This window comes from Vitis vinifera, chromosome 12 (assembly GCF_030704535.1).
Source record: "Vitis vinifera cultivar Pinot Noir 40024 chromosome 12, ASM3070453v1".
In the NCBI taxonomy this organism is placed as follows: Eukaryota; Viridiplantae; Streptophyta; class Magnoliopsida; order Vitales; family Vitaceae; genus Vitis; species Vitis vinifera.
In genome coordinates this window covers 1295044-1439222 of record NC_081816.1, presented here as the reverse complement: position 1 = coordinate 1439222, position 144179 = coordinate 1295044, and the positions used below count along the sequence as shown (strand labels likewise).

Below are 144179 nucleotides of genomic sequence, written 5' to 3'. Positions count from 1 at the left end.
TAGTTGTAATTTTCTTTACAATCATATATCTTTGGGAGCTTGTTCTCAGACGCATCCTTTTGTACAATTTTGCAAGAAATATATTTTATAGAGCACTTGCTCTGTTTTTCCTTTATATTTTTGTTTTCTCATTCTTTTTCTTACTAGCCAAACAAGCTCTGAGGAATTTTCCTCAGAGAATGAGTGGCTAGACTTTTAGTTCCTTGGAGCTAGGGTTGCCGGGAAAGGTTCCAAGTGCAAGAAATTATAGCTTTGTGGTTTCAGCCATTAATGAAAAGAAAGTGTGATCCTTTAATGATTTCTATGTTTTTAGTTAACTTAAAACACCTTCAATTCACTTGAGCCAACACTTGGTAAGGCACGTGATCTCCGTCCATGGAGATGCACTTGTTTATCTCTTGCGAGCTTTTGGGAAGTGACTTGGAGGTAGGATTTTCTAGAATTGCCAACACTTGGTAAGCTTTTGGACTCCAAGAAGACATCCATTAGTTATCTCTTGCGAGCTTGAGAAGGGAAGTCCAAAGTTAAAGATTACCTTGAATGGCAAATGCTAGGTGAGAGGCACGAGCCATTGCAAGTTGCATCAGTGAGAGGGAATTAGAGCCGAAATCCATTTAAAGGTTACATCTGTACAACACCGGTTAGAGAATTGACTATATGTTAATTCTCTAATGCGAGGAAATGAACCAAATGACTAGAGCTCTGTTTTTGCATAAGGAACCTCCCCAATGAACCTAAACCTCCAAGGAATGTTTTTCTTCATAAGTAATTTCCATTACTTTCTTTTTAGTTAGCTTTAAACAAAACCTCATTTAAACAAAGTTTGTGTTTTATTTCTTAAGCTAACCTTGAAATGAAAAAGCACCAATTTAACTTTGAATTGGTATCAATTGAGAGTTGAAAACCCTTCCCAGTGAACAATCCTAGAGTCACTATGCTATATTAGCTAAAGCTATCCTAATGCATGGTGTAATAGGTTATAAATTTTGTTGATCACTCCCTCAGTCAAGGAGCACCAGCTGGACATGAATCAGCTGAGACACCAATTGGGAACGAATCATGCACCACTTGTGTTACCTTAGTATCAATCCACATGTCAATGGATTATTGCACCCCCATAATAATTTTCCTTTGTTGTCGCTTTTAAACGAAATCAAATCCCATGTAATAAACTTCAATTCTTATCATGCAATTGAGCACGAAATATAGTTGGGAGGTTTATTTTTTGAAACACTTGAATATTACCTATTTATTCTTGATAAGAGATAATAAGCAATAGCAAAATTTCTTTTAGGAAAAATAAACTTTATCTATGAACTTCTTTATTTTGAATTTTTAATGAATTTTTGTTATATATATTTTAGGGAAAGGACTAAAGGTACATATTTCTTTTTTATTGTTATTATTTTTAAAAGTCTCATGTAATACACAATCTTTTCATTTTAAGAGGTAGCTATAGTTTAGGACAATTGAGATCAACATTACTATAAGCATTCTCAATCATTGTATATATGTTTTCATACATCTAAATCAAAATAAAGCAAGTAAAGATTACCTTTATGCATAATTCTTTGTGATATGTATTGTAACACTCAATTGGTTAACAATTTTGTCTATCTTTGATCGAACCTTTAGCTTTTATAGATCAATCCCATGATTCTTAATTAATAATTATGGGATTGTGAATACAAGATCTTGTTTTGATAGAAATATCTTAGCTAGTTGACAAGCCTTGGTGCCATATCCCTTGTTTTGAGAAATTGCATTCTATTAGTGTGGAAGTATCTTCAAAGTTGTTGAAATAAGGCTCTTAGAACTTTGATACTTTGCCAAATACTCGGTGTTATGGTATTTACAATTATTGTTGCCCTTAGAAGTCCATGCACTAAGTCTCTTACATGTATTGTAAGCACCAGGCAAGTTAAGTTTGGTGCTCCTATTCTTGATGTTAGTCTGAAATAAATAATGCCACATTTTTTTTCAAGGGACGAAGGTAAGGTATTTTTAGAAGGCTAAACCTTTGCATTTTTAAAATTCCTTTATTTTTTGCATTTTCCTCCTATTAACTCTTGGCATAAAAGTTAGTGTTCACCAACATCCTTCTCTGATGTTGTTCTCAAGAGATTCTAACGTACACTACCTTAGCCTTAACCTTCTAAGGTTTGTCTATGACTTGTCTTTCTAGAACTACATATCATTTTCTTGTTGTTTTTCCTTAAGTTTTTTTTTTTTTTTTTTTTGTCCTCTCATCTGTGTCTATCATGAGTTCTCTTAACATATCCAATGCCATGTTCAAACACCTCCACCAAATAGAACATTATTCATATTTAGCTAATCCCTCACACCAAGGATCTCAATTTCTTATCCAATAACAATTCAAAAATCCCCTTACATTATTCCCATACCAAGTCTTCAAACTCTTATTCTATTTCTTAGTTAAAAATTTCAAAAACCCTTGAAAATTTTCTAAAACAATCAATTCACATAGGATCCTAGGATGAAAACAAGAAAACAAAATTCAAGGTAAGAGTAGGTGTGTGTGTGTGTGTGTGTGTGTGTGTGTGTGTGTGAATGTGTGAGAGGCAATTCTAAACCTAAACTCTAACATCTCAAAGAAACAATCAAATAAAATGAACCAAAAGTAAAGAAATCATGTGATGCAAGACCTCATCTCATGTGATATCAAATAGGCTTAAACTAAGTAAAAAAAAAAAAAAAATAAGGAAAACAATGAGTGAAATAGATCCTAAGCATAAACAATCAATCATCCAATTATTAAATACCAACAATTTGTGTGGCCTATGCATCCACACCAACCAAAGATAATTCTCATATCTAAGTAAGATGGAAAAAAAATAAAAGATAGAGAGATTATCATAATTAAGATATGCAAAAAGAATAAAAGAGAATCATAGCTTTCCTCCAAAAAGATGAAACTTGTTCTTTTCTCCACTAAAAAAATATGAAACTTTGCTTCATTTCTCAATCCAAATTGATCTTCCCTCTTCTCCTTATGTCGTGATGCCCTTAGCTTCTCCAAGACTTTAAATTTTCTTTCCAATCTTTATGGCAACTAACAGTCCCAAAAAAACAAAGTCATCTCTTCCTCAAAAATTCCAAAAACTTGTACCAAAGAGAGTCCTATCTCTTCTATCTCTCTATAGCAACCACAAATCCCCCTTTAAAAAAAGTCATCTCCTCTTTAAAAATCTCTTTTTTGTGAACCCCATCTCAATGGCAATCATGTCTACCTCAAAAAATCCCATTCAATGTTGTTCCAAAATATTCCTCCTCTTTTCCAAAAACTCCTCAATGTTGTGTCTTGTCTTCAAGACAATTCTTTTCTTCTTTCCAAAAAAGCCTTCATGTTGTGAACATTGTCCTTTTTCCATGAATCTTTGTCCTATCTCAATATGATAGTCGTGTATCTCTATGAATCCTCTTCAATCTCAAAAAATCTCCTATGTTGTATATCACCAAATTCTCAATGCTCCCTATGCATGTATATCAATCTCAATGGCAACAGTCGTACCCTTAAGAGAGTTCTTAATCTCAAAAATCTTTTTCCTTTTTAAAATTTCAAAGTTGTCTTCCCATGAGAGTACTCCAAATATCCAAAAACCAATGTCATCATTATATTCCAAAATAATATTTTTCCCTCTCAATCTTCTCATTTGTCATGCATATTGTAGACCCTCCAGTTTGCCCTCTTAGCACATGTCCTATTAGGTATTTGTTCAGCATTTTACAACAATACCCTGGTGGCCCATCACTACTCGTGTAGCCTATATTCTCTAAGCCACCTTAGAGACTTTGGTTGAGGGATTTATCTAACTCTATTGTGACTCTTAGCAGTCCTAATTTAGACTTAGGCCCACTTAAGCACCCTAGGTCCATTTAGGTACACTTGGCCCCTTAGGCCCATTTAGGCACTCTATGCCCATTTAGGTACACTTGGCCCATTAGGCACCTCCTTAGGCCCACTTAGGCACCATTGGCCCATTTAGGTACACTTGGCCCATTAGGCACCACCTTAGGCCCACTTAGGCACCCTACACCCATTTAAGTACATTTGGCCCATTTAGGCACCACCTTAGGCCCATTTAGTCACCCTAAGCCCATTTAGGTACACTTGGCCCATTAAGCACCTCCTTAGGCCCACTTAAGCACCCTCGGTCCATTTAGGTACATTTGGCCCATTAGGCACCTTCTTAGGCCCATTTAGGCACCATCGGGCCATTTATGTACACTTGGCCCATTAGGCACCACCTTAGACCCACTTATGTACCCTACGCCCATTTAGGTACACTTGGCCAATTAGGCACCACTGTAGGCTCACCTAGGCACTTTTCTAGGTTTAGTTTCACTTAGATTTATTTTCTTGTTTTTCTTTATTTATTTATTTTATTTATTGATTTTAGGATTAAGTGAGTTTTGGCTTATTTTATATTATTTCATTATTATTATTATTATTTGTATTTTTGTTTATTTATTTTATTTTGATTTTAGGATTAAGTGAGTTTTGACTTATTTTATATTATTTCATTATTACTATTATTTGTATTTTTGTTTATTTATTTTATTTTATGATTGGATGAAATGAATTTTTTTATTTTTTGGTGGTTTGAGTTTGACACTTCGATTATTATTATATGTTGCATTAGTTTAATTTCTTTTTTTATTAAATGTGTCTAATATGTATTTTTTATGTGTTATACTTTTTATCTAGGTATTCATATTTTCTTATTTGGGATTGTTTCTAAGGTTCCATTTCAATTCTTTAGCGGTGTAGTGTTTCCAAGGAAGATAGAGAAAATGGTTAAGGATAGCAACAATTGTATCACTCGTCTTCTCTTTAGTGGGCCAAATTTTCCTACTTCAAATAAATACTCTAGAGAATACTTACAAAACTGGCGGCACATTCCAAGACTATTACATGTATCATGGTGGTACCAATTTTGGTAGAATAGTTGGTGGTCCATACATTATGACATCATATATTATGATGCACCTCTTGATGAATTTGGTAATCTGAACCAACCAAAATGGGGACATTTGAAGGACCTACACATTGTTTTGAAGTCAATGGGAAGGAGTGCAGATGTATAGGGACAGAATGTGGGCTATGTTTTGAGAAGATAGAGAGTTCCGATCATGCTGGAATGACACGGACGATTGAGGCTCTCTCCGGGCGGGTGAGTTGTCTTCCCATGTTGGTGGAGTCAACGAGCGGAAAATGGAGAGTGAAGAAGCTGGATGAGATAGAGAAAAAAAAATAGGAAGAAGAAAGAAAATGACAGGAGAGCGAAAAAAAATAATAATAAAGGTTTGGCTTTCAGTGAGAGTGAGGACAATTTGCGGCAGAAAACAGGAAGTAGAGGTGAAGTCGTGCCTTTAAAAAAACCAAAAAAAAAAAAAAATTTGCAGTTACACCATTGGAGAGCAAGGGAGACGGAGCCTTTGAAAAGAGGAGAAGGGCACAATTTGCAGGATCATTGAGATGATGGAAAGAGATTTTCAGCACGTGGAGAGGGCTTTGAAAGTTTGATTTTCTAGGAGAGGTAGCACGATTTGTAGCTGAAAGACGGGAAATGGAGGTGCAGCCTCACCTTAGAGAAGAAAAAATGCAACGCACCTTAGAGAAGAAAAGACGTATCTGCACCTTAGAGAAGAAAAGGTGCAACTGCACCATTCTAGAACTTGGAAGGGGAAGATCCAGCATTCTGGAGAAGGAAGCAACCGCACGAAGGAAAGAAAATTTTGAGCACGTGAAATGGGGTTCGAGTTCGGCCGCATCGGAGAAAAAGCTTTGGTGAAACACATCTGCATCTAGGAAACAGCCAGACCATTGAGCGTCTTAGAAGGGTGCTACCTTTTAGAGGTACCTTCCTAATAGATAACTTGATCCCCAGATCTAGACTCGAGTTTTTTAAAGACACGTTTTTCCAAAAACTATGGAGTCACTTATTTAGGGTTTTCTTTCTTGTTTTATTTTCCCTTTTAAAAATAAAATAAAATAAATGGCGACTCTGACTTTTCCAAAACTAATTTTTCACCAATAAAAGTAAGTCTCGTCGATTGAGTGGGAACGCACGTGAAAAATGCAAGTCCACACATATCTTCCTTTTCCCAAAGAGTTCACATTTCCTTATCTTTTCCTTATGGTCATGTATATCCAAAGAGGATCCATCTCAAAGACTCCCCAAATCTTAATATTTCCTTATCTTTAAATCTCCTTATGGTTGCGCACATCCTTCCCAAGATTCCCCAAAGACCTTCAATGCACATGTCATGCAAGGTGACATCAAATTCTATCCTAAAGTGCACCTAAATGGAATGAACTAAAATGAATCTAGATGACCTATCCTAAAATGCAACTAAGTGAACTAAATCTAAAAAGTAACCAAGTAATTAAATGAACTAGACTAAGGATGCAACTAAGTAAACTAAATTTTAAATGCAATTAAGTCAAACTAAGAATGCAACTATGTGAACTAAACCTAAAATGCAACTAAGTGAAGTAGACTAAGAATGCAACCAAGTAAATTAAACCTAAAATACAACTAAGTGAGTTAGACTAAGAATGTAAGTAAGTGAATTAAACCAAAAATGCAACTAAGCGAGCTATACTAAGAAAGCAACTAAGTGAATTAAACTTAAAATGCAACTAAGTGAGTTAAACCTAAAATGCAACTAAGTGAACTAAACATAAAATGTAACTAAGTGAACTAGACTAAGAACTCAAATAAGTGAATTAAACCTAAAATGTAACTAAATGAGCTAGACTAAAAATGCAACTAAGTGAACTAAACCTAAAATGCAACTTAAATCTAACTAAGTGAGTTAGACTAAGAATGGAATTGAGTGAACTAAACCTAAAATACAGTAAGTAAGTTAAACTAAGGCGCAACTAAGGTTGCATTTGGGGTCCATAAAAAATCCATCAACAATAAATCTCCAAAAGTGGCTCAAAAAATAGTAAATCAAATGAGTGACAATAGACCACCATGAAATGGCTATAAGACAACAAGAAGTGAATAGAAACACATATAATAACATGTGCTAGTAAGACAAAATGGAGGGTCTACATTGAGACAACCGGTTTAACGGATTCTCTTGTTTGTTGACCAAATTTTTCTTTTTTTTACTTCGTTTCAACCCCTTTTTTAAGCCTTGTTGTTTTTTTTCCTTTCTTGTTGGGAACTCTAGATTGATCCATTTCTGAGCCCTGGACCATGCATGCATCTAATCCTAGGGTTCTCTAAATCTAACACAACAAAATATTATGGCTTCAAAAACCAAAAGAAATATAAATCTAAAATTAGAAAGCTTCATACATGCTCTTTGGATGTTTCCATATCAATTTTGATCTAATAAAGACTTTGAAACTGTAGTGGTCATCATAAAACTTGTCTACCCAATGATTTTCCACCTAATCTCTCCTTTCATAGTTAGCACAAAAAATGGTGGGTTTCTTTCCCTCTCTAGAGGATGGTTAGGGTTCCTCTCTTTAGAAAACAATGGTGAAAATAGCAAAAGTCTATACATAAGGGCTTTGGTGGAGAATGATATGTGTTAAAATGTTTACCGTTCTTTGCCCTATAAATAAGGGCCTTGAGGCTCATTTTTAAGGGGATTTCTCTCTAACCTTTTTGAAGGGAAACTCTATCAAATTTCAAAGAAAGAGTGAGAAGAAGAGAAAGCTTTAAAGAAGGCTTAGCTTGGAGAAGAATTGGAAGCTTACTAGAAGCCAAGTGTTTCACTTGTGAAGAAATCACCTGGTAAGCTCTTTTTTATTTATTCCATTTTTACAAGTTTATTTTTAGTTTGTTTTCATATTCTTCTAATTCTTGAGATGATGAATATATTAGTTGTAGATATTGAAAGGCTACATGTGTTATTTGGCTATTTGTTTTTCATCTTTGGATTCTCTTTTTCTTTTTTTTCTTTTTTTTTTATTTTGGTTGCTTGATGAAATGTTTGTTCTCTTAATTAATTTATTGTTCGGTTGTTTTTCAAGCCTTGCTTGATTTGATTTTGTTCATTTGTTGGGTTGTTTTCTCCTTTTGAAGCTCATTGAGTTAATCATGATATGGGGCTCATTTGGATTTGAGGTCTTTGACCATCTTTTGTTAATTTTTTGGGAATTTTTTCCCTTTGTTTTGATGTTTTTGAAGATGCTTTGAACCATTTTTTAAATGGAACTTTGAGAACTACAAAGTGTTTGATATCTTGCACGAAGTGATTTTCCCTAAAAAAAAAAAACTCTTTTGAGCCTTATTTTGCTTTTTTAGTTTTCTTTGCAAATCTAATTGAAAAATCTTGGTTTTATTTCCTTTTTTACTGAATTTTAAGCACCTTTCAATGGCTAATCTCATAGCTAAAGGTCAAGTCTCTTACCATGGACTTTGGTCTTACCATCAACTTTAATCTTATTATCATGCTTAAGAATACGGATAGTTGCTCTCACTTTTTTGTGATTTTCAAAAGCTTTTCCAAACTAATTTTTGGAGGACCATTTTTAGCCCAAGAAAGCAATGGAGATGAGATGAATGACATAAAATAAAAATAAGTCTCACAACTCTAAGCTAGTAAGTTAGTTGGTATGCTAGTTGAGCACTTAGGATTTGAAAGAAGCTCATTCTTTGACTCTATCTCAAATCTAATCATATCTCTCTTCAACTCATATAACTCTCCGCATTACATACAACATGCTTCATGATTATTACATAATTAATGTGCTTTACTTTTGGACTTACCAACCTTTATCAAATATACATTACTAAAATTGTAACCACAACTTCAATCTTAAGCATGCAAAAACATCTATATAAGCAATTGCAATACTACTCATGTTTGGAGAACTTCAAAATCATACAAATGTTATGAGATATAATTCTATCTTCCCCCATCCCCCACCTTTTTTTCTACATCACCATCTTGTGTTATGAAAAGCTTGAGTCTAACATGGACATCCTAGTCCCATCTCATTGCATCTTGAGAAAATAAAAGCTATGCTTAAAGGAGAAAAAAACACCCAAGAAAGGGGTGAATTGGGTTTTTCAAAAACTTTTTCAATACAACAAATTCAACCACATTATAAACAAGAAATAAAGAGATAGAGTTAGAGAATTCAAACTCAAAATTTATAGTGGTTCAACACTTCCTTGCCTACATCCACTCTCCTTAATCTCCTAACTGAGTGAGGGTTCCACTAGCTTGAAGCTTCAATCAAGCTTCCAATCTTCTTACACTTGGATTCCGGCTTCAATGGGCTCTTACACAATCTCTTCAAGATTCAAACCTCTTGAAGGCTTTAACACTCAGTTTTTACAAGAATGAATCCCTCAACCTAGCTCAAAGATAGCTCAAATACAAAACAAAGCTAGGATGACTCACAAGGGTGCACTAAAAGATATGCAAGTGATGATTTAATGCACTAAGAAATAAATGAGAGTTTTTAGGCCAAAAACAGGTAGGTAGACAATTGATTGCAAGTGTTGTCTAAGTCATAAATGAAGTGGAGCTCTCAATTTATAGGTTTCTAAGCTCGGGAGCCAAAAACAGCAAAAGGCAACCTCGATCGGTCTAGCTAGGGGTCGACCAATTCACTAGCCGTTGGAGTATTTAATGCTTTAGCAGGTTATCGTTGCCTCAACCAAAGGTTGACCGGACCTCGACCGGGAAGAGGTGAACCTCAATCGGTAAGAGGAAGCTACTGGATGAGAGAGAGAGTTTTTGGCACTCTTCAACCGAACCTCGATAGGACAAGGGTAACCGGTTGGCCCCCAAAACCTATCTTTTTCAATTCATTTCTTTTCTAACACTTAGGCAAGGTCTTTAAGTAAAATAATATGTCAATTTTGACACGTTTTACCTAAGGTACATTTGATAAAACTCAGGTTTTAATGAAATCGAAATTTTAAAGGATAAACTGAGTTTTCAAATATGCATGAAACAATATGAAAAACCTAAGTGCGCCCATGCATTCATCTTACATTCGTTTCCTATTATCAAAATTCTTTCAAAAGTCTCGATCTTGTATCCATTTGATCTTTTGATGAATTTCCGAATTTATACCTAAGATTCTTTACCATTCAAACCAATTAGTCACTTAACCATGGTTTGTTATCATCAAAACTCGATTAGGAGAACCCTTGGGCTAACACATCTAATAACTCATCTTCATACTCATTTAAGTATGTATAACAATTGTTCTTTACATCAATATATATATCATAATTTTCTTGTCAACTTAGATTTTTTTTTTTAATTTAGCAAACATAAATTTTATTTCAGTTTGTCACTAAAAGTCTATTTTCTTGTATGTTAATTTGGTAATGAGACCTATGCTTTAATGAAATTTTAGTACAAACTTATTTCTATTGTCATTACATTTTGGGATTCCTATGTTCATCATCCAAGTATACATGCCTTACCCATTAGGACAATTGGTCCTATAATTCTCTTGGCTTTGTTGAGATGTCTAGAAAATCTAAGAAGTTTATTTTCACCACTTTATTTTGTTTGACCTCTGTGTCTTATAACTTTATCTTCATGTCGTAATAACAAGAACCAATTATTGAAGCTTTGCCTAAGCAAAATGATTTTGTTGTTTTGTATGAATAAGGACAAATGTGCTTTGGTTCCTCTCACAAGTTGAAGATGATACAATTTGTGATGAGATTCTTATTGCCAGCTTCCGTAATGTACAAGTTTGGCTCCCATACATAAACCACTATTCAACCATAGAAAAGGAAATAACATAATATGCATTGATATATTGATAATCAAAAGTCGTTTGATTTCAACATTGTACTTTTGATAGTGTTAACAAATAACAACTTACTTGAAACCATTTCATTTCTAGTTGTAACTGTAGTTTGATCACTAAGTCCTTCCCTTGCTTCTTTAAATTATGTGAGTTACACATGAAATATAAAAGTTTTAGTAAATTTAAGTAGTTGCACATGCTTGTGAGTTTGGAATTAATGTTGATAAAGTTATGTTTGAAAAAGTTGGGAGAAGTGACACTAAAAGTGGAGTTGGTTTGTTTAAGCTGATAATTGGACTGCCAACACAACCTACTCCTATTAGCTTTGAATTGATGAGTGTTGCACAAACTAACTTATAGTTTTGATGCCTCAAAGAGATAACGAAGAAGTTGATATTTATAATGATGATGGTGATAATGATAATGATCAAGATGATCGAGATGATGGTGATGATGAGGAGATGTTGGATAATATGACCAAAGTCAACAACGATTGACCCTATTTACTAATGAAGCCTACTTCACCTATTGCACATAAGATGAAAACCATTGGTATAGAATAGTAGGTTTAGTAATAAGGGTTATTAGGAAGCCTTACATAGGGAGGAGGCACATCGGGACCTAACAAAGGATGCCTAGGAGTTCTTTTTAGAAAGTTTTGAATATATGAGTGTAGGGAGTCAACACAATAACTCATATAATGAGACAAACATTTTTTCTCCTTGTAATTATAGTTATGGACAAGGTCTACAATTTCAAATAAAATCAACTTATGATGATTATGGGATATAATTATTCCTATACATATAGATGTGGTGACAAGAAATCCAAATACCTATGTTTGGCATGTTGCTATCTACAATCATTGTTACGCAAAGTTCATATAGTGGTAATAATAATGTTTAAATCAAGATGGTAATCCTTCATCCTTGAGTATCTTTGAACCACATCAATCATTAGTTTGATATCATTTCTCAAATTTTCATTCAAAAATTTCATATTTTTGGTCAATTTTTCCAATCTCAACAATCATTTCCACTTATATCAAAAAATTTATTGATATTTTCATAAAATATGGATATTGAAATTTTTGTCAAAAGCGATATTTTCAACATTATTTGCCTAATTTGCTCAATCTACCCAACCCAAGCGTTAAACTAAGTAGGTCAAGCTAAAAAGAGTTTGGGTTGAAAATATGATTAGTTTAGAAATTTGGTTTTATTAGACTGTAGATTGGGAGGCTAAAAACTCATGATGAGCTTGGATACACTTTAAACCTAACCTCACCTACCAAGTTCCAACTCTAGAAATGACTTTGCTTAAGAGCAAGGTTTAAATGTAGAAAAATCCACTAAACTTTTAGTGAATTTTTCGAATATGGTAGGAGGCCAACACCAAAAATAAATAAATAAATAAATAAAAATTAGGGTTCCATGTTAATTCAAAAAAATAAATGGTAAAACATTGACAATTTTTTCTCCAAAATCTTGCAATAATTTCCATCATATGGAGTTGTAAAAACCCATCAATATTTCATTACTATTTGGCCAATATTTGAAAAATCAATTAACTTTCCGCTCCAAATTTTGATCTAATTTTTAAACATTAAAAGCTTCATGGATGGCCTAGTCCTCATGGCCTCTAGTTAATGTCAAGATGAATCAAGGAGAGAGATTTGAGTTGATCGCTTCTCTGTTGTTGTTTGATAAAGTCGCATGAAAAATGGTTGTTACAAAAGAAGATAAGAAGTCATTTTTCTCTGTGAAGAAAGGGAATGCTAGAGAATGTGAATGGGGCTATATGCTTGTGGAATGGATGATATGACAAGGATGGTCACATTTTAACATAGGGTCCCATGATAGTACCCGTGTACATGCCAAAAAATGATCACATCATGTTATGTAGGCACTTTTAGGTCTTATTGTTTTATATTCAAATTTTTTTCGTATTTTTTTGTCTTACTCTCATTTATTTCTTCCCAATTTCATTTGTTCATACTTGGTCTTATATATTTATACTTTTATCCAATGATCTAAATTTTAGTATGCACTTTCAACGGTCCAAATTGCATGATGCTAATTTGATATATTGTAATTTGCCTTTAATATAATGTCCCTCGATGACTACATAGTTGCGTTCAACTTTCATATCCGTAGCCGACTATTATTTTAAAACATGAATATTTTTTATTCTATTTTTGGTCATATTCTTTTATTTTCAACAAATTCAACGATTAAAATGAATTTTACAAAATATAAGGAATATTAATGGCTTTAAATATAGAATACTTATTATTTTAATTTCTTTATTTTAAATATAAGATATCTATATTTTTAACTTTATTACTTTAAAATTTTGAAAATTAAAATTGTTAAACTAGAATATGAAACTGAAACAGCCAAAATATCTAAAAACATCAAACAATAAGTTTTTAATCATTTATAAAAAATCATTTTTAAACAAAAAATGATTTAATAAGAAAAAATATAAATACAAATTTCAATAATCTTAATAATTATAAAAATAATAATAATAATAACTAGTAATTAGTATGCAACAAGCCAAGCCTAACCTAGCTCTTAAGGAGAGCCGAGAGCCTAGGCCTCACATGAAGAACAGAATCCAACCCTTACTTTCTTGCTAACTTGGTGGGGTTGACTTGAGCTGTTCAAGATCTCCACACATAAATCAAATCTATCTTTCTAAGTTGGACCAATAATTTTTAAATTTCAGGTTAATTGTTGCAGCCATTGTTGTCTAGAACCAATGTAGCTGGCCACGTGTTTCCGTTCAACAATATTCAGCACCGATGTAGAGATCCAAAGCCAAGATTTGCGTTGACTAATGCCATGTTTCATAGTCAACTGAGGTGACCCACCTGTTCCAATACTTCTCCAGTTCTGCCTTCACTCCCACCCATAGATTGATCTTCCCTCAAGCAAAGGCTGTTCAATCCTACGCAGTCCCCTGAAACATTTGCCACGCATAGCGGGATTGGTTGACCCAAGCCTTCCATATCTTTGTCTCTTTGTGGAGACTTGTCTTCTAATATTTATCTTTTCTATATATATTTGTGTTCATCTCCATGCACACATGGATTAAGATATGGATAAATACTTAGTGGTGGTGTCTTGGTAGTACAAGTAATATGACTTTTGAAGGGGCATTCCTATCACGAAAGGCAACATTTTTGGAGCATCCTATTGGGTCCAATAATGTAGCTACACATACTTCTTTTCACAACCACCCTAAATATTTGTGGAAAGGTTTGGTTATTTTAATACTAGAAGTTACTCTACAAGTTTCTACATGTCATTATACTAGCCACCACATCTCTAATGAAACCAATTTAGTTTATCTTGTCATATTAAATATTATTTCGAAAGGAAAGTATGAAGAAAAAATTAAGGGTTGTTTGGTAATTGTCTTCAAAAATAATTTGAAAATTTGTTTTTTAATTTTTATAGAACAAAAGTCTATTTGAAAACCTAAAGTATTTTTAATTTGTTTTTAATATTTTTAAATATATTTTAAAAATAACTTTTATATGTAATGTTTTATTTTTAATCATTCTACATATTTTTATAATTATTTCTCAAAACTTCTTTCAAAAAACAAGTAAAAATAATAAAAAAAAACAACTAAAAGATATTATTTGAAAACACCCTATTTTTTATTCTTAAAAACAGTAAATAAAAAATAGTTTTCAGTTATCAAACATGTTTTTTGTGTTTTTTATACTAGAGAATGGAAAATTGTTTTCAAAAATAATTCTCAAATTGACCTAAATCTTAAAATTTTGGATGCATGATTCCTATATGCCACCAAAAAAAGTTATATAAATTTATTATAAGATACATGTGTATTTAATTTAAATGATCTACTTTTAACTATTTAAAAGTATTGTACAAAAAGAAAACTTTGATATCACTTATTGTGCTAATAACAATTTGATACTATTTTACTTAAAAGAGAAGTCTAATATGATCAATATATTAATATAAGAATGTAAAGATAAAATAATTTATAAAATAATATATATGAATTATCAATTTTTTAAAAAATTTAAATTAAATTTATAGAATTTTGGTTTAATATACATATAATACTCTCAACACCCTCCTGTCTCATACCCACAAGTGGAAAGGCAGATAAAATTTGAATTTATATAAAAATATGAGGTTTCTCGTCAAATTAAATTTTGATACCATATTGAATTAAAAAAAACTAAAAGTTTAAATTTATAGAATTTGGATTTAATATATATATCATACTAGTATCGTTGATGAAGAATTATAGTGATTTATAAAATATTATCAAAGTGTTTAATAAGAAAATTAAATAACACGACAAATCCAATTGTGCACCCCAAGCCAAATTTTCATGCATGTGACGAAATCTTACATAGAAAGTCATTGAAATTTATATAATAATAGTAAATAGTTTTTGGCATTCATGATGTCATACGACGTCCAAGGTCAAAGTAAGACTGTTTCAGGACCAGTTTTTTGTAGGGACAACCCCGCAAAGACTAGAGGCTGTGATTCCACTTTGTACAACAGAGGAAGGTTCTCTTTAAGACTTCACTATTTGAAGCACAACAAGATCGTAGACTTGGACTTTTTCATCAGCACATTTTCATTGAAAATCTAAACCAAAATATTCTTTTTTCTTACATGTTTGACGCCAAAATTAGATTTGCCCATGCTTGAGTCTACGGCGCAACTCTCGCCAACCAAAAGTCTATGCCCCAGCAAACTTTTCCCTATGAAAGCATTCATCCTTTCTCTGTGGTTCTCCAACATTCAGTTCATAGACTTGGCCGGATTAATCTTACTTGTAAGATCTAAGGCAAGTCAGTGAATTCGGCTGTTGATCATTGAAATATTCTTGGTCTAATTTTCGGGACACTGTTCGTTTTATTTTGTAGAGGATCGTGCGTTGAAAAGGAGGTTCAGTAAGAAGACATTTGTACAATTACTAATTGCTGTGGCCACTGTGATAAAGAGAACTCAAATCTCATAGTCATACCATGTGATTTTACATGTTGAAATTGCTCACAGTTTAATATATCTTCTGAATATTATGAATGATTAATTTTATTGTGAGTGATGGAGGTCGGCGGAGCGTGGTTCGCATGGCAGCTTAAATGACTTACCGGCAGGAAAACATGGTGCATGATAGCTAAGTTTAATGTAATTAGTTCTGCATGGGACAAAAACATTCTTAATTAAAGATAAATGTGTGTTTGTCTATTTTGTTGATTCACATTACCGGTCTCGTATGAAATTAAGATCTTGTTTGAGGGATAACTATTTTCGAAAATAGTTTTTAAAGACGGTTCTTGAAAACTATTATCTAATGTTTTATAAAATAAAAATTTGTTTCGGAAATAAGATGTACGTTTTTAATCCGTTTTTAATATTTTTAAATGTATTTTAAAAATCATTTTTATATTTAGTATTTTATTTCATTTTACATGTTTTTATAATTATTTTTTAAAACAATCCAACAAAAACAAATGAAAATAATTAAAAGATATTTTTTTAAAACATCATATTTTCTATTTTAAAAATAGAAAACACCATGTTTCATAATATAGAAAACAATTTTCTTGTTGTCAAGCATGTTTTCCCTTTCTTTTTTTAAAAAACAAAAAATTGTTCTAAAAAATAATTGTCAAATAAAGCCTAATTATCTCCTATTTTCCACCTAACCCAAAATCTTTTTCAAATTTATTTTTGTATTTAGGATTTAAACCTAGTTTGAGTATTATGTCCAGTTTTTTGGTGGCAAAGGTTTTGAGGGTTAATCAATAATTGATTTGTATTAAAAATACTCTATATATGTTTTCTTTTTCTTTTTTCTTTTTTCTAAAGGAAAAGAGTCCAAAGTGTAGGATAGCATAACAATCAAATATTTTAAACCGAAAAACTATATTTTTAATAAAAATATTTTATTAAAAAGGATGGGATAATACTCATATTTGAAAAAATAATTTTTATGTATTAAAAATTACATATATAACCTCATTTAATAATTTTACTTTTTATCCAAAAAGTGCTTGATAAAATATAAGAACTAAAAAAAAAAATTGGAACTTTTTTTTCTTCGCATGTTTTTCTCTTTTTAGACATTTCATATAATGGGAATTTTAAAAAATTTCGTTATTAATATGAATTGAATGAAGACTAATGAATAAAGGGTAACTTAGTTGTAATATTTGTTGAAATCCAAAAAAGATTCGAAAAAAAAAAATTAACTCTTACTTCTAAAACGAAAGAAAATAATTATAATATTGTAGCTAAATAAATAAGATATATAGTAACTAAATAAATAAATATATAGTAACTAAATGTATTAATAACTTCTAAAATCCCTCACAAACTCATGATACGGTTGCAAGAAGCATCAAAAGTTTGTAAATGTATTAATAACTTCTAAAATCCCTCACAAACTCATGATACGGTTGCAAGAAGCATCAAAAGTTTGTGAACCAAAAGTCAAAAACACGAAAATGGGTCTAACTTGATAAACAAATTTGCAATCTATTTGAAAGAACGAACAAAAAACAAAATAAGAGTCTTAAGTTGAATGTGATAACGAGTGAAGTGATAATCAATTTCAATATGTTTGGTTCTGTCATAAAGGACAAAGTTGTGAGCAATCTAAATAGTAGTTTTGTTGTTACAATACATCTAAGTAGGAGAAAAAATAGAAGCGACTATAATAAGAGTACAAATATTAGTCATATTTGTAACATGAGCAAAAGCCTCCTTATAATCCATACCATGCAGGTGAACAAGTCTAACTTGATGAACAAATTTACAATCTATTTGAAAGAAGAAACAAAAGACAAAGTAAGAGTCTTAGGTTGAATGTGATAACGAGTGAGATGATAATCAATTTTAATATGTTTGGTGTTAGGAAGTGTCCCAAATTCCTAATTAGTATAGATTTTTTTTTTTTGTAAAGAATATTATATAGAATATTTCTAGGTTGATATATTATTGTAATATTAGACTTCCTTATAGAATAAGGAAGGTTCTTGGAAATATCTCTATAAATATTCTAGGTCATGAGGGGAAAAAGTCATGAGATGGAGATGGGCCTGTAGAGACTATACGAGGTGGATAGAGATGTGAGGAAAAATGTGAGGTACCCGATGGAGCAAGAGGGCTCGTAGTAAGGTATGGATACAAGGAGTGGGGAAACATGGGATGTTTCAGGAACCCAATAGTTGTATCTGGTTCTGTCCTCTATAATATTCTCTATTGTATAATGGAATCGTTCTCTCTCATCCGTGGATGTAGGCATGGTTGGTCGAACCATATTAAAACCTCGTGTATCATATGTGTGATTGTTTTATCTTTGTGTTCTTGAACTAACATTGTTGGCATCAAAGCTTTCGTTATCGCAACAACTGGTATCAAAGCTTGGGTTGAAGATTTCTGGAAGAGTAAAAGATCACAAAGCACACAAGATGAAAACAAAAGGAATTTTCACTGAAGGTGGAGTCAATTGCTCTTTCGTGGTGATATGATACAAAAAAGTTTGTGTCATGGAGAGATTGAAGATTAACTTCATGGAATTTGGTCCAAGGTGGAGATTGATAGGAAGTGTCTCAAATTCTTAATTAGTATAGATTCCTTTTTTGTAAAGAATATTATATAGAATATTTCTAAGTTGATATATTATTATAATATTAGACTTCCTTATAGAATAAGGAAGGTTCTTGGAAATATCTCTATAAATATTCTAGGTCATGAGGGGAAAAAGTCATGAGATGGAGATGGGCCTGTAGAGACTATACAAGGTGGATAGAGATGTGAAGAAGAACAGGAGGTACCCGGTGGAGCGAGAGGGCTCGTAGTAAGGTATGGATACAAGGAGTGGGGAAACATGGGATGTTTCGAGAACCCAATACTTGTATCTAGTTCTGTCCTCTGTAATATTCTCTATTGTATAGTGGAATCATTCTCTCTATCCGTGGACGTAGGCATGGTTGGCCAAACCACGTTAAAACCTCGTGTACCATATGTGTGATTGTTTTATCTTTGTGTTCTTGAACTAACATTGTTGGCATCAAAGCTTTCGTTGTCGCAACATTTGGTTATGTCATAAAAAACAAAGTTGTGAGCAATCTAAATAGTATTTTTGTTGTCACAATACATCTAAGTAAGAGAAAAAATAGAAGCAACTATAATAAGAGTACAAATATTAGTCACATTTGTAACATGAGCAAAAGTCTCCTTATAATTTATACCATACAGGTGGTAAAAGTACCAAATCCCAAGTATCTATCTTATGCAAAGTAAAAAGTTTTTCAATCATAGCTTGGAAGATGTTGAGAAGAACGTGAGGGAGAAGGATCCATTGTTTCAAAAGATATGGGAGTAGTAGTAGGAGAAGGAGAAGAAGATGCATCACTGATTCGACTCATGGTAGCTTAGCTTTAAAGGCGTATCAACAAAATTTATACCTTAAATACTATTACTAAAGTAGCCAAGCTACTATAGCATAGTGGTTCTAGGATCGTTCACTGGGAAGGGTTTTCGCAAACACTAGTGATATTCAAATTAGGAAAATAAGTGATTTTCTTATGGATGTTAGCTTTAAAAGAATATGTAAATGTTTTAGAAAGATTTAAACTAATCTAAGCTAACATTAAAGACTAAAATGAAAGGGTGTAAAAACAAGTTTCTCAAAGATAGGATAGCTATGCTCAGGCTCTTATGCAAATTGGAAATCTCAGGATAGGCTCCTCGGTTTAGGGTTGCAACTATGGTGATGCTTGCTTCCCGAACTGGTATGGATTTAGCAAATCAAGTTTTAATCCTTTAAAATGACAAAACAGATGGTAGTGAATTTCATCAATGGTTATTCACCTTAGACTTCCTTTAAATGGCTCGTAAGAGATAACTAATGGTCTAAAGCCAAAAGCTTACCAAATATTGGCAACTCAAAGTCATTCTAGGTGATAAACTCACCTTGCAATGGCCATTGAAATTGGTTCTAACGGATTAATGAAAAACTTGGAATTGAAAACCTCACCTTCCAATAACTCGTATGAGATAACTAATGGATAGAAATCCAAAAGCTTATCAAGTATTGGCCGTTGGAAGTTGTCCAAAGGAAATAAAAACCAAACTTTGCATTAATGAACCATTAATGAAAAACGACTACCTTACCTTCCGGGTGCGAGAAATTTCCATGGGATTGCATCCAAGCCATCACATAACATCCATACTTTGAGAAACTAAAAGTTTTAGCCAATCATCCTCTAAGGAAAAGCCCTCAGAGGTTGTTTGGCTTCCAAGAAAATAAAATAGCAAAGAGAAAAGAGAAACAAGAGAGCTCTGTATATTTCTCTGTGTTAAACGTAATATCTATTCTATATATTCCAAGAGGTGATTTCCACCCCTTATATAGTCTTTACAAAAGCAAAAGCTTGCGATTTGTTAGTTACAAGGATAAGAAGGGAAATTACATCACAAAATACAAAGGAAAATATCTAAAGTGGAGTCGGCAAAAGCAGAGGAAAATTCGCAACACGCTTGGGTTATGCAAATTTTGAAGGTGTTATGCGAATTTCGCATAACCTGGAGCAGTTGGCTTCCGAAGGCCATATCTTCCTCATTTCAACTCCAAATCATACACGGTTTAAAGCGTTGGATTCTTGACTTCCAGAGCTTTGAAATGGTATATAGCATGTAGAAAATGGACTTCGGAAAGTACTCCAAAAGTGCAAAAGAAGACTGCAGCTGCTGTCCTCTTTGCTTCTCTTCACTTTGCTTGCTTTTCCTCTTTTCCATTGTTCTTTCCTTGCATACTTTGAACGACTTTGGCAAAGGGCTATGGAGCTCCAAAGCTTGGTTCTTCATGAATTTGAGCTTCCAAAAGCTTTGCCATAACTTGTCCAAGTAGCTCCTCCATCATTTGGCATGCTTGAATTGATTCATAAGCTGATAAAAACATGTAAACTTGCCACAAAATGGTTAAAACCAATTACTAAGGACCTTAATGAATTAATTGGGTTAAATAAATATGATTACTACTCAAAGGTGCTTAAAACCATTATAATTAGGTCTACAAAATAGCACTTTTTGGTAGTAATCAATCACACTCAAAAACCAAAGTACCAATATTTATAAGAAAACTATATGTATCATCCAATAAAAGATCGATGTGAACAAGTTCTGACTTAAAGACATTATGAGGGTAGGAATAGAAAATGTATATGCTTAAAGGAAGAAAATATGATTATAAAAGAAAGGTATGTGCTCAAAGAAAAAAAAATAGTAGAAGATATTAAACTAAAACCATCAAGGAAAAAGAAAAGAAGACAAAGAAGAAGAAGAAGAAGACACAAAACTAAAACCATCAAAAAAAAAAAAAAAAAAAGTCAACATAAAACTATCAAGGAATGAAAAATCAAGGAAGAGAGACAGAAGAAAACATAAAACCATAGAAGAAATAAAGACGGACAGAATTTGAATTCATATATAACAAATAAAGATAGACAAAATTTAAATGCATATCCAACAAATAGAGATTGATAGAATTTAGATTCATATCCAACAAACAAAGACAAATAGAATTTGAATTCATATCCATATTTTTGTGAATTTATCCATTCTCATATTTTTGTTTGAAGAGTAACTCATTCTTGATATAAATTTCTTTAACTATTTCAAGTATTTACAATATGTTTTAAAAGAAATAGTTATTTTTACAAAAAATAAATAAATAAATAATAGGGCATTTTGATCAAAATTGGGTCAAAAAACGATAAAATATTATATTTTTAAAATTGGTTTTCAATGACTTTTTATCAAATAACCATTTATTTTAAGTTAAATTAAATTTAAATTATTAAATTAATTCAACAAAAGTAGGAAGAAAATGCAACAAAAAATCATTATTTTTATAAAATGCATGCATGATATGTTTTTATATTTATTTAAGATATATCAAATCAAACCACAGTTAATGCATGGAAAATATATACATATAGAGAGAGACACTTCTTTTCGGGTTTTCTATGACCCGACATGAATTTTGGGTTTTGAATTCTACAAACTTTCTGAACGTACAATCGTGTGGTACAGTATCAGACACCTATGCACATGAGCATTTAAAGGCATCCAATATTGTGGAGTATGAATATAGCAACCTGAGAATTATAGTCAACACGTCAGTTATCATCACATTGAAGGATCAACCCCAACCCTTTGTACAACAGGCAGGCCATTCACTTCTCCAGGTCCAAAAATTGGTTGGATATTTGTGAAAAATCAATCGGAGAGATCAGAATTTGATTAGACTATCAAATAATTGATCCTGGGAACAAGCTTTGGATTCAATAATTTGACGATAAATTCAGAACATTTAATGATTTGTCAGCTTTTCTGTGCATGGTACGTACCTTTCTATTCATGTGGGGCTGGATGGCTGCCTGGAATTTCAAAGCACCAGCCGGGTCTTCACATCCGCCTCAACTGCTTTCAGGCTCAAATTTAAGGCTGACTGAAAACAAAAACATTGTGTGGAACTGTTTTGAAAACTAGTTTCTTTTCTGTTTTTAAGAAAACACTTTGATAATTTTTTGGGGGGGGGGGGGGGGGGGAATTTAACAAAACATAGGTTTTTGAGAATGTGTATTAAAAACAAGTTATTTTTCTTGTTTTCTAATATTATTTTTAAAAATAATTATATAAATATGAAGAATAATTAAAAATAAAGTGTTACAAAATATACCCCAATATAAATCCTATCATTGGAAGCTAATTGATGTTCATTTTCTCCATTTTATAAATCTATTCTTTAACTTCTTTAACCCTAAAAAATACTCGGTTCAAACAAAAATATCATCATTTTTTTTTTTTGTTAAAAAAACATTTTTTTTTTAAAACACACAAGTAAACAATCAACGGATTAAGAGAGTTTATGACAAAAATAGATTATTTAAAAAAAAAGATTAAATTCACAAATATAAGATATTTTCATCCTTTTAATCAATTAATTTTAAATATTTCATAATAATTTTTAAATTTTGTATTATTATAATAAATTTTGATATTTTGAGATATTTAAAAATATGCTAAATTATTTTTTTCTTTGTCTCTTCGAATTAAGACAAAAAGAAAAAACCATCTAAATGTTGAAAATTTGCAATTTCCAGGTGGTAAGGGACATCTCTTGTTGCTTTCAAATAATGGAAAAAACCTCAATTTATTTACCTAATCCACATCAAGTGGGACTGAAAAAATGAAATGTTTTTGAGGACCTTTGTAACTTGATAAAGACCCCCATCAAGTGGGAGTGGGAAAATGAAATGTTTTTAAGTTCCTTCATAACTTTTGATACAGTCGTCACGTCAAGGAAACCATCGTGTGAATCCAGTCTTTGACCTTTTCTAATCCTACAAAAAACTGGTCTTGTATAAAAATATCTTCATTTTCTTTTTACAAAAATAACATTTAAAAAAAAAACATAAATATAAATAATCAATATATTAAAAGGCATTTATGTCAAAAATAAATTATTTTTCGAAACAAAAAATGAAAAATATTATATTTATAAATACTAAATCTTTTTATCCCTTTATGAATCATTTCAATGTTATTTTCATCTATATATTGTTCCATTTTTTACTTCCAAACATGGCTTTGAAAATTCACCTCAATAAACGAAGACTGGACTATTTGGAAATGCACAACAAAGAGCCAAGGGGTAGGATTTATATTTGAGGAGCTCGGTTGCATTCCTTTGGACACAACATACATCTCCCTCTCTTCTTCAACCTTTTGACTCAGGGCAACCATGGCCGCCAGCCATACTACCCCCTTTTTATTTCCCTTTTCCTTTTTCCAAATTTGAAGTAGGGAATGGAAGAAAATGAGGAAAGGGAGATGAAAGAATTAAGATATAACTTTTTTGGGGGTGGATTGCAAATGGGTGGAAGGGTTCAAATTAAGCTCCAAAAATAATTTCTTATCAAATTCATCCATGCAAAATGCACCTTATAATGAAATATTTACAACACTATTTCCATCTTAATTCAAATAAGCACAACATAAGATCAATTAAGTATTAATATTTTAGCAATTGACCAATAATATATAGGACAAAGATAACATTATTTTCTAGAGGCAACATGGCTTCCTTCTAGACCAAAAACAAAAAATATGAAAGAATGGAAGAAAGACAGCATTAGTATTATGACTTCCACACGGGCATACCGGAAAATTCCAAATCCAGAACCCCATTCACTCACAAATTCTTAATTGGACAGCTTACACAAAGCAACATTTTGTCAAAAGTCACCGGCTAAGCTCTTCTGATCAAAAGCTTCATTGATTCTCAGCCTTACGGTGAATAAAAAAATAAAAAAATAAATAAAACCCTTTTTTTCCAAATATAAGTCTCTCTCTACCACAGTATGTATAAAAAAAAATTGTTTGAGGTAATTAAGCTCATGGGTAACTATCATTGGGAGTGGGCACTTTGTTTGAAAGTTGAAAATCCAGTCTACAATGGAGGGCAAAAGATTGTTTTATGTATATATGGGTGAAATAATAATTCAAATTTGTCAATATATCTTCTAGACTTGATTCTCCTTTGATAGCGCTCTTTTTCATAATTTTCCTCCACCCATAATGTCTTTGAAAGCTTCTCCTTTGATTTTCTCTCTCCTTTAATGCAAGTCTATACAGGTTTGGCTCTTTCTGAGTCACTTTCATGGCCCATGGTAGACTTTTATAACAGTTTGTGTAAGGCAATACTTCTACAGTTTCAAAAAGATCCGTCACATAATTTTCTTTTTTACCTTCCAAGTTCCACCATGAACCTTTTTGAGACCAAATAAAAACCATTTACTTGAGTGTCTTTCACTGGGCTATTGAATTATCAACAAATGGAGACTTCTTCCAAGACCCTTTTGCCCTCAAGATTAATGAGAATCAATATCACAGCCTTGACCTGGGCAACCACCACCAAAAATATATTCATTATAAGAAGGTTCTAGTTGAGTCTAACCTAAAGCTTGGACAAACAGGAGCGGGGAAGAGAAAGAGAGGGATGGAGGTGGAGAAGACTAGCACTTTAGACAACAAGAAGGATGATGATGAAGAAGTCGTGCTCCCCGGATTCCGGTTTCATCCTACTGATGAAGAACTTGTAGGGTTTTATCTGCGGCGGAAGGTGGAGAAGAAACCAATCAGTCTTGAACTCATCAAACAGGTGGATATCTACAAATATGATCCATGGGATCTTCCAAGTAAGTTATAATTTCATCCCTTTTTCTCCTTTCCCATTAAAATTCACTTAGGTGGCTTAAGAATCAAAACAGGTACCTCTCTTTTTCTCTATTGATCCGATGAAATCATGATTTGGAAGCCATCAATTTGAGATGAATCGAGTTGCTACAATTTGAAAAGATTCACAGCCAACTTTGCTGCAAAGAAATACGTATTTAGATATACGAAAGGAAGAACATATAAAGATAGCGGGGTGAGAACCTAGTGACATGTATGGGCAAGTGGTTGTGGTGAGAGTAGCCTTGCATGCACGCAAACAAACTTTTAACAACTTATTGTAACCTGCAGTCCGTACAACACTGCACATGCAGAGAAAGAGAGATGATGATGATGGTGATGCTAACATCTGTGGCTGCAGGCGGTATATGGGAATTTTAAGGAGTGTATATTGATGATCATGGAGGCTAGGTGTTTCAATAAGCTTGAAGCAACTGAAATTACAGGAACATGATTCTACTTAGTTGACAATATTTAGATATAAACATTTCTTTCAAGTTTTTAGAGTATGTTTTATTATAATTTCACAATTACAAGAAAACTGAAGGTTGAAGAGGCAGCAATTAGTTCCAACGAGAAGTTATTTGGGCTGGAATGGGGTGAAATTCCATGTCTTCTTTTGATCTTCTCTCCATCTTCTCAACCAAATAGTCCCTTACCTCATGGCAATGAGGATGCATGCTAGCTAGAGTCAGCATAAGTTTACATACCCTTTTCCCTATTTTGAATTTGAAGCTTGTTTCACAGTAAGCTCCCTTCAAAAGAATAATAAACCTTAAAGCTTGTTTCAATAATGAACCTTTGTATGATCATCAACTGTAATTTGAAAGCCTAGAGTAACCAGGCTTAAAATATACTAATATTTTTGCATGCCTCCTATTAGCTTTAGCCCTAATTTCTTACCTCGAAGTCTTTTTATGAAAATGAAGGAGTCAGCACTAACATGGGAGATAGAGAGTGGTACTTCTTCTGCATAAGAGGGAGAAAGTATAGGAACAGCATAAGGCCTAATCGAGTCACAGGGTCCGGATTTTGGAAAGCCACAGGCATTGACAAGCCTATATATTCTGTTGAAGCAACCAATGAGTGCATTGGCCTGAAGAAATCCTTGGTCTACTACCGTGGAAGCGCTGGAAAAGGCACCAAAACCGATTGGATGATGCATGAGTTCCGCCTCCCACCAGGTGGGAAAGGCACCTACTTCCCCAATGCAAAGAATGTCACTCAAGAAGCTGTAAGATTTTTCTCAAACTTCATTCTTCCCTTAACTTTCTCCACAACTTAGCTGTGACAATATTTTTTTGTATCTGAAAGAACTAGCAATTGTCATGCATAAATATGGGCATTGTATCTGTACTCAAGTGGTTAGATTTCCTTTTTTCTTCAATCTGAAACACTCTCAAATTGTCCAAAGATGGATTTGGCTCTCCTCAAGTCCTATAATTCTCTAGTTTAATCCTTCAAGATCTGCATTGAAGCTGTGCCTAAGATGGTGAAGTCCATCATGTGATACTTTGTGTTCAACTAGAACTAACTTTTAAATCTATACATGAACCTAATCAGCTTATAACGATGAAACAATGACAAATTTTTTCTCTACAACTCATATTATCATCCTTATCATTTTTTAAGCATCTATTAGTTTACTAATTTGAGGAAGAGAAAAACATCGGGCGACCATCTGATTTTTCTCCTAATACGCACCTTCGCACGAAATTGTGCACATGGAAGTTATTTTTTCCAAGAAGAAAAGTTAAAAAAGTACACGGGGATTTAAAATTGTGGCGATTATTCAACATGTTGATTATTTTCAAAATTTATCCATTTCATTTTAGTTAAGTAATCATAATTTTCTTCTTCTTTTTATATACCTTCAATAGACTCTTCTTGCTTACTTCACATGAATGTCAGATCCAACTCACATTATTTTTCTATTATTTCTAAACTGTCATTAGGATTTGGAATGCGTTGATCTTTCTGCTTTCAGCTTTGATATGTCTTTTTCTTCTCTCGTCATGAAGTATGTCTAGTTGTTCTGTATAGTCAAACTAGTTGAACTGTATGCATGTCCTAATATTAATGGTCTAATTCACAGCAGTTAGGAAGAAAATTCAGAACTCTAAAATCATTGCATCCCCACTGCCTTAAATTTTCTACAAATTAGCCAGATCACCAAACTGAACTGAAACCCATTTTTCTCAATGCATGCGCAGGAAGTCTGGACACTCTGTCGAATTTTCAAACGAAGCCCAACTTATAGGAAATACACACCTGAAGGGAAAGGATCAATATCAAACAAACAGGTTGCCACTGATTCAAGCTCCAAGACCTGTAGTTTAGAATCCGACAACAATGACAAGTACTTGAGCTTTGAAAACTCCACCACTCGGACCAAGAACAGCACTGTTGTCGACAGCAGTATCGATGAAAGAAGCCAGTTGGTTGTCGGCCAAATGAGCTCATTTGTTTCACCATACAGTGGACCATACTCGAGCTTTTGGAACCCAAATGGAAATGATCAATTCTTCACAAGCGGAAACTGGGATGAGCTGAGATCGATAGTGGAGTCAGCCATCGATCCACCTCATGTTTATGACTGTAGATAGACATGGAACAGAAGCCTGCAGCTGCAGCTGAAGCTTATAGTTACAGTATAGTACTGAAAAACTTACAATAAATACTTGGGAGACCTTGTAACCTTACTTTGTGTGCATGGACTTCATGTTTATAATAGCGTTCTACTAATCTAGGGCAGATGTATGACATGACATCTCAGACATAACGAGCCTAAATATTTGGGCCAATTTCTTTTTTTATTTTTATTTTTTTTAAAGGGGCCGGACCAGATATAAATGGGGGGTACCATGTGGCCCACCTTTGACTCAGTCTTGGATAGGTGTTGAATTTATTTGGTCTAATCTTTGCTACTACTACAAGTCAGAAAATTGGTAAAATATTTGCAAGTATATCTCCAAAAAATAATATAATTTAGAAAAATTAATTAATAAGGCCTAGTTTATATTTAAAATTAAATTCAAAGAAAAAAAAACTTCTTTTTTCCTTGTATTAGACTTGAGTGGTGTTTATTTTTTGATTGAGCAAAAAAAATTAAAATATTTAATTTTTTTTATTCAGCTAAAACCATCTTATTAATATTAATCAATATAATTAAAATGAACTTATTATTAAGAAATTAATAAATTAATTTTAATTAAATATAAAAAATTAAATATTTTAATTTTTTTTTATTTAGCAAAAAAAATAAATACCAACTTAATTGTGTTAATCCATTTTCTACTTTTCAATATCAAAATTATTTATAAGAAATTATATTTTAACAATATATTAATCCACGTGTCATTAACCACATCATCCGAAATTAAATTCCAAATTGGTACCAATCAAGTTCAATTGAGTCATTTTTTTTATTTTTTATTTTTTATTTTTTTATTTGTGGATGATTCTTATTATTGTACGTAACCATTTTTTATTGCATCCGATTGGTCATGCCTATGGGATAACTACGTTTTGTTATCTACTTTGGTAATGGGTGATTGTGGTTTTTAGGGTTTTGGGGATTTTGGATAATTTTGATTGACTTTGGATGATTGAGTAGTAACTATTAATTACAATTTTAAGAAATTTAGAGGTGTAAAGTCGATGTGATTGATGATTGATGATTGATGATTGATTGAATTAGAGTCTCGGGGAGTTGAAAAAAATGGCAAGATTTTATGGAAGGGATTAGACAAAAATTAAAAAATTAAAAAAATTTGGATGATCAAAAGATTCAATTTACCATATTTCAAAATTTGTTAATAAATTTTCTATATCTTTTAATGTCTAAGCTATTTGACAAGTTGTTTTAAAAATATTTTTCAAAAAACAAAAAAAAATCTTTGGGTAAATAAATTTTTGGTGCTTTTAAACTATTGTTCTTCTACTTTGATTTCATAAAAAAAAAAATTGTAAATCTAATTGATATTATATTAATTAAATTTAATTCAAATCTTATTAAAAATAAAATATATTTGTAATTGATCATAAATAAATTAAATAAATAAATATTTTTTTAGTAAAATATTGTACCGATATTATAATAAAATCGTTATATATATAATATGAATATTAATAGATCATACGTATTAAGTGCTACTTAATTTAAAAATTTAGAAAATTTATATATATAAACTCTTATAATATTTCAAAGGGAGATTGTATTTGAGGATTTCTAGTATCTTCAATGAAGATAAAGAGTGAAAAAAAGAAAGAGATCGTATTTTATTTTACTTGTAGGTTTTTTTAAATTGTTCTCCATATTTTAAAAAATCGCTTCAAAAAATAGTTAGGGATGTATGCAAAAGTGAAAAAATCCACAAAGCAATCAAAACCGATCGATTTGAGAATTTTGAAAATCGACCTTTTATCAGTATTCAATTTTCTTGTCTTCTAACTAATATAAAATCAAACTAAACTGTCATTTTAAAATTTACATATAATTATTTGATATTTGATAAGTGTTTTTATATTTGATTATATTAAAACAATTCATTATTTTATATTATGATCAAATTAATTTTAAATGCATTCAATATATTTTTAACATTAAATCCAAGTTGATTTGAATTAATTTTAAAAACAAATTAAGCTTTAACACCTTATATAAATTCAAATTAATGGGTTTTAGGTTTAAAACAAAAACTCCACAATTGGGTCAAGGACTAAGAAAAAGTTGGATTCAAACCCACAATTGGGCGAAGGACTAAGAAAAAGTTGGATTCAAACCAATCTACGAAAATTGAAACAAACTATCACAACCTTAAAAGACTTTGTTTGATTCGATTTTTTATTTCAATCAGTTTAGTTTTTTTCACATATAAACTGATTATATCGGTTCGATTCATTTTTTACTCAAAAAAACTAACTAAATTAACCTTATTTACATCCCTAAAGGCTCGGGCCAAACAGTTTTAAAATTTTTAAATAACTAGAAACAGATCTTAAAGTTTTTCCCACTTTCAAACCTAAGAGCTTTGGAAGTAAAAAAAAAGGCTTAGAAAGTAAAAGAGGGTGGGAGAGACGGCAGGCATGGCGACTCCCCCATCTTACGGTTTCCCCCACTCTTTTTTTCCCTTTCAAAAAATCTCTCCCCACTTGGAAGCCATTCATTATGAGTCATTGAAATTATGTTGAAAAGTGAGAACCGTTCAACAACGACCAAACTAACATGGGAATGAAGAAAGAAGAAATGCTCATATAAATGGTTAGGATGCATCGTCGGGCAAACTTTGGAATATTTGGAAGTTCTTCTGGCCCAAAGTCAAGCCCAATTGTGGCCCACAACTTCTATGGCCATCAAAAAGTCTCTCTCTCATTCAATGCGATTTTATGTGGCAGCCACCCCTGACACAATTCTCCAGTCTAACCTTTGCCAAATTTGGATCGTAGAAAATTTAGATTGTTTGAGGAAGTTAAGACAAATTTTACCAAACTTTTAAATTTCTGATTTAAAATAAAAATTCTGGATTCATCCAGATGTTGTAAATTCAATTTGATTTTTTTGTTTTTTTTCTGCAGACTTTGTCCAAGTTTTGAATTTTTGCTTCCATATATTCATATATTTGAGTTATCATTTTTTTATTCTGCAATATAAACTAAATGAAGACTTAAAAACTTCAACTTTTAAATGTTTTTGTTAAATCTAATTTAATATCTCTCATCACATAGAGAGAGAGTTTTCTCAAACTTTTTTTTTATGTTATAAGAGTATGATGAAAGCAAACAATACATGGTCATGACCTTAAGTCAATCCTTAAGAAAAAAATATGCAAAGTTTGTGCTTACATTAGAAAACAAATGTGATATCTCATATAATTTGGGAGTGTTCATATAAGAGAGTGAATAATACATTGAGGGAAGAAATATATGTGAAATTTAGTCATTTGGCCACCCATGAATCCCATAGGCTATAACAAGGATGTCCATGTTTGCATTCATGTCTTCAAGGGAGAATGAATCTTTGAATCCTATATAGCCTAGATGGTGAATCCTTTATAGCCTAGAGGGAGTCAATATGCTCATGGTAATTATAAGTCTTTTTTGCGGGGTATTATATTTGCGTAGAATATCTTATATGGCTCAGGGTATGTACTAAACATAATATCTTGAATAGTCGATGAGTCCTAACTATATAGGTCCTTATCGTGGGAGCTCCTAACAATTCAATTCCTGGCATGCACAAATCTTTGTCATTGGATGGGTTCATGTTTCTAAAGAAAGATATGCAAATGGAAAAAAAGCTTTTATGTGTTTGTATTACTAAAAGGTTATGAAAGGTGAGGAATTCATAAAAAGAAACAACACCTTGTTGGAATAAAAGGTGATATTGGACCATGTAAATTTGTTTCTCATAATGTTAGATTTTAAATGGAAAATTATTTGCAAGAGTTTGTAAAATCTAAAAAGACAACTCAAGAAGCTTACAAATATGAACATGCATATGACCCTAACATATCACAATTTGAAGGGATAAACTAGAATATGAAGAAAAGTTTCAAGAATTCTACACTAATAAGTAGTGGAAAAAGAAAAAAAAAAACAAGTATCTTACACCAAGAACTACTCCAAGAGTTCAACCTTCCATTAAGAGTATATTAATTGATAAATAATTATAAATAAATAAATAAAACTATTTGGGAAGTAGATATGATCATTAGAAGATATTGTTTATGATGCACACATTTCTAATAATTAATATTGTCAACTCCTTTTACTTCAAAGCAATGTTAGAAGCTATAGGTGCAATTAGTTCTAGACATTAGGTTCTAACTTACCATCAATTATGGATTAATTTGTTAAAGGATATTTCAGTTACATCTAAACTCTTCATGAATTTAGGCAAAAGTTGAGTGTACAACATCGAGTGATGGTTAGGTAGACAATAAACAAAGAATACGCATCAACTTCCTTGTTTATTATACCCAAGGACATTTGTGAAATTCATTGATGCTTCGAATATTATGAATGATGTAATTAATTTGTTTCAAATGTTTAAGAAGATAGTTGAATGGGTTCGTTCAAACAATATAGTTCATATGCTCACTAATTATACAACAAACTACATGGTTGTAGGGAGGATGATTTCTTAAAAGTATAAACATGTTATTTATTCTCCTTGTACAATTCATTATCTTAATTTGATCTTTAAGAATATTGCTAAATTGGATCCTATGGTTGAATTTATAAAACATGCATCAAAGGTGATAATATTTGTATATAATCATATTGTTTTGTTAAGTTAGATGTGCATCAAAGATGTTTTGGGCAGAGATTCTATGACATAGAGCAACTTGCTTTGCTACCATATTCATTGTACTAAAAAGTCTCCATGATCATAAGCATGATTTGCAAACTTTGGTCAATAGCAAGTTTTCTGGAGACTCTAGATATTCAAAAATAATAAAAATAATGTTGTAGTTTCTATCATTTTGGATAAATAAAATAAAAATAAAAAATTGGAATGATTATTTCGTAATTATAAAGCTTGTGGTTTTACTTGTGGTTTTACTTGTGTTTTTGTTGTGTATTGTTGATTGTGATGAAAGAACTTCGATGAGATGTGTAGGAAGGCATGTATTAGGTTCATTTGGGCATCAAGAAATTATTTAATTACAATTGGAATTATTATATGCTTTGAAAAAATTGAATGATTATATGCTTATCAATTTTAGGTTTTACGACAAGAGAAATGGGCTATGATCTCGTTAATTATACATGAATTGATGAGACTGAATTTTGGATAGTTGAGAAGGATGAGCTAAGAGAGCTAGACTACGAAGAAATGGTTTTATATGAAAAATGATCAATTCCAGTAAATGAAGCGCAAAGTTCAACTTCTCATATAAATCTTTAATAATTATTTTGTTTTCAAAAATGATTTTCTTGTTAATATTAATTGAATATTTTTGTAAATGACAAAGATGATGATGGCATGGCTCTAGGAGAGATTGATTTGAAAAACTTTGGAGGTCCATATGTTGCTTTGAAATTATCATATTTTAATCATTGAGATGAATGAAGACAAGATATTTTATATTTATTGATATGAAAAATTATTTATCAATTATTTAAATATTGTGGTCAATATTTATATCAAGGATAATGTGTTAAAAACTTCTTGAGAATTTGATAATTATTTTATATATGGATTTCATATATTAATGTCTTGGTAAATACTATGTTGATTTATATAGTGATGGAGAAATAACTTCCTATATTTTGTTATAGATATTATATATGTTGACTTTTACAGTAAAAAAATTTGTGAAAATACTTGACAAATAAAGGAGATGCTATCAACAATAAAATTTATTCGCCTATAATTTTTTACAATTATTTTTAATTCTATTAATATATAAAATATATATTTTATGACCGACCATTGTTTGAACATCAATCTGTCTATTAAATCATGAACAGGTAACTTTTTCGATTTAATAACCAATCATGCTTTGAAAATATTGCTTACACCTCTTTTAACTTTTAAGTTCGTCGTAAGTCGTTGGCCATTTGGTTTTTAATTAAGATGTGGTTTGAATCCACCACCTATCATTCAACTTTAAAAATGGGGAATAATAACAATTTCTATATGATATATAAAAATTATTATATGTTACATAAAGATCCATCTCATGTTAAAATTATTTTTCAGAATTTTTAAAATTTAAAATAGTAAATTTAAACAAAATTTTAAAATGACCATTTTTAAAAATTTTCATGTTTCATATCATTTTTTTACTTTTACTTTTAAAAGTAGACATTAGAAAATATATCCACACTAGGTTAAAGACTTGGTTTGAGAGCCATTCACAAATTGGACCTGAAAACTTGACGTGTGGAAATCATCTTCATGTCTCTAAACCCGAGCTGAAACGCGACAGGAACCATTCAACCATGAGGGAGGTAGCTTTCTAACGGTCAACGGAAAACAAATATAAGCATCATTCAAATAGATCCAAAAATAAGCATAACAATGTGAAGTATCACTCTACAAGGCAGTTTCCTTGCTGACTAATTTAGAGCTTATAGGATGGATGAAAGACAATCTCACCTACGTGCAACGATGCAAATGACATGGAATTGTGCCTTTCAACCATCCTCATCACTCTCTACTAGTTCTGCCAAAATTTCAAAGCTACTTCACCCTTTTCCCAATATTTGTCAGTCTATACTTTATTTTCAGATTGGGGAGTACAAATATATGCTAGAAAAGCACTTGATAGGCGATTCCCAAAAAACATTTCTCTACCTCAAATAGAAAATTCTCAAATACGCTCTAAGTAAATAACTTCCCAACAACAATCAACAGCATTTGTCTCGGGTCAATTTATTCATTATTTGATTTGTGAAGCTTCTTTTGTCAAGAGTTTCAAATACAAATTCCAGGGAAATGAGTCATCCACAAGAGCAAGCTCATCCCATTAAATTTGATATTATTCCTAAACAAGGCATCTTATTACCATTATCTTTGCAATTCTCCTCAACTTACAAGAAGCTTCCCCAACTGATTTAACAAAGAGCTTAACACAGCTTGAAAAGACTCAAATCTCTTTATGACTGATAGTCAAGCAGCAGCATCTTTATGCAACAGGTGGGGAGAAAAAGGATCCTTAAAGAAGTCAAAAGTTTCCATTCTCGATCATAGGCTATGATTTTGTGTTACAATTGAAGTTGTGTACAATAACTTTGAGAATCATCTCAAGAACATAATGGTCACACGTTAAAGGGCTACTAGGTATAACCAAGGTATATGATAAGGTAGAGTAGAAGCAATTCAATGAGACTAGTATCATCAAGAAAAAATGAACAAAACTGAAAAATCTGTAGGAAAAACAGAAAAATAGGCTCTTCACACAAATATCAAAAACAACTTATTGAGATGCTTTTAAACATCGCATTGAGAAAGTCTAATTTTCCTATATTAAGAAGAAGGCATGTATCACAACTTCAATTTTAAACCAGCATGTTGATATCTCACTTACAAATCAAATGCTAGACAGGGAACTAAAAGACGCAACAAGAGTTTCAATTCCTCCTATAACTGACCTTTGATGGTGAGTTTATCCCCACATCAGGAAAATATCACGGCTGATGAAAAGAGTTTGCTCCTTGTTCATGATGGTTATTTACTGGTAGGCTAACAACAGGAATGTCCAAGCTGCTTCCTTCTGTCTCAGGGGCAATTTCTCGTACATCAGCTATCCTTGCTTCTGTTGCTTGAATATCACTCCATTCACCATCTCCAACTGGTCGGAGATTAACCTGATCCATGGCCAAGTGGACTACATTCTCCCCAACAGGGACTGCTCTAGAAACACTAAGACATGCTTTGTCCACATTCTCATCTGACAAATCCACATGCTTTGTTAAGGGACGAGTGTTGCCAATATCAGAGCAAGACTCGGTCTTCTCCTCAAAGACTTGCTTTTTTGTATCAATCTGCTGCCTGCTAACAGGAAATGATAGATGCATCAGACATTGTTTATCCACTGAAGTCAACTGAAAGGTCGTTTCTCTTCTTAAGTTTCTAGATAATGCAGATGTAATGTACCTTTTTAATGCAAATTTATAAGATTGAGAACTGAACCATGAACATGTCATAACTAATGGTGCAAGATGGTTCTCATTTCACCACAATCTCCATCCCTCACCTCCAGATCTCAACTAATATATATTACCAACTATATTCCTGGAGTAACCTTCCAAATTGAGAACAAGAATTCCAAAGGAACTCCTCAGTATATGATACGGATCACTGGAATGGATACTTTGACAAACCAGAGGCAACATATAAACAAGACCTTGCAACTTAAGGAAATAAAAGAAAATTTAACATCCCTAAAGGATTCACATCAACAGAAACCAATAGAGCACATCATTGGAATAATCCCATACCATTTATTTTGAACTAGCAAATTTTTTTTTTTTATAGGAAACGACAAAGGAATATATTAATAGAAAAAAGAAGTACAAGAGAAGGATGAGGAATCCTCCCACTAAGGAAAACTAAACTACAAGAAAACGAAAACAAGAAAATACAATATAATACGAACAAACTCTCTAGACTAGACCAACCCAAAGGAATTATACACCGCTAGCCAATCAAGTTGTAACACAATAAGGGGAGTCCCCTTAAAGACCTTGGAACAAAAAGCCCAAAGAGAAGCAAGGAAATGAATAAAATCCCAAAGATTCTCTGGATTCCTTGCTTTATCCTCGAAGATCCTCAATGAACTAGCAAAATTTCATTGATGAGATTCACTTAATGATGGAATCACTCTCTGTACCATGTGAGACATGCATAAATATGTAATAGAAACTGAAAAAGGAGATTTCAATAACCTTAGAACCATCATACTTCCTCCACACCTACTCATCTATGTGGAACTCAATAACTCTCTTTTTTTTCATCACTTTCTGAACTTATAGGGCTTACTTAGATCATCTGCAGTTCCCCATTTTCAGTTATCAATACTTCATGTAATCACTCAACTTTTAAATTTACAGCCTTTTTTAATTATGAAATATGACTATGGGTGCCCTAAAGTACAATAATAGAATGCAAGAATTACAAAAACTGAAAAGGAGGTGAGACAAGAGTACATGGCCAATGAGTCTGTATATATATATATATATATATATATTGACAAAGATGGGTTGAGGGGTCAGATGATTAACCTTTGAAGTTGTGCTTGTAACATGTTAACATATGCCAAAAGCTCTTGCTTTTCCTTTACAGCAGCTGACTCTTTCTGTGCTGCTTCCTTTATCCTGGCTTCAGCATCTGCCTCTGCAACCCTGACCTTCTCATCAGCTCTAACAACTGCACCTTCTAATATTACAACACGCTCTCTTGCTTTTGCAAGCTCAGAGCGCCATAAATGTGCCTCCTGGATCGCAGAATCTCTCTGCTTGACCAATTGATCCCTTTCTTTACATAAAGCCATAACCTTTTCTTCAAACTCTTTCAGCTACATATTTCAATGAAAACCCCAAATAAAGAAAGATTAGGCAACCAAATGCAACATCTCTCAATTCTAAACAAGCATTCTTAATGAAGTTCATATATCTAATAATGATGGAAGAAGTAAAATAAAATTAAAACAAAAACAAAAACAAATTCAGCAACAAAATAAAAGACCAAAACTTTTGTAGTGAAGTTTTATTTTCCCTCCTTAATCCTGTAAGATGATACATATTAACAATATCATTAAACAATGAACCAAACCATCAAGAAATGAGAGAACTTATGGGTACCTTCAACATGGATGACCCAAGCTGCTTCTCTGAATCTTTTCTTAAACGATCAATTTCTGCACAAGCCATTCGCCTTTGTTCATCCATTGTATGTGCTGCCAATGCTGCAGCCTCTGCAGCTTCAGCAGTATCAGATAGTTTCTCTGCTATCTCTTTAATTGTTGAATCCCGTGCCCGAAGGTCCCTGGCCAAATGCTGCAATTCCTCATCCTTTACTCGTAGTGTCTCCTGCAAAATACAACTATGCACTAAGAAAAGAAAGTGAAACAAATAATCATAATCCTACTGGATGAGAATTAATATAGAAGGCCTAAGAACGTGCTGAAGGAAGCCATTTTCAGAGGCTGGAATGCGTTAGGCACCATATAGAAGGGAATACTATGTCTATGGTCGATTTTGTTGATTGTTTAGAAGCCAAGTACATGTGGACATGTGTTCTGCCCTCTGAATTCCCTCCTTTCATTGTTCCTTTTGCATGGTGCCCTTTGTATACTACCTATGTACTTTGGCATGCCTTAGCCCTATCCCCTTGTCTTATCTTTATTTTTCTATTTTCTGTGTGCTCATCAAACAAAATTTTCAGAGGCTGGGACCAGGCAGCATATGACACAGCATAAAACATTATTTTAGCAGGCTCAGGCCCAACTTGCTTGTTATATGCTCTTAAAGCCAGGTCAACTTCACTGCTAGGAAAAGGGTAACATTATTAGAGTGAAAAGAAAGTAATAAATTAGAGAGAGAGAGAGAGAGAGAGAGAGATGATTTTTCTAGGAAAGCAAAAAAGACGTTGGACAAAACTTTCTTTTACATGTACCAATTAAGAGGTGGCATAAAGGATTTCACTTATAAATGGCCTCCGGAATAGTAAGAAAGAGAAATGTGTGCTCTTTCAATATATTCATCCTAGCTATCAAGAAAAAGATGGAGAAATATAAGCATAAAACTTTATTTTCCTTTTTTTCTGCAATAATTACCTTTTTATTATTATTAAAAATTCAAAATTACATGTTAAAGAAATGATTTTCTCAGTATAACATTTGGTTAAATACATTTAAAGTTGTCCTAAATGCTCCAATTGTTAGCTACCATGCTCTCCCTGCACCTAAATGAAAAAAGGTTCAATGCCCTCTCAACAAGGAAAAAGGGAGTATTCCCTAGGCTTATTCTATTTGAAACTCATTGGCCAAATTAAATGGTTCATATTCATACTAGAAGCATTTCTCTTGCCACTGCACTCCCATAAGGACAGGTGCACATTTATTTAGGTTAGGTGGGGCTTTAAGAGAGCAAACAAATTCTGAGCTAAAAATTGTTTGAACACTTTAAGAACCTTCTAAACAAAGACTGAATCAAGCTATATGTGGAAAGAAATGAACCTTTGCAAGAACCATTTCTCTTCTTTGGGCTAGCCTTACAAATTCTAATAATTATTATTTTGATATCTATTGGTTAAGCATTTCTTTTAGAAAGTCCAAATTTCTCCTTTTTATGATCAATTTTTAATCTTTTAGTACATTTTAAGCAATTAATATAATAAATTCTTTTAAAAAAATGTTAATTTGATTTTTCTTAAAAATTATAGAAAATAGTTGAAGATGTATGTATCATTGTATCATAATATTATGTATTGTTGTATCATAATATTATGTATTGTTGTATCATAATATCATGTATCTCGTGTGTGCGTGTGTGTGTATCATAAGATACGCTTTAAAATAAGAAACAGGTTGTTAGACATATCGATCTTAATAAAAAAATGTATTGTATCATTGTATTATTGTATCATATCATGTATCATAAGTTTTTAACAACTATGATCCAAATTTCTACAAAATCCTGAAACTAAATAACATATGAACTCTCCATGGATCTCAAAAAACCCACTCCTTTTTCAATAAGTTCCCTACATGCCTTGCCTATTCAAAAAAAAAAAAAATCTCCATATGCATGCCTCAGTCCTCAAGAACCACATCCAAAGACTTAGCCATGAATATCTGTCAACTGGGGCACCCTATTTTGAGTTATGGACACACAAGGCCAAAACATGTGTCCCACACAATGGTTCATCACCCTTCTCATAAATAAACCTGCATAACTACACCTCTAAGTCTGGCTTCATGCAATTTCAACACTCCACTTGTCCCAAAATTATGACAATTTGACAGCAGATTTAAGTGCAAAAAGAAGCTGGCAAGGATAGATTATTTTTGCATATTCCCATTTGGGATATAGTTTGTGGAACCTCATAGTTGTATAGATTCTTGGACTTACAGGTTTTGGTTTTCTTTTTGTGTAGTTTTTGGAGGATCTCTCATCCTTCTTTGTACTATTTTTACTCACCTTAATATACTATACTGTTGTTTCTCATCAAAAATAGAAGTTAGTCCTAGTTACAAAAAGCAAAAAAATGGTGAATAACATTTTCAGGAACCATTGCAGACACTGCTTATCATAGGGCTGTAAACTATGAGAATAAATCCAAGTCCCTTTATCCATTTCGTAATATAAGTGTATGACATCATAAAATATTTTGCAGCTCAACCATTTTCCGTTTCACAAGAGTGAAAAGTCAAAGTAAGGATTTTAAATGAATTCCAGACGAATAGGACACCAAGTCTCCCACATGACCATAATTACAACCTTGTCTCCAGGTAACAGCATGCCTACATTTTAACCAGAAAGCATTCATCTCCAAACATTATAGGATGCAAAAAGCCTTAATATCAGATAATGAAGTTTACATGACCTCAGTTTTGATATCAAACCATTACAAGATGTAGGTAGAGCATAATCCTCATGTAGTTGTGCGAGATGTGTTTCAAAATCAGATCAGGAAACAGTATCACACTGCAAAAAAAAAGAACTGAACTAGGAAACAGCACGTAGTTTACCTTCATGATTGTCAAATCATCCATTGGGCCATCACTTGTTTTATTCATCATCACTCCCAAAGCATTTCGCATTGAAATTTGCATTGCTGCTTCAATTTCTTTAGAGCATTCCAGTGCTGTTGAATTAGCAGCAGCAACTACAGTTGCAACCGTTCCTAGCTTTGCAGAGCCATTCCCACTTAAGGAATTCACGGCCTCTTTATGAGCCTTGAGAACCAACTGTGTTGCACTAATTGTTTTAAGAAAATAAAAAATGGACAATAAGTAGAAATAAAAACTGTAATACCGATATAGATAAAAGAGAATTCTGTGACAGCTCTAAACCTCAAAAGAGGAGCATGTTGTGTATTTGATGACAGGTAAAAAAAAAAAGAAAAAGAAAACAAACTAGTAAATAAAAAGGAATTGTTAAGCTACCAACTTTCCTAAAAGCATAGGCTGCTGTTAGGATATGGGCTCACAAAGTATGCAGGGCTAACACAAGTCCCTCACGTGCAGCAGCATACCCAGAGTGGAGTTACAGATTACAGGTAAATAGATGAGGGATAAAAAGAGAAGGAGAGCCTTGAACTTGAGAGCTCTAGCAAACCATACCTCTCAAAACATATTCAACTACCAAATTTCCTAAAAACTTGAGCTGTTAAGATTTGAGCCCATGATGTTTAACGGGATAACATGAGTTACCAAACATTTAACTTCAATGGAAAGAACTTTAGAATAGGTAGGTACTGTTAGTAAAGATGCATTCAATTTAATTTACCTCGGTTTCACCCATTTGAGTTATGTACCTAGAGATGTTCCCTTATACCAAAACTAGAACTGAAAAAATAAACCATTACTAACATCTGAATAAATGATCCATACCCCAATCATCATTCAACATCAATCATCCTCTTTGTTTAAGGCAACATCACAAACTAATCAACCAGTAATTTCATAAACATATTAACAAGCTGTAAAATTGTACCATGCAATATGATATATCATTTTCTTTTAACTGTGAAGCCAGCATGTTCAATTGCAAATTGCATGAAATGGGAAGAGTTCAACAGACAAAAGCTTCACTTGGAAGTGAATGACGACTATATATATAGAGAGAGTTTAAGATATGGATATAGATAGGAGATTAATGTACATTAAAGCAATCTTTAGATACAAACAGATGACAGGACAGGAAAAGGTCCCCGTTTTGTCGCTGTTACAGTTTATCATGTTCACAGGGATATATGGCAAGTTTCAAAGTCCTAAATTCATAAAAACTTACAACATCTCCAAAATGATTTTGCTAGGCATAGGTTCTCTTGCCATCAAACAACTCCAAAATGTTTCAAGGTCCCCGATTTTGACGTGATTTTTTTTTCTTTTTTTTTTGATGGACAACAAGAACATGCATTAATGAACGCCAAAAAAGGAGGGGAAGCGCCCTATGTATACAGGCTAAATACACAGAAACCTTTGACATGAATATATATTCATAAAACTTGCTACACCTTCAAAATGTTTTTACTAGGCGTAGGTCTTTTTGCCATCAAACACCTCCAAATGTTTTTCTCCGTGTAGCTTTGACATGAACTAACAAGATATTACTATTTTCCAAAACGCATATAGGAATACCTATTTTAAAAATCAAATTCTAAAAGAGGCAAAGAAATGAAATATCATAAGAGAGAGGAGATGCATCATCACAAAAAATAAAACAACTGAACCATTTCCTCCAGTACAATGGAAAGGAAGGACCCCAGATAACTTACTGCAAAGTAGATACCCAAGCTCTGGCTGCACCAGGAGTTTCTGCACAAAGGAAATAGTCTTTCTTCTGGGGGGTCCCAATATCTATACAGTGTCATTAAGAAGCACACAAGTCTTACTGCTTCCAGATTCAACATGAGAATTAGTATGAAGTACATTGATAAAAATTCAAGTTCACCTAGATTGCTAAAAGCAAAATACAGCTAGATCAATCAGGATACAGAAACAGCAGCCATCATATTTTGGTAGTCCACTGGAGCACATAAAAAGAGAACTAAATTAATAATCATTTAAACTATAAAATCTACAAGGATAAACAGTAGCTAAGATTATTACAAAGCATATTCATTAACAAAAATATTGATCTTACTGAAAATTCACAGGAGAGAGAGTAATTGTGCTATAGGCATCGAATATGATGGTTCCCTTGACAGCTACCTCATTTCTCCGAATCCTGAAGTAAACAAGGAAAGGGCAATGCATTTAAGAACTAGAATAAAGCAACAAAAGGAGCAAACTTTGAAAGACAACAGATGTCTACTTGTATTCCATCTTTCCTGTTGTAGGATCTAAGATCACCCACCGCTCGTTCCATTTCCTCAACTATTCAAAAAGAAAAGGAAAACATGTAAGCTATTTTTACAACAAAGAGCAATAGGACAGTAAACTTCCAAAAGCTTCAAAGTGAATCAAGGTATAAAATACCATTTTCCCAATGTCCTAACAATATATCATGTATAAGTCAATTTGTAGATACAAAATAAAATAATAATTGTTACTAAAGAAAGAAAATATGCAAAAGATACATAACATGTACTGCTGAGAACAAGGGATACTTCTTGCAAAAAGGAGAGAAGGAACAATCAATATACATATATATCTACTCCTTTAGTACTCATCATGTGGCCCCCCAAAAGAAGACACATTGGATCTAGCTATCCTTTTGGCTAGCTCATCTGCCACCTAATTTGCAGACTTGGAATGCCACCTGAAAGCACTTTCCACATTCCCATATAGATCCAGTGATCACACCATCATGGGCTCCTAATACAGTGATCATGCCACCATAGGCTCCTAATCCTGTGATCATGCCATCATGGACTCCTGATCCAGTGGTCACCACTCCATGTACTCCAAGTCCAGTGATCACACCACCATACCACTATGAACCCCAGCCTGTGGTGGTAATCCAAGAAGTAACAATGAAAGGACTCCAAATCCAGTGATCACACCACCATATCACCATGGAACCCTGCCTGTGGTCGTAATCCAAGAAGTAACTGAAGGGTATATATATATATATAGCAGAAACAAACATACTCATTGCTATGAATTTAACAATACAAATGAGGGATGAGGAATAATTCCAAAATTTATAATACATGATCAAAAGAAGAGGTGGAAACACTTCTTCGACAAAGTAAGGATATCTATACATCCCTAGAGCAACACATCACTTGACACCCGTCAAGGGAGTATATAACCTCCTACAAAACATAACTGAAACATTAATCCTCTCTTTGCTAAAAATGGGCAACATCATTAGTTGAGCAAGGAGACTACAAGAAGGAGCATTCCAAGATACATGCATCATCTAATATTTGACGAAGCCAGCCATCATACCTCCAAGGCCCTCTTTCTAATTCAGCCACTCAAGTTAACAATATAGCAGAGTCCCCTTCCACTTGTAGGTTAGAAAGGTCAAGAGTCCTGGTTTGTAGCAAATCCTCTAAAAGGGCTAAAATCTCTGCCCTTATGGCTAAACCTTCTCCTACCAGTTTTGAAAACACTCTAACCACAATACCATTATGGTCTCTTAACATCCCTCTAATCCCCAGCTAGTCTGAGTGTCCCAAAGCACACCCAACAAAATTTAACTTGAAAGAACTCAACAAGGGAGCAGCTTCCTTTTTAGTCCTTTTGATTTACACACCAAATTCCAATTATGGTGAATAACATTGAGAGAAGTGCCCTCAAAATCTGTAATGGTAGTAGCCTAAAAGGAGGAATAAAAATAAATCAAGTCTCGTATAGTCTCTAATGTCCTTCACTTATCCTTTAAAATCCTTGCATTTTTTTCCCGCTACAGAAGTGTTTTCGAAAGCATAAGGTAATGTCAAGGCGATAGGGCTCCTTTTGACCTAAGGAGAAAGGTGAAAAACAAGGTGATAGTCTGACCAAAGTAAGGTGATAAAGAATATAAATATTTTTTTGATAAGTAAGAAATTGTATTAAAAAAAGCGTGAAAAGAGTGCAAGAGTATACAGGTCATATACAAGTAAAATAAGCAAAAAGTAGAAAAGAGGGTACAAAAAAATACTCCCTCCCTCACCCAATACCCAACCACTATTAAATTTACATATTCAACGATCAACATTCTTAAATTTTCATCCCTCATGGTGCCTTGTAAAATTAACAAAACAGTAATTATCCATTGTACAGTGGCTAGTGTGTTATGAGGGATTGTTCTTGGCCTATTTGGAGCCCAATGGGTCTTTCCAGAAACTGTAAAGGAGGCGATTGTCAGCTGGAAGGGTTCTTTTGTGGGAAAAAAGAGGGAGAAAATTTGGAGATCCATACCGTTATTTATTTTTTGGACGGTTTGGAAGGAGAGGAATAGATTAGCATTCAGGGGGGGGGGGGGAGTTAGCTATACAAAAAGTTAAGAATTCTTTTGTTTGTAATTTGTGGGGGTGGGCAAAATTGTATAGTGGTGCGGAGTCTCGCTCCCTTATAGGTTTCCTGGAGTGGATAGCCTCCAGTTAAGGGTTGGTAGGTTTCTTTGTTGTTTTTTTGGTAGCTTGTGAGGCCTCTGTCGCCTCGTATACTTCCTGTATGCTTTGCGGCGTTTTGCCTTTTGCTGATATATGTGTTTACTTATCAAAAAAAAAAAATATTGTACCCCACATCATAAGAAACGTCATATTGTTTAGGCACCATCATTAAAATTAAAATTATCATCACTTCCATCAAGACTAAATTGATAGCCCTCCATTTCATTATCTCTATGATTGATAATATGATGTTTCATCTTACACTTCGTTTCAATATAATCTTAGATTGAATTAAATTACATACTAAGTATGTTTAGTCTTAACACATGGTCGAAGACAACTACCTCTACACCTTAAGCCTTATCCCAAGCTTACCACCTTTACACCTCAAGCCTTATCCCAAGGTGATCGCCTAGGCATCACCTCTTTGAAGCTACTTTGCCCAAGTCTTCAAGAGGGGACTTTAATTTGCCCGCCTCGCTTGGTGGCCTAGGTGACCCAAGCAATCACCTTTGATAACATTGTGCCACACTATCCAAATCAATGAAAGATAAGCTATTGGTCATTGTACTTTGCCCCAAGTACTTCTCTCAAAACCATTGAGTGAGATAATTATCAAATCTAATAATCCCTTCCTAGCCATACCTAGTTTTAATGATAGAAGCCATAGTTAGTTTCACTCTTCCAAGAAATGTTCAAAGCCATTCACCCAGGATTGCTCAGTTTTACAAAGAAAAACAATTCCACTCAAGCATAGAACAACCTATGTTCAAAGCCATCTACCTAAAATTGCTCAATTTTACAAAGAAGAACAATTCCACTCGGGCATATAACAACCTCTCTCTCTCTCTCTAACTTGCACGCCACCCAATCCATAGTGTCCCCATTAATAAAAACTACATACTCAATATTCCACAAACAAACCCCAATTCAATTGCATCACCAAGCCCTAAAAAATTTTCTACTTCTAATACTAATTAGGAACTCCCATTAATAATCATTGATTATTAAAAGTCAATTTCAAAACCCAAATTTAATAAGTTCTTATTAAGAATCTCATAAGTTATCAAGACTAGATCAAGAAGTTGTATGTCGTGGACAAGGAACTCTTAAAAGGAGGAAATGTTCTATGTAACACTTCTCAAATGCAATCTAGGGAGGACTTTAACCATGACCTTCAAAAGGATGCCTAGGCTACGCAATGTAAGTCCATGATCATATAGATCCAACCTCATAAGAAATTAAAGCAATAAAGTAGAACTAGAACTATCATTAATTGGTCTATTAGCATGGAATTCCTCAAAAACTAACAATCCAACCTTCCTAAGAATATTTCAATATTCTTGATAAAAAGACAGTTAAGTCACCAAACCTTAGTGTTTTTACATTATCCATTTGACAGATTATCTCATTTATTTCAATCTCTTCCAATGGTCTCCCCAAACTCAAGGTACTCACTTGAGAAAGCAAGGCTCAATCTTCTCTTCTTTTTTTCCCCTTTTTTTTAAATATAAATTTTTGTTCCCATCATGATTTGAACCTGGAACCTCCCATAAACCCTGCCCAACCTTTTACCACTTGAGTCAAGCCTCAAGGGAGAGAGCAAGAATCGATCTTGGTATCCTCCCAAATGTCATTACCTATCAACACCATCCATATAGGTCTCTTGAAGCATGACCATACCTTGGGAAAGCCGTCCTTAGAACTACTCAAATTGCCCTCCTTTTAACTAGATCTCCAAAACCCTAAAGTTCCAACTTATAATCTTCATTAACAAACAACTAGACCAAAAAAAGAATAAACCTAATCCTTACACTCGCTCTATTATTGTCTCATGCACAGTACTTGTTGCTCAAATTTCTTTCTTTGTAAAACTTTAAACCGAAAAGATGGCTGCCGTCACTGGATAAGAATTGCCTCCTTCACTCTCAAGTTAAAAATTCACCATGGCTATCAACAAGGTTCCAACTCTCGGAAGGATTAACAAATCTTCTCTATCCATGGGTCTACTCACTTATCAAACAAAAAAAAAAAAATTCATGGGTCTACTCTAGAGGATAAACAAACCTGTATCATTTAATGCTTAAAATATATATATCAAACACTTGTATAATTCACATTCTCTCTTGTCCATATCAATCTCAAGCCTCATGCTACCATTCAAGGTTAACCCTGATCCACAAATATTTTTTTTGATAGGAACCCTGATCCACAAATATACTTTATCTAAAGACATATTTCAGTAGTTTTAAGCCCCCAAAAGCTACTACTTTAAGGCTCATGGTTTTGGCATTCTTCTTGTCCTTGTCAAGACAAACTTCAATCATTTTGTGTTTCTTAATAATGCAGTCATTGGACCATGGCCATAACCATTGCAATTGACTTCCCCTCTTGTTATACCAACTAGATATAACCAAATAAGAAATTTTTTTCATTTAAATGTGTAGTGCATTTACTCAAATTACCTTATCATAATTAATTATATTACACAATGGCATGAAATAAATCTATGTTAATTTTCTCAATGAGCAAGTTGAATGCAAGTGAATTCCAAAGGCAAGTTCTATGAGTCTCAAGAATTTTCCTTGTAAAAGGTGCTCAGCCACAAGTGAGGACCTTGGAGATGGATATGTGATTGTGCAAGACTTCATTTGTGTATTAGAGCTGGTTGCTCTTATTCGAATCCCCCATTAGGTTAACCAAATAGCTGATACGTTGGCCAAGCAAGATGAATCTATGCTCTAGGTTTTGTAGAGCATTCCTTGACCCTTGAACTTGTATTTTTTTTGGATCATTTGGTCCTTTGTTTTTCTAGGTTTTTTCCTTTTCTTTCTATGTATTGGTCATGTTTTACCCTTGAAGGATAATTCATCCTTCTTTTACTTACAATTCATAATGCGACAAGTTATTGTCATCAGTGATCTAAATAAAAATAAGGATTAGCATCTCATTTCCTTCAATTCATGTTTCAAAAATCTTCTTTTCCTTGTGCAAAAATTTTTTGACAAAAAATTGCAGACGCTAAACGCATTTACTCAACAATTCCTGATTTTCTTACTTTCAGAAGGAGAAGACCTGTTTGAGACAGTGCATCTGGGCAAATTCTTAATTAACTATTTCATATAGACCCTTCTAATCTAGGGATGCCATGGTCTCCTTTCCTACACAAAATTGGGGAGAAATTTGGTGTCTCAACAGCAGTCTCTTTTTTTACCTTCCAAACCAACAGAATCCTCGTCAATTAGATTCTTAACAAGCTTCTTTCCTCCCTTCCTATTTGCCACAATATGGAACAACCTTGAATTACAATCACTTTCTTTGACCCATGTCACTCAGGCTTTCTGATGCCAAACAGTTTCTTTGTTAGGTACTTTGGATTCAACTTCAGCTTTTAGATTCATTCTATGGGATCTCATTTCCTCAACAATTGACCCAGCCCCTTAATACCTTCAATCTAATGAACATCCTCAGGCACTGAGGCCTCCAACCGAAAAATACCAACAAACTCCTTGTTCCACTCTTTGGGAGTTCCTTTAATAAATTTGAGATCTTGCATAACCCTATGATGCTACCAACCTTCTCAGATGTACTCCTTCCACCATCTATTGGCAATCTACATAAAATCCCAGTCGTGGGGCCACATGTTTTCAATCCTAAAAGAGGTCGATCTCCACTTTCTAGTATTAGACTTCAGCCGCAGGCTATGATCCCAAATGGGCCTTCATATTACTTCTACAAAATATTGGGAAAGATATCGCAAAAGAATATTTCTTTCACTCGGTTTACCCAAAAAAAAAAAAAAAGCAATGTCAAAATTGCATCTTGTTCTACAAATATTGATCCCGCGAATCCTCACCTCGATCTCCGCCTAAACCCATTCATTAAACCCTCGTACTGGCGCATGAAGAGGACACCAGACACTTCGTTGAGCTAATCAGTACCAAAAACTAAAAGATACCCACAATTCAAACCCCAATTGAAGAAAAAAAAAATTGCTCCAACCACCAAAAACAGAAGAAAAAATAAATTAATTAATTAAAGAACAAATCCACAGATCATACTGTTTCGGATCGCTTCAGAAGCGGACCCTGCAATAAGTTTCTCCCCGAACCGGAGGCCAACTGGCGCTTGATCTTCTCCAAGCTGGTCTCCGCGTCTACAGCTCTCTGCAACACCACCATCACAACACTCATAAAAAAATAAAAATAAAATTAAAAAAATCAACTTTTGAGAAATAGAGAGTCTTGGGGAATGGAGAGACTTGCCTGAGCTCCGCCATTGGAGGCCATGACGAATGAGAGATCAGAGAGAAATCTCAAAGGGTTTTAGGCTTCTTGATGATGATGGGGCTGTTAGGTTTCATTTCATGGACTTGTTGGTGGTGACGATGTGATGTGGTTGTCTGAACGTTTTTTCGTTTTTTCTTTTCTATTTTTTATTTATTTACTGCTTTGACAGTTTCTCTGTCGGCTCTTTGGTCATCCTATTTCTACTCTCTCCGTTCGTGTTGTTTTTGGTTTCTCCGCCCGGTTCGAAATTTCGAATCTACTACGATCTTAAGATTTCATTTAATCCATGTTTTTAAATCAAATGACAGAATTTTATTTTTAAGTCAATTTGCATAACAACCGTTCGACCCATCCATTTAATCCATTTTTAATTATTTCAATTTTAATTTTAAATTAATTAATTAATTAAATTATAAACATGTTACTTTGATGCATTACTTATATTGAAATGATACGAATGGCATCCATTGTCCTTTTTAAACCATGTTAAAAAAAATATAATTTTAAAAATAGTTTTTAAGATCAATATTAAAACTCAAATATAAAAAATAATTTTTATATTTACTTTTTAAGAAAATACCAAACATATAATACAAAAAAGACTGACGGTTAGATTGTGAAATCTAAATCAATATTATTGCACTTAGCTCAAAATATCGAGGGTCAAGCAATTTGACAAACTTATAAGAGTTGATCTCACGATGATCAAGTTGTCTGATCAACTCGCAGGGTTGGGGCAATGACCCTCGTAAAAAAAAAATTTATATGATGATCAACGAGTTTGCCTCTATTATATATTTAATATTTTTATATTTATAGTTTTATTTTTTAGAGCATACAATCGTAAATAAAAAAAAATTCTTGAAAGTTTTATTATTATAACTATTTTCATTCGTTTTGATTAGTAAATTATTAAGTGTTGGTGCATACTGTAAACATATAAATCTTATATTTTTCTTTATTTTCGGCTTATGTATGCTTAGTTTGGTTAACTAAAACACCCTCTTAAATTTATTTATTTTTTAATAATTCGATTTAAAAACAAATTTAAAGAATTATGAATTTTCTAAATTATAAAAATATTTTCATCAACATTCACTAACAAGCATCATAATGTTTTGTAAAATTTAGTGTATATAAAACAAAACTTAAGAAAGTCTGTGTTCAGAAAATTGAAGAATACAACTAATTTTTTTAACCCCCGTCCCTTTCTCCAGAAACCATCCAAAAAAAATGTCACACCACGTGTATTGGAAGAGTATGCAAATCCTTGCGTCATACTTCAACTAAATCAGCAGTTGTCACGTCATCTACAAGACTCTAATCTCACCAAAAACGAGAGCATGCCTGTCATAGTCCAAAGACTCCAAACCTTGCACCCGAAGAAGAAGACAGGACAGCAGTGATGTGGGTACCCTACTAGACCTCCAAAACTCAAAGATGTTGAAGCAAAATAAACAGCAGCCATGCTTTTTAATTGTGTTTTTTTTTTTTTTTTTACCATTTAAAAAAATATTTTCAAAAAATAATAGTTATATAAATAATTTAAGATTTATACTAATTCAAAAAGTATTTCCAAATTTACGACACCGATCTAAAGTTGTTCCATGAAAAGATGATGATTACATCATAATATAAATTTTGAAATTTTAAGTTAAATTTTTTAAAAATTACATTAAATTTTAATATTTAAAAGAAAATTAATTATTTCTTTAAAAGTGTGAATTATATATAATGAATGATTCTAATAGTATATTTGATTAATGTTCGGCATTACAATATATACAAAGTATATTGTTGTTGGTTAGTTGTTCTTACAATTGGGGTCTATCATGTCTTAAATTAAGTGTCAATCTTGGAACCCAATCTTTAAGTGATGTAAAAAAAAGGGGTTTTGGGCTAGGGGCTTGGTCTTGAGAGTCTGCTACTAGTCTATATTATGAATGTGAGATACCGGAAGTTAGTGATTGGTCAAAGTTACTATATAAATAGGTTTAATATTTTGGTATCATAGGGAATATAAATTAAGAAAGTGGCATTATTTTCAATGATGCACAACCATGGTAACTAGGATAAGATACTTTATTTTTATTTTGATTCTTTTGGTTTTATTTTATATATATGTATTTTTTCTTTTAACAAACTTAGGGTTTTAGATTTTATTATCGAGTTGTTTTTCAAACTTGTTTGACGTTTTAGTTATTTTATTTATAACTATTTTTTCTATATTTTATACTTTGTTGGAAAATAGATTTTTCAAGTATACTATAGAGAACAACTCAGTATTAATTTTAGTCAACTATGAAAAATAGCAAAGAATTAACAACAACAACAATATGTCACAAGTGCCTTTGTAGGAGTACGAGACTATGAGGAAGCATATAAATCCTCCCGAGATAAGCATACCATGATGTTTTGTCATCCCTCAAAATACTTTGTTGGGAAATAAATTTTTCAAGTACACTATAGAGAACAACTCAATATTAATCTTAGTCAGTTATGGAAAATAGTAAGGAATTAACAACAGTAACAATAAGTCACGAGTGCCTTTGTAAGAGTACAAGACTAGGAGGAAATATCTAAATCCTCCCGAGATAAGCATACCATGATGCTTTGCCCTCCGTCAAGATCAAAGTCGTGTCAATATCAAGTCATAGTTTGCTCCATTAATAACCATTTTAAAGGGGAAATGGGAATGAGAATGATAATCCTTGTTCTCGTGTTAAGGCCGTGGAAGAGATCCACTAAACTTTATAAGAAGCAATCATTTATTCGGAGATCCTATGCATGAAGCTCTTTCCATTCACTTTGAGGGAACTACAGTAAGTGTTCTTATAGAAGTTCTTCCCACCCTATAAGACCAACACACTAAAGAAAGAGATCTTAAACTTTAGAGATATGAAGGATGAAAAGTTTGTTATTTATTTTATAATAATAATTATTATTATTATTTGATAGGAGAAGTTTAAGGGTCCTTGTTATGGTTTTCATAATTGGATATTAATATCCTACTTTTATGAAGGTATGACCCCTTTGATGAAGCAACTTCTTGTGTGGTAGGAATTTTATGAACAATAACCTTGATGAATCATTTCAGTTTTTCAATTATGTAATTAAGGTGTCTAAGGAGTTGGGAAGATCCGATCATTAAGAAACCACCTAAAGACAATGTGGTGAATAGAAGAAGAGTCATAAAGATAATAATAAAAATATTAATAAATACAGATATATTGATACTTGAATTTTTAAATATATATGAAATATTAGTTAATATTTTGATAAAAATATAGGTGAGATGAAAATTGTTCAAAATTCATAAAAATACTTGAAAAACTTAAAAAAATGATAAAATAAACAAAAACACACATATTAAAATTATTTTATATGCATAATTTTAATATTTATCAAAATATAATTATTTTTAAAATTTATTTAATATATTTATATTTATTTACTTTAAAATTTAATCAAAACTACTTTTTATTAAAACATGTTTTTTTTTACATTTTAAATAAAAATTTAACTCAATTTATATAAAATATTTTATTTGAGATTTAATTTCTAAAATTTTATTATAAATTTGTGGTAACAACTATTTGCTATTAATATTAATTTATTTAAATAATTAAATTTATTAAAAATTATATTAATGTTATCTTATTAAATTAACTTTAATTTATAAAATATTAGAACTTTATTAATTTTTTTATATTTTAGCAAATTTTGAATAAATTTATATTTTTAATAATTTAAAATAAAATTATTTAACGAAAAATAATATTTAAGAAATAAATATAAAAAAACTTAAAAGTGAAGTGATAGTAATGGTTTAATATATATATATGGTTATTTTGGGAATTATTTATAGTTTTTCAAATATAATTCGTGTTTCCGGTTCTGATTTATTTTAGATTGGGAATTTGGCGGTTCTTTTTTGGTACGCGTCTGCTCCGTTTCTCATCCAAAACCTTAGAAAAGCCCATTGAGGTTGCAGCGGAGCAGCAGAGGTGAGGAATGGCAGCGATGTTGAAGCCGCCGGGCAATTTCAGCGTAACGCCGCACAAAGTGTCAGTGTGCATAGTTCTTCAGATCTACGCTCCTCCAGCTCAAATCACGCTCCCTTTCCCCTTCCCCTTCTCCTCCATCGCTCAGCACAACCGCCTCGGCATGTTCTTGCTCGCACTCACCAAGGTGAACTTCTAGCTCGTTTGGTTCTGAAAAAGTTTGATTTTAATGATTAGAGATTTATGGTTGGGTTTGGTTTCTGAGAAACCGTGGGAAAAGAAAGTATTCAGGGTTTTGAAGTTTAGGTTTTTGGTTATCTGGGAATCGGAGGAAATTATAAACTTAGTTGTGAAAATTACATTTTTGTTTTGTTTTTGATGTCTTTGCTTTGCCCTAGTTTTCTGAGCCGTAACTCAGAGGGTTAAGGGGGGAACTGGAGCTTTTGAGTCTCCATTCCGATTATTGAAAAAAATCGATTATTTATTTATTTTTATTTTGTGATTTTGGTTTCTAGAAAATGTGAGAAAAGGAAGTAAACCGATTATGGATTTTTTTTTAATATTTGTGAGTGGGAAACCGGGAAAATCTCCAGGCAACTGTGGGTAGTACAATGTTTGTTTCAGTCGAGGAGGATTCAAAATTTTATACATTGTAATTATTGTTGTCAAATTTTGTTTCTCTATGCTAGTCATCTTGGCAACCAGACAAGGGGTTAAGTAAAAACTAGGGGAAATAACTGAAGCGAGATTCTGGGTCTTGATATGGAGCTTTAAGCCTATGTTTGTTCTCAAATGATTTAAGGAAAATGTAAAGGAAAGAAAATAGAGAGAAAAAGTGAAAGAAAATCATTTAACTTATTTTGACTCTTCAATATAAAGATCAAATGATTTAAAAATGCATAAATTTCTAACTAATTTTAATTATATTTGATTTTCTTTTGTATTTTTCATAATACAACCAAACACAAAAAGTGATTTTCTTTTTGATATAATAGAGGTTTTTCTTTTTCATTGCCTTTTTGGCACCTTTGTATACTCTCTATGTACTTTGTTGTGCCCTTTTTTTATTAGGCATTGTTAATAATATTTGTTTTGCCTATCAAAAGAAAAAAGAAACTATCTTTTTTTAGTACTAATTCTTAAGAAGGGAGAGCATAAGATATAAAAGATTTTAGGTCTATTAGTCTATTAGGAAGCTTGTATAAATTATTGGAAAGGTTTTGGCTACATTACTTAAGAAAGTTATTAGAAGGGTGGTCTCCTTGTTTCAAAACGCTTTTAGGGAAGAAGACAAATATTCGGTGTACTCCTTATGCCAATGAGGTATAGACTTGAGATCCAAAAGTTGGTACCTTGGAGTTTGTGCAAGTTGAACATTAAGAAAGCTTATGATCGTATAATTGAGATTTTTTTTGCTTTCAGTTTTATGTCTGTATCCATATATATAGCAAACTTCTTTGTCTAGATTTATGGTTCTTCCATATGTTTCTTTTAGAGTTCAAGGGCTTTAAGACTAAGGAATTCACTTTCTCCCTATTCTTTTCATGACTTCATCCTTGTGATGGAGATATTGAGTTAGGTTAAGTGAGAGAAATAAAATAGTGTCTTTCTCCTCAAAAAAAGAGTACGAAGCATATGTACGGACTTTTGCCAAAAAAGTAAAAATAAAGGAAAAGAAAGAAAAGAAAAGATGAAACTACCTCTTACCAAATAACTACTTTAACTCTTTTAACACTCCCTCTCAAGCTAAGACATATATTATTAAGACCCAACTTGTAACACATAACAGAAAAAAGCCTTGCTAGGCAAATGGATTTGGAGGTTTGCTTGTGCTAAGGAGGAACTTTGGAAGAAGGTGCTTGAGGCAAAGTATGGGCAAGAGGACTTTGGATGGAGGACAAGGAAGGCAAATGGGGTATTTGGAAGGAGATTTTGAAGGAATTTGATTGGTGTTGGGAAAATATGGTGTTCAAGGTGGGAAAAGGCAACAAAATAAGATTTTGGACAGATCCTTGGTGCGGGAGTTATGTGCTGTCCCAAAGTTTCCCGAATCTCTTTGCCATGGCTGCCCATTGGAATGCCATGGTGGAAGAGATGTGGGACCAGAATTTTGGCAAAGGTGGGTGGAATTTAAGGTTTCTAAGGGACTTTAATGATTGGGAGTTGGATATGGTGGACAACTTGCTGGATGTGTTGAGGGAGCATACAGTTACGTTGGAGGAAGACTCGGTGTTTTGGAAGGAAGGAAGAGATGGGTTGTTTAGAGTCAAGAAAGCGTATAGCTTGTTGGCAAGCCCCATTGTCGCCGTTTTCCCGAAAAGCAATATCTGGGTGGATAGAGTTCCAACCAAAATTGATTTCTTCGTGTGGGAAGCCGCTTGGGGGAAGATGCTCACTCTTGATAGGCTTTAGAGAAGAGGGTGACAGTTTCCTAATTGTTGTTTCTTGTGTGGTTGTGAAGAGGAAACGATAAATCATATTTTAATTCATTGTACAGTTGTCAGAGTGTTGTGGGATATCATTCTTGGTTTGTTTGGTGCTCAGTGGGCCTTTCCAGAATCTGTAAAGGAGGTTTTATTTAGTTGGAAGGGCTCTTTTGTGGGAAAAAACTGTGGAAGTCCATCCCGCTGTACATTTTTTGGACGATTTGGAAGGAGAGGAATATACTAGCTTTTAGGGGGAGGGAGGGGGGGTTAGCAATTCAGAAGTTAAAAACTTCTTTTGTGTGTAATTTATGGGGTTGGGCTAAATTGTATATTGGAGAGGAGCCGCTCTCCCTTATAGGCTTTTTGAAGTGGTTAACCTCCATTTAGGGGTTGGTGAGTTTTGTTCTTTTTTGGTTGGGAGGCTTTAGTCACCTCGTATACTACCTGTATGCTTTGCGGCTCTTTTGCCTCCTGTTAATATATTTTGTGTTTACTTATAAAAAAAAAACACATAATAGAAAAAAGGTTTCTCTCTAAAGTTTTAGTAAGCACATCACCCAATTAATCTTTAGATTCATGATCACTATGGTCACTTAATATAGGAACAAAGGGATGTTAGGAAACCTTCATTGTAGCAATTTTTATTTTCTTTTATTTTTAATTTTACTTTTTAGGGGCTAAGGCTCCAAATCAAACATGGTTTGATACCATGTTGGGTGAGAAAGAAATAGTGTCTTATACCTTAGTCTTATTTCTCAAGAAAAGAGTATGAAGCACATATATTGGCTTTCACCCCCCCCCCCCCCACCAAAAAAAAAAAAAAAACACTACCCCTTACCAAAAAAACTACAATAACTCTTTAAAAAGTTGTTCTATTCAGAGGGTGGTGGAGTGAGGCCTCATCTTGGGTTTCAAAGTACAATGAGTTGGAAGAGAGGAGGTGGAGTTATCTCTATCTTTTATTTGTAGATGATACCTTGTTATTTTATGGCATCGGTAGCAAACAATTGTCATATTTTAGATAGATTCTCCTATGTTTTGATGAAGTAGTTGGCTTTAAAAAGTTTGTTTCTAAGAATCTTGTAGATGTGGGCTAATAGATTTATGGGGAATGTAAAAGCTTCCTTTGTTGATTTTGTAGATAATATGAAAGTTGGCTAATAAGAGTAGCATGTGTTAGCTAGGAATTGGGTTTGTATAGTATTTTCTTTTTAATGTGATTTTCATACATTGTGTGAATGTGGGTTGCACAACTTTTTTGTTTGGCCCTTGTATATACATTTACTTTTATCTTCCTTATCAAAAAGTTAAAAAAAAAACCTTATTAGATATTGAACATATGGCTTTGTTGTGATATTTGCTTCTAATGTGACCCACAACCTTGTCTTATTCACATGTCATGATGAGTGAGTATTGCACAACTTCTTTTGACGCTCAATGTAAAATTTAGGTTTTGTTGGAATATTTGATTATAAATGGATCTTCATGCTTAAATACAGAGTGAATCATATTGTTATATTTGAACTAAATGGATAAATTGGAGAACTATTTGTTGAAGACCTTTTTAGATGCACAACATTTCATTAAAAAAATAAAAGTCTATGCTTGCAAGCAAGTTGATCGTATAGTGTGGGGATTGAACTTTAGGATTTACCACTCACTTAGACCAAGGTTCAATGTAATTGCCCGAGTTTGTTATGACTCGATTGAGACATATTTGAGATGGCCATTATGAGATGAATTCAAAATTAATTCCTAGCTTTTCTGATTTTGACACTATCGAGTCATGGTTGGAACAAGCCAAGTAATGACTAGGTTGCACCATAATGTTGAGTTTGTATCTTATAAAGTCATATTTTCTTGTTATGGATTGTCAAGCAAATAATCTCAATTGGCAAAATCAAGCTTTGGGTTACTCTTTTAACTATATCCTTACTATGAGAATTACTATCTTGATTTTTATGCTCATTATAGAATTGACAACAATGAGTTTGAGCCTTTGCATCATTCAATGTGGGATTGGCTAATAGTTGTACTTGAAATGGTAGAATCATGAATTTTTAATTACCATTGGTTAATTTGAACATGTGTCTTTATGATCATTCATGTAATGTAGGATGTGGTAGATGTAATTTTTTTTAATTATTATTATTATTATTATTTGTGCCCATCTAATTGAATTTATTGTTTTTTAAAATTTTTTTGAACATTTTAAGTAGCAGATTGTGCATATCTCTAAGATGTGCTCCTTGTGTGTAGATATTCTCCTCTTTTGGCTTGTTCACATGATACATATTAGGGGCACAAATACTAACAATTTGACGCTTTTAAGAAAGTTGATAGCTCAGTATAACATTAGAGCAATGGTTAACTATAGTTCTTGAGTTCAAGTCTCTCCTACTATCTTATTACTTAATGTATTTATCTGTTAATCTTATTATGATTTATATCTCCATATGAGGGTATGAGGCTACACATAAGGTTGTTAGCCTGATGATACATATTGTAGGCTCATATCCTAACAATGCAAGCTTTTAGGAACGTTAGCAGCTTAACACGTTTCAAGGCATGCATGACTTTGAAATGCATTTACACAATTAAGAGCAACCCATTGCATATAGTGTTAGGAACTTCTCTTCCTAATTGATTAGAGGCTTTACAATCATTTCTTCCATATAGGCACAATGCCCTCGTCATGTCCCATAAGATTATGAGACCGGATAGATAAATACTGATGTAACACACAATCATCATTAGTTTATATTTTTAGTTTCTTACATCATTAGTTTATATTCTAGATTAGTTTTTATTTCCTACATCATTAGTTTCTATTTTAAGTTAGTTTCTATTTTAGGTTCATCATTAGTTTCCAATTACTTTGGTTTCCTGTTTCTAGTTTCCTATTTCAATCATTTCCTTTATTTTTGCATTACAAACATTATTTAAAGGCTTATTGTAATTGTTAGAGAGCAGTTAAATATATTTTTCAGAGGCTTATTGGAATAGATCACAATAGGATATAAAAATTAGGGAATAATTCTAAAAAATATATTTAACTCCTCTTTAACAATTACAATAAGCCTTTAAATAATGTTTGTAATGCAAAAATAAAAGAAATAACTGAAATAGGAAACTAAAAATAGGAAACCAAGGTAAATGGAAACTAGGAAAACTAGGAAAGAAATAGGAAACTAATGATGAACCCAAAATAGAAACTAATAATGTAGAAAATGGAAATTCACCTAAAATAGAAACTAATGATGTAGGAAATAGAAACTAATCTAAAATAGAAACTAATGATGTAGGAAAAAAACTAATCTAAAATAGAAACTAATGATGTAGGAAACCAAAAATAGAAACTCATGATGATTGTGTGCTGCATCAAATACTTTCATATTTGGTCAAGGATTGACTTTTATACCATCTATAATGATCTATTCCCTCATGGGCAGATATTGTTGGCTTTGGTCTCAAAATGGATGATATCTATGCATGAGGGTGAGAGTCATTATAGTATCTAACATGTTACAACCGATTCATCTTAGGGCTTTCCAAGTTAGTTACCAAAGTGCTCAAAGTGGACAATATCAATTCATGAAATTGCAGATTCGTTTTGAGGCATTCTGAATTAGTGATTGAAGTGCTTAAAATGAACAATATCTATATAAATGAGATGCTCTGATATTTGAGATTGCCACAAATGATCTGTCTTGAGGCCTCCCGAGTTAATGACTGATGTTGCAACTTTAAATCATATTTAGATGTGCAGATATGTGTGTCTAGATATGGTTTTTGATGACAAATTTTCTCATAACCACTTTTGATAATCAATAGTAATCCCTATGGTTTTGCTTTATGGATCTTATATAATTTATGGTTACTGTACAAATTACACTAAAGAAGGAAATGATATCATTAATGAATCAATTAGATTTTGTTATAAAACATTGGAACTTGTTAGTCTTCTGCTGCATGTAAACATGATTGTTGCCATTGGGAAGGGGGATTACCAAAGGGAAATATATTCCATATGAGCCAAGCCAGATTGATTAGATTTCTGTAGATTTGATTAGCAAATATTCGTAAGTGACCTTTTTTGTCTGTTGGAAATAAGGCTTTGTTGAATTCTGTGTATGTTGTGTTTGTGGCAATAAATGATTCGGAAGATTACTTTAATTTTCCTTCTCCCTTTTATGAATTGATAATGCTGCAAACAGTACTTCTGTCTTTAAAGTTGTGTGATATCTATTTTTTTTTCTTGTAGTCTTGTGATGATATTTTTGAGCCAAAGCTGGATGAACTTATTACTCAATTGAGGGAAATTGGTGGTGAACTGGATCATTGGTTAAGTGATCATTTAACCTGTAGGCTATCATCGCTATCGTCACCAGATGATTTGTTTAACTTCTTTAGTGATTTGCGAGGCAAGTAGATCATTATTTTCTTATTTTTTCCCCCTCCCTTTCCTTCTCGATTTCTCTCCTCTTTCCTTCTTGTCTTTCTTCTTGTTTTTACCTATTACTTGTTCTGAAAATGGTCCACTTCAAAGTTCAAAACCATAAAATATAATTTTGACTAGGTATCCTGGCGGGACCTGATTCTGGTGTTGTGGTAGATGATCAAATTATTTTGGATTCAAATAGTAATCTTGGGGTGTTTCTCCGCCGTTGCATACTTGCCTTCAATCTGTTATCCTTTGAGGTATCATGTTTTCCATATTTCAACAATTTACCTTTGCTCAGAACCATTATTTTTATATTTGTTTCATTAGCAATTTAATTAATTTTTACCTGCTTGCTATAGTTTATAGAATTTGATTTAGGTCACACTTCTAATTTCTTACTAAATTTTATAATATTTTCAGCTTGGTGCAAGCTACCTTCAGATGTTAGAATTCAAGTTCAGTTTTGAGTTTCACTACATTATACATCAAATTAACTAAAGGCAGTCTCTTTACTCAATAAAATTTTTCTGAATCAATTTGACTTTCTCTTTTCCCTCGAGGCCCCTTAATTGCCCCAACTTCGCACATGCAATTGAAGCAATTAGGTAAAAGTAATTCCAACTTACTGAACACTTTTCATATATGACCTTTGTTTGCAAAACTACCCATATTAACTACCAGAGAAACCTAAGAGATAGCCACTATAGAATACTTTCACAAGAAGATTGGATCACCATCTGGTAATGATTCCTGATGATAGGAAACTGGCTGTCGCTCCAAATGAGATAAGAACTTGGCTTCTATAGCAATTCCAAGTCCGAATGGTGTGGAGAAAGGATTCATCAGCTCACCACTGTGGTCTCTGATGACACCCATGCATAAGTGACCTGAGTGGCCTAGAGGGCAATCATCAAAGTTAGATTAAATCAAGTGAGAGAATTAAGCCACCAACAACTGACATAATCCTTTCTGTTCTGACCTGTGTATGCTACCTTGTAATTCAAAGATTTGATTGTCGATGGAGGACTAAGGAATTCTTTGGTCATTAATGTGGGGGATAGGATTGAAAGTAAAATATATCCCTTGCACACAGACCTCTTTGTGTCCTCAAAGATCCTAGAGTTCTTTTCCAGCCATATCATCCAGATCAAAACAAGGAGAGCACACTGCCACATCAATCCATTCCCTCCACCCTGCCAAAGCTTCTAAAAAAAGTTATAATAGACTAAGATGTTCTTATGGGCCACCTAGAGAAAAGCTGCTTGAGAAATAAAAGGTAAGGGAGCAACTTCAAAGTGGAGTCAAAGTCGTTCGTGGTCGAAGAAGAGGAGAAGAAAGGTGAAGCGCAAGCCATTATTGTGGAAAGGAAAGGAGGGATCTCTTCATGGGTCAAGCTAGGACCAGAGAGCCTAGGGTTCTTTCTGGACTGCCTGTGCTTTTGCTTAGAAGGCACGTGTGCCGGAAAATGGGAAAGAAGTTTGAAAGAAAATGGGAGGTCATATTCGCTGGTGCGTGACGAGAATAAGGGGGGGTGTTTTCTTCGGTTGGGGGTTGTAGATTTGAAGAAAAAAAGCTTCATAATATTTATCCCCAAAGGCAGAGGGGTAAAGGATGGTTGGTCTACAATGGCGGAGACGTTGCGAAGTTTGGGGGTTGTCTCCGGAAGGAAGGAAAGCCAGCAGGTTGAAGCGACACTGTTGAAACCCAAGTTGGCAAAATCTTTTGCGGAGGTGGTCCAGACGTCGAGGAACAAAGGTAGGGCAATGGTGAGGATGGAGGTTGGAAAAGAGGAGCTGAGCAAAAATTTGAACAAGTTGGGCCATTGCCTCGTTGGGTTTTGGAACCCTAGTTTAGAGATAGGTGAGGATTTGAAAAACTGGGGGTGCCAAATGGCAAAATTTTGGGGGTTGAAGGGCAATCTAGGGTTGGCAAAATTGGAAAGGGGTAAGGTTTTGCTGGAGTTTGAGTTGATGGCAGAAGCTAAGAAAGCTCTTAGCCATGGATGAATCTCGGTTGGGGGGCTTCTCCTGCGCTTGGAGAGCTGGAGCCCCGAGACGGGGTGTTTGGTGGAAGGGGTGAAGAGACATGAGGCCTGGGTGAGGATTGTGGGTTTACCCATTTCTTTATGGGATCTAGCCATTCTGAGAAGAATAGGGAAGGAATGCGGGGGTTTCTTGGCAGTCGACACCCAGACGGAGAAGATGGAAGAATTGCAGTGGGCTCAGATTTTGGTGAAGTTAAACGATGAGGAACTTCCGAACGTGGTGGAAATCTGGGTGGAAGAGGTTTGTTATGCGTTAACTTTGTGGTGGGAGGTTAGGCTGTTGATAAGGTTTAATCTGGCCGGTTTGAGCGGGAAGGAAGTCGGAGTAGGAGAAGAGGTTGGGGGTGAGGGCTCTGTACGCGCGGGCAAGCGTGTGGTGGAGGAGGATGAAGGTTCTAGGCTCAAGGCCCTGTTTCAGTCTGCCGACGGGACGCGAGGTCAGACAAGCGGGTCGGGGCAGCCTTCGGTTCCTTCTCAGAGCCTTGACAGGTCTTCAGGCTAGCCTCCTAGAGGTCTGCAGATGCTGGGTGGGCCTTCTAAGTCAGGCCCAGGAGTGGAATCTTTTATTCCATCTGTTGGGGCCAGACCCAATTTTGTCTTCTTCGAAGGAGGTTGGGCCGTTTGGGTTGGAGTCTCAGCCTTTGTTTGGGAAGTCTGGGCCGAACGTTAGAGGCCTGCTCCAATCATCGCATGAGGCCAGAGCCCAAGTCGATGGGCTCCCTTCCTCAGTTTTGTCTGGCCCAAGCTCCTTGGGGTGCCCAGTTTCAGAACCCTTTAAGTTCTGGGTGAAGGATGGCTTGCGAAAACAATTTGAAGCTGAATTCTAGTCAGAGGTGAGATCGTTGACTGACCATGCCTTACTTGAGGAAGCTTTGAGGTATGAGAATGTCTCTGACCCCAAAGGAATTTTGGATTCTGGCCCCTCCTCTTCTTTCTCTTTTTTTTTCCGGTCGGACTCTAGAGAGGGAGTATTACGACTATTTTAGGGCTGTTTGTGAGACAATCCAAGGAGAAATCCTGTTATGCATGTTCAATGCCTCGGGGTTTATACAGGGTGAGACTGTCACTCGTTGGGAGTTGATGGAGGTAAGTAACAACGGTAATAGTGAAAGAAAAGCAGAGTTGAGTTCAGTCCGAACTAAGCCTCAAGAAGTAAGAGGCTTGGAGGAGGCTAGTTGGGAGGAAAGTGATTTAGCTAGGTTCAACAAGTTTTTGGGGTTTCCAATAGAGGGTTTGGAGAAGGATATTTTGGATTTTTTGGTTAAAATCAGAAAGAGAAGGGAAAGAATTCATAGCAAAACTCTGTTGGAAAGATCTAAATTCGAAAGGGAATTAAAAAGACTGGAATGTTCAATTAACTATGAAAGGGGGAATAAACAGAAATTGGGTTTGCAAGGAAGAGGGTGCCAGATCATGGAAGTCCAATGAAATTAAGGCTTCTGAGTTGGAATGTTCGTGGAGTTCATGACAGCTTCAAAAGGAAGGTGGTTAAAGCCTTGATTAGAAGTCAGAGGGTGGATTTGTTTTGCCTTCAAGAGACAAAAATTTAGGCAATGTTGGAGGGGGTGGTGAGAAGCTTGGGCACTGGAAGGTTCCTAGATTGGGGTGCCCTGGATGCTTTTGGATCTGCGGGGGGGATTTTGATTTGTTGGGATAAAAGGACACTGAATGTGCTTGAGATGGGGGTGGGTCAATTTTCAATTTCCTGTAGATTTAGGAATGTGGTGGATGGGTTCGTTTGGATTTTCACAGGAGTGTACGAGCCTTTCTCTAGAGAGGAAATGGGCTGGTTGTGGAAGGAGTTAAGGGTGATCAGAGGCATTTGGGATGATCCCTAGTGCGTAGGGGGTGATTTTAATGTCATCCTCTCCCAAAAGGATAAGAGTAGGCAGGGAAGGTTAACTGGTGCGATGAGAAGGTTTGCCTAAATTGTTGATGAATTAGAGCTTCTTGACCTTCCTATGCAAGGGGGTCTGCTTACTTGGAATGGGGGTAAGAATAATCAGTCGTGGGCTAGATTGGATAGATTCCTAGTGAATCATAACTGATTGGACCATTTCAATGGGATTGTCCAAAGCAGGCTGCCTAGACTCACTTCAGACCACTTTCCCATTCTGTTGGAGGGTGGTGGGCTGAGGAGGGGTCCCTCCTCGTTTAGGTTTGAAAACATGTGACTTAAAGTGGATGACTTTAAGGACCTCATTCGGGGTTGGTGGCAGGGGACTGTGGTGAGAGGGAATGCTAGTTTTAGGCTGGCTACTAAGCTAAAGGAGTTGAGGCAAAGAATCAAAGACTGGAATAGGGATGTGTTTGGCAGGTTGGAAGTCAATAAAAATTCAGCTCTTCAACAAGTTGAATTTTGGGACGGGGTGGAAAGCGAGAGGAGCCTTTGAGAAGGGGAAACTGAGCTGAAAAAGGAAGCCAAAGAAACCTATAAAAAGTGGGTCTTGTTGGAAGAAATCCATTGGAGACAATTATCTAGGAAGTTGTGGTTAAAGGAAAAGGATAGGAACACAGGTTTTTTCCACAGGATGGCAAATGCCCATCGGAGAAACAATTCCTTGGACAAAATTAAGATTAACAGGGTGTGGTTGAATGAGGATCAGGAGGTGAGGGAAGGGATTGTTGATGCTTTTCAACATTTGCTCTCAGAAGAGCCAGGCTGGAAAGTTGACATAGAGGGGCTGCATCTTTAGAGTCTGAATGCCCAAGAAGCTGATTTTTTGGAAGTGCCCTTCTCTGAGGAAGAAATCCATTCTGCCCTGTTGGAGCTGAATGGTGACAAAGCTCCTGGCCCGGATGGGTTCACAGTGGCCTTTTGGCAAGCGTGTTGGGATTTTGTGAAGGAGGAAATTTGGGAGATGTTCAAGGAGTTTTTTGTTCAAAGATCCTTTGCCAAGAGCTTGAACACTACTTTCATGGTCCTTATTCCAAAGAAAGGGGGTGCTAAGGACCTAGGGGATTTCCGGCCCATTAGCCTTTTAGGGGGATTGTACAAGTTGTTGGCTAAGGTGCTGGCTAATAGGCTGAAGAAGGTTTTAGGAAAGGTGGTTTCTGAGGATCAAAATGCGTTTGTGAAGGGCAGACAGATTTTGGATGCCTCGCTTATAGCTAATGAGGTGGTTGACTTTTGGCAAAAACAAAAAGAGAAAGGGTTGATTTGTAAATTGAACATTGAAAAAGCCTATGACAACATAAATTGGAATTTTCTTATCAGTTAGAGCAAATTAGTCAGCAAGAAGCGGAGTATTTGGAGCACCCTTTCTCTGAGGATGAAATTCATAGTGCCTTGATGGAGATGAATGGGGACAAAGCCCTAGGACCGGAAGGATTTACTATGACATTTTGGTAAAGCTGCTGGGTTTTTGTTAAAGAGGAGGTCTTGGAAGTGTTTAAGGAGTTCCATGAGCAAAGTGCCTTCATCAAGAGTCTCAACAATACGTTTCTGGTATTGTTACCTAAGAAAGGGAGGGCTGAGGATCTTGGGGATTTTAGGCCAATCAGTCTTTTGGGGGGGCTATACAAACTATTGGCTAAGGTGTTGGCCAATAGACTCAAGAAAGTGATAGGGAAAGTGGTTTCTTCAGATCAGAATGCCTTTGTGATGGGTAGGCAGATCCTTGATGCCTCTTTAATTGCAAATGAGGTGATTGATTCTTGGTAGAAAAGGGAAGAGAAAGGTCTCATCTGTAAATTGGATATTGAGAAAGCTTACGACAGTATAAATTGACAGTTTTTGATGAAGGTCATGAAAAAAATGGGGTTTGGATCAAAGTGGTTGGGTTGGATGTGGAGTTGCATTTCCACAGCCAAGTTTTCGGTGTTGGTGAATGGAGTGTTAGCTGGCTTTTTCCCAAGTTCTAAGGGGTTGCGGCAAGGAAATCCTTTTTCTCCTTACCTCTTTGTTATGGGAATGGAACTTTTGAGTGCTCTCATTAGGAGGGCTGTAGAAGGGGGATTTCTATCAGGGTGTAGGATACGAGGAGGTAGAAGACAATCGGTGCATATATCCCATCTGTTATTTGCTGATGATACAATTGTTTTCTGTGAGGCTAGGAAAGAGCATTTAACTCATTTGAGTTGGATTTTGTTTTGGTTTGAAGCCGCGTCAGGGTTAAGGATCAATTTGGATAAAAGTGAAATAATCCCAGTTGGCGAGGTGGAAGAGATGGAGGAGATGGCAGCGGAATTGGGTTGCAGGGTGGGTTCTATGCCTTTGGTGTATTTGGGGCTGCCCTTGGGGGCTCCTAATAAGGCTACTTCCGTGTGGGATGGGGTGGAAGAGAGGGTAAGGAGAAGACTTGCGCTTTGGAAATGCCAATATATTTCCAAAGGCGGGAGACTCATTCTCATAAAGAGCACGATGGCTAACATGCCTTTGTATTAAATGTCCCTTTTCCGCATGCCCAAGTCAGTTGCGCGGAGGTTAGAAAAATTGCAAAGAGATTTCCTTTGGGGAGGTGGAAATTTGGAGAGGAAAGTGCACTTAGTTAATTAGGAGATTGTTTGTACGGAGAAGGAAAAGGGGGGGCTTGGCTTAAGGAAGTTAGTCCCGTTGAACAAAGCTTTGTTGGGTAAATGGATATGAAGATTTGCTTGTGAAAAGGAAAATCTGTGAAAGCAAGTGCTTTTGGCGAAATATGGGCAAGAGTGTTTTGGTTGGAAGACCAAAAAGGTTAATGAGACGTTTGGAGTAGGGGTTTGGAAGGAGATTTTGAAGGAAAAAGGCTGGTGCTGGGAAAATATGGCGTTTACTGTTGGAAATGGCACCAAAATCAGATTTTGGACTGATCTTTGGTGCGGTTGTACAGTGCTGTCCCAAAGGTTCCCTCATCTATATGGCATGGCTGCTCATAGAAACGTCACGGTAGAAGAAATGTGGGATCATAATGTTGGTCAAGGAGGTTGGGATTTAAGGTTTATGAGGGATTTCAATGATTGGGAATTGGATATGGTAGGTAATTTGCTTTATGTCTTGAGGGGATATAAACCTACTTTAGAGGAAGATTCAGTCTATTGGAAAGGAGGAAGAAATGGGCAGTTTAAAGTCAAGGAAGCATACAATTTGGTGGTTAATACCGTTGCCACTAGCTTTCCGAAAAGTAAAATTTGGGTGGATAAAGTTCCAACTAAAATATTGTTTTTTACTTGGGAGCCACTTGGGGGAAGGTGCTTACGTTTGATAGGCTCCAGAAAAGAGGGTGGCAACTCCCGAACTGTTGTTTCTTGTGTGGTTGTGAAGAGGAATTTGTAAATCACATTCTCATACACTGTATAGTGGCAAAAGTCTTGTGGGATATGGTCTTTGCTTTGTTTGGTGTTTAGTGGGTCTTTCTAGAAACTGTAAAAGAGGTCTTATTGAGTTGGAGGGCCCTTTTGTAGGGGAAAAAAGGAAAAAGATATGAAAGTCTATCCTGTTGTACATTTTTTGGACGCTTTGGAAGGAAAGAAATAGACTAGCATTTAGGGGGGGAGTGATAGCAATTCAGAAATTAAAAAATTCTTTTGTCTGTAATTTATGGTGTTGGGCTAGATTGTATAGTGGAGAGAATTCGCTGTCCCTTATAGGCTTCTTGGAGTGGTTAGCCTCCAGATAAGGGTTGGTGGGGTTTTTTGCTTTCTTTTTGGTTGAGGCTTAGTTGGTTTGTATACTCCTTGTATACTTTGTGGCTTTTTGGCCTCTTTTTAATATATTCAGTGCTTATTTATCAAAAAAAAAAAAAATTGGAATTTTCTTATGAAGGTTTTGCATAAGATGGGCTTTGGGCCTTGGTGAATGGAGTGGATCTGGAGTTGTATCTTAACTGCCAAGTTCTCTGTTCTAGTCAATGGGGTTCCTGCAGGCTTCTTCTCAAGCACCAAGGGGCTGCGTCAAGGAGACCCTCTTTCTCCTTACCTTTTTGTGTTGGGAATGGAAGTGCTAAGTGCACTTTTAAGAAGGGCTGTGGATGGGGGGTTCATTTCAGGCTGTAAGCTTCGGGGGGGGGAGGTAGGATGGAGTTAAATGTGTCCCACCTTCTCTTTGCTGATGATACAATCATATTCTGTGAAGTAAGGAAAGAGAATCTAACTTTTTTGAGCTGGATTTTGGCTTAGTTTGAGGCTGCTTTCGGATTAAGGATCAATCTGGCCAAAAGTGAATTAATTCTGGTTGGAGAGGTGGAAGAGATTAAGGAAATGGTAGTGGAGCTAGGGTGTGGGGTGGGGTCTTTGCCCACTGTTTATTTGGGGCTGCCTTTAGGAGCCTATCACAAGACTCCTTCTATGTGGGATGGGGTGGAAGAGAGAATGAGGAGAAGACTAGCTTTGTGGAAAAGACAATATATCTCCAAAGGTGGGAGAATCACCCTTATTAAGAGCACACTGGCTAGCATGCCGATTTACTATTTGTCTCTTTTTCGAATGCCCAAGATTGTTGCAAAAAGGTTGGAAAAATTACAAAGAGACTTCCTTTGGGGAGGGGGAAGCTTGGAAAGGAGAGTCCATTTAATCAATTGGGAGGTGGTGTGCGCTTAAAAGGAGAAGGGGGGCCTAGGCTGAAGGAAGATTATCCTTCTGAACAAGGCCTTGCTGGGAAATGGGTTTGGAGATTTGCCATTGAAAAGGATAATCTTTGGAAGAAAGTGCTGTTGGTGAAATATGGCCAAGAGGGTCTTGGGTGGAGGACTAATGAGGTTCGTGGGGCGTATGGAGTGGGGGTTTGGAAGGAGATTCTGAAAGAGGCATGCTGGTGCTGGGATAACTTCCAGTTTAAAGTGGGTAAAGGGACTAAAATTAAGTTCTGGACTGATCATTGGTGTGGCAGTGCAACGCTGTCTCAAATCTTCCCCCAATTATTCTCTTTGACGGTCTAGAGGAATGCAACGGTTAATGAAGTGTGGGACTCTAGTTTTGGTCATGGAGGTTGGAACCTCAGATTCTCTAGAGACTTTAATGATTGGGAGTTGGATTTGATAGGTGAGTTGCTGAATTTGTTGAGGGACTATAGAGTATCTTCAGAGGAGGATTCGGTTTTTTGGAAAGGTGGGGGAGGTGGTATTTTTAGGGTTAAGGACGCTTATTTTCTGCTAGTCACCCCCAATGACTTCGCTTTCCCGAAGAAGAACATTTGGGTGGATAATGTTCCAACCAAAGCTGTTTTTTTTGCTTGGGAGGCCACTTAGGGGAAGATTCTTGCCCTGGATAGGCTTCAGAAGTGGGGGTGGCAGCTCCCCAACCGTTGTTTTTTGTGTGGTTGTGACGAAAAAACTGTAAATCACATTCTTTTACACTGTATAGTGGTTAGGGTCCTCTGGGAGATCATTCTCGCCTTGTTTGGGGTTCCGTGGGTGTTCCCAGAGACAGTTAAAGAGGTGTTATTCAGCTAAAAAGGCCCTTTTGTGGGGAAAAAAAGAAAAAAAATTTGGAATTCCATCCCGTTGTGTATTTTTTGGACGGTTTGGAAAGAGAGGAATAGGTTAGCTTTTAGGGGAGGGTTTTTAGCTATATAGAAGCTCAAAAATTCTTTTGTTTGTAATATTTGGAGTTGGGCTCGGGTGTACATTGGTGGGGAGTCCTTGTCTCTCGTATTCTTTTTGGAGTGGCTAGCGTCCACTTAAGGGCTGGTGAGGGTGTTTGTTTTTTGTGTCTTTTGGGTTAGGCTGCTGTGTATACTCCCTGTATGCCTTGTGGCTTTTTGCCTTTTAATCTATTGCTTGCTTATTGATAAAAAAAAAAAGAAGAAAAAAAAAAGGCACATTTGAAACTCAAAAGACACAGGGAATGAAGGAATGAATGGTGGCCAATTGATTGTCCACTCTTTGAGCATAAATTACATCTTTTAGGGTGAATAACCTTGTAAGACCTACAAAGTTCAAGAATATCATGAGCATTGACTTTAGGGGGTACCAATGATGCCAAAACATTCTCCATTTTCTTAGGCGAAAGCAAGCACATATTGATGTCAACAAAAAACTGATTGCATAAAACATAAGGTGGTTATGTCTCTTTAGGCCCTCAAAAAGTCAAAGTATCTTTGTTAGAGGTATTTACTGTTCAGGAACCTCAAACTTTTGAATTGGGATATTTATCAAAAAAAAAAAAAAAAAAAAACTTTTGAACTGGGATGCTGTGAAGCAGTGGATCAAAAGACAGCAACACCTTGATCAAAATGTTACCTCTCATGATAAAATTTGGCTGGATGATTGAGTGGATCCCAACTTTTCCTGAGTGTCTCTTGTTTTCCCCACGGTTCATAGCATCATATATCAGATAATATGAATTTTAAATATTCTTGGGATCTTTAGGAGTACACTACCTTTATCTCTTCTCATAACCATGGACTTATAGTGGACTGCTCTTATTTATGTGCCATCCATAGCATTTCTCGTCCCCCTCTTCCCTCTTTCTCTTTCTTCCTCTCTTTATCTCTCTCTTTCTCCTCTTTTAATGAGATATGTCTAATAAAATAGATTTCTAAATCCTAAATAGGTCTCAAATAATTAAATAATACTAACTTTGACCACAAACAAATGGATTTTTTTTTGGGTAATCAAGGAACCTTCCATGACCAAGTCCTTAGGACTCTCCATGGGGACCCAAACCTCAGTGTGTTGACCACCTCGCAAGAATTAACACTGACTAAATTCAGGGTATCATCAGTAGCAGAATTCAAACCTAGGGACCATGTGCCACTTCCCAATGTTCACCTTGACCAATTGAGCTATCTTGGCGGGTGACTATAAACCAATGGAATTTGAAAACTACCAAACTACCTTTCTTTACTTCCTTTTGCTCATTCTCATGATTGTCAATTGCCATAGTAAGAAAGGAAAGGAGATAGTGCATCTTGATGCCCCAAACACATGGAGGCTATGAACCTCATTTAGCCTCCCTATTAATCATCCTTGCAAGGTTCATAAACAGTAACAATTTCCCATCTCAACTCACAACCTTGCTTGCAAGCATATTGTCATGGAACTTTAATGCCTCTTTGATGAGGATTTTCAAAATTCCAACTCTATAGAAGTTGTTTTTGTGTTGTCTAATAATATGATCGATTAAAGAAGATAAAAGGAAAGGAAAGGCAAAAAAAAAAAAAAAAAGAGAGATAGATCTTGGGCAATCATACCCAAGGACAGAAATGTCGGGATAAATCATCGAAATATTGTCGATAAATTGAGTATCGAGGTGGACCGACACGATAATTCCATAGATATTTTAAATTATAGATTTTTCATTATTTTTTCCCATATTTCGCTGATTTTTCAGCAAAATTGTGATATTAGGCCAATATTTCCCGATATATTGGAAGTTTTTGATCATGTCACGGAAATTTTTTTAATTTCCCTCAAAATTCAGCTTGGTAGGTGGGCTTGGGCTTGATGAGCGGTATGGTTGTTCTAGATCACGTGTGATTTGTACCAAGAATTGGGGGCAACAAGCCTTAAATATAGGATTGCTTTCTTTTCCACTTCCTATGTGGGATTGGTTTTCAAATCTAAATAGAAAAACCACCTTTAAAGGTGCATACGGAAGGATTGAACTTCTGACCTTGATGATGGGAAGGCTCCCCTCTACCATTAGACCAAACGTGCTTTTTCCTATAAATGCAAATCAAATTATGTATATCTTTTACATATGATATATTATAAATTAATTAAAATAAAATTCTTATAAATAAGTTTTATATAATAATTAAATACAAGACAAATGTAAATCTATAAATAATATAATAATTAAATACAAAACAAATGTAAATCTATAAATAAATTATCAATGTTTTTAAATAAAAATAATCAATATTTTAAAATAAAAATAATCAATATTTTTTTTAAAAAATACTTATATATATCATCATTCTTTCATATAATTCAATATATCTAAATTAAATACATTAAATTTTTATATGTTATTAAATTCAATATATTATTGTCTAATGTTACAAGTGTATATATATATATATATATATATACACGCGTGTGTGTGTATACTTCTATATATGTATTATTATTTTTTAACATTTATTGAGTTTTTCTCAACATATTTATGAGTTTTTTTATCAATTTTATTTTCATCGATATTTTGTGTCAAAATATCCAACAATATTTCTTGATATATCCTAATATGTTCGTAAAATTGAGTTACCGATATATCCGTTAAAATCGATATTTTCATCCTTGATCATACCAAGGATTCTAGGCACTCACACCTAGAGTTTCCTAAGTAATTGCACTTGGGAAGAAGACAATCATACTCTCAAAGGAAGAGTAATAGATATGAAAACTTTTTATGTGTTGACTCTTATGACCTTCTTCCTTAATAGGACAACTTTCATAATTCCTTATCTTTCCTTGCAAAAATAAAAAAAGAGGAAATTAATATTATTTAGAAAATGAAGGAAATAGAAACTTGACAAAAATAAATTATGAACTTAAATAGACTTAACAAACTAAAACAAAAACAAAAAAACTAAAATAGAAACTTAATAAAAGATTCAACTTAATCTAAACTAACTATGGTAAGTTCTAAGAAGAATTTAACTCATCATTGGTTTTGCAAATTAAGGGTTGGGCATGGGAACTAGCTTTGAAACTTGACAAAAATAAATCACGAATTGAAATAGACTTAACAGTTATGCGTCACAAAAAAAATAAAAGAAAAAGAAGAAGAAGTGAAATTCTAATTGAATTGATCATACTTTCATAGGCAACAAAGCAATGTAGGTAGAATTTGAGCTTCTGATTGATGATCTATTAGGTGACTAACAAAAGTTTTAATCGTCTTTAGAAAAAGTTCTAATCTAGGTTTCATATTTGAAAATTGTGGTTTAACTTGAAGATATGGATGAGAAATTTATGTTTGCACATAACATCGATTTTCCCTTTCCTAGTTGGTTGTGAGTTTATATTTCCAGTTCTTTGGTTCTTTAATTGCATAGGCCAAAAATAAAAAAGAAAAAAAAAAAGAAAAAAAGGAAAAAACAAACCACATCCTCCATACTTTTACTTTTTATAAGTAGATGGACTAGGTGTATGTTTTATGCATTCCTTTTTCCTAGAAGATTGACATTTATTTCTGGAATTTGATGCAGGGCGTATGTCATCTGTTGACAAATATTGGGACATATTGTAAAGAAGCCCTCTCAAGCTGTCCTACTTATGAGTTGCCTCATTTAGATGACTCTAGTAATGAAGTTGAAGCCTTGTTGGTGTATGAAAACATGGATCTGGAGAATTTTGTTTTTGATAAAGTCACTGAAGAGACTGAAGCAAGAAAAATGGCTAGTGAAAAAGTTTCTTTTCACATTCATGCACCCAAAGCACTTTTTGGATTGATTGAAGGTATAATTACTAGTGTGCTATGTTGCAAAGTGTAATGTAGATGTTATAGAATCATATAGGCCCTTTGCCTCTTCAGTGGCATAAGTTTTCTCCATATTAACAGCTGTAGCATGTGTTTATGTATGTGCATACATACAATGTTTTGAAAAGCTAAAGACGGTCTTGAGGCATTTTGCCAAAATGAGGCAAGGTGTAAGCCTTGAAGCAAACAAGGCGTAAGCCTCAAATTAAGAAAATAAATAATAAATTATCAAATAAATCAGAAAAATACTGATTAAATCATATGAAAATTGAATAATAAAAATGTATAAACTTCGTAATGATAAGAGTAAGTATCTTGTCATTGTTAATTGTTTCTGATTTAGTTCCTTTTTCTTTCTTCTAAAATTTACCTCTTTCTCTCTCATATTTTTGTCATATAATTTTCAATATTATTGTTATTATCACTAGTAGGATCTTCTAAGGAATATAATTGTATCCATTTGCTATGTTATCCTCCTCTTCAGTGTTAACATCCTCCCATTCTTCTTTTTCTTTGTCTACCAATTGAAGTATTTTTTTTTTCAAATTTATGGAATTTAGGATAAATAAATATAAAAGAAGGATGAAAAATCTTCTAAAAAATACAACAAACTAATTAGAAATAATGTTTGAGGCCTCCAAAGTACTAAGTAAACCTATACAATAGTAAAATAACACATGGGAATATGCAAAAAACAACTCATAGTTCTAATATTAGAATAATTTCCTTTCAAGAGATTTCTCCTTGCTAACTCACACCTTTCGATCTACACTGAAAAACAATTGAGTTGGACCACATTAAGGGGAATGCCCTTAAATGTTGTGGTGCTAGAGGCCCAAAAGGAAGCAAAGAAATGAATGATATCCCATAGAGCCTTTGAAGTTGTTGCTTTGTCCTAAAAAATCCTAACATTTCTTTCCCGACAAACAACCTAAATCAAAGCGACACAAGTCATTTTCCAAAGAACCTTGCCTCTAATGGAGCTTCCCAATCTCTTATATGAGATGATCATCCTATCGCAAATACTTACAGGAGGAACCAAGTCCAAATTGTAGTGGTATTTTTTTCTTATCTATCAATAATAAGATAATGATTGTATATTAGATCAACTAATAGGATGGTCAACAATTCCCTTATTTTTTCTTCTTAATTGCCCATTTTTCCTTCCATTTGAAAGGTTAATTGGAAGGCAACTAAGCTTTGATTCCATATAAGCTTTCTAAAGTTGGGTGTTTTCTCTTTTGCTCAGTTTTTGTTTTAGTGGGAAGGACCTCTCATCCTTCTCTTGTTTTCTTCTTTTTCTCTTGTATCTTTTCTTCTTTTAATATAAATTTCTTCGTTTCTGATAAAAAAAAAAAATGAGCTTTAACCAAGTTGAGACCCAATACAAAACTCATGAAGTCCATATCAAAAGTCCACAATAGCATAGATGATAGAACACATAATAAAATTGAATATTAAGGTTTGATATTCAAAAGCCTTGTATAAAATATATACCCAAAGTGCTTATAAAAAAATGAAATAAATAAAATATATATCAAAAGCTTATAAAGGCTTAAAACCCTTTGGATATTTGAGGTTTAGGCCTTAATAGCCTTGAGGATATACCTTAAAGCTATAGGCCTCAGGAGGTTGAGACTTAAACCTCAATTATCGAAATTGAGGCTATGACTTCAAGGCTAATTTGTAAAGGCGAGCCTCAAGGCGTTAGCCTCAATAGCTGTTTAAAACACTGTGCACATATATGTATTAAAATGTCACAATCATTGGTTGGTTATAACTATAACATAAATTTTGTGCCCTTGTTCCTTGAGGAATGCTTTGACGTTGTTCTAATTGCTATAACTTCTTTGTGGGACTAATGATTTATGTTTTTAATATTGAACTATGGATCATTATCTTTAAATTGGATTGAATATTAGGATCTTGTTTAAGAGTTGATTCAAGGAAATACTATTGGGAGAAAAGAACTTGAATTTATCAAATGGGACTTACTAATGAATGAATAATATTGATCATCTTGATATAATGTTTGTTTATGACATAGTTTAAAAAGCACAAGGCGCACCGAATTCACAAAAGTCTCTTAAGGCTTAGGCACAAGGTACATTATAAGGTGAGTATTTGAGCGAAGTGAAACACGACATAGGATGCATATCAATTCTGTAAAATATGATTCAAAATCCAGTCAAAGTAACAAACATTTAAAAGATGCATTCAACAAAAAGGTAATGAGATTATATAAATTTCAATATACAATTAGAAAAACAAAAAGGTAATGAAATTATATAAATTTCAATATACAATTAGAAATTTTGAAAATTGAAGTGTTTAAAAAGAAAATGTAAAATAGATGAGGTATGCCTTTTCAACAAGGTGCATGCCTTGGCAAGTAAGGTGCTATAACTAGGGAGTGGTTGTTCCTTGGGCCTAGCCACTCTTTAAGCATGCCATTAACAACTATGGATGATTGTCATTTCCATTAGATTAGTTAGGTGAATAGTTCTAACAAGGTAAGTTATGAAATAGTTTATGCTCTCAACCTATGTAATTAATCAGACATTAAGCTAGAGTAATGCTTTTAATGGTTATGATGATTGTTAGAAGTGGGTGCTGTATCTAAATTACAAAAGGGATATTAGAAATGATCATTGGCGGAGATCATATCATTCTCATTTGTTACAAAATAACTTTTGATTATGATTTTGTCATGATGATGATTATATTAATTATGATTTGTGAATATAATGCAATTATGATTTTGACTTTGATGGAAATGATATTCTCCATTCTCCATTATGAAAGTGCTGAAAGGGTAACATAGCCGAAAGAGAAATTTACAAATGGAGAGGAAGACGTTGAAGGTCTTGGTGGAGAGGAAGACTTTCTTGATTAGGTTGGAAGGCGAGCAAGGAGGCGAGTGGTGTTCAATGACAGAGATAAGTAGAGGCTTTGTTTTTTGCATTAGGTTTTGAAAAGGAAGCAGTTGGGTGGATGGTTGAATATTTGACGAAAGCCATAGCATTGAAGAGTCACATGGGTTTCAACAGAAAATTCAGGGGAAAATGCAGGGTCCATCTGATGGAAGTTGGTTTCAACAACCATGGAAGGTTCATAAGGATCTCGGAGTTTGCTACCAACAAAATCTTCCGTTCTGATCATTCCTGAGGGCGACAAGGGCAGAGGTTGGGAGAATATTAAAAAAGCGCTGTCTTCAATGTTGGTGGTCCCCTATCCGAATGCAGTAGTAAAAGGAAGGAATATTAGAGGGGGAAAGCTGGCCTCACAATAACGTGGGCTCTATGCATAGATCCTATGCGAAGGCAGTCAGTGATGAAGGACCAAGAGGAGGTGGTCTAGTTCCAGTTGGGAGGTGGGCGCGAGCTGTGGTACGTGAAAGCAAGTTTGACAGAGAGAATTGGGCTGAGGTTGGAAGATCGGTGGCGAGAAGCTTAGGGAAGAAAGGCGTTGTAACGATTGTACCCATTTTAGCTGGAAATGGTGTATTTTTTGTTGAAACAATTGAGGAAGCTATATTTCTCCATGATTTGAGGAATTTAAAGGTTGGGGAAAGGAACATAATCCAGTTGCGAAGATGGTCGCTGAAGGAAAATGCGGAAATAGATGGGAAGTTTAGAGAAGGCTGGATCGAATTACGGGGGTTGCCATTTCACCTATGGTCGGAGGTACACCTGAAGAAGATTGTGGAGCAATGAGGGACGGTAAATGAAATTGATTGGCGAACATTGAAACTGTTCGATCTTAGTAGGGCGAGGTTAAAGATCGCAATGAAGGATAGGGCAATCCTTCCAGCTCTGTTAGAGGTGACTGATGGGGATTGGGTGTTTATAGTCGTCATCGTAGTGGTCGGAGATGAAGAAAGACGAAGAGGTAGTGAAAAGGGTGAGCTGACTCGGGTGGCTATCGCTTCTCACTTGGGGACAGGTGGAGGAAGACGAGGGGAGAGAGGCAGATCAACGGCGGGGGGAAGATATCGTGTCGGGGAAGATAGCAGACAAAGGAAGGAGGGAGAAAGGGGTAAGGCTGTGCTTACCTCAGTCGACAAACGTGGCAAGGGCTGCCAGCTCCCATCGCAGTCTCGTTTGAATTCAAATAAGACAGCAGATGGGCTAGACGGGATTGAAGAAGTGGGAGGAGATTGGGCCGGAGAAGACGAGGCCATCGCCGATGTGGGCTGTCGGGCCTGTGAGAGGAAGACCCAGTCACTGTCAAAGCCTGGTCCAAGAGTAGCTATAATGGGCTGCAAGCTTAAAGGCCTGCTGGGGTTGGGCCTAAGCCCAGAAGAGTTTATCCCAGTTGAGACAGTGGCGTCGTTATGCAAGGAAGAAGACTCATCTGCAAACGAAAAGGGGAAAACAGCTCCTGGACTCCTGGAGGTTCAGTCGAGCAGGTTTGTGAAGAAGAAGGTGTTGTACGGTTCAAGGAAGCTGTGGTCAACCTTCTTTCCCCCAAGCTCTGAGCACGGACAGGGAATCGGGTGTTGCAGCGAGCCCATTTTGCGCCGAAAGATCAAGGCGGACAGCGAAGAGGACCCAAAGGCAGAGGCTTCAGGTGCCGAATCTTAGGCAAAAAGAGGATTAAGTGCAAGCCCTCTCTTTTCTCGTCGATTTCCAAGGTTTTGTAAGAAGAATTTAAGGGAAGGGGCTTCGTCGCCGAGAAATGAAGCGGATCTGAACAATTTTTCATCCGACGAAGACATGGAAGGATTTTTGGGCCGAGTGGGGTCTGATCCTTGTGGCTCAATAGTCATGGTTATGCCTTCTACGTCAGAAACCAGAGGTAAAGGGCCTAGCTTGTTGGAGAATTGTGGTTCGATGGTTGCGGAAAATCTGGAGGTAACGCCATCACTTTTTCAATCTCCCCAGCCATATATATCTCCTTCTAGTGGCTTCACTTATTTCCTCATGAATCCTTCTGTCCCCATTCTGAGTCCTTCTACCCCCATGCTTCCCAGTTCAGTTTCTCAACCTCAGGTTCCTATGAAAAATCGAGTAAATTCTGAATTTTTTTTCAAAAAAGTCAACGATGCTTATGTAGGTCAAACTTCTGTTGATATCCCTAATTTAGAAATGGAGGCGATCCAGCCAACTTGTCCATACCAGATGTTCGAGAGTGTCAACCCTCTTTCATCTAATCTAAGATCGCCTATCAAGGACTCCAGTATGGTTGCAGTTAACCAGGGAGGTATTGCGGGCTCTCCTTCGGGCGAGTTCCAAATAGAAGGACTGTCCCCTAGGAAAATGGAAAAAGTACGTGAGGTTTTAAAGACTCTGGATATCAAGGTATATTCCAGGAGGAAGAACAGATGCTCCACAGGATTGTGAGACTAGTTGGATTTGGTTCGGAGATCAGGGTCAGTGAGTTTTCACATGAAGATAATCAGTTGGAATACTAGGGGTTTGGGTTTAAAGAAAAAGAGAAGGGTGGTTAAAGATTTTCTGAGATCAGAAAAACCGGATGTAGTGATGATTCAGGAAACAAAAAAGGCGGAGTGTGATAGAAGGTTCGTGGGTAGTGTTTGGACAACTAGAAATAAAGATGGGCAGCCCTTCTGACCAGTGGGGCTTCGGGTGGGATTTTGATCATATGGGACTCTAAAAAATTGCGTAGGGAGGAGGTAGTGTTAGGTTCTTTTTCGGTCTCAATCAAGTTCGCACTGGACGGATGCGAATCATTATGGCTATCTGCAGTTTATGGCCCAAACAACTCAGCTCTCAGGAAGGATTTTTGGGTGGAGCTTTCAGACATTGTTGGGCTTTCTTCTCCCGCGTTGGTGTGTGGGCGGCGATTTTAATGTCATAAGGAGAAGTTCAGAAAAATTGGGAGGTTTTAGATTAACCCCAAGTATGAAGGATTTTGATGATTTCATAAGAGATTGCGAATTGATAGATTCACCTTTAAGGAGCGCACCATTTACTTGGTCAAACATGCAAGAGCATCTAGTATGCAAGAGATTAGATCGTTTCCTGTACTCAAATGAGTGGGAACAAGTATTTCCTCAAAGTCTTCAAGGAGTTCTTCCAAGATGGACATCGGATCATTGGCTGATTGTCTTGGAAACCAATCCGTTCAAGTGGGGACCAACGCCGTTCAGGTTTGAGAATATGTGGTTGCAACATCCTAGTTTTAAGGAGAGTTTTGGAAGTTGGTGGAGAGAGTTTCAAGGAAATGGGTGGGAAGGGCACAAGTTCATGAGGAAATTACAGTTCGTTAAAGCCAAATTGAAAGAGTGGAATAAGGCTTCTTTTGGAGAGCTAAGTAAAAGGAAAAAAGATATCTTATCTGATTTAGCTAATTTTGATACCTTGGAGCAAGAAGGGGGCCTATCCCATGCACTTTTAGTCCAGAGAGCTTTAAAAAAAGGGGAGCTAGAGGAGTTGATTTTGAGGGAAGAAATACATTGGAGACAAAAAACTAGGGTGAAATGGGTAAAAGAAGGGGATTGTAACTCAAAATTTTTTCATAAAGTGGCCATTGGCAGGCAAAATAGGAAATTTATCAAGGAGTTGGAAAATGAAAGTGGCCTAATGTTGAATAATTCAGAGAGCATCAAAGAGGAGATATTAAGGTATTTCGAAAAGCTCTACGCGAGTCCTTCTGGAGAACCTTGGAGAGTGGAAGGCTTAGATTGTTCCCCTATTTCTGGTGAGAGTGCGTCTAGGTTGGAATCCCCCTTTACTGAAGAAGAGATTTCTAAGGCCATTTTTCAGTTGGATAGGGATAAGGCTCCGGGGCCGGATGGCTTTACCATTGCAGTGTTTCAAGATTGTTGGGAAGTGATAAAGGAGGATCTAGTGAGAGTATTTGCAGAATTTCATAGGAGCGGAATTATCAATCAAAGCACCAACGCTTCCTTTATAGTTCTGTTACCCAAAAAAGGCATGTCAAAGAGAATCTCAGACTATAGACCTATTAGCTTGATCACTAGTCTTTACAAGATAATAGCCAAAGTGTTAGCAGGGCGTCTAAGAGGGGTACTTCATGAAACCATCCATTCTACTCAAGGAGCCTTCGTTCAAGGGAGACAAATTTTGGATGCAATTCTCATAGCCAATGAGATAGTGGATGAGAAAAGAAGATCAGGGGAGGAAGGAGTTGTATTCAAAATTGACTTTGAAAAGGCTTATGACCACGTGAGTTGGGATTTTTTGGATCATGTGTTGGAGATGAAGGGGTTTAGTCCTAGATGGAGGAAATGGATGAGAGGTTGCTTGTCCTCGATTTCTTTTGCAGTCCTAGTGAACGGTAATGCGAAAGGGTGGGTTAAGGCATCTAGAGGTTTAAGACAAGGCGACCCTTCATCCCTTTTTTTGTTCACTATAGTGGCAGATGTATTGAGTAGGATGTTATTGAGAGCTGAGGAGAGAAACGTCTTGGAGGGTTTCAGGGTGGGTAGGAACAGAATAAGGGTATCCCATTTACAATTTGCAGATGATACCATTTTCTTTTCTAGTACTCGAGAAGAGGATATGTTGACCCTTAAGAATGTTTTGCTAGTGTTTGGGCATATTTCCGGGTTGAAAGTTAATCTTGACAAAAGCAATATCTATGACATTAATCTTGAACAGAATCATCTTTCTAGGTTGGTCGAGATGCTTGACTGCAAGGCTTCTGGGTGGCCTATACTTTACCTGGGTCTTCCTCTGGGAGGGAATCCTAAGGCGTGTGGTTTTTGGGATCCTGTATAGAGAGGATATCAAGGAGATTAGATGGGTGGCAAAAGACGTATTTATCTTTTGGAGGCAGGATAACCCTCATTCGATCTTGTCTCACCCATATGCTATGTTACTTTCTCTCCTTGTTTAAGATTCCCGCCTCAGTGGCAGCAAAAATTGAGAGATTGCAAAGAGATTTTTTATAGTCAGGCGTAGGGGAAGGCAAAAGAGATCATTTGGTTAGTTAGGACGTAATGTGTAAGCCGAAATCGAGAGGAGGATTGGGTTTTGGAAAGATTTCTGTAAGGAATGTCGCTCTCTTAGGGAAGTGGTTGTGGGGATATCTTAGGGAGGGTTCAGCTCTGTGGCATCAGGTTATTCTAAGCATTTATGGATCACACTCCAATGGCTGGGATGTCAACAATATAGTTAGATGGTCACATCGTTGTCCTTGGAAGGCCATTGCACTGGTCTTCCAAGAGTTTTCCAAGTTTACTCGGTTTGTGGTAGGTGATGGGGATAGAATTCGGTTCTGGGAAGACTTGTGGTGGGGGGATCAACCTTTGGGAGTCCAATATCCAAGATTACTTAGTGTAGTCACGGATAAAAATGCTCCTATTTCATCAATCCTTGGATATACCCGCCCTTTCTCTTGGAATTTCAACTTTCGTGGAAATCTTTCTGATTCTGAGATAGAAGATTTAGAAGGCCTTATGTGGTCTCTTGATCGTCTACACATATCACCTTTGGTTCCAGATAAGAGATCCTGGTCTTTATCTCCTTCAGGATTTTTCACAGTCAAATCTTTTTTTTGGCCTTATCTCAATATTCTGAGTCGCCTCCAGTTTTCCCTACCAAGTTTGTCTGGAATTCTCAAGTCCCCTTCAAAGTCAAGTCCTTTGTCTGGTTGGTGGCTCACAAGAAGGTTAATACTAATGACTTGCTACAATTGAGAAGACCCCATAAAGCACTTAGTCCCGACATATGTAAAATGTGCATGAAGCATGGAGAAACAGTTGATCACCTTTTCCTCCATTGCTCTTTGACGATGGGATTGTGGCACAGATTATTTCATTTAGCAAAGACGGATTGGGTTCCCCCAAAGAACATATCTGACATGTTATCTACTAATTTTAATGGTTTTGGATTTTCTAAGAGAGGGATTGTTTTATGGCAAGACACGTGCATCGCGTTAATGTGGGTGGTGTGGCGGGAAAGAAATGCAAGGATTTTTGAGGATAAAGCAAAGAATTCAGAGTATCTTTGGAATTCTATTCGTTTTCTTGTTTCTCTTTGGGCTTTTTATTCTAAGGTTTTTAAGGGGATACTTCTTAACGTGTTACAACTTGATTGGTTAGCGGTGTGTAACTAGAGTGTTTGCTTGTTCTCTCTTTGTATTTTCTTATATTTGATTACTTGTAGTCTTGTTTTTCTTTGGTGGGAGGATTCCTTATCCTTCTATTGTATCTCATTTTTATCAATATATTCCTTTGTTGTTTCCTATAAAAAAAAAAAAATTATGAAAGTGCTGAATTAGAAGGAATAAAAAGAATGAAGTTCTTCCTTGATTTTCAATTTGTATAAACCCACATATTTATACCCATATTCTAAGAAAAAAAATGGAAACCTTTTTAACTTAATTATACCAAATCCCCTTGATTACGGGATTGTCTTGATTGTCTCCTTAATTACAAAATTATACAGTTATAATCTTTCCTAATTACATTCTTCCACACTTCCCCTTAAGCTGGTGAATAAATGTTTTTCTTTCCCAACTTGGATACACTTGCTTGAAACACTGTATTGCTTAAACCTTTGGTGAACATATTTGCAAGTTGGTGGTCAGTAGATATATAAGGAGTATAATTCAATCCATTATCTAGTTTCTCCTTAATGAAATGCCTTTTTATCTCTATGTGCTTTGTTTGATCATGTTGCATTGAATTATGTACAATATCGATCACGGATTTGTTGTCGTAGTAAAGTCTCATTGAGCCATCCTCTTTAATCTTCAAATTTTCCAAAATGATCTTCAACCATAGCAGTTCACAAATTCCTTGAGCCATTGTGCGAAATTTTGCTTCTGCACTAGATTTAGCCACCGAACTTTGTTTTTTACTTCTCCATGTCACTAGATTCCGACCAAAAAGGGTACAATATCCGGTGGTTGATCTTTCGTCAACCACAAATCCAATATGATTTACGTTTGTGTATGCTTTAAGTACAAGCTCTGAGCTTCGCTTAAATAGGATGCCTTTTCCTGAATACCCTTCAAGATACTGTAGCCCTCTGTTAGTAACTTGTAGATGAACCTTTTTTGAACTGTGCATGAATTGACTAATCACACTTATAACATATGCTATATTTGGTTTTGTGTGAGAGGGATAAATGAGTCTCCCTACCAGATGTTGATACATCTATTTATCTACAACAACATCTATTGGTGTGCTTGTTGGCCTACATGCCAACTTCCTAGTTTCCTTGAGAAAATCTGTTACATATTTTTGTTGAGAAATGAAAATTCCTTGCTTAGAATGTGCAACCTTGATTCCTAGGAAGTATTTCAACCTTCCTAACTCTTTAATCTCAAATTCCTTGGTCAAACATTGTCTTAAAGTTTGTCTCTTCTTTTCATTATTTCCTATCATGATGATGTCTTCTGCATACACCAGAAGAGCTGTAACTCCCCCAAAATTTGAATGCTCAACGAACAATATATGATTTCCTTGACTTTGTTTGTATCCCATGTTTTTCATCACTCTGACGAACCTTCCAAACCACACCCTTACAGACTATTTCAACCTGTATAGAGTTGTTGTTGTTTTTTTTTTTTTTTTTTTTTTCAGTTTATACACCTTTTGGTGCTTAAGTTACTTCCAAATTTGGGAGGGACTTCTATATAGATCTCTTCTTTCAGGTCTCTATTTAGAAATGTATTTTTTATGTCGAATTGTTATAGATCCCAATTATAATTTGTTGCCAATGATAACAAAATTCTAACTGTGTACATCTTTGAAATTGGGTAAATGCCTCTATATAATTCATGCTATATGTCTGAGTGTATCATTTGGCCACCAATCTCATTTTGTACCTTTTTAACGACCCATCCGCTCTATACTTAACAGTATAAACCCATTTACATCTCACTAGCTTTTTTCCTACAAGCAAATACCAACTCTCAAGTTTTATTCTTCTCCAAGGCCTCCATTTTTGCATTTATGACTTGTTTCTAATTTTCATTTGATAGAGCCTCAGATAGAATGGTAGGAATATGAATATTGTTCGAACTTGTAAGAAAACTTTTATAGGATGGAAACGACTTTTCGAATGATACAACATGGGAAAGTGGATACAAAGGACGTTTAGTGCATTCCCTCATGCCCTTTTTAATAATTAGGGGGTTATGATCTATGGGTTTTTCAAACTAAAGTTTTGATTCAGTTTGTAAGGATGAGAAATTGTTACCTTATTTCTAGAAGCTGGTTTAAATTCTTGGACATGTATAAGTTTAGGGACTACAACCTTTTTCCTTGAGTGCACTTTGCCAATCATTTGATCCTTAGGAGCACCAGTCGTTCGATTTTGAAGAGTAACTATGAGCTTAATGGATGACTTGAGTTCAGAGAAGGAGGGTATAGATATTGGATCAGATGCTTTGGGAAGGTTAATGAGAAAGGGATCAATGAAACAAGAATCTTGATCTTTATTTTCTTGAATGGAATTCTCCCCTTGAAGATACGGAGTGAGAAAATAAGACTCATTTTCATTGAAAGTAACATGGGCAAAGATAAAAAATTGTTTGGATGGTGGACGATATGCTTATATCCCTTTTGAGTTGAAGAATATCCCATAAAATTACATTTGACTACTCTTGGATCCAATTTTCCATTATTTTAACTATGAACATGCACCAAGAATGCACATCCAAATATTTTAGGAATGAGATGGTTTGTGGTTCTCATATTAGGATAAAAGGTCCTAAGACTTTTGAAAGCTATGATTCTGGAAGGTAATTGGTTTATGAGATCTGTGACGGTTAGGATGACTTCCCCTAATAAGATTTAGGCACATGTTTTTGGGATAAAAATGCTTGTGTTGTATCAAGGAGGTGACCATTTTTCTTCTTAGCAACTTCATTTTATTGTGGGGTGTTTATTCACGATGACTCATGAATTATTACTTCATGTTGAAAATATGGAGTTAGAACTTGATTGAAATAATCTTATGTGTTGTAAAATTGAAACCTCTTGATTTTGACACAAGATTGGTTTTTTATCATGTTGTGGAAATTTGGGAGAATAAAACTCACATTGGATTTGTGTTTAACTAAGAAGACCCAAAAAACTCTAGTACAATCATCGATGAAAGACACAAACTAGTGTGCCCTAAATATATTAGGGACAGTGAAAGGACCCTAAATATCATTATGAACTAGATGAAAATTGATCTGAACTTCTTTTATTATTAGTTTTAAAGGTTGTACGCTTGTGTTTGGCTAGTTCGCATACATCACAATGAAAACTCTCAACACCTAATCTCCTAAATAGAGTAGGAAATAAGATCTTAAGAGTTCTGAAGGACGGATGTCTAAGCCTATGGTAATGAAGCCAAATTTTTTCTTTATTGAAAAGGTGGTGCTAAAAAAGAAAAGATATGAATGATTCGCTTGGTGTCTTAAGGTAGTATAGTTTGTTTCGTTCCTTTTCAAGTTTGATCATCTTTCCCAAATCTTGGTCTTAAAATACATAATGAGTAGGGTAAAAAATTACGTTGCAACCCAAATCTTTTGTAAGCTTTTGTATAGAGACAACATTAATAGACAACTTTGGAACATAAAACACATTTCTAAGTGTGAGTGTAGGATTAATTTGGACATTTCCTATAGTTGCTATGCTGGTTAATGAACCATCAATTGTAGCTATTTTCCTATTGCTTGGATAAGGGTTATAGTTATTAATTGGTGTGATGAATGAGTCATGTGATTTGTGACACCTAAATCTATAACCTATGAATTGGTAAAGGTTTCATCTGACACTTTTAATCCAATGGAAATAAGATACTTACCTGAAAGTGCCAGTGAGTAGGTACCTAAAGGTTTCTAAAGAGTTCCTAACAAATTTCTCCGTTTTTCAATTTTCTCTTGATTGAATCCGCCTTGTTCTGGGGATATTTCTTCAACTGGTTGAACAAGAGACAAGTGTGCTTGCCCATTATTCCTTTGCTACCCTCCATTGTGACCTCGCTCTTTGCTAGATGTGGATGGCTTGCCATGGAGTTTCCACCATCGCTCTTGTGAAAAGAGAGAAAAAGGGAGAATCCCTAATTATTGTTATTGAAAAGTTGTGAAGAATACACATTGGACTTGGGTATATATATACATGTTAGTGGGACCCACAATACAATAAGGAAAGAAAAGGAAAAGGAAAAGTAAATAACCTAAATAACTGTACACTATCTAACACTCCCCCTCAAGCTGGAGCATATATGTTATATGCACCAAGCTTGTTACAAATGTATTTAATTCTAGGACCTCGGAGAGATTTAGTAAAAATATCTGCTAGTTGATAATTTGAATTGACAAAACTAGTCGCTACACATCCTGATGCGATCTTCTCTCTAATGAAGTGACAGTCAACTTCAATGTGTTTGGTCCTTTCATGGAAGACTGGATTGGATGCAATATGCAAAGCGGCTTGGTTGTCACAGATGAGCTTCATCTGTTCATCCTTTCCAAATCTCAACTCCCGAAGAAGATGTTTCAGCCATATGAGTTCACATGTTGCCAGAGCCATAGCTCGATACTCGACTTCAGTACTAGATCTGGCCACTACATCTTGTTTCTTACTCTTCCAGGATATTAGGTTACCTCCAATAAAAACACAATACTCGGAAGTGGAACGTCTATCTGTGGGTGAGCCAGCCCAATCTGCATCTGTGTAGCCAACAACCTGGGCATGACCTGTGTTCTCGTACAACACACCTTGGCTTGGTGTGTTTTTGATATATCGAAGAATGCGGATTACAACATCCCAATGGCTATCACATGGTGATTGCAGGAATTGACTAACAACACTTACAGGAAAAGAAATGTCTGAATGAGTAATGGTGAGGTAGTTCAGTTTACCTACAAGTCGCCGATATCTCCCAGGATCTCCTAAAGGCTCCCCCTGTCCTGGTATAAGTTTGACATTTGGATCCATAGGAGTGTCTACTGGTTTACAGTCTAACATACCGGTTTCTTCCAAGATGTTTAAAGCATATTTCCTTTGGGAAAGAACCACACCAGAACTGGATTGAGCTATCTCAATCCCTAAGAAATACTTGAGTTTCCCCAAGTCTTTAGTCTGAAAGTGGGTGAAAAGGTGTTGCTTTAGTTTTTGAATACCATTCTGATCACTGCCTGTAATGACGATGTCGTCCACATAAACTACCAGATAAATACACTGCCTCGAAGAGTTATGATGATATAAAACGGAATGGTCTGCTGTATTGCAGAACATGCCAAACTCCTGAACAACAGAACTAAAACGGCTAAACCATGCTCGAGGAGATTGTTTCAAGCCATATAGAGAACGGCGTAACCTGCACACTAAACCAGACTCCCCCTGAGCAACAAAACCAGGTGGTTGCTGTTGATGGCAAAATTCCCCTGCTGCAATAGTAATCACCAGCAACGGAATCTCGATCAACGCGTTACAGTGATTCCTCCTTCCTCCTGCAAAAAAGATGTCCGAATGGGTTGTCCGGACACACCCTCCGATGATTAAGTTAGTCTTTTGGAAGTTGTTGGAAAATAGAGTTTTCCTTTGGGAGTGTTACCCCGTGATTTTCGTCAAGGATGCCTCCCTTCCTGTGGGTCTCCTTAGAGTTTATATATGAGTCAGAGAGTATGGCCTCGCTGTGCTAGCGGGTCCCATCGTCATGATTGCGCCTCATAGGGTAGCGAAGCAATCATGATGTTTCTGGTGCGAGGTGGCGGCTGTGAGGAGGGTATTCAGGCGGCGGTTGTCGCCTCAATTTATGATTTTAGGTATCGGGGATGCGTCAGGCGATCTGAGAAGATTTGGGAATATTTTGTCAAGCGTATCTTGCATTAAAGATAAGTGACAGTTCAGGAGACTTGGTCGTCAATATTGTCGGAGTTTGCTTTTTGATTGTGGGCGGAAGCGGATCCGGCGAATCGCGAGTGTCTGACGAGCCAAGCTGTCCGGGGAATCTGAATCTTTGGCTGCGGATGTTCTCCGGGCAAGCATGACCAGAGGATTCGGACATGTCTGACCGGGGAAGTTGAATCGCCCTCCTCTTCCATCCGGCGGCAGGCGCCGGCTTTGAAATACCCGGAGACGGTGGAACGTCGGCCGTACAGAATTTCCGTCCGGGTGGAATGAGCGATGCCACTTGTCGCAAGGGGGGCCGTCTGCGTGTCCAAGGAAGAGGGAGCCACGTGGCACTTTTTAGGGAGGATCCCACAGTTGCTCCATATAAACTTCCTCAGCAAGATCCCCATGAAGGAAAACATTTTTAATATCTAACTGATAAAGAGGCCAAGAACGCATAGCAGCCATGGAGAGCAATAGACGAACAGAAGCTATCTTGGAAACAGGAGTGAAAGTGTCACCATAATCAGAACCATAAACCTGAGTATAGCCTTTAGCAACTAAGCGGGCCTTAAGGTGATCAACCTGACCATCAGGGCCAACCTTAACTGTGTAGACCCAACGACAACCAACTGTAGATTTACCTGAGGGTAAAACAACAAGATCCCAAGTGCCATTGGAGTGTAAAGCAACCATTTCATTTACCATTGCCTGTCGCTAGCCTGGATGGGAAAGAGCCTCAGGGGTGCTCTTGGGAAGAGAAACAGAAGATATAGCAGAAACAAATGCAGAATAGGGTGAAGATAATCGATGGTAACTCAAAAAATTGTAAATGGGATGAGGATTACGAGTAGATCGATTACCTTTCCGAAGAGCAATGGGTAAGTCAGCAGAAGGAGGCAGAGCCGGGGCAGGAGAAGCTGAAGGGATAGGAAGTGAGTCAGCAGGTACCTCGGCCAAAGAAGGAGGAACAGCGACACGATGACGACGATGATAAACCTGAAGTGGGCGAGAAGGCACTGCATCAAGTGGGGAGATAATGGGAAGGGGTAAGACTTCAGAAACAGGAAGAGACTTAGAGGTGGAGAAGAACGGTGAGTCCTTAAAGAAAGTGACATCAGCGGAGAGAAAGTAGCGATGAGTCTCAGAGGAATAACAACGATAACCCTTTTGAAGTTTGAAATATCCCAAGAAGATGCATTTTGTGGCTCTGGCAGAAAGTTTGTCCTGTCCAGGAGTGAGAATATGAATAAAGCAAGTACAACCAAAAACACGAGGAGGAAGGAAATAAAGTGGTTGGTCAGGGAAAAGAAGGGAATGAGGAATCTGATCGTGTAATACAGATGAGGGCATACGATTAATCAAATAACATGCTGTAAGAACAACATCCCCCCAAAAACGAAAAGGAACATGACTATGGAGAAGGAGAGTACGAGCTGTTTCAACAAGATGTCGATTCTTACGTTCAGCTACCCCATTTTGTTGAGGAGTATGAGCACAAGAAGACTGATGAATGATCCCATGTTGGGACATAAATGAAGTCAATGGTGTAGAAAAATATTCCCTGGCATTGTCACTACGCAACACACGAATAGAAATATTGAACTGGGTTTGGATTTCAACATAAAATTTTTGGAAAATAGAGAATAACTCAGCTCGATTTTTCATTAAAAATAACCAAGTACATCAAGAATAGTCATCAATGAAAGTGACAAAATACTGAAATCCTAAAGTAGACGCGGTCCGACAAGGACCCCAAACATCAGTGTGGACAAGTTTTAAAGAAGACTTTGCCCGATTATTCAAACGCTTTGGGAATGAGACACGAGTATGTTTCCCTAGCTGACAGGACTCACAAGCAAGCGACGACAAAGATGAAAAACTAGGGACCATTTTCTGGAACTTGGATAGACTAGGGTGGCCCAGGCGACTGTGGATGAGGAGGGGAGCATCAGTGGAAATGCAAATTGCAGGAGTTGAAGGTGAGGTGAGGTGATAGAGGCCTTGAGACTCACGTCCTATGCCAATCGTCTTCCCCGTACTTCGGTCCTACAAGGTCACAAATTTATCAGAGAAAGTGATAGAACAGTTAAGAGTGCGAGTTATTTTGTTGATGGAAATAAGATTAAAAGGACACTCAGGGGCATAAAGGACAGAATGGAGAGGATGAGCGAAACCAAAACCTTTAGCCATAGTTTGGGAACCATTAGCTAAAGTAACAGTAGGTAAGGTAGAGGTAGTAGTAATAGAAGAGAAAAGATCCTTATTACCAGATATGTGATCAGAAGCGCCAGAATCTAGAATCCAAGGTCCAAAAGAAGATGTGTGGGTAAGACAAGCAGAAGCATTACCAGTCTGGGTAACAGAAGCAACAGAAGTTGACTTGGTGGCCTGATAGCGGAGATAGTCATCATACTCACTGTCAGTGAGGGAAATACCCTGAGATGTGGAGGAACTGGGAGGTTGAGGCGGCTGAGGATCAGATGACTAGGCCACGTGGGCAGTGCGGGGAGGCCGCCCATGTAACTGATAACACCGATCACGAGTGTGGCCAAGCTTATTGCAATAGGTGCAATGAGGACGTTGGCCTCTACCTCGGTTACCACTGCGTCCTCCTCGAGAGTTAGTTTGAGAAACTAACACAGAAGAATCTGAAGTATTATCAGATGGCAAAGTTTGAGTGGAGGAGATATGGAGGAGGCGAGCAAACACATCATCCAAAGATGGAATGGAGGAACTGCCAAGAATCTGATCGCGGACGGTCTCGAGATCTGGACGAAGGCCAATAAGCGTAAGAGCCATGAAGAACTTGTCAATCTGTGTTCGTTGATCCCCAACATCAGTAGTAAGAGGCATCACGGTCAAGAATTCCTCCTTAAGAGAGGCAATCTGGCCAATATAAGTAGATAAATCCATGTCTTGTTGTCTGACATTGACAATAGAAGAAGCCACCTTATAAAGACGTTGGATATCATTCGTGTATAACCCTTTTGCCTGATTCCAAAATTTAAAGCATGTTTTATAGGCCCGAAGATGAAGCAGAATCTTAGGATCAACTGATTGCCATAACACACTACATAACTGTGCATCTATCTTCCTCCATTGTATTCTGTCAACCTCAGGAATATCCGCCTCCTGCGTAACAAGGTGATCCTCATAACCTTGACCCATAAACCAAAGCTCCACAGAGGCAGACCAGGACAAATAATTTTCACTGCTAACCAATTTCTTCGAAGTAATCATAGGAGATCCAGATATGACAGAGGAAAAAGTGGAACTTTTAGTAGCCATATCTACTTATCTGGAGAACGAAATTTGTTTGGATCGAAGAGAGCCCTAATACGGCTTCAGATTGCGGCTGAAAGAAGAAAAACCGAGGATCCGTGGCTGTGAGAGACCAAATAATAAAGAAAAACAAATGTGGTACTACTAGAAGGGTAGAAGAACACTTCCTAAGACACGTGCAGGGCTCGGGGTGGAGAGGAAGTCACCGGAGGTCGCCAGAAAGTCTGTTTAGAGGGTCGGCGCGTGGCTGTGATTTTCCCTCCGGTGCTTTGAGAAAACTTGAAGATCTCCTCCTTGCGCACTTGATGGTATGGTCGGTGTCGGAAAAGGACTTCGTCGGAAATAGGTCACCGGAAAAGTCGCTTGCGGTGAGGGTTTTTTGACTGCGGTGAGGGTTTTCTGATGGCGATACGATTGATCGGAAAGCTTTAGGAGATGGGAAGGGTGACCGGAATGAAACACGGCCACTGAAAGATTTCCCAGAATGGATTCATGGATAAATCGGTAATAATTAGGGTTTTTTTTTTCTCCCTAAGCTTTGATACTATGTGAAAAGAGAGAAAAAGGGAGAATCCCTAATTATTGTTATTGAAAAGTTGTGAAGAATACACATTGGACTTGGGTATATATATACATGTTAGTGGTACCCACAATACAATAAGGAAAGAAAAGGAAAAGGAAAAGTAAATAACCTAAATAACTATACACTATCTAACAGCTCTCATGTATGTCTTGCCTTCTAGCAGTAAGTGCATTATAAGTTATCCCTGTTATCACAATTTGGAACCCTTGACCAACCAACTCTTTTATGATCCGTAGTGCTTACTTTTTGATTAATTCCCTTGTTGGCAACCATAGTCGAGCCTTCTAAATTATGAGGTTGAAGCATGACACTTCACTTGCTTTCTTCTGCTTGGATAATAAAGATAATTTGATTCAAAGTCTAGAACTCTTTGAGAAGTATTTGAACTTTAACTTGGTTAAACTCAACATTGAGACTGACTAAAAGAATCATAGACTTGATCTTTTTCGATTTTATTCTTTAGGATTGTTGCATCCTTAGGACATTTTGTCTCAATGCATCGATATTGATTGAGTTCTTGCCATATATTTTTCAGCATATCGGCGTACTCTATGACTGTTTTGTTTCCGTGTTTTGCTGTTTTGGTCTTGACTTTTATTTCATAAACTTGGGCTGCATCTAGTGCTTTTAAGTATGTTTGGTGAATTGCATTCTAGATGTCTTTAACAATTGTTAGGAACGTATGTGTCATTGATTTTAGGTGTCACTGAGTACCACAACCATGCCATAATCATTGAGTCTTGCTCGTCCCATGCATCAAATCGAGGGTCTCTTCTTTGTGGTCCAATTCTTAAGAGATGACTTAATTTCCCTTTTCCCTCCAGAAAAGTACGAACAAGTTTTGACCATTTTAAATAATTTTTTCCATTAAGCTTATATGTCACTTGAATATTCTGCAATTCTCTTATCGTGTGACTAGTTATTACTGCCTTAGACTGGGTGGTGATAGCAGGAGTTTCTGATACCTCAGACATTTTTTTTAATATAAAAGAGCTTATTTGAAGGTCAAATAACCCATCGTAGACCACCCGTAGAGCTGAAAGCTATGTTAGAACTCACGCTGGTGTCGATCTGGGATAGCGATAGCCACAATAATTGTGTTGGAGGTTCGACACTCTTGGTGGTCGTTGGAGCTTGATTTTCGATGATATCATCGACGACATAGGAATGACTGTGGTTGTTGGGTCGTCTATTCCTCTCATGATGTGTTCACGATCTTCGTTTGCAGCAACGACAAGTATGGCATTCAATGTGAGGTGGAGATGTCATGTATGAGGATTGTCATCGTTGGTAGAGACAATGACAATAGTGATAGTGATGGTGTGATTTTTGTTTCGTGATGAGTTTGCAAGATTGGCGGTGTGAAGGTGGTAGGGTGAGGTAGAGAGAAGGCCAATGGCGAGGAAGATCCAAGGGTGATGGTTAGGCTAAGACAAACGGGTGAAGGCGAGGGGTTTGCTGAGGTCTTTGACTGCTTTCACAATCGGGTTTTTCTTTGTTAGGGTGAGGCTATCTCTGCAACAATGACACAATTCAAACAAGAGGAAAAATCTTAAGGTCGATAATGAAGGTAAAAAATTCTTCTCTTCTTGATTCCTAGATTTATGAACCTAAGGCTCTGATACCATGTAGAAGATGAAGAATTGGAAGGAATATAAATAATGAATTTCTTCCTTTATTTTTTAGTTTGTATAGACCCACATATTTATACAAATATTCCTAGGGCAAAAAATAAAAACCTTCCTAACCTAATTATAATAGATTCCCTTGATTACATGATTGCCTTGATTCTCTCCTTAATTACAAAATTGTACAGTTATAATTTTTCCTAATTACATTCTTCTACAAAATTGATAGCCATGATGTGATGTGGTGATGATGTGTTGAAGAGGATAGTGGCAATGAGTGATAATCACTGTCGTTATGGGAGGTTGCTTTAGTCTTAAGCCCTTGTTGCCAAATCCTAATCCTACGCATATTTAGGAACTTTAGTTGAAATGAGGAAAAGGATCCTAATAGCTAAATAAAACTAACTAAACCCAAATAAGAATGGACAAAACTTGATATTAGTCACCTATTAATTGTTGTCACCAACACTCAGAATCTTGTGATTAGAAAAAGTATTCCTTAATAGAAATTTCAAATTTCTCCAAATCAGAAGAGGCTAGGACCAAGTAGGTTTTGTTCATATTCCACAAAATGTACTCTATCATGTCATCCTGGTTAGCAGTCCCTGTCAGACTTACAGTTATAAGGGCTGTTTGACTTTTTGAAAATCCATTGTGTGTCACAAACATGGTTCATGCACCAGTTTAGGAAATCCTAACCTGATTTTCTTCCTTGTTCATTTCTACTAGCATTATGCTTCAGTTTGCTATAAAAAGGATTGGAGATGACAGCTAGAGGTACAAGATATGATATGCCTCGCATATGCCCTCAGTTGGGGGAAAAATAACCAAGGTGGAGTTCTTTCTAGGCTTCTTATCCTTGTATGGTAATTTACTGTCCAGGTTGTCAATATTTGTAAAAATATATGTAGTAAACTCACTTCTGATGCCTATTATTCTGTTCCTGTTATGGGATAGTTCAAACCTTGAAACAAACATCATCAAGGGTTTGCTGCGTTAGAAACTTGGTAAACACCTTGCAAATCAGCCTATCTCTAAAATATATAATTCATACAGAACTGAAATCTTGAAAGTTTCTTTTCAAGAATTTATTGTGAGACTGATAATTGTTGAAGAAATTGATGATAGCTAATGTTCTTAATTTCTTCTTGGACTTTCCATATTCTATTCTTATATTTTTCAATATTCAATTAGTATACTAACATCGGATGCTTCTAAGCTTAGGACAGGCCCCATGGAATGGCAAGAGGCTGCACCTCCACCTCTTGCCAGTTCAGAATATATAACTCCCATGATATGCTATACTTATATTCTGCAAAGAAACAAAAATGGTGGTTCAGACTTTTTTTCTTTTATTGAAATATATTTGTTTTGACCATTCTTCCAGTAAAGCAGATTCTTTGAAGAAATATATAATATAGTAACAATTTTATGGTAAACAAAAGTGCAAAAGTGCTCTCCTGAATTCTCCAGAATTTGATGAGGGAGTAATATGAAATGTGGCAATTTTAGGCAAGTTTTACAATCTACAGGTAATTGATGGGTTGGTGAGTTTTAGAGGGTTGAATACTTGAATGTCTATTGAAACTATATCATAAGCTGCTTAGTAACATAGAATATCATGACCAAATCTTTTCTATATTGATTTCCCAACGTTTATGCTCATTTGGTAATATTCTCTGATAGCCAAAACCTTTTTAAAGTCTAAATGCAATCCGTTTTAGCTTCTGATATCGGGTTATATTTTAGGACATTCTCAGCAGTTTCAGTTTTCAATTCCTTTCTTGATAGTTGTTTGGTAATATGTTTCTTAATTTTTTTCTTTACATTGAATTGAACCTGGAACCATCTCTACTGCTTTTTTTCTTCTTTCATGAGGATCAAAGGGGTAATCGTTGATGCTTTCCTAACCTAACCCAACCCAATCCAAATCCTTTTTCCTTGAACCAGGCCTCAGGGGCTTTTTGGTTTTATATTTCTGGTTCTGCTTTTGGATTTAATGTTTCACATGATGATGTAATTTCAATGGTGTTAACGTGTAAACCTACATATGCATGCAGATATTGAGGTTTCTGCTGAACTGAAATTCAAGCACAGAGAGAAAACTGGAGAAGCTAGTTCATTTGCACACCATATGAAAGATACATTGAGAGGTATCGATCCCAATGGTGGGATATTCCTACGTACAAACTGGCAGATACAAGGATACTTATGTGAGCAAGCTGATGCAATTGAGAAGTTAGTTGTTTGCTGATTTATTTTGTCTTTGCAATTTTTCTGATTGTTTAGTTGAGTGCATTATAGAATCTCAAATAATTTCTGTGGCAGGCATAGCTGCTCGTTTCCTTTAAATGCCTTTGAATCTATTCTAAGGCAGCTTCAGAAACTGGCACCAGAATTACATCGTGTAAGTTACCTTACTCATTATTATTATTATTATTATTTTTCCTTTTGGTAAGTACCTCTCATACTGAAGTTGATCATTCTGTTTTCTGGTTATGTATGAAAACTTATTGGTGTAACTGCTATTATATGAACGTTAAAATTCATTATTTTCCCTGTTGGTATCAATGCAGGTTCACTTCTTGCGTTACTTGAATAACCTTTATCATAATGATTATCCTGCTTCATTGGAGAATCTTCACTGCTACTTTGATTACAGGTGAACATCAAACATTTTGTTTAATTTGTTATCGTTATACTTACTGAACTACCCATCAAATTTGATTGAGATTACATGTGAATATAACACGTAAAATCTTGCATTTCCAGTTCGTGGGTGATTTGATTCTCTGCTCTGTATTTGAGGAAGAAAAAATTTTCAGTCTTAATTGTATGTTAAGGATTTCCTAATAAAAGCTGTTTGGAAGAATATCCAAATTCTTCCTGTTTTCATTAATCTCTTCTGGAAAATACAACAGGAAATAAATAGACTTGAAGTTAGCAGCCTAGAATCCTAACTAAGTGAGACTCTTAGCAACCTAGAATTCTAATGAGGTGAGACTTCTAACAGGCTGGAATCCTAACTTAAGTATAAGAGAAAAAATAGTAACTGAAGAGAAAAAATAGGAAATGTCCTATCTACTCCAAGTTTGTTACTGGATTTTATTGAAGGAAAACAAAAAAAATCCTAACTAACTGCCTAACTTTCTTCATCACCTAAGATACCTTTAGGCTTAGTGCAATTATGTAGAAGAGCTTGATTGTGCATATTTTGAGAGAAAATTTCTGTGTATTTACTTCACATGTTGTATAAGTGTATATAGGAAATGCAGAAAAAACTTTACAAGGAAGAATCTAGAACAAATCCTTACAATATGCTCTTAAACTTACGACAATCATAATAATCAAATCTCTAAAATAAAGGAGATATAGACAACAACTATAAATCTGCTCCTTGTAGAAATCATAATAATCAATCCCTAAAATAAAGGGGTCAAATATGAAAGCTAACATAGAAAGTCTAAAGGTTGGAGATTTGTAAATATACCATTAACATTTGATAACACACCCCCGAAGTTGGAGAATAGATATCTCAAATGCACAACTTGTCAAGTGCCCAACAAGTGTTATTTGGAACTCTTAGGTGCTTTGCAAGGTGGGCTTCTTTGCATAGGAGGCCACTTGGAATAAAGTTTTAACTTTGGATCACATTTAGAGAAGTGGGTGGTCCGTGGCAAATAGATGTTTTCTTTGTTGCAAAGAGGCAGAATTGGTTAATTACATTCTCATCTACTATGACAAGACAAAGGTTGTATGACATCATTTTTTTTTTATTGGAAACGACACAAAGATATATTGATAGAAAAAAGAAGTACAAAAAGAAGGATGAGAAATCCTCCCGCCAAAGAAAACTAAATTACAGGAAAATACACAGAAAACAAACGAACTCTTTATAAAGGACCATTCCTTATGGAGTACACACCGCTAACCAATCAAGTTGTAACACATTAAGGGGAGTCCCCTTAAACGCCTTGGAACAGAAAGCCCAAAGAGAAACAAGGAAAACAATAGAGTCTCAAAGAAACTATGAATTCCTTGCTTTATCCTCGAAAATCCTCGTGTTTCTTTCCCACCACACAACCCGAATTAGAGCGATGCTCGCAGCTTGCCACAAAACTATCCCCCTCTTAGAAGTACCAAAACCATTAAAGTTGATGGACATCATGTCAAAGATGTTCCTCGGGGGGACCCAATCCATCTTAGCTAACTGAAATAACCTGTGCCACAACCTAATCGTTAAGGAACAATGAAGAAAAAGATGATCTGCTGATTCCCCATGCTTCATGCACAGAATACAAATATCAGGACTAAGGGCTTTGTAGGGTCTTCTCACTTGTAGCATGTCATTGGTATTCACCTTCTTGTGTGCCACTAACCAGACAAAGGACTTCACTTTGAAAGGAACTTGAGAATTCCAAATGAACTTAGAAGGGAAAACCTTAGGAGATCCAAAAAATTGAGATAATGCTAGAAAGAAGAATTTGACTGAAAAAAGCTCTGAAGAGGATAATGGCCAAAATCTGGCATTTGGGACCGAAGGAGATAGATGCAATCCATCAAGTGACCGCATGAGGCCTTCTAAGTCCTCTATCTCAGAATCTGACAGGTTACGACGGAAATTTAAATTCCAAGAGAAAGGACGAGCAGGACCGAGAACTGAAGAAATAGGAATGTTTTTATCCACGACTACTCTAAATAGTCTTGGATATTGGGTTCCCAAAGGTTGGTCCCCCCATCACAAATCTTCCCAAAATCGAATTCTTTCCCCATTTCCTACCACAAACCGAGTAAACAAGGAAAACTCTTGAAAGACTTGTGCAATAGCCTTCCAAGGACAGTGATGTGACCATCTGACTAAAGTGTTAGCATCCCAACCATTGGAGTGTGAACCATAAATGCTTAATATGACCTGATGCCATAGAGTTGAACCCTCTCTAGGATACCTCCACAACTATTTCCCTAAAGAGCGAGATTCCTCAAAGAAATATTCCCAAAACCCAAACCCCCTATTGCTTTCGGTTTACACACAACATCCCACTTCACTAAATGATCTCTTTTGCCTTCCCCAACTCATGACTATAAAAAATCCCTTTGCAACCTCTCGATTTTTGCAACCACTGAAGCGGGTAACTTAAATAAGGAAAGGAAGTAATAGGGCATATGGGTAAGACAAGATTGGATAAGAGTTATCCTTCCCCCGAAGGATAAGTAGGCCTTTTGCCACCCATCTAACTTACTTGAGATTCTCTCAATCACTGGATCCCAAAAGCCACACGTCTTAGGGTTCCCACCCAAAGGAAGACCCATATAGAGTTAGGCCAGTCGGAAGCCTTGCAATCAAGCATCTCAGCCAATCTTGAAAGATGAACCTAATCAAGATTGATGCCATAAATACTACTCTTGTCAAGGTTGACCTTGAGCCCAGAAATGTGCCCAAACACTAACAAAAGACTCTTGAGAGTCTGCAGATCTTCCTCCCTAATCTTAGAAAAGAAAATGGTATCACCAGCAAATTGCAAATGGGACACCCTAGTTCTGTTTCTACCCACCCTGAAACCCTCGAACATATTTTTTTCCTCTGCTCTCATAAGCATCCTACTCAGTACATTTGTGACTAAAGTAAACAAAAAAGGGGATAAAGTGTAACCTTGTCTTAATCCTCTCGATGCCTTAACCCACCCTTTAGCGCTACCTCTCACCAAGATTGCATAAGATACCAAGGATAAATATCCACTCATCCATTTCCTCCATCTAGGACTGAACCCCTTCTTCTCTAACACATGATCCAAAAAATCCCACTTAACGTGATTGTAGGCCTTTTCAAAGTTTATTTTGAAGACGACACCTTCCTCCCCTGATCGTCTTCTCTCGTCCACTATCTCATTCGCTATGAGAACCGCATCCAAAATTTGTCTCCCTTGAACAAAAGCACCTTGAGTATAGTGGATGGTCTCATGTAGAACCCCTCTTAGACGCCCTGAGAGCACTTTGGCTATTATCTTGTAGAGACTAGTGATCAAACTAATGGGTCTAAAATCAAATATTTTCTTTGTCAAACTCTTTTTGGGTAATAGAACAATGAAAGAGGCATTAGTGCTTTGATTGATAATTTTGCTCCTATGAAATTCTGTGAACACTCTCACCAAATCCTCTTTAATCACATCCCAACAGTCTTGGAATACTGCAATAGTAAAGCCATTAGGCCCCAGAGCCTTGTCCCTATCCAACTGAAAAATGGCCTTAGAAATCTCTTCTTCAGTGAAAGGGGAATCCAACCTTAACGCGCTCTCTTCCGAAATAGGGGACCAATCTAATCCTTCAACACTCCAAGACTCTCCTGTAGGGCTCGTGTAGAGCTTTTCAAAGTAAAGTAAGATCTCCTCTATGATACTCTCGGCATTCTTCAACACTAAGCCCCTCTCATTCTCCAACTCCTTGATATATTTCCTATTTCGCCCGCCATTAGCCACTTTATGAAAAAACTTAGAGTTACAATCCCCTTCCTTAACCCATTTCACCTTAGCTTTTTGTCTCCAATGGATTTCCTCTCTCAAAATTAATTCCTCTAGCTCCCCTTTTCTTGAGGCTCTTTGACTTAGCAATTTAGAAGTGAGACCCCCTACTTGCTCAATGACATCAAAGTTAGTTAAATCATTGAGGATACTTTTTTTCTTTTCATTAAGCTCTTTAAAAGAAAACTTATTCCACTCCTTCAATTTAGCTTTAACATATTGTAGTCTCCTCATGAACTTGTGGCCTTCCCATCCGTATCCTTGATAACCACTCCACCAATTTCTAAAGTTTTCCTTGAAATTAGGATGTTGCAGCCACATATTCTCAAACCTAAAAGGTGTTGGGCCCCACATAAACGGGTTGGTATCCAAAACAATTGGCCAGTGGTCCGAGGTCCTTCTAAATAGGGCTTCTTGAAGGCCTTAGGGAAAGAGCTGCCCCCACTCATTTGAGTAAAGAAAACGGTCTAATCTCTTATACACGGGAGACTCTTGCAAATTTGACCAAGTGAATGAAGCGTTCCAAAGAGGTGGATCAAGCAATTCACATTCTCTAATAAAACTATCAAAGTCCCTCATGCTTGAAGTTAGACTAGAACCCCCCCAATTTTTCTGAACTTCTCCTTATGACATTAAAATCGCCGCCCACACACCATAACGGAAAAGTTAGACCATATATGTCAAAAAGTTCCACCCAAAAATCCTTCCTAAGTGAGGGATTGTTTGGACCAAAAACAACGGAAATCCAAAGAGGTCCACAACCGTCCAAAGCAAACTTGACTGAGACCGAGAAAGATCCTATTACCACCTCCTCACCACGCAGATTTTTTGAATCCCAAATGATCAAAATCCCACCTGATGCCCCACACGTCGGAAGAGCAACCTAGTCCTTATTTCTGACTGTCCAGACACTACCCACAAACCTTCTGTCACACTTCTCCTTTTTTGTTTCCTGAATCATCACAACATCCGGATTCTTTGACCTAAGGAAATCTTTAACCATCCTTCGCTTATTCCTTGAACCTAAACCCCTGACGTTCCAACTGATAATTTTCATGGAAAAACACACAGACCCTAAACTTCCAAACCAAATCCACCAGGTCTCAATTACCTGTGGAACCATTGTTCTTCCTCCTGGAATACACCTTAATGTTCAGAGAGCATAAAACCTCTCGCACTTTAGCCATTTTCCTGGGGGACAGGCCATCAATAAAGAGATCGCCCGATGGGGATACCTCAGTATCCCCTTGACTACCTGACAACAGATTGGAATCCTCCTTATGCGAGCTAATATTAGACTTCCTAGGGGTAAAGCTCTCGGACAACTGGTTTGATAAAGCACACTGGTTCTCCTCCTCATCATGGATAGGGATGTCGACATATTTTAAAGAGCCAACAACGCCTTTTTCAGAAATTTTTTTAGAAATAACTTGATTTTCAGTAGGAGACGGAGAAAGAGAGATTGAATTAGGGAGATGCGGACCAGAGGGACTCGGTAAGGGAGATTCCAGACTACAAGAAGGAAAAGAAGAAGACTTGGGTGGCTGAGAAGGAGAGGGCTGACATACCTCCATGTTTTTCGCTCTCGGAATTTTGCAAATCCCCTCAAAGATGAGTCCTTTACCTTTGATTATTGAAATAGAAGGTAAATCCATGTCTGAAGAGCCACAAGGATCGGACCCCACTCATCCCGTTAAACCTTCTTTGTCTTTTTCGCGGAACACCAAGGTCTCTTCCCTCGAAAAGTTACAATTCCTTGACAATAGGCACCGAAAGAGAGGATTCTCTCTGATTCCTCGTTCCATCTGAGATCCCGTCCCGAAATCCACTTCTAGATTGAGAACTTCGCTAGACGACGATGAACCCCGTAGGAGAAGAGGCTTGCTGCTACTCCGATGTCCCTGTCGGCGATCAACGCTTGGAGGGAAGAGGGTGGACCACATCTTCTTTGAAACTATCGTCTCTTCCTCCTGCGTAGAGTCTCTCATCTGAACCACGGGAGCTTTCCCCTTTCTTGCTGCGTTTTCTTCTCTTCAAGACCAAACTTCCATACCAGAGGGCTTCATTCCTCCTAAATTTTGGCCCAACCCCGACGAGCCTTTTAACTTACAGCCCACGGTAGTGTCTGAAGGTGGGGTAGTGTTGGAAAGAGACTGGGCCTTTAACTCAAAGGCCAGACCTTCCTCTCCAAAGATATCCTCGATGCCGGCCCTCTCATCGCCTGGACAAAGCAGCGCGATCGCCTTTGCAGATGAACCAACTCGTTGGAGAGATGGAGACGATGCCTCTACAGTCTGGTGGGCTTGAAGAGCATCTGGGCCAACGTGAAGCCCACTTTGACATCATCTATTTTCTCTTTTTGCTGTGGCTTGGGTGCTCCCCTTTTTAGTGAGAGAGGTGTTCTCAAGTTGGCATGGGTCTTTTGTGGATAGGAAAAGGAAAAAGGTGTGGCAGACTGCTCTTTTGTACCTTTTTGGGACAATTTGGAAGGAAAGCAACAATAGGATGTTTGATAACAAAGAGTATTTTGACCAAGGATTAAACTTAATTTTCTTTGTAATCTTTGGGTGTGGTCCAAATTGTTTATAGCTTTTGGCTTTCTTTTATTGTAGATTTTGTGGATTAGATAGTCTTGTTGAGGGGTGTCGTTTTTTGTTGTTCTTCTTTGTTTTTTTAAAGGTACTTTAGGCACCTGTTGTATACTTCTTGTGTACGTTGGGGTGCTTTTTTAATGTTAAAGCATCTGTAAGCTTGTTCTCTTTCTTTGCACATGGAGTATAGATTAATCCTTTTGTCGATGTGTTCTTGATAAAATGTTTATTGACTTTTACATGTTTAATATGATTATGCTAAACAAGGATTATTGGCAATGCTATTAGCAACTTTGTTATCACAAAAAGGCTTCATTGAATCCATAGAATTAAATAGCAACCACCCCTTTAATTGGTCTTTCATCCATAGCATCTCACATATACCATGAGTTGTGGCTCTAAATTAAAGGCCTTTTTGTTTTTAAGAAAAGAGTCAGGGGGAGGATAACTTTAATCCAGTCATGCTTGTTTCATATCCCTAACTATTTCGTATCTTTTTTCAAGATCCCAAAATTAGTTGCTTTAAAATTGAGAAATTGTAAAGAGATTTCTCTAGTCGGGGATTGGGAAGGGTAAAAAAGATTATCTTATTACTTGGGACAAAATGTGTTGGCCAAAGGATTTTAGAGTTCTAGGAATTGTCAATGAGAAATCATGCTCTCTTAGGGAAGTGGCTCTGGAGGTTCCCTAAGGAAATTTCTTCCCTTTGGCATGAGGTTATCTTGAGCCTTTATTAGACACATCCTAATGGATGAGACACCAACATTCTAGTTAGATGGTCACATGGATGTTCTTGGAAGACCATTGCAAAAGTTTTTTAAGACTTTTCTCCATACACTTGCTTTGTGGTGGGTGATGGGTTAGAATTTGTTTATGAGAAGATTTGTGGTGGGAAAATCAACCATTGTGTTCACAATTTCCAAGTCTTTATAGAGTTACTGTTAGCCCCTTAGCCACTTGATTCATACCCGGAGAAATGGGCCTCATGGGTAGGCCTTGCACCCATGAGAGCCTAGGCGGAAAGCAAGGAAAGCCTGGAGGTTTGGTGGTTCAAACCCCAGGAGCTAAGTGTGGGGATCGCGGACAAGTCAAGCGTGCACCACGCGCGCACCGCGGGCCAGCCAGATGCGCACCGAGCACGCACCACGGACGAGTCAGATGCGCACCGTGGGCGGAAATGGATCCGGCGAATCGCGAGTATCTGACGAGCCAAGCTATCCGGGGAATCTGAATTGTTGGCCACGGATGTTCTCCGGATAAGCGTTACCGAAGGATCCGGACATGTCTGCCCGGGGAAGTTGAATCGTCCTCCTCTCCCATCCGGCGAATTCCGGATGTGAGATATCCGGAGAAGGTGGAACGTCGGCCGAACAGAATTCCGGATGTGAGATATCCGGGTGGAATGAGTGAGAATTTCCGTCTGGGTGGAATGAACAATGCCCTATGCACCAAGAGGGAACAACCATGGGCGCAATGCCATGGCTCGTTGAAGCTGAACCTGATGAGTGGGAGCAACAAGCCTAGGCCATGGGCAGCTTGACATGGCTTGGACTCATGCATCAGTGTGGGGGAGGCACACTGATGCAGCCTGGTCAGCTAGTGGTGCATGTTGCTTGGTTCCAAGAGCCTTGATCAGAGATGCGTTGGTGGGCACCCGATCACAAGAGGCACCTTGAGGGGAAGGAGGCAACTTGTTAGGGAAGGGCTCTCTGACAACTTAATGAGGCAGGCTCGAGGAGATGACAACTAGTCAGAGCACTAGCTGGGACAGCTAGTCAGAGCACTAGTTGGGACAGCTAGTGATCAAGTCAGTCAGCTGCATGGACTGGTAGTGGGTTGAGGCACTGCTGATGCTGATGCTGATGCAAGTGGGTGGTTTCTCAGTAGGCCACCATATGGGTAGTGAGTGGTTGTGCAAGCGGTTCAGGGCGGTTCTAGGCGGTTGCGTAACCACTAGGGGAAAAATTACAGGGTGAGTCTTTTAAAAGGGCTCCTGCAGCCTTGAGATGGGAGAGAGAGAGAAGAGGGAAAGTGTCTCTGAATGCTTGGGATGTAAGCATTGCTCTCTGACTCGGGGAAGCAATTTTGTATCTTGTAGTTGAGATTAATACAAGTTGGGAAGGATTTCCTGTAACCTCGTTGTGTCCCTGTTTCCTTTGGTTTGCTATTGTTTGTGTGCGTTTTGAGAAGGCTGGGAAGAAAGGTTGGCTAAGGAAGGGTCCTTAGCACCGCGCACCAGGTGAAAATTTTAGGGTGATTTTCGAGGGTGTGACAGTTACCATAGTGAAAAATCTCATTATATCAATTGTCCTTGCTAACTCCTTTTCGCTTTCTTGGAACCTTAACCTTTGCTGTAATCACTTTGATATGGAAATTGAAACCCTCAAAAGACTTATGTTCTCACTCACTCCTGTGCACTTGTCTCCATCTTCCGTAGATTCAAGAGCTTAGTCTTTACCATTTTGAGGTTTATTTTCAGTAAAATCTTTTTTCTTGTCCTTGTTAATTTATCAAATCTAATCTTGTTCTTTCTAGCCAAATTTTTATAGAGATCAAAAATCTCATCAAAGGTCAAGACTTTTACTTGGTTAGTGGTGCACAAGAAGGTAAACACCAGTGACATGGTATAGTTGAAATGACCTTACAATTTCCTTAGTCCTCATTGGTGCATCTTATGCATGAGAAATACAAAATCTATTGACCATCTCTTTCTACATTGTTGGTTAACATTAGGGCTTTTACACAAGCTTTAGTCTAGTCAAGATGGATTGGATTTCACCTTGGAGTATATGTGTCATGATGACCATCTCATTTGGAGGTTCGGGAAATTCTATCAAAGCTTAGACCCATTGGCAAATCACTTGCCTTATTATACTTTGAATTGTGTGGCAAGAGAGAAATGTTAGGATCTTTAGGAAAAGTGAAGAACAAAAGAGATATTGTGAGATCTACTTCACTTCTATTCTTCCTTGTAGGCCTCTTGTACCTTGCCTTAAAAGGCATTTCACTCAATATTATTCAACTTAGTTGACTTTAATTTGTAATTGAAATGGGGATGGATAACAATGAGAGGAGTTACCTTTGTGTATCCTTAAGCGGCCTAAACCTTTGTGTACAGTTTTCTTTGTATAGTGGAGGTGTTTAGTCTTTCTTTGATCTATATTGTGTATTTTGTGGGTTCTCCTATAATTTTTTTCATATTTAGTATATCTTTTGTTTTTGATAAAAAAATGTTTCCCTTTCATTTTTAAATTCTTTTCAAATTCTTTTAATCACCTCCAAAAGTAAAAAAGCCTTTCTTTTCTCTCACCAATCATCTTCAAAATTCAGGAGGCCTTGCTTTTCTTTCATCAATTAAAAAGTCAATCTCCCAAATTCACCCTTTCTTTCCTTTTTGTAATTCAACTTTTGCTTCTCATTTTTCCCTCTTGAATGTAAAAATACAAATTGAAAGGTCAAGACAACATTAAGGATAAAAATAAAAGTAAAATACAAAAATAAAGATAAAATAATGTACCAATAATTCCTAAGGATTGGTCTAATCTAGAGTGTTAGCTTGTTTTACTGTGTACTTTCTTGTTTTTGTATTCTTGTAGTTTAGTTTTCTTTAGTGGGAGGATTTCTCATCCTTCTCTTGTACTTCTTTTTTCTATCAATATATCTCTTTGTCGTTTCCTATATATATATATAAATAATAATAAAATGAAAATGAAAATGAAAATAAAAGTAAAAATTTCGGGGCTAAGAGCAAGAGGGCCTAAATTGGGCCAAGCGTGAATAGGCGTACAAGGGGCCAAGAGTGAATGGGTTTGAAATTAGGTCCAGAGTGAATGGGCCAAGGGAAAATGAGTTTGAACTAGGTCAAGATTGATGGGCCTACATTGTAATAGATTAAGACAAATTTGGGGGTTTACACCTCAATAATTTGAGGCTTAAGCCTGATTTTGTTGAGGCATACAAGCTTGAGACTATTGATGCTTGGGTCTCAAATATTCATTGTTAATGAGTTTTGGGTTTTTGTGGACTTTTGGAATATATATTTCATAAAAAACTTAGCCTTAATATTCAATAGGTTTTAATGGATTGTTTGCTTTTGTGGTCTTTCAATCTATATTTTTTGAAGTTTTAGTTCTTAGGTTAAACTTTTTACAATAAAGGCTTAGCTGGCTTCCATTAACTCTTAGGGGAGGGGGAAGAAAAAGAAAGTGATAGAGAAGAAGAAATAGAGGAGTTGCTGACAATGGTAGTAGTTAGTGTCATATATAATTTTTATCTTATCATTGATAGATAAAGAAAATAAACCATTGCAAGGGGTGGATGAAGAAAAAGAATGAATGGACATTAACATGATGCCTTGGAGGATCCTATTAGTGATAGTGGTGCTGAAGATTATTTGATGGAGGAATAAAAGAAAGTTGGATTTTGGAAGATTAATTTGATGTGTTTTGTGGAGAATAACTAGAGAATATTGTATTCCATATTTGAGTTTCTAAGAAAAATTTTGTTTGTTTTCCATATTTGAGTTTCTAAGCAAAATCTTGTTTCCAAAAACAATTGAGAATTATTCTCAGAAATTCTTTTTGAGGCTTGTTCTCAAAAACTTGGCCAAAGAGGATTTTTTTTTGTTTGATTGTTTTGAGTTGTGGCTTACACCTTGTTCTGCCTTGAGGCTTACACTTTGCCTTATTTGGAAAAAATGCCTCAAGGTTGCACTTGCCTCCTACCTTTACAACATTGGTTATACAAGCTCATTAATAAGAATGGAAAATTGAAATGTATTTTTTGTGGTAAGAAATGACATATTAAGGAGACATGGTGGAAGCTACATGGTCATTCATTGAGAGGTCAAGTTGGTTGCACTAGGAGATTTTATCAGCTGATTCATGTGTTTGGAGAGTTTGGAATTTATCAACTGATTCATGTCTCAGATGGAAAGTGTCATTGTCTTTTCATCATTGTTGTCGCCTTTGAGTTTAGCTTACTTTCCAACCCAAGGCCTTCCTTTCAAGCAACGATTGATGGTGGTGTATCATTTTAACTTCTAATATTTCATCAAGAATAGGTCATTAAGTTAATTAATTAATTATCATTATCATTTTTTTTTAATGTTTTGTATCCACTCTATCTTATACCCATATCATTTTATTTTTGAGATGTTATATTTTGATTAAAGTTAAATATTGGGCAGGAAAATTATTGTAGTAAATGAACTAATCTAAGACATGATGGCACAAAAGTGCAGGGGCAGAAGGATTTGATTTTGTTCAACCTACTTCATCTGCTAGCAATAGTTTTGGAAGATATGAAATTGCTTTGTTATGTTTGGGAATGATGCATTTTCACTTTGGGCATCCTAAGCAGGCTTTAGAGGTAAGCATGCCGAGGGTTGTTCCTTCCCTCTTTTTACTCCACTAATTTTGACCACATTTCTTTCAAGTCTTTTTTTTTTTTGATCAGAAATGAAGAAAAATATATTAAAAGAATATATTTCTTTCAAGTCTATTATCCTCTCATTTTGCATATTTTTTGATACTTATTCTGCTCGACAATTTTCAGGTTTTAACTGAAGCAGTTCGTGTTTCTCAACAGGTAATCTTTTCAAACTGTTATAAGTTGCATATAGATACTCTTTTGCCAAACTGATAGATCATATGCATGTAAATTCATTTTAAGCAGAAGATTGATGATTGGACTTCTTTGTTTCTTCAAAACCTGAAAATTGGGTGCAATGTCTGAATTACTAGTAATGTAAGATAAATTTTCTCTAGAATGGGAAACAAATTGGTCCATTTTTTGCTTATTATCTGTTGAAATTGTGGAGTTTTAGCTAAACTAATATGAGGACCAACTTGATGATATAATGTACTTCAAGTAATATGACGATTCAGCCTCGCTGTTGAGTCATTGAAAGTTCTGCAAGTGCAAATGTAGGAATCCTCTTCAGCCAATGGATGTACCTTCAGACATCTCTTTGGCCTGTAAAAACAGTGGCTACTGCTGAATCTCCTGTCATCATCCAATGCCAACTTCCTAAGGAGTAGGCTCTTTGAGGCCTTAATGAAGGTCTAGGATTAACTTTCACTAGTTGTTTTCGACAATAATGCCTGTGATTATCTAACATATTTTAATGTGTCGAAGCCATTCCAGTCACTTATTCCCTGGCAAAAATCAGGTTGTTCATTCTAGTGATCTTCTGGTTACCTTATTTTTGTTCCATCTTCTATTGGTGCAAAAGCATGAGGTGGTGTTGGAGGTATGCTTGTGTTTGAAGATGGGCCATCTCCATGCATGTGAATTTCCAAATGATTCATAGTTGGGGCAATGTAAAGGTGGATGGTTTGACCAACAGATGGGCTGGTTCAAGCTTGAGTTTTACCCTTCGTGACCTTTTGTTTTGTTTTGAGGTTGGATGTAATTTTGTTTTTCACCTGTTATGTTCTAGCTTCTCAAGGAGGGATGTCTTTCTCCCCAGTCATTTCTTTAATATTAAAGAGGAGCAGTTCTCTTCTCAAACAAAAAAAAAAAAAAAAAAGGAAGAATATGAAGTGTATTGTCCTTAGTAATCAAACCCCTATGTCCCATCTCAAACATTACAACTTGGTTGTTTGTGTAAATTTTATATATGTTGTCAACTAGCTGGGTTGCCCCCTCTCTTGGGTTCCCCGTTCAGGCAACCAAGTTGCAGGTCAGTTAGCCAAACCAGGAGCTGAGCATTTGACCTCCTTTGTTGGAGACTTTCTTCTCCCTTGAGTGTGCTATATTTCTCTTCTTTGTATTTCTTACCCCTTGTGGAGCTTGACACTTGGTTACTTTATAACCTTTTTTGTACATCCTTAAAGGATTGCTTGTCCTTTTTATATTTATCTTTTTATGATAAACGAAGATGGTTTTTCTGTTCAGAAGGAAAAAAAAAAAGAAACGTTTATCTTGAACCATACATGTTGTTATCCCATTGACTTGTTTAAGGAAGCCTCTTGTTTTTTTCTGTGTTGTTAAGAAGTTAATATATTTTAACCTTTTGATTGGTGTTTATTCATTATTTTTTCTGATTTTGAAGTAAGGCCTTATAGGTATTTTCTTTGTGCAGCAAAGTAATGATACTTGTCTTGCCTACACTTTAGCAGCTATCTGCAATCTACTGTCTGCAATTGGCATCTCAAGCACAACCGAGATACTTGGATCATCATATGGACCTGTGACCAGTATAGGAACTTCATTGTCCATACAGCAACAGTTGTTTGTGCTTCTGAGAAGGTCTTTGAAGAGAGCAGATGGTTTAAAGTTAAAACGATTAGTGGCTTCAAATCGTCTTGCAATGGCTAAATTTGGTTTAACAGTAAGAATATGAATTACTGTAAACTTTTGGTTCTTTTTATGAACCCCTATTATTATTTCTTTTCCTGGTGACTGCAGTCATTCTGTTATGTGGCATATGATTCTGGTCTTGTGGAAAATAGGTCTATTTCTAATGATATGAACTATTGCTGCAGCTTAGCCATTAATGCAGCATTAATATTATCAATTCTGATATGGAAATATTAGTAGGTTGTGTCTTTGTTTTTCTCTTTCTTTGATTTGGTGTGCCTTGTATACCTCCTGTGTACTAGTATTGCGTCCCCTTTTGTTTTGTGCCTTTTAATACATATTAGTTCATTGCCTATCCAAAAAAAAGAAGAAAAAAAAAATCTAATACGAAAACACAATACCGAAGTTCTGTTTCTTTTGTCTTTTGTTTGTAACATTGTGAGAATGTCACAATTTTTCCTTGGAAAAGGTTGAAATTATCATCAAGAAAAATTAATTTATTGTATAACCTTGTGCAGCATGTGCAAAGACCGTTGCTATCATTTGGTCCTAAAGCTTCCATGAAGCTTAAGACATGCCCAGTTAATGTTTGCAAGGTAATGTGAAATCTATTGTGAAGAGCTTTTACTATCCTTATTGTTTGACATAGCATCCTCATAAATTTTATGTTTAACTATCAGTGCTTTTTGTTATATTGTTATAGGAACTGCGGTTGAGCTCTCATTTGATTAGTGAATTCAGCACTGAAAGTTCTATAATGATAACTGATGGTGTCTTCAGTACAGCATGGCTTAAGAATTTACAAAAACCAATGGGCTCATTAGTTTTGTCTCTAGAGAATGCATCTGGAGCCAATTCCAATGCTTTCCATTTCTGTGCACAGCCAAATTCAATTCCTGGATCTGTATTGCAATTATTGGGTTCTTCATACCTTCTCCGGGCCACTGCATGGGAGATATATGGAAGGTGATCTTTGATTATGTTTTTTTTAGTTTTACTCATTGCTTTAAGGTTAATTTAACTTTTTGTAGTCTTTGACATGTTTTGATAAGCACCTGTACTTACATTGTATGGGTAAAAGGAAGAACTTTTACAAAATAACATAGGGTGAGAAATCCTTGCTAGAAGGAATATATATACCTGGCTGTGGAAAATACCAAAACTGTAGTAGAGCAGATAAGTCCTAGCAGTAGGAAATGCCAAAAATCAAGTAGAACACACCAGTCCTGGAAGTAGGAAATACCATAACTCAAGTACAATACACAAATCCTGGCAATAGAAAGCCTTTGGGTTATCCTGCTAGGGAAGTAGAATACCAAAACACAAGTGGGCATAAGATCCCCAATAGAATCATCTACAGAACTGGCTCCTCTCTCGGCCAACCTAAAGGCTTCCTGATTTGCCAATTTAAGCTTTCATGGGAAGGAGCATGCAAATTCCCCACCAAGATCCACAATCCTCTGCAGCAAATGGCTGAATCTCAAAGACCACCTGTCTATGAATCTCCCCTAGCCAGTAAATTGGTGACACTGAAATCTCTTGCGATGCTGAGACCCTCAAGTAAGGAAAGCGGTTTCATTTCAATTGCTTGCTCAAAACCTGCTTTCTTTTGAAAAGATCAGATAATCACACCCATATGATACCATGTGAGTTTGCTAATGCTTACTTGTCCCAAATTGCTGAAGGAACAACCAGTGACATATACTTCAGAAAACTGAGAGATAAATTGCACTCTAATATTGCAAAATGATGATAAAAGTAACTCCAATGAACTCTGTGGTAATTAACATGTAGAGAGATGTGAGAAAGTAGGCATTCTGTCACATTTTAGTCACCTCCCTCTTCATATTCTCATAGATCATGCCATTCATTTCCAACTTAATTATACACCACCTTATTTATCAAAAAAAAAAAAAAAAAAACTTAATTATACACCACCTTTAGGAAAGTGCATGTCTCCCTCCTAGAAGAGCTCTTAACAGAACTTCGGGAAAAAATAATTGTCAAATTAGATTCTGTGAAAAACCTGATTTCACATAATTGGGCATTGCATGTAATTGTAAATATTGCTAACCTAGATCAAGCTATTTCAGTGGCGAAGTAATCCCTAATTTTTAGGGACTCAAATTAGGATATAAATAGGCCTTGAATTATAGGGATTTAATATTATAGATAGGATAGAATCTGCTCCCATTTTCTAGCTTAGAGTCGCACACTTGTAAACTACTAAATGTACTATATATCGCCTGGGGTTGTAACACTTTGGAGAGATGAAATATTCTGATTTCTTCACATGGTATTAGAGCACTAGGCTCATTGGGAACCCTTTTTTTTTCCTCTGGCTTTATGACTTCGTCCTTCAAGCTTCTTTCTTGGCCTTTTATGCTGATCCTACTTGACTTTTTCTTTTACCCTTTTATTGTTGTCCCTTCACTTCAATGTTTCTATTTAAAGCCTAATTTATACCTTTTGTTTTTTTACTTGATATCCATCTGAAACCAAAAGTTATAATGTTAGAAATCGTTGAAAAATCCAATCCCAAAGTAATGGTGATAGAAAACACAAACTCATCATCAATAGAAGAGTTGAAGAATATTCAGGCAACATATCCACTAAATGGTAAAAATTACTTGCAATGGGAAAAATTATTTGTAATCCCACATAATGTGAGTCTTAGATTGGAGAAACTTCAAAGGGACTTCCTTTGAGGGGGAGGAGAGTTCAAAAGAAGGCCTTAGCTAGTGAACTGGTCAATAGTTGGCTTGGATAAAAAGGAAGGGGGTTTGGGTGTTAGAAAGTTGTCTTCTTTGAATAAATCCCTTTTTGGGAACTGGTGTTGGAGATTTGCTTCTAATAATGATCCTCTTTGAAAACAGGTGATTGTAGGGAAGCATGGAGCTTTGGAAGACAATTTGAAGTGGGTGGAAGGAATTCAATAACAAGGTAGGTTTTAAGGTAGGAAATGATAGGAGGGCGAGGTTTTGGAAGGATAGGTGGTGTAGGGAGGATCTCTTGGTTGTGGCTTTCCTAGAATTGTCTTTGTGGAAGAATGTAATTAGGAAAGATTATAATCCTATAGTTTTGTAATTAAGGAGAGAATTAGGACAATCCTGTAATCTAGGGGATTTGATAGAATTAGGCTAGGAAAGTTTATATTTTTTGTGCTAGGAATATTTGTATAAATATGTGGGTATGTATAGATTAGGATTAAAGAATAAATTTATTCTTTTGCCTTTGAGTTCTTCATTCTACATGGTAACAAAGCCTTAGGCTCATAAATCTAGGAAGAGAAGAATTTTTTTTTTTTTTTAGCCTTCATTGTTGAGTTGGAAATCATAGTTGACTATAAAAATTTTCCTTCTGTCTGAATCACGCCATCATCGTTGTCTTTGCCAGTGACAACGATCCTTGCACGTGATGTCTTCGCCTCACATTGAATCTCTTTCTCGCCATTGCTATAAGCTAAGGTTTCTCCATCTTTTGCTCTCACCGTTGGTGCAAGCGTACATCATGAAGAGCAACTGACTACTACAAGCATTCCTTGCATTGTAGATATCGTTGGAAATCAAGAGTGTTGGACCTTTGACGTACTTCCATGATCGCCGAGAGTGTTGGACCTCCGACGCCAGTGTTGCGACATTTGTTATCCTACATTGGCACCGGTGAGAACTCTCACACTGTTTTTTAAGCCTTATTAAGAGATTGCGTCGTTGCACTCAACCTCGTTAGACGTCTTGCCCTAGCATCGTAGTCGTTTCACCCTTGTGATGACCTAAAAGGAAAGCCCTTGTACAAACTCTGAATACTTCCCCACAAGCAATAGATCGGGAAGCCCAGGCGAACGGCAACCACTAAAAGTCTTGGATGAAACCTTTTCCAACTCATGGGTTATAGATTCAGATGCCATAGATCATATGACTCATTCATCATACCAATTTAATAGCTATAACCTTTGTCCAAGCGGTATGAAAATAGTCATAACTGATGGTTCATTAGCTATTGTTGTAAGTGTAGGAGATATCCATATTAGTCCTACACTCGCACTTGGAAATGTGTTTCATGTTCTAAAGTTATCTACTAATGTAGAGTAGAATCTCTTGTACTTGTAAGTAAGCATCGATCATTCTTTCTCCAGACGCCGCTTTTCGTCGATCTCTGAGTCCAAGATTTGAAGGCCTCTTCCTTTGAGCTGTTGTGAGGCTTGTATTGGACTCCTTTGAAACATCCAAGCAAGTTAATCAACCTGCCTTGAGTAATCTTGTATAATTTGCTAATCAGTGCTGAGGAAACTTGGGCCATCATCATGCCGGTAACTTCCTCTGGAGGTAGGTGTTGGTTTGGTGTTGAGTTGAAGACGTTTGAGATTAGCATAGAAGATCACAAAGGAAAAGTGCGTGGGAAGATCTGTGAAAGAGGCCCTAAGTTTTCTTCATGGGTCAGATTTGGAGGGAAAGGTTTGTCTCTGCTGCTAGAAGGGGTTGAGTCGTGTTGTGGGCTAAAGGAAAGAACTCCTTTCAGGAAGTTTTGGTCGGAAGGAGATAGAGACTACAGTCTGGAACTCCGTAGTAATAGAGCAAGGAGATTCTTGTTTTGCATTGTAAGAGATGCGGAGAACAAAAGATTCTCTTTGGCTTTTCTTGAAGGGAGAGGGCTTGTTGGAGGCTGGAAAATTCTCGTTAGCAAGCTAAGAAGTTTGGGAGTCTCTCCCCTTCAGTGGAAAAGAGCCATGTTGGAAAACCACAAACCTCCTCAAGCTTCGCCTAGTAGTAGTGTAAACAGAGACACTTCTTTTCTTCGGGATTGCCTTGCGCCTCACGATGCCGTCTGGCTAGAAATTGAGGAAGAAACTCTCAATAGAAATGAGGAGCTGCTGGGTAGGTGTCTTATAAGCTTGTGGGAGGGAGACTCTGATCGCCTTCCTAACCTCGTTTCCTTCAGATCGTGGGCGAAAAACTCCTGGTTCTTGGAAGGGAACCTATGGTTGTCAAATGTGAGAGAAAATCTTATGCTTCTGGAGTTTGAATTTGCGGACGAAGCAGAGAGGGTGTATAATTCAGGGACGAGACGCTTCAGAGGAAGAAGCTTCTGCCTAGAAAAATGGAAGCCATCTGTGGGATGCCTAGAGGGAGACAAAGGGGGTGCGTGCCTTGTGTGGGTCAGAATTTTAGGTCTCCCTTTGCATCTCTGGGGAAGAAGTCTCTTCAAGATGTTTTGAGACTCTTGTGGGAGGTTCGTGGCTATGGACGAAAACACAGCCGAACGTCGGAACCTCAAGTGGGCTAGAGTCCTCGTCAAAACCAGATGTTGGCAGCACCCAAGTTCGCTGCAGGTGGTTGCTGGACCCTCTTGTTTTGCTCTACAACTTTGGTGGGAAGAAGAGCCCTGCTTTTCCACTGGGCTCCCCTCCCACTAGTTTGGTACTTGGAAGCTTGGGGAAGACGAGGTGGCCCCTTCACGCACTAAGGGGAGCGTGGACTCCTGACCTTCTTCCTCAGTCTTTCCGTAGCCTGAAAAATTGTCTTCGCCGGTCTTAGGGAGTGGTGCCTCTGCCTCGGACAAGATCGGTGCAGCTGCTCCCCTTTCCCATGCTTGCGATGTGGAGACGGACCAGCGTCTGGATGTCTTGGCCCATTCGGGCCTGGACTGTGGTAACTCCTTTGGGCTTGGGCTAGGGAAGGCCCAAATCTCAGCCACTATGGGAATTCCACTTAAGCCCTTCGGTCCAGCCCCTTCCATCGACTTAAGGCAAGGAAGCCTTAATTGCTCGCCATGCCGGAGGAGAGGAACCCCCGCTCCGCCTTCTGCCATCGCAGGGACCCCTCAGTTAGAAGCGTCGTCGCCTGCGAATGAGCTTTTCCTCCTCGTCGAAGCTCGCAAGACCCACCAAATGGAAGCGTTGCCCCAATTGGAAGCGTCGCCGCCTATGAATGAGCTTTCCCCCTCCCGTCGAAGCTCGCAAATCACAAGGTATGCTCTCTCAACCTCCGATCTCCTCGAGAGGGAGTCATCCTCTTCTTCTACTCCATTATGGGATACAAGGTTTGAGAGGGAAAGGGGATCTTGCTCTGGTTTGTTGGAATCGACTCCAAGGGAGGCCGAAGCGACGCCGAACCCTCTGGCCATGATGCTCAGAGATGGGTTGACAGTGGTTGTGAATGAAGCCCCGAGTCCTGATATGGAAAAAGATGTGGAGAAGTAGAGAGACCTGTCGACTGTTCCCCCGTGCGAAGAAGGATGGTCAGAAGAGGAGCTCTCCAAACTATTTCACTTTAGTAAAGTCTTGGGAATGCCTGTCGAAGGGAATGAAGTCAAAATTCTGGCCATGCTTAAGAAATTGAAGCTAAGGACTAGAAGTAACTCCCTATGCAAGAGAAAGAAGAAGAAAAAATCTTGCACCACCTGCTTCGAAAGAGAGTTAAAAAGATTGGAATGCTTTGTTAGTTATGGGGGGGACATCAGGGATAACTAAAAAATCCGGTCAGAGCTCCTGGGATTTGATTCTAGTTGATTAATGAGAATTAAAATTCTCTGTTGGAATGTTCGAGGGTTTAACGATTGTGAGAAAAGAAAACTGATCAAGGGAATGGTGAGGAATCAAAAACCAGATTTGGTTTGCCTTTTAAAGACAAAGGTGAAAGAAATACCTTTGCTCTCTTTTGGAATAACAGAGTCTTGGAGAATTTGGAGGTAGAAAACCGGGGGTACTCCATCTTTGTTCGTTTTAGAAACTGTGCTGATGGCTTCTCTTGGATTTTCTCTGGAGTGTACGGGCCAGTGATGGGTAGCGAAAAGGAAGATTTTTAGGAGGAGCTTGGAGCCATCCGTGGCCTCTAGGAAGACCCTTAGTGCATAGGAGGGGACTTTAACGCTGTAAGATTCCAAGAGGAAAGAAGGAATGCCACTAGACTCACAACTGAAATGAAGAGATTTTCAGAGGTGATTGAGGAGCTGGGGCTGAGGGATTTTCCACTGGTTGGAGGTCCTTTCACTTGGATAGGGGGTTTGAACTCTCAAGCTGCCTCTAGATTGGACCGTTTCTTGATTTCGGACCAATGGGAGAACCAAATTTTTAGCCATCACACAATTTGCTCTCCCTCGTTTGGTCTCTGATCACAACCCCATAGTCCTAGAAGTTGGTGGATTCTCTTCAGGCAAAAGCCCCTTCCGTTTTTATAATATGTGGCTGAAAATAGATGGTTTCAAAGACCTAGTAAGAAGCTGGTGGAATGGTTATTCTGTCGAAGGCTACAATAGCTACTGCATCGCTGAGAAACTCAAAGCGCTTAAGAAGGACCTGAAGAACTGGAACAAGGAGGTGGTAGGCAATGTCTCATTCAATAGAGCAGAGGCCTTCTCCCGCCTGCAACGTTGGGAGGCCAAGGAGAATGAAAACTCTCTTATTCCTGGAGATGTGGAGGTTAAAAATCTGGCTGTTGAGGACTATAAGAAATGGACTATTTTGGAAGAAACTTCTTGGAGATAAAAGTCAAGAGAAATCTGGTTAAGAGAAGGCGATAAAAATACCAAATATTTCCACAAAATGGCCAATGCTAGGGCAAGGAGGAACTTTGTGTCTAAAATTAGAGTGAATGGGGTGAATCTCTCTTCCTTGGAAGATATAAAAGAAGGTGTTTGTAGAGCCTACCAGTCCCTCATCTCAGATTCTGGGGATTAGAGGCCTAGTATCAATGGCCTTAACTTTAAGGAGCTGGGATAAGGCTTGGCCAACAGCCTAGAAGTTATGTTTCCTGAGGAAGAAATCTTTCCAGCCCTAAGCAGCTACTGTGGTGACAAAGCCCTAGGCCCGGACGGCTTCACAATGGCCTTCTGGTTGTTTTGTTGGGACGTTGTTAAACCAAAGATTTTGGGTTTCTTTGGGGAGTTTTACATCCATGGGACCTTCCAAAGAAGCTTAAACTCCACGTTCCTCTTGCTCATTCCCAAGAAGGAGGGGACCGAAGACCTAAGAGATTTTAGTCCAATCAGCCTGGTAGGGAGTGTGTACAAATTGCTTGCCAAAGTCCTTGCCAATAGGCTGAAATCAGTGATGGGAGAGGTGATTTCTGATTCTTAGCAAGCTTTCGTCCATGGGAGACAGATTCTGGATGTTGTTCTTATTGCTAACGAAGCCCTTGATTCTAGATTAAAAGACAACACCCTAGGCCTCCTTCTTAAGATGGACATTGAGAAGGCTTTTGACCATGTCAATTGGGACTTTCTCATGGATGTGATGTCTAAGATGGGATTTGGGCATAAATGGATTAATTGGATGAAATGGTGCTGCTCTATGGTTACCTTCTCGATCTTCATCAATGGGAGCCCTTCGGGCTTCTTTCGTAGCTCTAAGGGATTGAGACAAGGCGACCCTCTTTCCCCTTATCTTTTGTTGTTTGCCATGGAAGCTCTTATCTGGTTGCTATCTTGTGCAAGAAATGGGGGCTTTATTTCTGGTTTTAGAGTGGGAGGAAGAGGAAGAGAGGGGCTATTTGTGTCCCATCTCTTGTTTGCCGATGACACTTTGATTTTCTGTGACGCCGATGCAAATCAGTTGCAATATCTTAGCTGGACCTTCATGTGGTTTGAGGCGATTTCAGGTTTAAAAGTCAATCTGAGCAAAACTGAGGCCATCTCAGTGGGGGATAACATTCCTATGGAGACTCTCGCCTTGGTTTTGGGATGTAAGATAGGGAGTTTACCTACCTTCTACTTGGGTCTTCCCCTTGGAGTCCCCTACAAATCTATTAGGGTGTGGGATGAAGCGGAAGAAAGATTCAGGAAAAGGTTGTCTCTCTAGAAAAGACAATACCTCTCCAAAGGTGACCGTCTTACCTTGCTAAAAAGCACCTTCTCTAGCCTCTCAACCTACTTTCTTTCTCTCTTTGTGATTCCTAAGAGGGTGTGTGCAGGGCTTGAAAAGATACAAAGGGATTTCTTATGGGGCGGTGGAGCCTTAGAGAATAAACCTCACTTGGTGAGTTGGAAGGTTATTTGTGCCGCTAAAAAGGATGGGGGCTTGGGCATTCGCAGTCTAGCTACTTTTAACAAGGCCCTTTTTGGGAAGTGGTTGTGGAGATTTGCTAATGAGAATGAGCCCCTATGGAAGCAAATTATCTCTAGTAAGTATGACCTTCAAGAGGGGGGATGGTGCTCCAAAGGAGTAAGAGACCGTTATGGGGTGGGGGTTTGGAAGGCCATCAGAAATGGTTAGGAGAACTTTCGATCTCACTCCCGCTTCATCGTAGGGGATAGCACTAGAGTGAAGTTTTGGAAGGATTTGTGGTGTGAAAACCAATCTCTGGAAGAAGCTTTCCCCTTCTTGTTTAATCTCTCTGTTAATAAAGAAGGCTGGGTTGCTGAGGCTTGGGAGGAAAACGAAGTTAGGGGTAGCTGGGGGCTTCGTTTTAATAGACACCTTAATGATTGGGAGGTGGGAGAAGTAGAAAGCTTATTAAGCAAGCTTCATCCTTTGACCATTAGAAGAGGTGTGGATGACTTGCTCCGATGGAAAGAGAACAAGAATGGGACCTTTTCTGTCAAGTCTTTCTATAGCTTATTCTCAAGGGGCATCAAGCCCCCCTTCCTGGTTAGAACTATTTGGACGCTTTGGGTTCCAATTAGGGCTAGCTTCTTTGGTTGGGAGGCGGCCTGGTGCAAGCTGCTCACCATTGGCCACCTGAAGAGATTTGGTTGGAGCATCCCAAACAGGTGCTTTTTGTGCAAATATGAGGAGAAAACCACAGATCACCTTCTCTTGTTTTGTGAGAAGGCTAGAATGTTATGGCTTCTAATCTTCTCCCTTTTTGGGGTGCAATGGGTGATGCACTCCTCTGTGAAAAGGAACATCTTAGGATGACATGGATCTTTTGTGGGCAAGAAAATGGAGAAAGCTTGGAGAGTTGCCCCCATCTGCTTGATTTGGACCATTTGGAAAGAAAGGAATAGAAGGGCCTTAGATGATATTGAGAGGAACGACCAAGATATTAAATCCATTTTTTTGTACACTTTTGTGAATTGGGCTAGGGTGTATATAGAGGAACACACTCTCTATTTGATAGATTTTGTAGACTGGCTAGCCACCAAGTAAGGGTCAGACTTGTTTATCCTTTTGTTTTTTGCTTCTTTGTATCTTGGTATACTCCGTGTATACCCTTTCTCTAGCCTTTTGACTCTTAATGAATTTTCTTTACCTATCATAAAAAAGTTATCTACTAATCTAGTCTCTATACAAAAACTTACATAAGATTTAGGTTGCAATGTGATTTTTTACCCTACTTACTGTGTATTTCAAGACCAATATTTGGGGAAGATGATTGGACTTGTTAAGGAACAAAATGGGTTATACTACCTTGAGACACCAAGCAAATCATCCGTACCTCTTCTTTCTGAGCACCACCATTTTTTTTTTTTTAAATTTGGCTTCATCATCATAGGCTTGGACATCCATCGTTTAGAATTCATAAGATCTTGTTTCCTTCTCTGTTTAGGAAATTAGATGTTGAGAGCTTTCATTGTGAGGTATGTGAACTAGCCAAACATAAGCATTCAACCTTTTCAATTAGTAATTAAAGGAGTTCAGAGCCTTTCCATTTAGTTCATAGTGACATTTGGGGTCCTTTTGCTATCCTAAATATATTTGGGGTTTGCTGGTTTGTGTCCTTCATTGATGATTATATTGGGGTCTCTTGGATCTTTTTACTTAAATACAAATTTGATGTGTGTTTTGTTCTCCCAAATTTCCATAACAGGATGAAAAATCAGTTTGGTGTCACTATCAAGAGGTTTCGATTGGACAACGCCAGAGATTATTTCAATCACGTCCTAACTCCATACTTTCATCATGAAGGTATAATTTATGAATTATCATGTGTAAACACCGCACAACAAAATGGAGTTGCTGAGAGAAAAAATGGTCACCTCCTTGATGCAATACAAGTATTTTTTTTCCAAAAACATGTGTCTAAATCTTATTAGGGGGAAACTGTCTTAACCACTACACATTTCATAAGCTAATTACCTTCCAATGTCTTAGGTTTCAAAAGTCCCATGGAAATACTCGTCATTTTATCCTAATATGAGAACTACAAACCATCTCACTTCTAAAATATTTGGGTGTGTCTCCTTTGTGCATGTTCACAGTTCAAATAGGGGAAAATTGGACCCAAGAGCAATCAAATATATTTTTGTGGGATATTCATTAACTCAAAAGGGATATAGGTGTTATCATCCACCATTTAAAATATTTTTGTCTCAGCTGATGTTACTTTCAACGAAGGTGGGTCTTATTTTCTCACTCCTTATCTTCAGGGGGAGAATTCCATTGAGGAAGATAAGGATCAAGATTTTTATTTCATTGATCCTCTTCTTATTGACCCACCTAAAGTGTTAGATCTAGTATCTATACTTGTCATTGATTGTATTGACCCTCCTAAAGTGTTTGATCCAGTATTTATACCCTTCTTTGAACCCGAGTTATCCATTGAGCCTGCTCTTGAGAATCGAATGATTGGCAAAGTGTATTCAAGGAAGAAAGTTGTAGTTCCTTGACTTATATAAGTCCAAGAATCTAAACCGACTTTTGGAAATGAGGTAACGGTCTCTCATCTTCCCTTACAAACTGAATCAGAACTTCAATATAAAAAACCCATAGACCAAAACCTCCTTATTGCCATCAGGAAGGGAACGAGGGAATGCACTAAATGTCCTTTGTATCCACTTTCCCATGTTGTGTCAATTTAAACATTGTTTTCATCTGATAAGTATTTTCTTATAAGTTTGAACAATATTCATATTCCTACCACTCTATTCGAGGCTTTATCTAATGAAAATTGGAGACAAGCTATGAATGCAGAAATGGAGACCTTAGAGAAAAATAAAACTTGAGACTTGGTAGATTTGTCTGTAGGAAAAAAAAACAATGGGATGTAAGTGGGTCTATTCTGTTAAGTATAGAGTAGATGAGACATTAGAGAGGTACAAGGTGAGATCGGTGGCTAAAGGATATACTTAGACATATGACGTGAATTATGTAGAAACATTTCCTCGGTTTCCAAGAAGAACATAATCAGAGTTTTGTTATCATTGGTAACAAATTATAACTTGGATCTACAACAGTTCAATGTTTAAAATGCATTTCGAAATGGAGATTTGCAAGAAGAGATTTATATGGAAGTCCCTATTGGATTTGGAAGTGATCTAGCCACTAAAAAAGTGTGTAAATTAAAGAAAGCTCTATATGGGTTAAAATAGGATCTAATTCGTTGTCTTTTTTTGATTTTATAGATTAGATGGGTTGTAAGTGAGGAGAGAGTATTGTTTTTTATGTATCTCTCCTTTCTCTTATTTTCAAACTGATTATTGTATCGATTTTATACATGAATGGTTGAGGCCATCTGCCCTATAAAAGAAATCTAATCCTTGATTTTAGGAGAGAAAGTCTCTCATAAAATTAGGAAATAAAATCCAAATAGGAAATACAACTATGTTAGTTCAAATATAATTGTATCATAGCTATGACATAGTTGTGATACAACTATAACACAACTGTATTTGTAACACAATTGTGCACACAGTTGTACATTTTGGATTTCATCAGGATTTCCACACTCCCCCACAAGCTAGGTTACAAAGTTGATTATTCTCAACTTGGATCTCAAGTCTTCAAAGTCGGTTCTAGAAAGTGTCTTGGCAAGGATGTTTGTTGTTTGGAGAGTTGTTGGAGTGTAAACCAATGAAATTATTTTCTATATTTTCATCTTGATAAAATGACGGTATGTTTCCACAGGCTTTGCCTGATCACGATGAACTGAGTTCTTAGCGATACTTATGACATCTTGGTTGTCACAGAACATCTTCATAGAATCTTCTGTTAATTTTTAGCTTGTTTAGGAGTTTCTTTAACTACATTCCTTCACAGATTCCATGTGTCATAGCTCTAAATTCTACTTTTGCACTACTCTGAGCTATAACAGATTGTTTCTTGCTTCGTCAAGTAACTAGATTCCCCCATACATAGGTGCGATATCCTTTGATCTTCGGTCAATTATGGAGCCAACCTAATTTGTAATTGAAAAAATTTCAATGTTTCTATTCTGCGTTCTTTTGAAATAGAGTGCCTTCTTGGAGTCATTTTGAGATATCTTAGAATACGATACACAACTTTCATATGTTCCTCAATTGGATTGTTCATGAATTGGCTAACCATGTTGATTGAAAAAGCAATGTCTAGTCTTATGTGAGAAAGATAGATGAGTTTCCCTACGAGTCTTTGATATCTTCCTTTATACACTAAAGCACTTCCTTTTACAATTTCTAGTTTAGTACTGTAGTCTATAGGTGTGTTTGCAGGTTTACAACCAAACATCCTGGTCTTCTTTAGCAAGTCTAGAACATACTTCCATTGGAAGATTGCAATACCCATTTTAGATCTAACAATTTCCATCCTAAGAAAATATTTGAGATTCCCCAGGTCTTTAATTTCGAATTCACGGGCAACAAAACTCTTAAGTTTGCCTATTTCTTCCTCATGATCTCTGGTTAGGATTATGTCATCCACATAAACGTTGATAATGATAGTTCTTCTCCCAACTATGTGTACAAATAGAGTGTGATCAAATTGACACTGGCAATAACCAAACTTCTTTATGGTCTTGGTAAAACAATCAAACCAAGCTTGAGGAGATTGCTTGAGATCATATAGGGAATTTTTTATTTTATTTATTTTTTTAAGTTTACGACTTTGTTAATGTTTGTCTTAGTCTCAAGACCTGAAGGAATTTCCATTTACGCTTCTTCTAAGTCACCATTGAGGAAGAATCTTATATAATTTTTACAGTCTTGCATATTGTGTGTGTGTGTGTGGTGTGTGTTTTAAGTTTGTTCTTTGAAAGGTCTTTCAGCCATTTCTTTTTCTAATTCTAGAATTTGGGCTTTTGTTGTAATGATTTTCATTGCTTTGTAATGGGCTAGGCCTAAATCATTTATAGGTCAATCAGGGTCCAACAATGCTGTTTATGTTGGTTAAGAGTTTCAATCTAAGTAACTATTGAGATTGTGTTAGTGTATTATGTTAATTTTATCATATGGAAGAAATGGACTGAATTTGTAATGCTTTGTCACTAAGTACTGCAGCATTTACATCGTTAAGCCCCTCAAATGCCTTTAAGGTTTCATTCTTGTTGCTTCTTGGTCAGGTGTATTTGGGATTTCATGGTATCCTTTGGTGCTTTTTACTATGTTCATTTACATCTGATCAGGATCCTTGAACTTCTTATGAGGAATTTCCTGGTTTAATTGATGCTTCTTTTCACCTTTTCTCCCTTTTGTTTTCAGTGCCCCTCTTGCTCGAATCAATGCGCTGGTTTATGCAACTTGCTTTAGCAATGCTTCAAGGTAATTATGATATAAAATATCATGAGATTTACGCATCCTGGTGTGAATTCTGATATTTGCTTTACCATTTTTCCTCCACACTATCTTATTTGACATGATTAATCCTTTCCTTGGCTCCTCCAGCTCAGCAGATGTTGCTTTAGCATATACAAAGCTTATCCAACATTTAGCAGTATTTAAAGGACACAGAGGTTAGATTAAATTCTTGAATGCTTCTTAATTAGCTTTTCATCTCTTCTAAGTGTTGGATTGTTCCAAGAACTTCTTTATTACTTGGAGTTTTAGGGGCCCATTTGGCACATTCATAACTTCTACTGAAATCCTGTCAGAATGGTCTAATCATAGAAAACATTTTGTAAAGAGATTGCTAGTGTGTGGTCACTAAATTTTGAGAACTTATGTCTCTGGTGATTATAGCTGCTAAAGTACTTAATCTTTGACTTGACAATAGCACTTCTGGAATTTTATTTCTTAATTTCTTTTTTCTGTTTGTATGGCGATACTCCTATTTGCTCATTAAATGTTGTAAAATACAACGAAACGAGTACTTTGTAAAATTATGAATAACAGATACAAGGAATTCAAATTGATCAGCATCATAGGGTGTCCTAACTTACCAACATGATATGAATAAGTAGGGTTCAAAATCACACATTCTAAACATAATGCATTCAGATTTGCTAAAATTACAAACTTTTAGAGAGATACTGAAATTCATCTAATACTTGAGCACAAATCAATATCTACCCTAATTTGACTAGCAATGCAATCATGCAAAGCTCCCTTCTTAGTGTGGTCTTCAGTTACATCTACCCACTAGTGTTATATGACATTCAATTCTTGATCAGGTACATGCTTCATCATCATTGTACATTTGAAACTCGTCATCAGAAATTGCATGTTGCCTAATAAAGTTGTCCATGACCATGCATGCGATTATTATGTCCACTTGTTTTTAGTATGGATAATTAAGCAATTGACATAAAACCAAACATCTTGCGTTTTGAGCACTTGGAGCATGTTCGATAACATGGGCCAGATTAAACAGCTCGGGGTTCCCTCACTTGATTAACAAAGTGAAAATCTGGAAGGCAGTACCTTTCTTCCTATATGGTGCTAAATCTCCTTTATTTTAGGAGAAAGTTGCCTGCATGTTTTGGCTGCAATGTTCTTTCCATCCAATATAAGATATTTGCTTATCTATTGGAAGAATGGCCGGAATGTGTGTCCCATCACACCTTTACAATCCTAACGATCCAATTAGTTCTTTTGGCATAAAACAATCAAATATTATTGAGAAAACCATGTGTATAAATAAATTCACCTCTGTCCCATCAATTGCACCATTACAATCCTAATCATCAAATTAGTTCTTTTGGCATAAAGCAATCAAACATGATTAGAAAACCATATTTATTAACAAATTCAACTGACTTTAAAGTATGACTGGTACTTAGGATTTCCAGAATATAATGACAAATTCTTCATATGAAGAGGGCCTGAAGATGGTTTTGCTTGAGTGCTGGAATTGTTCTTGAATCAATATTTTATTTTATTTTTTTGCCTACATTATGTCCAGGTACTGTAAAAGTAGCTGCTTGTTCGCTGCTACTTATTGACTACCATTCTAATTGTTGTTATTTTTCAATATTCTGTTAAGGCTCCTCAGTATGTGTTTCTTCATTTGGCATTGTGAAGTGTATCCCTGATGGGCTTTCTCCCATTGTATGTCAACTTCCTACATGGCTCCTTGAATGTGAAGTTATTTAAGTTTCAGCAGACTGAAAACTGTGGAAAAGAATGATTTATTCTCAAAAATTAAATCTAGGTACAGGTCTACTCTCATATGTATACAGCTGCTGCTACAAAACGAAAAAAGAAACTACCATATAAATCCCTACAAATCAGGGATATCAATCAATACAGTTGACTATACATGGGATTCTAAATTTACATAGTTACCTTAACAAAAAAATCCTATAATTGTGTGACGTTCTAACCCTTGCCCTCAAGCTAGTGAATAGATATTTTCCATTCCCAGCTTGCTTGCAATTGGTTGGAATACGGTACTTGCTAGCCCCTTCGTTAAAATATCTACTAGTTGACGCCCTGTAGGCATGTAAGGTGTGCAGACCAAACCACTATCCAGTTTTTATTTGATAAAGTGTCTATCGACCTCAATATGCTTTGTTTGATCATGTTGCGCTAGATTATGAATGATGCAAATAGCTGATTTGTTGTCACAATAAAGCCTCATTGGTCAGTCCCATCTAACCTTGAAATAATCAAGAATAATCTTCAGCCATAACAACTCACATACACCATGTGCCATTGCTCTGAATTCAGACTCAGTACTAGACCTTGCAACCACAGTTTGCTTCTTGCTTCTCCAAGTGACCAGGTTCCCACCAATGAAAGTGCAATATCCCAATGTTGACCTCGTATTTACCATTGAGCCTGCATAGTCTGCATCTGTGTAGTCTTCAAGGGTTAATTCGGTTCCCTTTTTGAAGAGAATACCCTTTCTCGGAGAAGATTTTAGATAATGAAGGATCCTATGAACAAGTTGTAGATGAGTCTCCTTCGGGTTATGCATGAATTGACTTATGACTCCCACTGCGTAAGCAATATTTGGCCTTGTATGGGAGAGATAAATGAGCCTTCCAATGAGCCTTTGGTACATCCCCTTGTCCACAACCACATCTTCACTTGCTTCTACAGTTTGATGATTCTATTCAATAGGCGTTTCAACAAGTTTACAAGCGAGTGTCCTTGTCTCTTTCAACAAATCCAACTCATATTTGTGTTGGGAGATAAATATTCCTTGTCTCTTTCAACAAATCCAACACATATTTGTGTTGGGAGATAAATATTCCTTGCTTGGAGTAAGCCACTTCAATTCCGAGCTAGTATTTAAGCTTGCCAGGGTCTTTGATCTCAAATTCCTTTGCTAATTGACATCTTAGAGCTTCTCTTTCCTTTAAATCATTCCCAGTCACAATTATGTCATCCATATAGACTAGCAAAGCCGTGACTCCCCCTGACTTCAAGTGTTTAATAAAGAGAGTGTGATCACCCTGACTTTGCTTGTACCCCATTGCCGTATAATCCGTCCTCTAACCTCATCAAACTCTACATTGAGTCCAATAAGAAACTTATAAATCCTATGAGCCTCCACGGTCTGTTTGTAATTATTAGCATCTTCAGTGGACTTCCATTTGTAGTCGTTGTACAAATTCAAATCCTACCAAAGAAGCTTCAACGAACTGAAGTACTTGGTGATAGATTCTTCTCCTTGCCGAATCTCACCAAGTTTAAGGGTCAGTTCATACACTTGGGATTGATTACCCAAATCAGAGTACATCTGATTCACATTGTCCCACAATTCTTTGGCTGTGGAGTAGCACATATAATCGGAGCCAATCTCCTCATTCATGGAGTTCACGAGCCATGTCATCACCATTGAATTTTCTGCATCCCAGATTGTGTACAGAGGATCCTCTGATGCCGGTGCCACCTTGTCTCCAGTCAGGTACCCGATCTTCTCTCTCCCCTTAAGATACATGTGAACTGATTGAGACCATCTTAAAAAATTGTCACCATTGAGGCCAATGGTGGTAATCTGAACAGGATGGGATTTAGTATTATGGGTTTGGGTTGCAGGTTTAGTTGCTGGGTTGGAAGAGGAAATAAGTGGGTTTGACTTAGAAGAAACGTCAGACATGGCTACTGGTTAGGAAAAGATATACATAGAAAGAAAAAAAATTGCAAAGGTTTTTTTGGGTGAATTAGGGCAGCTCTGATACCATGTAGACAGAATAGGAAAGGAATATATTTTTTTGTATTTTTATTCTATATTCAAAACTGTATACACGACTTCCTCTTTATAAAGGATTTTCTCAACACTATAATAGGAAACAACTTAACAACCCAACAATATACAGTTGTCTAACAGATTACAAAAGAATAAATCTCCTAATATCTTGTACATTTAAATTTCCTAATATTTTGCTAATTATCTCAACCAATCCTATCTTTTTCAACACCACCAACAAGCCCTTTGAAAGCTCATGGATGGTGAGTCATACTGGCCCCAATAGAACTCTCCATATTCATTGTAGTTACTTGTTTTAAACCTCCTTCTATCTGGTGTATCTAGCTATCACATTTTGACATTTATTTTTTGTTATCTTGGAAATCATCGTCCCACTGGTCCCTATTGCTTGGTAGACAGCTACTACTTAGTCTAAGCTTATAGGTGGTTTAAAAGGTTTCATTAGATATTGTGTCACTTCTTTTTACAACTCTATAGTTGATACACCAAAAAACATAAATGTTTATACTTTGATTGCATTAAGTTATTAAAAGTGATTATTGGGCTTTGTTGTTTTGATGAACTTTTATTTCCATCTGAAGACTAGTTTACTATAATGAGGACGAGAACCTTTTTTCTTTGTAAAATGCTACTTTTGATGAAGACTAGTTTACTAAAACTACTTTTGATTATTGGATTGCCTTATTTAGTGTAGTTTCTGCGAGTTCCTTCTTTAGTGAAAGATACTTTGTTAAGTTGGCATAACTCCTTTGTAGGAAAGAAAAGGATGAAGGTGTGGAGGGTTGCTTCTTTTTGCATTACTTTGATAATTTTGCGGGTACGAAATCCAAAAGCTTTTGAAAACAAGGAATAGACTGATCAGAAGATAAAATGTTCATTCCTTTGTAATCTTTAGCTTGGGTTAACATGTACATAAGAGAAGGCACAATGCCTTTGTTTGATTTTGTAGATTGGGTGGGGTCTTGTTGAGAGTAAGGGTGTTTTTTGCGGCTTCTCTTTTGTGACCTTTCTTTTATGTGCCCCTTGTATATGCCTTGTGTACTTTGGTTTACTTGTTTCTTTTATTAATTTATACAGCCGTAAACAAGATTTTGACAATGCTGTATTCTTCTCATAGCCCAGCATTATTGAAGGTTGTTTAGACTAAATCACTAACCTGTTTGTATGTTCCTGAAGGTAGGTGTTCCAACATGATGTTGGCCTGATTTCATTTTTAGGTTTTATTCAAATATGAATTCCTACCATTGATGTCTGTTAAATGGTGTTCAGTTTCAAGTCCTTTGCACTCAATATTGTTATCTTCCATGCACTCATTTACCTTTATATGCAAATAGTCCTCTGGCTAACTTATTTTGCTTGATTTTTCTATTTTTATTTTTCCACTCAAATATTCTTGTGAAGTTACAAAATGTCATTATTTCTTGGAAGTTGACTTTATATATATATATATATATATATATATATTATGATACATGTAAGAACTCTCTCTCTCTCTCTCTCTCTCTCATGCATGCATACTCACAAGTGCTCATCTTTCCTATGCCTCATAACAACCCCACCCATTTCTGCACAGAGGCCTTTGCTGCTCTTAAGCTAGTGGAGGAGAAGTTTTGTTCCATCTCAAAGTCACGAATCCTGTTACTAAAGCTGCAGCTGCTCCATGAGCGTGCTTTACACCTGTAAGGTTATGAAATTCAATTTGCATGGCTGTTTAGATAGCACAGTATATGGACCCCACTTTGTTGAAACCGCATTAACTCTGTTTAATATTATGTTGAGTATCATGCAGGGGACATCTGAAACTAGCCCAACAAGTATGCGATGAACTTGGAGTTCTGGCATCCTCTGTAACCGGTGTGGATATGGAACTGAAGACAGAAGCAAGCCTTCGCCATGCTCGTACATTGCTTGCAGCAAATCAGTTTGGCCAGGTTCAATATTTTCCATTTTACAAAACTTCTTAGCATATAGCTAGTTTATTCCATCTGCTAAATTTACCACATAGCTTTCTATCTAGCGACTTCTTAAATTAAAAGGTGGCATCTTTAATGTGATCTCGTTGTATTCTATCAAAGGGGCAATAATGTTTACCTACACTCTGATTAGTGTCAAAGGTGATTACAATTATTCTATTTTGCTTGTTCAACTTGTGAAGTAATGGATTACTATTGGTTTGAATGGAACCTTTGTGATCATAAAAGGAGAGGTAGGGTGAATATTACCTGTGTAAAAGGAAAAGAGTTGGAAAGAAACAATGTTAGCATCACCATGTCAAGATCCTTTGCTTTGGCCATCAAGATGCACAGTATTTTATGTGACTTTACTGGGAATCAAAGTCTTTAAGAAAGATGTAGAGGCTACTCAGAACACTGATTTAGCAACATTGGCTGCTACTTAGCAGCAGATGCCTACAAAGCTTAGTGCTTGTAATATTTTCCTCTCTTCGATTCTTTGTATGATGGCTTTACTCTGAATCTTGTGCTGTTAGATTGAGCAAAGGAATGGAATATCATTTTTACTTGAAGGGGGATAGGGAGAACTCCCTTGATGTCCTCCATGAGCAGGTATCCATATACTGTGAGAATGTACATCGTGTGGCCATTTGAGATGCTTGGACATCTATCCAAGAGGTAGGATGCCATGCTAAGTTTCAATTTCATCCCAATGTGAATAAATTGGTGTTACTTTGTAGAGCATGGAGATGGAAATGCTAGCTGCATGGGGTCATATGGATGGAGTCATTTGATTTATGAAATTGTGGCAATGGCCATGTGGTGGTGCATTATAGGCGGTTAAGTGAGAAAATCCACTCTACTGTGTTGTAGCATATGCAACAAGTGGAGAGCACAAAATTGGGTATCAACACTAGGTCCTGTGTTGATTCACACATTATAATTCCTTGATACACCATATGTGATCTTTGAACTTAACTTTGTGTTGGACTTTGGCTTCATGGACTGGTATGTGAAATCAAAGCTGGTCTTGTTATCCCATTACACTGGTTGGTATGAATATTGTAACTACATAAAGTAGGTTGTAATTTCATTGGCCAAGAGTTAGAAAGACAAAGCTGACTTTGCTATTGTATTAGCCTGGTTAGTCTGAATACAGTAACTACATAAAGGTAGGTTTGGTGGAGGGTTGAGTGAGAGTCAAGTTGAATCCCACATTACTGCAGAGATTTAAAGATTAAATGGGCAAGTATGGCATAAGGTCTCCTTTTCTTCTCCAACTTGCACATTAGAGGTGGGTGATTTAGAAGTCTGAAGATTTGCACAAACAATTCAGGTTTTTGGAATTAGCTCACTGGCTGTTGCAACTACATTTTTTAATGCCATCTCCTTTTCATATCCATAGTCATGACATGCCCTTAGTGTTGTTTAAAGTATAATTGAGGATTAGAGAAACACTTTTCCTTTTCTATTTCATCATCTTATTCATTTTCTTGGGTTCATTAAACATTGTACCAAACCCTAGAATTTCATGGTAGTTTGTTTTCATTATTGGCAAATTATTGTTTAGCTTGGTAAACTAAATCTTGTTGTCTGGCATGGGTTTCTAACTATGATGCATCACTGAAGTGATTAATTGTAATAAGGTAGTAAATCCTTGTTTATGTTGCCTAATTTTTCTTTATGCTGTGGCACTTAATGTTCTCTGCAGGCAGCAGCTGTTGCACACTCCCTCTTCTGCATGTGTTACAAATTCAATCTGCAAGTTGAAAATGCCACTGTTCTTCTCTTGCTTGCAGAGATCCACAAGGTATGGCTGCGTAATTAATTCACAATAAATATGACTACATAGTCAAATTGCAATTGGTATGACTGCATAAAATGTTGTTATATCCTTTCAGAATAGATTCAAGGGTAAATATGGAGATTCAGCTAGATTAAGTTTAAGCTAGCTGTCTTCTGGACCATAGGAAGGTAATCAATGGCACAGCTATGACTTTGCACATGGAGGGTAACATACTGATTGTTAATGGAATTCACCTGCACAATTTTTCTGCAATACTAGTTTGATCAATTTTCAATAAATTGAAACCATGCCTGGAAATATGTTTGTATTGGTAAAATTAGTTGAAATGGGTAGATGGATGCAATTGGAAATATAATAAAAGAGTGGAGAGGAGAATGGACAAAAAGTTACTAGAATCAAGGCTACTCTTTATCTCATTTCATTTGTGTTTTGCACCCAATTGCCCCTAGCTTATAGAATTTCTGTTTTACTGGACATTCTGGTCCAAAGGTTTTCCTCAAGGTTGGGCATAGATGTTGTACATGTCCTGGCTTGCCTAAAAAATTATGAAATTCCTACTAGGCACCTGTTGGTCAAAATATATGGAAGTTGCTCAACCATCATTCAGCTTCTCCTAAATGAAGTGTATATCCACTTTAAATTGCATTTATAATAATGTTGGAGAGCAACTTTAATAGCCTCCCTTATATTTGATACGCCTACAATCAAATAATGTCAGTTGGGGTTTCAATCTTTAAAGGTTTAAGAAGAAGAATAAGAATAAAATTATAGTAGCAGAGAAAAAAAAAATTACTAGAAAAGAAAGATAAAAAAGAAAGATAGGAAACTTTAGAGTCTCATTAAGATCTTCTAGGATTCTCACCTAGGAAAAAAAATAATGTAGTCTCATTGTTGAAAATTGCAAGGTATGTAAAAGAAACAAAAACCTTAATATTATTGATTACCAATCATTAATCCCATTTACATTAGTTAACATTATTGTAGGCTTGAGAAAACCTTAAAAATTGAATAAAACCATGAAAATAGAAACCTAGCTTATGTGATAACCTATTAGGACTCCTATTTCTTTTCTACAACTACTAAATTTGCTATATTTTTTTAAAGAAAATAGAAAACTTACTTTATAAAAACTTCTATAATAAGAGTTTATAATAAAGAAGACTTCTAGATTCTAAAGACTCAAATAAAAACTTAAAAAAAAGTACCTAATTTAGAAAATATGAAGTTTAGAAACTTCTTTTAAGGCGAATTATAAAATTTCTCAAATTCTAAATAAAACTCAAATTCCAACTATTAAACTAATTATGACTCTAGAGAATCTAAAAAATTATAAATTACTTAAATACCCTTTGTTGAGAGAGAGAGAGAGAAAGGAGAAAAACCTTAATTCTCATTCATGTAAAATGTACACTTACAATTGAAAGATATATATATATATATATATATATACAAGGTTAGGAGTCCTAACTACCATACATGTGACCTATATTAACAAGGAAAGATAATATACTATAAATACATTATATTCAACACTCCCCCTCAAGCTGGAGCATATACGTCATATGCACCAAGCTTGTTACAAATATATTTAATCCTAGGACCTCTGAGAGATTTAGTGAAGATGTCTGCTAGTTGATCATTTGAATTAACAAAACTTGTAGCAACACATCCTGATGCGATCTTCTCTCTAATGAAATGACAGTCAACTTCAATATGCTTGGTCCTTTCATGAAAGACTGGATTGGATGCAATATGTAATGCGGCCTGGTTATCACAGATGAGTTTCATCTGTTCATCCTTTCCAAATCTCAACTCCCGAAGAAGATGTCTCAACCATATGAGTTCACATGTTGCCAAAGCCATAGCTCGATACTCGGTTTCAGCGCTAGATCTGGCCACTACATCTTGTTTCTTACTCTTCCAAGATATTAGATTACCTCCAATAAAAACACAGTACCCTGAAGTGGAACGTCTATCTGTGGGTGAGCCAGCCCAATCTGCATCTGTGTAACCAAAAACTTGAGTATGACCTCTGTTTTCGTACAATACACCTTGGCCTGGTGTACTTTTGATATATCGAAGAATGCGGATTACGGCATCCCAATGGCTATCACATGGTGACTGTAGGAATTGACTAACAACACTCACAGGAAAAGAAATGTCTGGACGAGTAATGGTGAGATAGTTCAATTTACCTACGAGCCGTCGATATCTCCCGGGGTCTCCTAAAGGCTCCCCCTGTCCTGGTACAAGTTTGACATTCGGATCCATAGGTGTGTCTACCGGTTTACAGTCTAACATACCGGTTTCTTCCAGGATGTCTAAAGCATACTTCCTTTGGGAAATGACCACACCAGAACTGGATTGAGCTATCTCAATTCCCAAGAAATACTTGAGTTTCCCCAAGTCTTTGGTCTGAAAGTGGGTAAAAAGATGTTGCTTTAGTTTCTGAATACCATCCTGATCACTGCCTGTAATGACGATGTCGTCCACATAAACAACCAGATAAATACACTGCCCCAAGGAGTTATGATGATAAAAAACTGAATGGTCTGCTGTACTGCGAAGCATGCCAAACTCTTGAACAATAAAACTAAAACGGCTAAACCATGCTCGAGGAGATTGTTTCAAGCCATATAGAGAACGGCGTAACCTGCACACTAAACCAGACTCCCCCTGAGCAACAAAACCAAGAGGTTGCTCCATATAAACTTCCTCGGAAAGATCACCATGAAGGAAGACATTTTTAATATCCAACTGATAAAGAGGCCAAGAACACATAGCAGCCATGGAGAGAAGCAAGCGGACAGAAGCAATCTTGGCAACAGGGGAGAATGTGTCACCATAATCAGAACCATAAACTTGAGTATAGCCTTTAGCAACTAAGCGGGCCTTAAGGCGATCAACCTGACCATCAGGACCAACCTTAACTGCATAGACCCAACGACAACCAACTGTAAATTTACCAGTCCGGTGGGGTTTCCACTGGCGTGTAGATCAGTCTCCGGCGTTTCGGAATATGTGGTCGTTTCCCGGAAAATAGGTCGTCGAAAAATTTCGCCGGAAAAGGTTGCCGGCGTGGTGGAGATCCGACGGCGATGAGGTTGTCCGGAGTGGTTCGGGAAGAGAATGAGGGGACCGGAGTGAAACACGGTCATTGGACGGTTTGCCGGAATTGATTACACGGCTAAACCGAAAAAAAGATTAGGTTTTCTCCTTTGGCTCTGATACCATGTTGAGAGAGAGAGAGAGAAAGGAGAAAAACCTTAATTCTCATTCATGTAAAATGTACACTTACAATTGAGAGAGATATATATATATACAAGGCTAGGAGTCCTAACTACCATACATGTGACCTATATTAACAAGGAAAGATAATATACTATAAATACATTATATTCAACACCCTTGATAAAATAATTTAAGATATATTTGTTTCTTTTCATTTCTATCTTAAAGAGATATCGAAAATTCATCCACATCAATTCCCCTCTAACTTGGAAAAAAACTCAACCTTGTGTTTTAATGTCTTTCACCCATTCTTTCTTCGTCAACATATACGAACAAATTGATAATGCATAATGTAGGACTCTTCATTAGAACTTGTAAAATTTTTTACATGATGCAACTACCAACTGAAATCTTCCAGTGTTCTTCAAGTTCATTTTTTACTAGGATAATAGAGGATTCAAAATCTCTCAGAATGAAACGCGTGTTGGAACTTGACAATTAATCTCTCCATAACATGACAATCAAGCCTTCCATCAAATAAAGATATTATAGATGTAGTCTTTCCAATATTCTTGATCATATAAGTGTAAAATTATTGAATTTTCAAATCAACTATAACGATATTTTGATTCGAAAATCCAAGCATTGACTTTCCTTACACTCACATGAGTCCTGAAGAACCACCAATAGACATACAAACAGTGTGTGTGTATACTGTTGTATTTTTTAATATTAACAATTAAAACCCATATTGAGACTTGGATCAATCTGCTCAGTGCATTGGTTAATCTAGAGATCATAACTAATCCAAAGATCATGATTGACTATTCATGTAACTTACAAAATAGTGCCATGGTCTTCCAAGTACAATATGAGTAGCTTTCATTGGCAAAACATAACACCATATTGATGACTTAAAATTATTACTAAAATTAAACATTACTAGATATAGAGAACTCATCAAAATAGAGTTGTTATCTACCCTATGCTATTTGATAGGGATTTGGATGCTTTTCCATCTTTAGATTAAGTTCCTCGACAAGTTCTCATGAAGCTATATTTGAGCTATTTTCTCCATGAATAATTAAAGTGCATAGTCTTTCTTGGAACAAAACACAAGTGTGGAAGATCTTAATTCATCGCCAATCCCCTTTTTCTTTTGCTATTGGAGCAACCAAGATATGTCACATTATAAGATTGTGACCTTAAATTAAAACATTACAATAATCACTTTTTCTCCAAGTTGCTCCTCCAAGGAGGGGAGATAATTTATTTTTAATTTTTATTAGTCATCTATTAGAATAAAATTTGCATTCGAATTCCCTTAAGGAATCAGTTGAAGATTCAATGCCTCTTTCATGTCTGAGTCCTGTTTGAAGAGATCTGCTACATGTTTTTCCTTTGTTTCTTCTATTCAAATGCTATAATTGTAGTTTTTTCCCTTTTTTTCCGTCTTCAGAAATCAGGCAATGCTGTTTTAGGCCTTCCATATGCATTGGCTAGCCTTTCATTTTGCCAGTCATTTAACTTGGATCTTCTCAAAGCATCAGCCACTCTCACACTAGCTGAGTTGTGGCTCTCACTTGGATCAAACCATGCAGAAAGGGCTTCAATCCTTGTACAGGGGGCTCTTCCAATGATTCTTGGTCATGGAGGTTTGGAGCTTCGCTCTCGGGCCTATATTGCTGAAGCAAAATGCTATTTATCAAATCCTAGTTTCTCAGGTACTTGATATTTTCTGATGGTATTGATAAGATGTTTTTTAAGTGCAAGTGAACTTTCTTTCTCTTCTTTTGGTATTAGTTTTGTTATTACAATGTTAACAAATTTTATTTTTGGTGCATTAGGTTTTGATTTCAGTTCTTAGGGTAGGTCTATTTACTACTGATATTGATTTTTGTGCAATTAAGCTTATTTTTGCTTGACTTTATCAGACTTTCTTTCAGTTGCTTAATTAATTAGGATTCCACAACATCTGGAATTTTAGTAAAATATCACTAGTGAATGCTAAGTAGGGGTGGCAGGGCAGAGAGCCACACAACAAAAGTGAAGCCGCCCCGTACCTTTATCTATAAAGCTCTATTGGTTAAGCTTGAAAGTGATTATGAGCTAATATTTTTTTTTTTTTTTGATAGTTAAACAAGATATGCATTAAAAAGAGGCTAAAAGCCACAAAGCATACAGAGAGTATATAAGGCAGCTAGAGCCACAAAAAGGAGCAACAAGACCAGAAAAGAATCATCTCCCGTTAAGTCGATGCTACCCACTCCAAAAAGCCTATAAGGGAGAGAGACTCCTCGCCTAAATACAATTTAACCCAGCTCCATAAGTTACAAACAAAAAAATTCTTTAATTTCTGGATATTCAACACCCCCCCCCCCTAAAAGCTAGCCTATTCCTCTTCTTCCAAATCGTCCAAAAAATACACAACGGTATGGATTTCCAAACCTTTTTCCTTTTCCTCCCCACAAATGGGCCCCTCCAGATAGTTAAGACCTCTTTTACAGTTTCTGGGAAGACCCATTTAACATCTACTAACCCAAGAATAATATCCCACAATGCTCTAGCCACTATACAGTGTATGAGAATATGATTTACATTTTCTTCTTCACAACCACACAAAAAACAACAATTAGGAAGTTGCACCTCTCTTATTTGGAGCCTGTCCAGAGTGATCACCTTCCCCCACGTCGCCTCCCAAGCGAAAAAAGCAACTTTAGTTGGCACCCTATCCACCCAGATGCACCTTGAAGGAAAAACTGTGTCATTAGGATTGACCAACAACCTATAAGCTTCCTTGACCTTGAAGTGACCATTTCTTCCTCGCCTCCACATAACTGAATCTTCCTCCAAAGAAGGCCTATGACCCCTCAAAATATAAAGCAAATCTCCAACCATATCCAACTCCCAATTATTAAAATCTCTCAAAAAGTTTAGATTCCAGCCTTCTTGACTAGAATTTTGGTCCCACATCTCCTCAATCGTTGCATCCCTATGCGCAACCATAACAAAGAGGTGAGTGAAGCAATGGGACAGCGGTGTATCAGTGCACCAAATATCTTTCCAAAATCTGATTTTGGTGCCCTTCCTAGCTAGAAACACCAGATTATCCTAGCACCAATCAGATTCTTTCAAAATCTCCTTCCAAACCCCTACTCCAACCGCCCCATTAGCCTTCTTTGACCTCCAACCATGATCCTCTTGCCCATACTTCGTTGTGATCACTTGCTTCCAAAGATTATCTTTTTCACAAGCAAACCTCCAAATCCACTTACCAAGCAAGGCTTTGTTCAGTGTGGCTATTTTCCTTAAGCCTAGCCCACCCTTGTTCTTTTTTGTGCAAACCACATCCCATTTAACTAGATGAATTTTCCCCTCCAAGTTTCCTCCCCTCCCATAGAAAGTCTCTTTGAACTTTCTCTATTCTTTTAGCAACAGTCTTGGGCATTGGGAAAATAGACATTTGGTATATTGGCATGCTAGCCAAGGTGCTTTTTATAAGAGTGATCCTCCCCCCTTTGGAAATGTACTGCCTTTTCCAAAGCGCAAGTCTCCTCCTAACTCTCTCTTCCACTCCATCCCACATAGAAGTAGCCCTATTAGGAGCCCCTAGAGGGAGTCCCAAATATTGAAAGGGCAAGGATCCCACCCTGCACCCTAACTCAACTGCCAGCTCTTGAATCTCCTCCACTTCTCCAACTGAGATGATTTCGCTTTTGGCTAGATTAATCCTTAGCCCTGAAGCCGCTTCAAACCAAAGGAGAATCCAGCTTAAGTGAGTTAATTGCTCCTTGCTTGCCTCACAAAACACTATTGTGTCATCAGCAAAAAATAAGTGGGAAATGTTCAAAGTGGGTTTACTACCACCCCGAATGATGCATCCTGATAAGTATCCCCCCTCCACAGTGTGATTATGAGCTAATATAGGTTATAGAAGTTTAGCAAGGTCACATCCAGAGGTGTATATCTCTCATGCAAGGGTGGCCATTTGGGGTTTGAGTGTGCTGAGGGTTTGTATATCAATATATAAATATTGTATTTTGATACATATAGAAGAAGATTAAGAGATTTGGTCTTTGCCAATAAACTCATACCCCTTACCATTTCTTTATGACTTGAGCCAAGCCTCATATTTTGTATAGAATTATTAATGTGGGATATAAACACATTGACTAGGTCCGGCCCAGAGCTTGCAAATAGTGCTTAGATTGGACTTGATTGTATGACTGAAGCCCCTAGGTTGCACCTCATAAGTTGGCTTACTTTTTAGAGGGGCATGCAGCATGGTTACCCATAGTCTGATGGACAACTCAATCAAATAGCTGCACTGATGAACTTTGTATCTCTTATTAGGATAGCTACTTGTTAGTATCCAGTCCTTACATCTGGTGCAAAAATGGATGGGAGTTTAACTTCTCTTTTGCAATATGTCTACCACCTTCAATGTGTTTTCCTACTCATGTTAAATTGTGCTAGGAGTAGGAGATTATTATCAAAGTAGTCTCTCCCTTTCATTTTGAGAAGTGACACCCATCTCCCTGTTCAGAATTCTTAACCAAAGGAATTTGCACACCTATTTTCTAGTGCTTTGAACTCAACTTCAGCACTGGACCTAACAGAAACCAAATGTTGTGACTCTTCATTGCCACTAGGTTCCCTCCAACAAGAGTAAAATTCTCCAAGGTAGATCTAGTTTGCAATTAAAAATGATTCAATGATTATTCATCTATGCTTAATTAACATGGGAGTTTTTCCTCCAGATGACTGTAAACAATCTCTAAGTGCTTTGTCCTTGGACAGTGCATGAATTGACTCACTATACTGACAGGATTACCTATCTGGATGAATAGTAACTTGACCCATATGTCTAACAACATCAATTGAAAAGGGCTTTCATTATCTTAAACCAATGAGTTATTGGAGTACCAGAGGTTCACATCCCAAAATTTGTCTTTATACGTTTTTTCCTCTGATGTAAATACATCTTGCCTCTACCTAGTAATTTTATTCTGTTTAAGGGAATGTTTTAGGTCCTCAATGTGTTTGATCCCAATCTCTGGCTAAGTAATTCTTCAGTGCCTTCATTTATTATGCACCCTTGCCTAGTATAATGAAATCATTTTGATAAATATGAAAACTTTAGTATGTCCTTGTTAAGCATCTGATGGGGTATGTTGAATTGTCTTTGTAGCCTTGTGTTCCTTCAGCCAACCATTGGCTAAATAAATCACATGGAACTCTTAAACTTTGTTTTAAATCATATAGACTTTTTCTTTATACCTTTAGCAGGGGAAAATTTAAGCCATAACGACAATCTATATAGACCTTTTCCTTGTGCAACCATGTAGAAAAACATTTTTGGCAATTGGCAAGGGTCTTTAAGGAATACTGGAAATAGAAAGTCTCTGATAGGATAAAACTATGGAAATCATGTTGCAACTATAGTTCTGCATGAATCAAGGATTAAATCCCCAAAATTAGATATCTATACAAGATATGATAAAACAATCTTTACAATATTTCCTAAAGCAATAACTATCAACAGAGATTTCCTAAAGCAATGAAAGGTTGTGGTAAGATCCAGCAAGATTCAGTACTTCATTTTCACCCTATAATATGATACTCTGTTTTTGCTACTCTAACAAAACAATAATGCAAACACACAATGGACAGCTTGAAGTGATAAACGTGCACAATGTTAGAGATGGGATATTTGGAACATAATCAAACTTCATCGATGACAACTGTTGGTGGAGCAAATTCATGAAGTTCAGATAATTCACTTGTTATGGTTTGGTAGCCATCCATCTTTAAGTCGTTGGCTTTAGCTCATTATTTGCCTACTGCTATAAGCGATTTTGTTCACACACACCTGTGAATTCACAGTTTCACATTGGACTTGATGATTCATGGGAGTTGAGTGTCACTTAGGTTGGTGGCCCTTGGAATGGCTTTTGCCATTGTGTCTCAGAAACACCATTGAACCTGGCTGGTTTTGGTGTATCATTTGCAATTTTACAAAGTATATGAAACTAAAGTCTTGTGCACTTTTTATTTTTTAATTTCAACCTAAAGCTAAAGCTATGACTTGAATAGTTTTTTGTTTCATGAAATTGTTGTTCGAATAGCACAGGATACATGGACATCTTAAAATAGGATTTCGGTTTCATATTCAAATAAGTGATAATGACAATCAGCTAACCAGTGCTGTGATTCTGTATTTTTCTCCTTTATTGAAGCTTCTAATCTATTGTCTCTCTGCCTGTTGAATATTGATGCCAGTTTTTGAAAATTCTGAGGTTGTGCTGGATCCTTTAAGGCAAGCTACTGAAGAGCTTGAAATTTTGGAGGTCAGTTAATAACTGAGTTTGAGAGTAAGAATGCTTACACATTTGTATTAGCTAAAAATATTTTTGTTCATACCCGTTTTGTGTATGTGATTTATGTGATAGCATGTTCATTGCTAGTTTAGAATAGCAATTTGGTTCCAGTACCTGTGGATAACAAGCTCCATAAGTTTACCTCAGCCAACAATCTGATTTGTCCAAATATGCTCCCTTGTTTAGTTTAGCCACAATTTGGAAGTTGGTATGTTGACGTACTTTTTTTCTTGATTCAGCAGTTTGTTCTTCTGAGCTTAAGGTTCATCTTTGTTAACTAATTATGATGATCCATGAAATGTAAGAGAACTTGAGCATTAAGTGATGATTTTATGTATTAGGTTTGGTTCCACATGGAAAAAGAAAAGCAAGAAAATCCATGTCAATGAGTCAGATTGATTAGTCTAGTAGATAAAACAAACATTTGGTTGCATATATTTAGAAGGGCTTGCATGCTTTCATTGTTCTGTTACATGATATTTCACTATCAAAACTATCTGAGGACTAACAGGTATCTCGTGCAGAAAAGGAATACACGTTTAAGAGTTAACCCCTTTGTAATTGTAGTTGGTCTCTGTCAAAAGATAAAGCCTTTAAAATACCGTGGGGCCAAGTCCTCTCTCTCTCTCTCTCTCTCCATCTATATTATCTTCTTATACATATATGTAACTGTATGCATTTTTTCTATGATGGAGAATTTCATTGTAGTCATTAATGGGATGACAATGCTTGTGGTTGTATAGTATCATGAATTGGCGGCTGAGGCTTTCTACTTGATTGCCATGGTATTTGATAAATTGGGGCAGCTAGAAGAAAGGGAAGAAGCCGCAGCTTCATTTATGAAACATGTCAAGGCTCTCGAAAATCCTCAGAACGAGCAAGATCCTCTCTTCAATATCCACTGAAGATTGCCAAAGCTGCACACACACACACACACACACATATATATATATATATATATATATATATATATGTAAGCAAGCTGTATCTTGAATCACCCATGAATGTCTTTCCTTAAGTATCCAATATGTTTCTCTTGGAAAGACCATGTAAACTACTTGTAAATTATGGGACATTTTATGTCTTAATGTAATCGTTCTTCAGTTGTTGTCACTTATATACTTTTAACATTTTTTGTTGATAAATTAATGGATGACATAATATTAAAAATTGAATGGCCAAAGAGATAGAGAAAATGGTTGATTTCCTAGTGACAACTTCTATTTTGTTTAGGTATAAAATTTTTACTCAATTTGTATGATAAATGACAGCAATTTCAATACCAATAATCATTTAGAATTAATTGGGCTTAAAACCATTTAGAATGATATGATATAAGTTATTGAAGGTATTTTAATCCCAATATTGCTACAGTCTCCATAAACTCTAGGAATTGGTGGAAAATGATATTTTGTGGAATCAAAGTTTATTTTCCACATTTTGAAAGGAAAGGCCCTTAATAATTATACTTACATGGTGTGGTATGAGTTCCTCAAAGTCAAGAAAAAGGACTTCCAAGGAAAGTAATGGCCTATTTAATTGTGCGATTTAAAATAGTTTAAGTTAATAATTTTGTTTCATTTATCTTGAGTTAAAGACTTTGTGTACTTTCCTACTACTGGGATTGCTTTTAAAGACATAAGATTGTTGTAGAATAACCTCAAAGAAATACAAATAAGTATAGTGAGTTACATAGAATAAACTCAAGATATAGTGGTTTTGAATGCATGATGTTGGGTATAAACTCCTTTTGTGTGTTTATTTTTCTGAACTTAGTTCTCTATAATTGGTTTGTTTATTGAGATTATTTTTTATTAATATTCATTCTTTGAGATTCAGTGAATGAAAGATGTGTTAGGGTTTGTGCATATATCCATGTTTTTCTTCCATTTTCCTTTCTTGACTTGGGAGTTGAACCAAAAAAATAAAAAATAATTCCCACATACTCACTAGGAAATAGGGATGCTCCAAGGAAGGTAAATGGATCAAGCTTTATTAAAAGGGATTATTTGGGTTCTACATCTACATCATTGGAAAGTTTTGATAAGAGCTTTAAGTTTATTATTTTTTATAGAATTTTTATGATCGCTATATATAAATGTTAACAAGATGAATTTTATTTATTTATTTTAATCATTAGATCCCTTTTGGGGAAACTGAAAAGGAAAGGAGGATTCTATTTATAGTGGTTGTGGTTGATTGTTACCATATTAGAGAGCTAGAGTGGTGATATCTAAGAACAAATACAAGCAAAGAAAATGTAGGAAGGTTGTGCCTAATTAGTTAAGAAAGGGTTCAGTCTCATTTGAGGAATATAGCTAATTAGTCCTTCCATCACATATTGATTTGAACAATTCTTTGTCCTAAGTTTCAAACTTTTTAGAATTATTTTGATAACGAGAGTTGAGATATTTAACTTCACTACTTGAAAACGTAATAGTACCTTGAACTCTCAATTCTATTACATAATAGTTTCCCTGTTAATTACTTTTTGAGCTTATGTTTTATCCTTTTAGAGTCATTTTGATGAAGATA

At 36.3% G+C, this 144179-nt stretch overlaps 3 protein-coding genes across 3 annotated transcripts; 2 read left to right on the top strand and 1 right to left on the bottom strand.

Annotated features, from left to right (window-relative positions):
* The first annotated feature begins 24692 nt into the window (after positions 1-24692).
* Positions 24693-27977, top strand: LOC100259242 (transcription factor JUNGBRUNNEN 1). Its single transcript, XM_002283215.4, has 3 exons — positions 24693-25055; positions 26022-26326; positions 27306-27977. The coding sequence occupies exons 1-3, from the start codon at positions 24857-24859 to the stop codon at positions 27696-27698; spliced, it is 897 nt and encodes a 298-aa protein (XP_002283251.1). The 5' UTR covers positions 24693-24856; the 3' UTR covers positions 27699-27977.
* Positions 27978-35047: 7070 nt separating this feature from the next.
* Positions 35048-49019, bottom strand: LOC100254120 (uncharacterized). The gene is made up of 9 exons (XM_002283231.4): positions 48883-49019; positions 42589-42650; positions 42418-42501; positions 42269-42300; positions 42050-42131; positions 40299-40527; positions 37408-37635; positions 36829-37121; positions 35048-35596 (listed from the first exon to the last, which is right to left on the bottom strand). The coding sequence occupies exons 1-9, from the start codon at positions 49012-49014 to the stop codon at positions 35233-35235; spliced, it is 1506 nt and encodes a 501-aa protein (XP_002283267.2). The 5' UTR covers positions 49015-49019; the 3' UTR covers positions 35048-35232.
* Positions 49020-53013: 3994 nt separating this feature from the next.
* Positions 53014-142757, top strand: LOC100852438 (anaphase-promoting complex subunit 5). Its single transcript, XM_059741182.1, has 20 exons — positions 53014-53301; positions 59805-59964; positions 60120-60241; positions 73100-73349; positions 95701-95878; positions 95969-96047; positions 96217-96302; positions 107984-108116; positions 108303-108335; positions 109834-110082; positions 110570-110647; positions 110755-111017; positions 124380-124439; positions 124563-124630; positions 129848-129953; positions 130064-130205; positions 131938-132036; positions 136724-136988; positions 141547-141614; positions 142388-142757. The coding sequence occupies exons 1-20, from the start codon at positions 53125-53127 to the stop codon at positions 142547-142549; spliced, it is 2778 nt and encodes a 925-aa protein (XP_059597165.1). The 5' UTR covers positions 53014-53124; the 3' UTR covers positions 142550-142757.
* The last annotated feature ends 1422 nt before the right edge of the window (positions 142758-144179 follow it).

Bases quoted from the DNA above. Each gene is read 5' to 3' on its own strand.
- LOC100259242 (XM_002283215.4), top strand. From the start codon at position 24,857: ATGGAGGTGGAGAAGACTAGCACTTTAGACAACAAGAAGGATGATGAT. The intron at 25,056-26,021 runs GTAAGTTATAAT...ATGAAAATGAAG, and splicing joins TGATCCATGGGATCTTCCAA to GAGTCAGCACTAACATGGGA. The intron at 26,327-27,305 runs GTAAGATTTTTC...ATGCATGCGCAG, and splicing joins AGAATGTCACTCAAGAAGCT to GAAGTCTGGACACTCTGTCG.
- LOC100254120 (XM_002283231.4), bottom strand. From the start codon at position 49,014: ATGAGTGTTGTGATGGTGGTGTTGCAGAGAGCTGTAGACGCGGAGACC. The intron at 42,651-48,882 runs GTATGATCTGTG...CTTTTTGAATAG, and splicing joins TTCTGAAGCGATCCGAAACA to TTGAGGAAATGGAACGAGCG. The intron at 37,636-40,298 runs GTAAACTACGTG...TGTATTTTGCAG, and splicing joins ATGATTTGACAATCATGAAG to GAGACACTACGAGTAAAGGA.
- LOC100852438 (XM_059741182.1), top strand. From the start codon at position 53,125: ATGGCAGCGATGTTGAAGCCGCCGGGCAATTTCAGCGTAACGCCGCAC. The intron at 73,350-95,700 runs GTATAATTACTA...ATATGCATGCAG, and splicing joins ACTTTTTGGATTGATTGAAG to ATATTGAGGTTTCTGCTGAA. The intron at 124,440-124,562 runs GTAATTATGATA...TGGCTCCTCCAG, and splicing joins TGCTTTAGCAATGCTTCAAG to CTCAGCAGATGTTGCTTTAG.